Raw genomic sequence first — 144,179 nt, 5'->3', positions numbered from 1 at the left:
TATAGCTATTTAAAATAAATTAAAAAATAATTTTAAAAATATATATATATATATATATATATATACACACACACACAGATGTGATGTGCATGAGTGAGTGACAAGATGTGAATAGAACGGGTGAGAGTTTAGTGCATTAAAAAATGACTAAGGGGATCCAAGCAAGGAATAAGTTTAATGGTAGGATCCCAATGTCAAGAATTAAAAAATGTGATTTGAGCATAAAATACATATAATAGTCTATTTAGCTGCAATAGGTGTAGGAATAAAGGTCAACATGTTTCATGCCGATAACAGTCCCTAGCAGATCTTGGCATGTTGTCAGGACCAGGAGGACCTTATTCTACTCCCACAGGGACAGGCGAGTGAAGAGTGTATGCACCATGCCCTGTATACGTTACATAGACTTTCTGCATGTCTCCTGGGGTTAGACCTAGATTAGGGAGAGACAACAACATACAAAAAGGGATTTAGAAATTAAAAGCAGAAATACATAATCAAGTAGAAATAGAGGTATTCTGGAGAAGCACCAGTGATAGGCTGACAATATTCGTGGTGAGTGTCAGGCTTATCTCAGGCATGCAGATTAGCAGGTTGCAAGGTGCACTCTTTTACACGTGTCACTGGTTGCTTTTTACACTAGGGAATGTTGTTTCAGGTAAGCTGGTGAAGCATGTAGATGTCTACTTGTCGGAAGATGGATATTCACTCACATGTGTCCGCAATTACGTACTGAGGCTAGGAGATACGGTGTTCAGAATAAGGACCCATGCTGAAGTTAACCCCTTCAAACCAAGTATCCCCGTCAGGACAGCGGCACGGCATTGCACAAACTAGTAATCATGACATTACACAATAGTGCCTGTGGCCCCTAAGGGGAGGGTGGTATGACCAGGCGGGGTTCACAATGGAAACTTACCCAAGTTTTGAGGAGAAAGCAGCCCCAATCGGATGAGTGCAATTATCATTCGGCTCAGCCTTTCTGTGGGGCGTACATGATGGGTGTGTAGTATGCCTGGTGCGTACATGTACATTGTCTCATATATGCCGACAATCTGTTCATAATGGACTATACTCCGAAAGGCCTTCAACATAAAAGTCATGCTCACCTTTCCTATTGCGCACTGAACAGACTTAGGGCCTGATTTGGATGTTGGTCGGAAAGCCTCCGACCGACATCCAAGGTTTAAACTCCGACCGCCTCATTACAAAGATGGCGGTCAGAGTTTAAACTGGCTGGTTAATCCAACTGACTTCCGACATGCTTAAGGAGCACATTGGCCAGTCAGAAGCCGCACATAATCTCTAACGGACGGCATTTCCGCCATCGGGATTATGATGTTGGTTTCCGACAGGCTTTTCATGTCGGGCTTTCTGACATGGAAAGCCTGTTGGAAAGCGACTTGCGGGCCCCTAGCAGGCCCCCCATATTCTTCCCTGGGCCTACAGTTGTTGGCCTGGGGGCACCTATGATGCACCCCTGTAAATCCCAGCACCGTGTGGCAGCACCGTGAGGTGCCTGCCACACGGTGTAGGGATTTACAGAAACTCCCATTTCTCTATAGGAGCTTGTGCTGTGGCTGGTTTCCATGTGCAGTCGCATCGTAATAGTGGTTTCGGGACCACCGACCAGATGTCGGTCAGTTTCACAACCGCAGAGATGTTGGTCGGAGGCAACTCCAGCCAACATAAAAAGGCCCTTACTGTTTACAGTGAAAAGACCAAAACCCTGATCTTTTGCAATAGTCAAAGAAATTCTGTTAGTATCTGAGTAATGTGTAGGTGTCTCCATTCTTTTCTGTAAGAAGAGCTACAGAGGTTCAATGAAAATCTTCATGAGCTACTATTATTATTAGTGTTGTAATAATGACAATAATAGACAAGATTACATTTGTGGCCATCATATATAAGATGACTGGCTGTGATCACCTCAGTTCATGAGGCACTGAAGTCAGTGGTAATGTAAAAAAGCATTGGCATAGCCAATAGGTCTCGCTTTTGGGACCTTATAAGTATTTAGTTATGCAACTGTTGCATGGCTAAACACTTATAAGGTCCCAAAGGCGAGACCTATTGGCTATGCCAATGCTTGTTAATTGAAACTTAGCTAAATGTAGCAGTTTACTATGTATACCTCTAGCCCTTCTAGAACAGTAAAAATTGCTTAAGCTAGACAGAGATTCCAGATCAGGAGGATGTGTGGCAATCGCGTATAAGGACACCGTGAAAATAGCTGTAACTGAGACCCTTCTAGCTGAAGGGGCTGAAAAGTGTACTTTTAGAACTGAACTTTCTGGTTCGGACTTCTGCAAAGGTGCACTAATCTATCCTCCTCCTGGAGCTAAGAAAACTTTAGTGATCCTTTAGCGGAGCCTATCGCTCCTCACATTTAAAAAAATTAAAAAAAATTCAAAACCTTTATTAAACAAAAGGGCACATGACACATTACAGTGACATCACAGCATTGATGCAGTAGAGTCTACATTTCCAGTGATATTACATGTTGCATGGAAATGAAGGCAGGAAAAGATACACACACAGCCCTTCAATAATTGCATAATAACCAAGGCACAGCAGAAGAGGTGCAATCAATCCAGCCTGGGAGGGAGATGGGATCAACATTCTCAATCCTGGCATTTTGATCGCTCCTCACATCTTAGCATCTTACAACTTTCTACTTCTGGGGGATTTCTACTATCACGGTGAAAATGTCCAAAAGCGCGAAGTGGCCCTTCCTTGGCCGACATGGAGATGTTAGGCCTTAAACAAGTTGTGTTAGGGCTCACTCATTCGGCTGGCCACACTCAAGACCACATTTTTACAAATTCCTTATGATCTTAGGTGTGAACGTCCCTTACCGCTTCGACAGACCACTATTTAATTAATTTCCAAATTCCAAAAGCAAGTGAGTTGGTAAAATTGAATAGAGTGTCTATACCAGCTATTAGACAACAGAAATCTGTCACTCCAATCTCCTTTGCTAAAACTTACCTTTCACCTGAATCTCTCAGTAATCTAAATATGGAAGTCTCTCTGCTTTTCCCAGGCACTTGACCATAGTGCACCTCTTATACAAACTCCTTTTACCCAAAGAAGAAACGATGCACCGTGGTTTTCAGCAGATTTCAAACTGGAAAAAACCTTGTCTAAAAAGCTGGTAAGGCGCTGGCGAAGAACTAAAGCCTTCAATGATAGATAAGAATTGAAATTGTTGCTGAAAAACTATCACAATTCACTTAAAACGGCCCGTAAAAACTATATAATAAATCACATCGAACAGACAGACAACTCAACTAAATCTCTCTTTAAAACACTTAATGATTTCATCAAACCGCGCACATGCATGCGTATGATCTGAGTAGAGGGGCACGGTTGGTGTCCTCGCTGAGAAGCGAGGGCCGTGCGAACAAACGGATATTTGGCACACGAGGGCTCATCCAGAAGGGGCACAACTCTGAATATCACCTTCACAGCACATAGGACTCTTCAGCCAGCTCACAGAAACAACAACAATAATATATAGCTCTGACTAATCTGTCCACCGTTTGCCAGCACCAGTGGGTCGCACATACTTGAAGGCCCAGGGTCGCTGAGTGTAACGCAACTGATTGGCCGGAGTTGCATGGATCAACCACTGAGAACTGTCACTGCCTGGTACATGAAGGACAAGACAAGGCTGGCGGAGCGTGGCGCGCGCGCTTGGCGGGGGAGCGCATTCCAGGTGGGGGAGCGGACCCTTTGAAGTGCGATGCCAAACGGATTGCATGGCGGCACGATGCGCGTGATTGTGCGCGTGCTCGCCATGCAATCCGCTTTTCGGAGCACTTTTGGGAGCCCCTTACAATAGTCTCGCTTTGCGATCGCTTACGCGATAGCAAGGCGAGACATAAAAAGGTGTTGTCAATGTGGAATGTCTCTCCGTGAGTAATACATAACAGACATAGCTGCAATGAATCACTCAATTAATAGCTTAAAATATATTTTGGAAATGCAACCACTTTTCTCCAAAATCAGCTTATGAGTTCTGAAAATACACACATTAAATACACAAATATACACTATCAAATATTGGTATACGTATATTAATGCAACCAAGCAAAAACTTCTAATTGGCTTCAGTAGGGCTGCACACAGGAGAACTACTCATGGGTAGCTGGAGCCTGTGTCTAATAACCCTCATGGGGCTCCCTTAAAACTTGACCGTCCAGGAAGAAAAACTGGAGCTTGGCTTCGATTTATAGACACTTTTTACTCAATCTCGAGTATTAAGATTCCTTTTTAGTATCAGACATAGTAGTAATGATGACAAACTTTAGGGTCTAACACTAAATTAAATAATGCTACTGTCTGATGATGTTTCACGAGATATAGCAAAATCTCTAGCGAATTTTGAAACAATTTGCAGATTATTCTATTAGTACTGTGGTTCCAGTGCTTAATTTGTGCCAGTGGTTTCCGGTGCTCAGCACCAGCACTTCATCATTAACACCAGCGCTTCTAATGAGCACCAGTTAAGGACACATTAATTTCCGGGGATATTAGGTGATTTGCCCAGAATCACAAGATGTGGAGCCCACGCAGAGACACCAACCTGGTTCCCCAACTCTGGCCACTACGCTGCATCCTCTTACACATTTTATAGTTAGCTGTTGGTTCTGTTTTAGGCGGTGCTCTCCATGCCACTGGAATCAAGCCATCCTGGCTGAAGAGGGATGAAACCCCGAAACCGGTCCTAGGATGTTTGTTTCCAGTCCAGGGAGGACCTGGCTTGCAAGTTCGGGATGGACTGTTCCCATGAGGCACAGGGTCAAGACTGATTTGCATATGGCTGGGTTCAAACTGGAATGGCATGGTGAGCAAAAAAGCGATGGATTTAGGCCCAGATTTCTGTACTGGGGTGAATGTATGACATTGTTCTGCATTCTGTCCATCAACTGTTGTTTTTGCATTTGTCACCCCCAGTGGGACGGGTATGCCCAGACGTGGGCCCCAGTGCTCTACATGCCACTGGAATCAAGCTATCCTGGCTGAAGAGGGGTGAAACCCCGAAACCGGTCTTAGGATGCTTGTTTCCAGTCCAGGGAGGACCTGGCTTGGCAGTTCGGGCTGGACTGTTCCATTGAGGCACAGGGTCAAGACTGATTTGCATATGGCTGGGTTCAAACTGGAGTGGCATGGTGAGCAAAAAACGATGGGGTGAATGACATTGTTCTGTATTCTGTCCATCAACCGTTGTTTTTGCAACAGGAGAAATGGGCAGGTGCAAGCTGCCTCCTGACGACAGCCCAGCACTTATTTTTTACGCAAATTGACCAGTGTGTGGGTGATGCAGAGATCTTTCCTTATCTGTTTCAGGTTCCAGAATAAATGAATACGTAGTACTATTTTACAACTTTGGATAGGAATCAACTCAGGCTGGAGAATCTCTGGCCTTAGAGATAGAGTGTCTCAAAATATAGCTAACTATTTTTGTGATTAAAAACAAAATACTCCTTAAACATCTTCTCTTAGATTTTTCCTTTTTTGTGAGCGAGCAGAAAAAGATTGTATGTTCTCTCCAAATGAAGTGACGTATTAGAACTAAGAATGAAGATTGAGTAATTTTTTGCTCAATGAAAAGTTTAGCTATCGTATTTACAATTACAAAGTATATTATGTTGATCAAGAAGAGATCTATCTGATGGAACCTGAGACTCATATCTAAAAAGGCCTTCGGAAGCCCTAGAACGTTGTTAAAGATGCTACGTCGGAATATCCTGCAATATTGCTATGTGTATCATTTCTGGTGAATGTTGATTGGTTTTCTTTAATTTGGTCTGTTTTAATTTATATGATGTAATTTGTGCTATCAGTTTTATGCATTTTTGTTAATTAATTTAATCTGTATGTTTTATAGGATCTTATAAATATTGGTCTCGTTTAAGTTGGTTTATATAACAGTCTGTCTTTTTAGTTTTGCAATTCTATTAAATACATTTTTTGGAAAACAAAGTATTTTATACACTAAAAGACTTGCAAGGGTGAGAAAAATATCCAAAGTTATCTGGTGGTGGAAAAAAGCACCATGAGGTCGAATCAACACTAGGCAGACTTGGTATACGGTAACCCTGCATCCAGCAGTATGCTGCGAAGGAAAAACGTTGTGCCCCAGCCTTTATTTTTATTTTAACAAATTAAGCATTGATTCAACATAAGCTGTGAAGCAGAGGGCTTCCATGTATCCCCTGAGCACCAGACAACAACAGACTGGCATCCTCAACACAAGGGAGAGTAAAGTACAGCTGTCACTGGAGCCTTTAGTCAGAAAAAAGACTGACAAACATCTTCCGGTTCAGTAAGGGCACATGTGAGAGCAGCTGTACTTCAGCTTGGCAGGCAGGCAGTTACTAACTGCTCCAACAAAGCACTCAATAAGCTTCCCACAGTGTCCATTGTGCTTGGACCACCAGCATCAGGCATGGTCAAAGGTTTGATAAAATGATACAGCAACTATGTTGTGTTTTGGAAACCCAGGTTGTTGTTGTGCATAGCTGGTTACTGAAGCCGCACAAAAACAACAACAACTAATCCACAGTCCTTGAAAAAAGATTGTTACATTTGAAGGTGCATCGAAAGAGTAACACAACGCGAAAACAGAGATGGAAAAAACTTGCAAGACTGAGATGAAGAGACATGAAGTGCTGGGTGATCGAAGAAAGAGGAGTGCAATGGTAGCATTGATATTCCACAATCCTAGTATTCAGTGAGGCTAATAAATCATTTGAGCCCCTACACTTACTTTTTTTGTTACGTCCTTCATCCTTGTGGAATCAATAAAATGTATTGTATTGTAATTGCATTTACAAAGTGCTTACTAACTCTGTTGAGGCGATGTAGCACTCTGTGCTGAGGAGCACACTCTCCAGTTACCTATGGTTAGTGGTTAATTCAATGGTTATGAATTATTTTTGAATGTTGGGATTAGTTTTGTACTCTCGCAGAAACCATTTCATTCACTTACTCCAGTTTCCTTGTGGTAGAGTAAGTGTGTGGGAGGTTTTGTGAGTCCACACAGATGGTTGTTGGGTGAACAAACAGTTGTTTGCTATTCCTCTGAATTCCAGATGGTTTTCAGTTGTTATTTTTTTGCTTTTAGGGAGTTTCCTCATTTGGCAGGCTGTGAGATGAAGGTAGCGCCACCTACTGAATTTATCTTGTAATAGGAAAGGATTAGTTGCGGAGCTGGAAATATTCGTTGATTTGTATCCGGGGGCATTCAAGGCCTTTACCGTTTAGCACCTTGTGAGTGATAAATAGCAGAGTACGGGAAGTTTAAAGCGCTTAGAGGTAGCAAAATCTTGTGTGCCCGCATCCCGGAAGTCATTTATCTAATTGTAACAGTTTATGGAGATTTAATGCGCCGCTGAACAATGAAACACGAAGCACTTAATCCCCGGACTTCTTCGCCCCCCCCCCCCCCCCCACACCCCCTTAAAAACCCACAAAATATAAACAGAGCCAGGTCCATACTCTTTAGCATTGGGTTTTACACTTGCAGGCCCCACGTGGTTCAATAGTTAAAACTGACATGGTACGCGCGCGATTGAGTAACGTGACAGAATGTTGCTGTGGTGGACTGTGAAACAAAAGAGACTCGTGATCAGCAATTGCTTTGACGTTGCTTGTTGTGAAATGGCAGCCATTTTAATCTCCTGTGTTCCATTCTTTTGGTTCTGGCAGATTTGCATCAAGCAGTTTGTAAACAATCAGGGTACGGGACATCCTGCGCCAAAGAGGTATCTGCATTCGATGTGACCGTGCCTCTTGGCAGAGTTGCATCAATAGGAAACCAGGATCAGAGCATATGGACACTGAGCGAGAGGAGGAGATGAGGTAAAAGATGTGGCGTAAGGGCCAGAGCTGTTGACTTTGGCGTTGCGGAACCAGGTTTGAGTCTCGGCCTCAGCTCAACATTGTGTGATTCTGGGCAAATCACGTAATCTCCCCCTGCCTACAAAACAATAATGTGCTCTTGTGCAATGTAGCTGGTGCTCACGTAAAGTGCTCCAATACCATTGGGTCGAGTTGCACTATATAAACCTGCAAAAAAAAATACACATATATGGGAGAACCAGCATATTGGGCTTCCTTCCTCCCTAAAGGACCATGCATCAAAGGGTAACAGGCATCAGGATGTAACATGCATCAGGGGAGACCCTCTGTCACAGGCGACCCGGCATCAGTGGTTAGCTGTGTTACTGTAGCTAGAGTGAAATAGAACCTGTATTACATGGCAATTTGCATGAGAGGAGACTCTATATATGAGGGGTACAGTGCATCAGATGACACCCTGCATCAGACGGTACCTTGCACGACAGGAGAACTTGTTTCACAGGAGACCCTATGTCAAACGTATACTACATAAAAAAAGACCTTGCATAACGGGGTACCTTGCATGAGCAAAGGTGTCCTTATATCAGAAGTACACTGCACCCTGTAACAGAGGGTACCTAGCATAAAATGAGAACCTATATCAAAAGATAGTAGATGTTCGAGCCAGATTCAAGCCAGATGCCCGGTTCTGGCTCAGGTGGAGGCCCTCTTTGCTCCTCAAGCCTAAAATGAGCTGTGCTTTCATGCGGCATTAGCCTGCCATCCACGCTCTAAACTCATGCACCAAAAACTGAAGAAAAAGCACTTAATATTTGTTGTCAAAATGAGGAAATACTCATCTAGTGGCTGAATTGCACCCAGTGCTCTATCCCTATTTTCAAGGTTGGCCAAATTATGTGATCACATTGTTTTACGGCGCTTCCTTTTTATGCTCTGGCTTGATAGCACAGCTGTTGCTAGACAATTATGTCAATTCTACTAGAGAGGGGCTTTGGCTCCACCTACATGTTGGGAGCCAGGAGTAGATGTTTTCATTGGGCAGAAGTTGTGTTCTTCCACAAAAATGTGCTTGCCCTCTAGGCAGCGGAGATCATTTTGTTTATTTATTCAACTGGTTGAACTTGAACATTCAGGGGCACACACATGACATTGTGATGCTGTGAAGTGTATTAGATGGCTAAGTAATTTATGGTGTTTGTTTTTTCTCTGACAGCAGCACAGATGGGAGGAGGGCAATCATTTATATACATTGATTTGTAAGTGTGGCTTGGCAATGCAACTATCACTTGACCTTTTAACTTCGACAAATGTTATTCTACAGGTCTTTGCTTCCACACAAAAACATATTTATTCCCATGTTATTTACTTGTAATGGTCCACATTACTATACAAAATTCCTTTAAAGCCAGAGCTATTGGCATTGCTAATGCCTGTTCTTCATTATGACAAAGGAGAACAACTTGAAATACATGAGTTCAGGATGTGCACTGTACAAAGATATATTGTGTGTAATAGACTATAATGTTGTTCCATGTATAATACGAATATAGGCCACATATAGTATGTACATGGCGGCTCATTTCACTAATGGCATCGTCATGATGTAAGGGCATGAATGAGACTAAGTTTATGGTTAAAAGCAATAACTTTTAGCAAATACCTTCAATGCAGAGATATAATCTGATGTACTAAAGTTAAAGGCTTCCACTTGTTAAATGAATACAGTTTTAGAATTTTGAAGATCTTTTATCATAGTTTTACGTGCTTGTTGTATGATTTATATGACAACTATTTTCCTGGCCCGTTGTGCGTGGGCTCTTAGAGCAAAGCTAGACCCACCTCTAAAGTTTACCAGACATTAGAGGAGGCTGGGACCCATCTCCCTACTCCCGTTCCCAGCGAAAGTCATCGAGAAAGTCATCAACAGCCAACTCGCCACATTCATCGAAGAGCACTACATCCTCGACTCCTCCCAATCCGGCTTCAGAAAAAAACACAGTATGGAAACAGCCCTCCTCGCCGCAACAGATGACATCCGCACCCTACTGGACAAAGGAGAAAAAGCAGCCCTCATCCTCCTCGACCTCTCAGCGGTGTTCGACACAGTCCCTCACCACACCCTAATACGCAGACTCCACGACACAGGGATCCAAGACAAGGCCCTCGACTGGATCCGCTCCTTCCTCTCCAGCAGAACGCAGCGGGTCAGACTCCCCCCTTTCCTCTCGGACCCCACACCAACCACCTGCGGAGTCCCCCAGGGATCCTCCCTCAGCCCTACGCTCTTCAACGTCTACATGGCTCCGCTCACCCCCATCGTCAGAACCGACAGACTCAACATTGTGTCATACGCAGACTACACCCAACTCATCCTCTCCCTATCCAACGAACCCAACTCTACCAGACACAACTTTTGAGAAGGCATGGAAGCTGTCGCCAAATGGATGAAACCAACACTCAAAACGGCCACCTGCCTATATGTAAGAATTGCAAACGGCCTAAAGAAGAGGGTCCCAATATTATATACCAACAGCGGGGGCTGACAGATGCATATATTCACAAAGTTCAAAGATAGAGAATTGATTAACAAAATAATTTTTCTTTTATTATCATTATGTCAAACATGGTTATCAAACTTCAAAAATGCATAAATAAATATATAGATATTTACACTGTCCCACACATAACATTCATAACCATCAGTCATTCAGGCCCAGGACAGGGCAACACCTTCATCAGGGCGGAGATCGATAAGCAGTGTGAGACACACAAACACACCTGGAAAATAGTAACATTCACTTAGATTCTCTTTATAAGGTCAAAGATATAACCTGACGGTTCAATAAATAGATATCAGTGGTCCGCAGTACTACATGAGAATCAATATCAAGGCTGGTCCAGGGGCCGTTCAAGGCCCCTGGACCAGCCTTGATATTGATTCTCATGTAGTACTGCTGAAGTTGTTGCCCTGTCCTGGGCCTAACACCGAAACACACGTTGGCGTTTAACTCTCCTTGTGTCCTTGGACTCTGCTTCCATTTACCATCGGGATAATACACGAGAATACACGCGAACCTCCCACTCTAACATCTTTTGGCAGTTTTACCACCTTGATTGATTTGTGATATTTCTAGAAATGTGTTTGTTTTGTGGGATGAATGCGTATGCCACTATGAGTGAATGCAAGAATGACTGATGGTTATGAATGTTATGTGTGGGACAATGTAAATATCTATATATTTATTTATGTATTTTTGAAATATGATAACCATGTTTGATAAAATGATAATAAAAGAAAAATTATTTTGTTAATCAATTCTCTATCTTTGAACTTTGTGAATATATGCATCTGTCAGCCCCTGCTGTTGGTATATAATATTGGGATCCTCTTCTTTGGGCCGTTTGCAATTTTTACTTACAGGCAGGTGGCCGTTTTGAGTGTTGGTTTCTACTAATTTTCCCCTGCCTCACCTGCCTATTATCTGTCTGCTGGGGTCCCCCTATGTATTTGCCAAATGGATGAAAAACAGCTGCCTACAACTAAACACCAACAAAACGGAAGTACTCATCATGGGCCCAAACCCCGACACTTGGAATGACACCTGGTGGCCCCCCACGCTCGGAAGCCTGCACACCCCCTCAGACCACGCACGCAACCTGGGAATCATCCTGGACTCAGAGCTCAAAATGGCCCGCCAGATCAACTCTGTCTCGGCCTCCTGCTTCCAAACCCTCCGCCTCCTACGTAAGACCTTCAAATGGATCCCCCTCGAACACAGAAAGACCGTCACTCATGCCCTGGTCACCAGTAGACTCGACTACGGCAACGCACTCTATTCCGGAAAAAACAAGAACCTAACCCACAAGCTACAGAACATCCAAAACACTGCCGCAACACTGGTCCTCAACCTGCCAAGACACTGCCACATCTCCCAGCACCTGCGCACACTCCACTGGCTCCCCATTGAAGCTAGAGTCACCTTCAAGATGCTCATTCACGCTCAAAAGGCCCTCCACGACATCGGACCAGCATACCTGAACAGCTGACTCAAATTCCACGCACCCCAAAGGACCCTAGGATCAGCCCAGCTCTCCTATGCCGCAGTCCCCCACACCAGAAACACCCGATCGGGAGGCCACTCCTTCTCCTTCCTCGCGGCCAGAGCCTGGAACGACCTTCCGCTCCACCTCAGACAGACAACATCGCTCCCCATCTTTGCAAGAAACTTCAAAACCTGCCTCTTCGACATACCCTCTCCTTGATGGACTGGAACCTGTGACAACCCCCCCCTCCAGCGCCTTGAGACCCTGACGGGGGAGTAGTCGCGCTTAACAAACACCTCGACCGTAACCTTGTATTAGAAGGTACACCGTATCAGAGATCCAGTTTCTATGTTGACTAAGGCCTCATCTATAGGGGATTTGCACATGTTTACTGCAACCTCAATAATTAAAAGAAACCAACCACTTCAGTCAGCAATGGCTAAGAGCGTCCAGTGGATGGTTAAATCTGTCCTGTTGATGCAGTCTATCCTGTTGACCACTTTTTGTCAGTGATCACTTAGACTACCCCTTCACGACAGCTCTTAACGTAGCTGTACCTCAAAGCCTTATGTCAGCAACTGTTCTATTGTTGTCAATTGTTTCATCAATTAAAATCACTCCGATGTCCCCACCACAAATCTTAGATGCCTCTTCATCAATATAGTGTAGGTGAATTAAGTGGTCTGCCTAGTAAGATGGTGATGGCAACGTTCCTGTATATTTCAACAGCACGCAATCTGACTAGTTCCTAAGCATGACCTCATGACTTGACCTGATGGTCAATATACATTCCAAAACCCTTTCCCTTATGGCAGTCCACGCTCCACAATAAGCCACTAAGCCACCCACATAGGGTGCAAGTAACCATGGAATTATTGGACTTCATTAAGCAGCTTTTCTGATTTTCATAGCAGTCTATCTATTTCACCGCAATCGACTTTACTGCTTCTGATGTCTCCTTAAGCTATTCCTTCTCAGCCAATTCAGCCTAGATCAATACTTCTTGTGGACCAGTCTACATTGCCTTTTGTAATTGCACTCACTGAAAACCAGCTAAAGCAGCTAGTACCAATACCTGATGCACAAGAAATTAGGTAGGACACAGCCTCTAATGACTAATTAGAGCCGACATCAGGAGGATGATCCTGGAGGGAAATACGATGTGCATCAGTACCCTGAGTAGATGACGTCCTAGCTGAAGATCCCGGTCTAGAACCTGCACCTTTTGACACTCTGCCAGATGACCCAAATCACTCTCATAGCTTGGTTAACAAAGCTTCTCTTCCAGGGGATCCTCATCAATAGTCATAAGCACATGAATATTCCCGCCGATGCGCAGGACCCCGGAAACCTATATAAACATATATGTGGAAACCATATATGTAGCTCTATATATATATTATTTTTTTTTCACCAAAGGCCCAAGCATTTGAGGACGCACTCGACAGGTAATGTAAAACCATCCGGTTTATTTAGAAAGGAAAATCCAGCATCTTTGTTCCAGTCTTTCAAGTCTTCGTGCCTGACGCGTTTCAAGGCTTCCAGCCTCTTATTCATAGGCGGCTTGTAACGTGAGTGTTTGCAGAAAGCTCTAATTAGCAAGCTAATTGCATGCAGCTATTTTGTACTGGCCCCCAGTGGGCCTGGCTGAGTGCATTTTTTTCACATTCTTTCTTCGTGCATGCTAGGATTTGTAGTCCATTTAGAGCATGTATTATCTTTAGTAAGTTCTGTTAACATTCACTCTTTGCAGCTATATATTTTTCCTTTAGTAGGGAGCCGGATAAAGCGCTGGTTATTATTTACCACATTAGCTGTGCTGCATTTCGGGCGTGGAATAGTTCCCACCACGCAGCCTCTCACTTGTAATCTTGAGATGTTGCAGTCCTCCACGGCAGGGCTGCCGTGTCTGTTTATTTTTCACCACTGGGGGCTAGTACAAAATAGCTGCATGCAATTAGCTTGCTAATTAGAGCTTTCTGCCAACACTCACGTTACAAGCCGCCTATGAATAAGAGGCTGGAAGCCTTGAAACGCGTCAGGCACGAAGACTTGAAAGACTGGAACAAAGATGCTGGATTTTCCTTTCTAAATAAACCGGATGATTTTACATTACCTGTCGAGTGCGTCCTCAAATGCTTGGGCCTTTGGTGAAAAATATATATATATAAACACACAATGCAGCCCTCCATATACCACAACACTGAGCAATGTTGTAAGAATTTCCCTTGCTTATAACCATAATCCTGCAAAGAGGAATGAAAAAAAAACATTGCCAGCACATAGGCTGCATTGCAGAAACATCAGTGTAGCAAGCGGAAAAACTAACCAACAGAAACACACAGAATAAACTGGCACTGTGCCTTTAAGGCAGCCATGACCCCTAGCTTCCCATCATGCCTCAGGGGTGACAGTTAGGTCAGTTGTTCTTTACGGCTCCTTCTGTCAGGACCCTGGTAACTTCAGCTCTCACTTTTTTCTGATTTCTGTCAGAAATAACTTCTAATTTTTTGTCAAAATCATTTTACTTCAACGTCTTTTTGTTGTTGAAGTACTTCTTTTCTATTTTTAAGAGAGTTCGGCATTATTTTCCAATCAAAAATGCCTTCTCTTTTTGACTCTTGCCCTTCCTGTGGCAAGAAGAAGGCTAAGACAGACTCCCACCCTGTCTGTATTCTCTACCTTCCTTCTGTTCATGCTCCCAAGACCTGTCAGCATTGCCAGTTGCTGTCCAAAAGACCTCTGAAGGACAGGGAGAGGATTCGCCTCTATGGGCTGGCTGAGAAGGGCAAAGCACCTTCAAGAGGCAGGTCTCCGATGAAGAAGAGGAAAGAGAGAGCCACCACTCCATCTAGAAGTAAGGTTCCAGTCTGCTCTCCATCGGCGTCAGGCTCGGCACCACAAATACCTTCATCGGCAACGAAAACGTCGACGAGAAAACCATCGACGGCGGGCTCGCCATCGAGAGAACACCGATCGTTGTTGAAGACCAAAGGTATGTCGGTTCCTCTGCCGCCACCTGGCGACGATTGGCGTCGAGGAGTCGCTCTCCGTTGGTGCGGGCTCGCCCAACGTCGAGAAATAGATCGTCGTCGCTGTCAAGTCTGCGTTCGACGTCGAGACATGCTCCACCGTCGCAAGGTCACCGGCTACTGGCGTCGAAGTGGGAGTCTCCGTTAACCAGGCGGCGGTCAACGTTGAGACGTGCCTCGTCATCAGAGGCAAGGCACTCAATGCCTCCGTTGTCGTCCAAGCAACGCTCAACGTTGAGAGCTTGATCTTCGCCGACGACGAAGAAAAATTAGTCATCGAGACCCAGAGTGAAATACACCAGGTGTCGTTCGACGTCGAGACGGCGGTCTCCATCGACGACGAGAAGTGCCCCGATCTCAACTCCACTGACTTCCAGTAGATGTTCAGCATCGAGAGAGAGATCTGACAGGCATCAAGAAACGATGCCGAGAAGGATTTCTCCGTCGATCCGTACTTGGGGTATCCTGCACGCTCAACGTCGAGGGCGAAGTCTGTTGGCTCCAGGTGTTCGACGTCACATCATGCAACGTCAAAGCACACGGAGAGATCGACGTCGAGGAGAAGATCATGCTCTAGGGATTCACCAGTGATGGTGATGCAGAGCCGATTGAAGTCGAAGCACTCTCCATCGACGTCACATCGTTCATCAAGACTCTGATCACGCTCCAGAAGTCGCAGAGAGTCCTCTCATTCTTTTAGGAGCTCACCCCAGACGATTGCGATGTCACGCAGCTCTTCTGCTCACTCGACCGAGCCTCCAAGATCACCTCCAAGAGGCTCTCCAAGGAGACAGCGATCTCCTTCAATCCACCTTTCACCCAGATGGCTCCAACCTCTCCATCATTGGCAGAAAGAACCCTCTGATCATGCCCAGCGGCCTACGGACTATTCCAGTCCACTGCACAGATCCCTGTTACAACGTCTCGTGCAGGAAGTGGACAGGTCCCCCACTACTCGGACCAGAGAACACAGATCTCCTGAGCGCAGGTCGATTCAGGGTCATCACAAGAGACGGCCAACACCATCTTGGTCCTCGTCTTCGACACACTCCTCCAAAAGTGACTACTCGCCTACCCTTACTGATAGTCCACCTTCTAGGGTGTCACCCATCGATGATGTGAATACCTTTCACGATGTTCTCTCCAGAGGAGCGCAAAAGCTGGGCATAGCCATGTCAGCTCCTCACACCACCACCTCCATCATTTTCGAGACTCAATCAGAGATCTGCGACGAGGCCATTGCTTCCTTTGGTTTCTGGTATCATTGAGCCGGTAATGGACATCTTCCTCACTCCATCATCGGCTAAAGCAGCTCCGGCTCGGATCCTGAAAAAATATAAACCTGCTACACCAGATCCTCTTTTTCTGAAATCTGATCCACCACCGGATTCTGTCATTATTGCAGCAACAAAGAAGACACCCGCAGTGACTTCTTCCTCCTCAGCTCCTCCAGATAAAGAAAGTAGAGCGCAGGATTCTTGGGATAGGAAGGCCTGCGGCTCTGCAGCGTCTTCTCTTCAGGTGTCTAACGCTGCGGCTCTGCTGGGCCGTTATGACAGTTCCTTATGGGATTCGCTGGAGTGTTTTAAAGACAAACTTCCAAAGGAGGATCAACAGGACTTCTCCAAGATTCTCCAGGAAGGGGCGCTGGTGGCCAACCAGGTAATCAGCACTGCAGCGGATGGGGTGTCTTTGGCGGCTTACTCGTATGCACATGGCATATGTGCACGGAGATCTTCCTGGTTGCGCCTGACCGCGTTTAAACCGGTAGAGCAGGAACGCATTTTGAATCTTCCGTTTTCTGGAAAATCCCTATTTGGATCACACACCGATGAGGAAATGGCCAGAATGAAAGCCGAGTTAGACACGTTAACGGCTGTGGGCCTGGAGAAGAAAAAGAAGTTTAAACGACGCTACAGGCCCTACAATCGTAAAAATTACTGATAGAGGGTTCAAACCCCTCAATGCTCTCAAAACCAGCAGAACAAGTCCGAGTTTCAAGGCCGTCGTTCCTCGAGAGGAAGAGGAGGACACCAACAACAGTCCTCTTCCACAGCAAAAGCTCAAGGGGAGCAATGATTTTCTGCTTCCTCTAGCACCGTTGCACACTCCAGTGGGAGGAAGTATCTTAAACTACATACAAGAGTGGTGCAACATCACAAAGACCAGCGGGTGCTGAATATACTGAACAATGGGTACGCACTACATTTTTGCGTGTCCCCAAGAGACATTCCTCCGGTAAAGTCACGTCATCTACACCTAGATCTGCTGCGTCAGGAAGTGTCGACCTTTTCTCAAGAAACTAGCCATAGAAGAGGTCCCTCCTGCACAGAGAGGAAAGGGAGTTTACTCCAGATACTTCCTTGTTCCGAAAAAAGGCCAACGGAACAAATTCAGACCTATTCTAGATCTACGTTCTCTGAACAAGTTCATCAGAAAAGAAAAGTTTTGAATGTTGGCGCTCCATCAAATATTTTCACATCTGAGGAAAGGAGATTGGATGCGTTCAGTGGATCTCCAAGATGCGTACTTTCACATTCCAATTACACCATGGCATCGCAAGGTCCTGCGGTTCATTGTGGGCAAGAAGCCTTACCAGTTCAAGGTATTACCCTTCGGCCTGAAATATGACTGAGGGTATTCACAAAATGCATGGCAGTAGTAGCGGCAGCATTACATTGCCACGGCCTGTTCGTGTATCCATACCTGGATGACTGGCTGTTGCAGGGATCATCCCCCCACATGGTGCAGGAGCACCTCCACATTTGCCTGGATCTCCTTCAACGCTTAGGTCTTCATGTGAACGTGGAAAAATCAGTTCTTCAACTTACTCAATCACTTCACTATCTGGGCGCCACCCTGGTCTCCAACCTCGGAAAAGTGTTTCCTTCGGAGGAGAGATTGTTATCAATGAGAAACAAATGCAACATCATCCTTCAAGTACATCAACCATCAGTAAGGCAAGTAGCTACTCTGCTGGGGTCGATGGCCTCTTGCATTTTTCTCATACCCAACTCCAGATTGAGAATGAGACTGTTGCAGCAGGATCTGTAGGACAAATGGAAGCAATCCTCGGATCATTGGAACGACCGAATTCTTCTCTCTCAAACAGCAAAGAAGTCCATTCTCTGGTGGCTGCAGCCAAAGAATCTTCTGGTGGGAGTCCCATTCCATCAACCTCTGTCAAAACAATCTCTGATCACGGATGCATCTGTTCAGGGATGGGGAGCGCATCTGGGTCAACTACAAACTCAGGGCAGATGGACCAGCAAAGACCAGACCTAACATATCAGCATGCTAGAACTACGGGCGGTTCATTTACCCCTCAGGGCATTCCAGCCGTCGATTCAGTCCGAATCGATCCTGATACAAACGGACAATACAACCGCCATATATTACTTGAACAAACCAGGTGGAACACGCTCTCGCCCTCTGTCTCTAGAATCCCAGGCGATTTGGCACTGGCTGTTATTCAGGAACCTCTCGATCACGGCAGTGCAACTGCCAGGAGAACAGAACGTGCGAGCAGACGCCCTCAGTCGACACTTCGAAGAACAAGAAGACTGAGTGCTCAACAACGAAGTGGTGGCAGACATTTTTCATCAATGGGGTCATCCATCCATCGACCTCTTTGCAGACGATCGAAACAGAAAATGCCACGCCTTCGCGTCCAGATTTTACCGACCAGGAACGAGGGGGAATGCTCTTTTGATAGACTGGTCCAGGACGTTTGCATACGCTTTTCCGCCCCTCCCTCTCATTCCGAAGGTGGTAACCAAGCTAATCCGATCCAGGATGACGATAATCCTCATAGCACAGGATTGGCCTCGCCAATGGTGGTATCCAGACCTGTTGCAACTCTCGTTCAGTCCGCATCGGAGACTCCCGTGCAGGCAGGACCTTCTGACCAAAATGGGAGGGAAGATTCTGCACCCCAGCCTTCCCTCGCTGTGCTTGGCAGCATGGCTTCTGAAATCCTGCAGTACGGACATTTGAACCTCCCTCAGGACTGCATGGACATTTTGAGGGAGTCAAAGAAGACCATCCACAAGAGCCTCTTACTCTTTTAAATGGAAAAGGTTTTACTTGTGGTGTATTCGTAATAGTTGGAGTCTAATTAGCGTGCAAGAAGAGGTAATCTTGCCGTATCTGATCTACTTGGCCAAATCTGGTTTGAAATGCACGTCCATAAAAGTGCATTTGGCTGCCATCACGGCATATAGAAAATCACCTAACCAGCCTTCTTTCTTTCAACTTCAGATGGTCAAGGACTTCCTACAGGGGTTGAAGGTTTATCCTCCTGTCTGACCTCCTTCTCCACCTTGGGAGTTGAATCTAGTTTTGTCAAAATTGATGGGTCCTCCCTTCAAACCCATTCATAAGGCCACATTACAACACATTACATGGAAGGTACCTTGTCTGGTGGCTATTACATCAGTACGTAGAGTGAGTGAAATCCAAGCACTCTCTTCTAAGGAACCGTATACGGTTTTCCATCATAATAGGGTGGTTATGAGAACTCACCCTTCCTTCCCACCCAAAGCAGTGTCTGACTTCCAAATAAATTAGACAATTTCTCTCCCCTCATTCTTTCCAAATCATGCTACACCTGTAGAAACGTCTCTTCATTCATTAGACCTCAAGAGGGTTCTCAAGTTCTATTTGGAGGGAACAAAATCCATTAGAAAGGCTGATCAATTGTTTGTAAATTACGGCTCTGTTAGGACAGGCTTTCCAGCCTCCAAAAGATCCATTTCAAGATGGATAGTGTCTTGTATTAAGTTGGCCTACCAAATAGCGAGCAAGCCTCTGTTAGCCTCCCCTAAAGCTCACTCTACTAGGGGCAAGGCTGCTACAGTAGCATTCTTACACAATGTACCGATGGCCGAGATTTGCAAGGCTGCAACTTGGAAATCGGTCCATATGTTTACCAGGCATTACTTTCTGGATTCTGACTCCAGAGCGGATACCCAAGTAGGCCAGGCCTCCTTGAGGAATCTGTTCCAATGCTAGCTTGATTAGAGTCTTTATAATGGTCTATTCTTACTATGTATCTTTATTGTACTCTGGTTACTTGCCCGCAGTTTGAGGGGATGGGCTTGCTATTCTATTCATGTGCTTATGACTATTGATGAGGATCCCCTGGAAGAGAAGGATAAGTTACTTACCTGTAATCCTAGTTCTCTTCCAGGGGTATCCTCATCAAAGTCATAAGCAACCCACCCGCCTCCCCGGGCAAGTGATGAAGATACAGTTAATCTCTTTGTGCCATGGCCTTCGGGTCTCCACAAAGAACAACTGACTTTACTGTCACCCCAAGGCATGATGGGAAGCTAGGGGTCATGGCTGCCTTAAAGGCACGGTGCCAGTTTGTTCTGTGTGTTTCTGTGGGTTAGCTTTTTAGCTTTCTACACTGATGTTTCTGCAATGCAGTCTATGTGCTGGCAATGGTTTTTTTCATTCCTCATTGCAGGAATATGATTTCTGCTGTGCATTAAAGCAGTTTTCAAATGCGTTTCTTTCTCCCTGCTTTATTGAAATGGTATTTATGTGCAAGGGAAATTCTTACAACATTGCTCAGCATTGTGGTATATGGAAGACTGCATTGTGTGTTTATTGTAATATAGGTATAGATATAGAGCTACATATATGGTTTCCACATATGTTTTTATATGTTTCCGGGGTCCCGCACATGGGCGGGACTATTCATGTGCTTATGACTTTGATGAGGATATCCCTGGAAGAGAACTAGGATTACAGGTAAGTAACTTATCCATCTCAAATTTACTTTTCTTATAGCATCCATAAAGAAGACCTCCATTCTTTTAAATTTCAACTTTTTTTTTTTTTGTGTTGAAATTTTTTATTGGATTTATAATAAGAATACATCGAAGCATGAACATCAATAAATAAGAAGATGATAAATCCATAGTGAAATATACAGTGCAAAGAAGTATTGGTGAATAAATATGAAATAAATATGCATTTACATAAATAAATAATAGCTGGAACAACAATTAGATTAAAACATATATCGATAATACATCAGAGTATGAACATTAATAAATAAGAAGATGATAAATCCATAGTGAAATATACAGTGCAAAGAAGTACTGATGAATAAATATGATATAAATATGCATTTACATAAATAAATAAAGGCTGGAACAATAATTAAATTAGAACCTAGGTTAATATATAATAAAGAGTAGCCTATAGAGAAGAGAAAAAGGAAAAAACCTAGAAGATGAGTACACAAAATATGAATGAATGATGCAAGGAAAGAGTAATTGAATAGAAACAAAAGGACGCTCTAAAGGATGGAAGAGGCAAAGAAATAGAGAGAGATAAAAAGCAAAAGAGGGTAAAAGCTGATTAATGTGCTTGGGCAAGAGTGGAAGCAGGAGGGTCTTCAGCGTTTGATTTAAGAAATGGAGACCAAGTTTGAAGAAAAAGATCAGCTTGGTCCTGAAGATTATAAATTGTGCGTTCATGTGAGGCTGTCTGCATCATCGCTACCAACCAATCTTCCTGAGAGGGAGGTAAAGATGATTTCCAATGACGCAGTATACATATTTTAGCTGTAGCAAGTGAGGTATGAAAAAGGCGGAGTTGTGGTTTCGAGAGTTTTGGGGATTGACTTAAATCATGCAAGAGAATGTTAACTGGTGTAAGTGGTAATTTTAGAGGCATAGTGGACCTCAAGGAAACACCAATGTAAGTCCAATAGGCTTGTATACTAGGACATTCACAAATGATATGGGTGATATCACAACCAGGATTGGAACATCTCCAGCAATTAGTATGAGAGAGAAGGCCGGCTTTGTGTAATTTGACTGGAGACCAGTGCCAATTATGCAGTATTTTAAAGAGACAGAATTTGAGCCTTGATTCTCGGGTTCCTTTATGTAAATTTTCTAGGATAAGATCCCATTTGGTGTCTGAAAAGGAGACTGAGAGACGAGATTGCCATTTACATTGAAGATCATGCGAAAGAGATTTGGAGAAAAGATGAGACAATTTTTTTTTGTATAAACCAGAAGTAACACCTTTAAATTTCCCCCAAGTATTTAAATATGATAATATAGGGGAATCTTGCAATAACCAAGGTGATGACCCCAGATGGGTCTTCAAACATTGCTGAAGCTGAAGGTATTTAGAAGAATAATGTTGGGGAAGGTCAAATTCCGCACTAAGCTGAGAGAACGATTTAAAGTCACCATCCTGAAGAAGTTGATCCGGACAAAGGATGCCTGCAGCCTGCCATTCAGGCCAGGATAACATACGACCATTGATACGGATACCCGAATTATTCCATAGGGGAGCCTTGATATTTATTCTTGGATTTGAACCTAATAACCTATGACTTTTCTGCCAGGATTTATGCATGGCAGACAGCATTGGATTTTTCGGATCAGAGCGACTAGTACCACTACCATACAAAAGAGTAAGATTCGTTTCTGAGGATAGAAGATGGCGTTCTATTTGAACCCATTGTGGTAAATCTTTGATACCGGGTAGAAAATATGAAAGTTGGGAAAGGTGCAAAGCTAGGGAATAGTGTTCAATAGATGGAAGACCAAGTCCCCCGCATAACTGATGAGCTTTTAGCTTTGTTATAGCAAGACGAGGTTTAGCGGTGCCCCAAATAAAAGATTTAATCTGGGCATCTATTGATCGAAGCAAAGATAAGGGAATCTGTAGGGGAAGCATACCTAAAATGTAAATAAATCTCGGAAGGGTGACCATTTTAATAGCCTGGGTTCTACCCCAGAGAGAAAGACCCAAAGCCTTCCACTTATCAAAATCCCGTTGCATTTGGGAGATTAGAGGAGTTAAATTATCTGCAACCATGTCTTGTAACCCTTAATTAACTAGAACACCCAAGTATTTAAGGCGTGAAGACTGCCAGTGAAAAGGAAATCCATAAATAGCTGCTTTTGTAGTTCCATTAGAAATGGGTAATGCCTCGCTCTTGTCCCAATTAATCTTATAACCTGAAAAAGAGGAGAAATCATTTATAATTTGGAGAAGAGAAGGAAGCGACCGAGGAAGACGAGTAAGAGTGAGTAAAATGTCATCAGCATATAGGTATATTTTGGAATCTCCGATTGGGAGAGGGACACCTGAGACCTCCTCAGATTGGCGAATAGTAGCAGCCAAAGGCTCCATAGCCAGAAGAAAGAGAAGGGGGGATAATGGACAACCTTGGCGTGTCCCTCTCTTAATCGTAAAAGTGTCAGATAAAAACCCACCACAATTCACCTGGGCAGAGGGGTTATTGTACAATAAGCGTACCTTATCTATAAAGTTCTTACCTAAACCAAATCTGTCCATGACCGTAAAAAGATAATCCCATTCAATGCGATCGAACGCCTTTTCTGCGTCAAGTGAAAGGGCTAACGCATCTTCTGTAAGATGTTGAGCTGACCATAGTGCATGGGACAGAGAGCGCAGATGGTTCCGGGAAGAACGTCCCGGTACAAAGCCTACTTGAGTATGGTGTATCAAAGAAGGTAAAACTTTACGTAAACGGGATGCAAGGATGCTAGCTAGAATTTTAATATCAGAGTTCAGCAGAGAAATAGGACGATAGCTGCTGCAAAGTTGGGGATCTTTACCTGGCTTCGGAAGCACAACAATAATAGCTTTGTTAGAAAGGGAACCTAATGAAGATACACTATCCGCCTCCTGAAGTGCGGCATGTAGAGTGTCAATAACAGTGTGACCTGCCCATCGATAAAATTCAGCAGGAAATCCATCCTCACCAGGGGCCTTGTGGTAGGGCAGGGCAGCGACCGCACGAGAAACCTCATCTTTGGTTATGTCACCCTCAAGAATGGCTCTGCCATCCGCTGAGAGAGAAGGGAGGTGCACCTTTGCAAGAAATGCTGACATCTTATCCGAATCCATGCGATTATCTGAGGTATAGAGGGATTTATAGAAGGAGGCAAACTCATTAACAATGTCTTGAGGCTTTGTGCACAAGTCTCCGTGCTCTGATCTGATGGCCGGAATGGCCATAGCCGCCTCCCTCTGGCGTAACTGCGCAGCTAATAATCTTCCCGCTTTTTCCCCTTGCTCGTAGTGTCGACCTTTCATTTTTTGTAAGGCATATTCTGCTTTAGACGTAAAAAGACTGTTTAAAGCCATTCGGGCTTGCTCAAGTAATTTACGATTTTGTAAGGTCGGGGAAGCTATATACAAGCGAGAGTAAGTTTGTATGTCATGTTCTAGTTCAACTTGTTTCCTTGCATTTTGTTTATTAGCAATTGCTGCATCGCGCATTAGTTGGCCCCTTATAGTAGCCTTAGCTGCAGCCCAAAGAGTCCTGCTGGAGGCCACAGACCCCTGGTTAGTGGAAAGATAGGTTTGGAGGTGTGATTGTAATTGGGATTTACCAGTAGGAGTCCTGTGGCATTGTATACTCATACGCCAGGGTTTTCGTCCAGGCCTAGAAAGTCCCAAATCAAGAGAAAGGAAAACAGGAGAATGGTCAGACAAGGCTGCCTCCAGAATACAGGAGTCTGTGACCAATTGAACAACATTATGCGAAATGAGGAAATAGTCAAGACGAGAAAACGTACCATGGACCGGTGAAAAAAAAGTATATTCCTTATCCGTTGGATGACTGACACGCCAATGATCAACCAATCCAATATCTGATATGATATCACCTAGTAAAGCTCTATCTGATGCATTGCCCCTATCTAATGGGCCAGTTTTGTCTAGAATGGAGTCCTGTGTCACATTCCAATCCCCGCCAATCAAATATTGTGACGCATTAATCTCTAATAGCAGGCGGGATAATTGAAGAAAGAAGTTTTTTTTAGTACCTGTAGGGGCATAAACAGATCCTACACAAATGTGAGAGTCTCCAATTTTGAGTTTAGCAAATACATAACGGCCATTTACATCTGACCATGTTTTAGAAACAGTGACCGGAAGCGACTTACGAAGGAGAATTGCAACTCCACATTTGCGAGAGGGACCTGCGTCATTGGATTCATCCTGTTGGATGCTACTATGAATAACCTTGCCCACCCAATCTCTGCAAAGTTTATCTGATTCTAGAGCATCCAAGTGAGTCTCTTGTAGCAAAGCTACATCTACATGTTTAGTCTGAAGGTAAGAGAGTACTTTCTTCCGTTTTATGTAATGGGTGAGACCATGTACATTCCAAGTAATTGTATTTAGTGAATGTGCTTTTGCCATATTAGAATATTGTCAATATCAGTACCAGAAGAAGAATAAAACACAAAACAATGTTCAAAGCTAATCAAAAGGAACAAAGGATAAAGACTGGTTCAAGTGAAAAGCATAAAGAAAGAATTAAAAGAGCAAGAAAGAAAAGAAAATAAGATTTGGACAGATGGTACAATAGTAAACAAAACTATAAAATATCAAGTAGTAGTAAGTAAAGATTAAGAAACCGAAAACTGTTACCCGCGGGTCTGGGCGCACTGGAGCGCCGCCGCGGGAAAAAACCCCACAGAAAAAGAGAAAGGATTAGGAAAAATAATAATAGTATAGAAAGAGAGCCCATAAAAACATTTTGATATAGAACACAGGTACGATGGAGGAGAATAGAAGAGTGAGAGAAAGCAAAATAGGGGTTGAAAAACTGTGAAGCATTGCTCAGGAAAAAGAGATCGAGTAGTAATTAGATAACATAGAATAACCTAAAAGCATAAAACATACATTGCGCATATAAATAGACTTAAACCAATATGCAGGCAGGCACAAAATGAATTAGTAAAACATGAATCAAACAATTAGGCGCCGAGGCGCCCAAACAAATGCAGGACTAATAATGATATACTGTAAATTATAATATGGAGAGCAGATAATATATTAAAAAGTAGTGCTATAATGCAAGGAAATGGTATAACACAGGATTAAAAGGGAGAAAATAGGGCAAATAGCAAGTGAGGAGGGAAAGGAGGAGGGGAGTCAGACATTGTGAGAACAGCAAAATATACCAAAATACGTTAATTAACCTTGATGTAACTAACAATAAGAACGAGACTCACAAACAAGTATGGAGTCTACAGGTAACTACCAAAAGGCCTGAAGATAACAACTTTCAAGGGAGAAAAGAATCATTCAGTCCGCATCTGAAGGAGTTTTAAGAGGAGACCTAGACTTGTCTCTTTGCAGATCTTGTGGGAATTGAGGCGACGAAACCGATTGTGATGCAGATTTCCTATCTTCTTGTGAGCGATGAAGTCGTTCAAGGTCCCTACCACGAGGCCGAGGACTACTAGGAGGGCGTCTGCTGCGGTCTGGCAATGGAGTAGAAGACTTATAGGGAGAATGGGACTGATCCTGCTGCGAAGATGGAGTGAGAACCTCCATATCTTGAGGTTGAAGACAGTCCAAGAATTGCTGAAGATGCTCTGGGTCATAAAAGTCCTTAGAATCTCCATCTTTGGTGATGCGAAAACGTGCTGGTTCAAATAGGCCATACTTAATGCCTAATTGACGTAATTGAGGTCGCATGGAGAGAAAGGCTTTCCGCCGCTCATTTGTTTCCTTAGAGAAATCAGCTGCCATATGAATCCGATGGCCATCAAAGGAAAAAGAACCTTGTAACCGAGCAGCAGCCAGTAATTGTCTTGTTTGTTCGTGACGAAGGAAACAGGCAATGATCGGTCTTGGCCGCGCAGCAGGATCATTACGTGGAGGGCCAAGTCTATGAGCCCGCTGTATCTCCAGAGGTGGAGTGAAAGAAATGCCAGTCAGCTTTGGAAGTATACGACACAAAAATGCACTGGAGTTTTGTCCTTCAATGCGCTCTGGAAAACCAAAAAAACGGATGTTGTCCCTCCTACTACGGTCTTCCAAATCAATGAGCTTGCTATGTAAGAATAAAAGGTCTTGTTCTTTGTTTGGAAGGGAATCAAATCGCTTCTCCATTGCCAGAACTCTGGAGTCCAGGGATTCAACCTTCACATGGAAGCTAGTGATTTCTGCTCTAATTGATTTAGTCTCCTCAGCCAAGGACGTGATTGTAAGGTTCATGTCATCTAGTCGGCGACTAACCTCAGATATTTCATGCAGAATACGCTGCATAGTTGCCGCCGGCGCTTGCCCACCATTAGAGGACGAAGCGTGAGGTGAAGGGGCCGAGGAGGATGCATTGCCTTTCGTTGGCATAGTAGTAGACTGTTTAAGAGCTTCTGCGAAAAGAAGTGGTTTAGGAGTCTTATTTCCTTGCTTGGCAGCAGACATTTGGAGAAGAGGCTTGATGGAAACTTTGAAAATACGTGAAGGCGTCTTTCCGTGTGATGAAATACTTATATGTGAGCACAAAAAATATGGCAAAGTGTCGGAATATGCAGAGCAGCACAATTAATAACTGTACATATATATGATAATAGGACACTGGCCCCCCCAAAAGAAGCCTATGTCTCACTTTCAAACACTGGAATGCGAAAGCATATTTTCAAAAAGTGGTATCTGTGCAATAACAAGGTATCAATTATCGCTATAGTCAAAAGGGCACAGAAATATAGCAGTAATAGAATGAGAAACAGCGTATGTGCGCTTATGGCGGTGGCAGACAAATTTGCGATTATGACGAGACTGAATTAATCAATATTCCAGAATGCAGATTAGTCATGGACCATGCAGGAGCAGAGAACACAATTCCTGACTGAAAAAGTTGACAAGAGCGCTATGACGACATTATGAGGAGACACACTCTAATGTATGTCAGTCAGTCTGCGCTAAAGAGAGCCATTTCCATGAAGCACCAGCTTAAACAATAGTCAAAAGCGCAAAATTGTAGCTGCAGTGAAGATGAGGGGAAACAACTCTCAAAGGAACGAAAGGTTCAGGTTTTTTTTTTTTTTTTTCAGCTGAGCTTGAGGAACCAGAAATTCCAATTACAAGAGAGCCGTTGACCGTGTAAAGAATGGAATGCACAATTCCTGTGCGAAATGCGCGTCAAAGGTGCTACAACAGTAGTATGGGAGAAATTAGCCCTACCAGTAGCTGACGAACAGCGCGGCAAAAATCATGGTTCCTGTCAGAAACTCCTGAACTCTGAAGGAGGCGTTGCTGCAGGCATATTGAAGGAGGCGCGGCCAAAGTGAAACCAGGCAGGCGCCCATTGTCAACATCGGGGGCGCGGCTTCATGAGGAGAGTGAGGCGGCCTGAAGGGACACGTCAGGCAGAGTGCGCCGGGTAACATCACCACAGAACATCGTCGAGGCGGTCAGCAACAGAGAGCCGTTGTCATGCCTCCGAAACCCGCCCAAATCCTGCCCCCCACCTTCCGGCTGCAGCAGGGCACGGAGAGGAGACTCCAAAGCCGGTGGAAGGTGAGAATATTCCGTTAAGGGCTCATCCCGCGGCGGAGCTCACCCGTCAGGCCGCCATCTTCCTGCGTGGCCAGACCACGCCCTAAATTTCAACTTTTTAAGTTAAAACGATCCATAAAGTCTATTTCTTTTCCATACTATCTTTGGGGAGGAAGGATTGTGTATGCAAAACCCAGAAGTAGGATCCTCCTCTATCGCTCTACTAGTGAAGCATAAGGCTGCTTATTCAGCACCTGCATGCTTTCTGAATCAAATTAAGATGGATTTGGTAATGTCTGTTATGGCTCAAGGACCTTCCTGCAATTTAGCAACACTGTAGTTCCAGCAGACAGTAAAGGCAGATGCCTTTAGGGAAGAGAAACTATGTTTTCGCAGCAATATCTGTTAGGATAGCTAACAAGAGTACTCAATTGCCATGAAACAATAGGCCGTTGTGGCTCAACATTATTCCCCCTTTGGAAATACTGCCAGATGATTGTCAGGAGCAGGCCAAATATATTCTCAAAGTGGAAGAGTATACATTTTGATATCTCATACTGATATTTACCACATAGTCACAGGGCCTGCTCAACATAAGTATGGCTGGCTCCGAAGTGCATTCTTCTTTCTGGAGTCCAGTTGAGCGCTAGAAATGCCTTTTGAGGTCTAACATGTATTTGGAAAGCATGTGGATGATGCAGGCAATCAAAACATACAGATGCTGACATCATCTGATCGTTGGAGAGGTGATACTTAATGATAGATGCAAATTTGCTGATTAAAATCATCATTTTTTGGTATGCAGGACCAAAGAGAGCTGTTGATCAGAAAACCCAAGAGGTTTTAGAGTCCTCAAGAATCATGGTAAGAAACGGTGCTCTTTTAGTATAGCAATTAAGATTGGGTTGATTATTTAGTTTTTCTGTTTTGTTTTTCTGCAAACGTGGTTTCAAACAGCTGTAATCTGGTTAAGTAGGTTCTCTATGCCTCTCTGAGTGATATCTGGTATGGAAGAAAGGTTTAAGTTGCCAATTATCTGCATATTTGTGTTAAATGCCCACATTTTCTAGAAACCAGCCTAGTAGTTACATGTATAGTTAGAAAAGCACTGGAGATAGTACGGAGCCTTGTGGGACGTTCTGTTGGGTTATTATAGTTGCCTAATTTAACTAAATGGCAACATCTAGTAAGTAACAATCTGAACTAATTCTGTCGCAGGAGTATGGCTTGACTAAGATATGCATGAATCCTTGCATGGTGTTGACGAGTAGACATTTGGAACTAGTTATAGGGAAGCTTGGTGGAATCCACTTATCTAGAAGCCATCTTAGTGTCCGGGGCTAACCTATTCCTAGAGTTTATTAGAAGAAAGTAATACATCTTTAGTAACAGTGTTAACTCTGCTTAGTACTGTGTTCCCACTTAAAGTTCTTTTATTGCTTGCCCGCCTCCTCTCATATCATCATGGATCGTTTAAAGCGTTCTTGACTGGAAAAGTCTGGGAACTGAAGGGTGGCACCATTTATTTTCCTGTGTGATATGTGAATGTCTATGCACATTGTGTCTAGTTTTAAGCATACCAAATTCAAACCTGTTTCGTTTGCAAGTGTCTGGCTGGCTGGAAATGGCCTTTTAGAGAACGACTGCAGGAAATTTAAAAGGGAATTGTTGCATTAATTGACCTTAAACTTAGTAGATTGACCTTCTTTCCTAGATTGCTTAAACTCCGAGCTTCCTCCCTCCTCACCTGTCCATGAGTTCTATTTTTACAGTGTTGTAATGTCATCTGGACAAAGAAAGGGCTTTCTCACCAACTTTCGTGGAATGTGATTTAATGTTATGTATATTTGTAAAGCATACTATCACCCTGGAAGGTACACTAGCACTGAGTAGGTATGTGTGCCTAGCCCCGCATCTGGTTGGTTTATTGAAGAGCCAGGTCTTCAGCTTCTTGCGGAATTCAAGGAGAGAGTAGGAGGCTCTGATGGGGAGAGGAAGGTCTTCAGGTAGGTTGCGTCTGAGTTGTGGAGGGCCTTGAATGTGACTTTGTGTCCATATACAGCAAATAAATCTTGGCAACAAGTGACGAGCAACATGATTGATTGATTGATAGGGAATTTATAATGCGCTACTTTGCCCGAAGGCGTCAAGGCGCAACTGATGGAAAGCAATCAGCCAGATCCAAGATAAGGAGAGGAAGAAGCATTAAGGGTAAGCTTCAGAGAAAAGCAAAGTTTTAAGGCCTCTGCGGAACAGAGTAAGAGATTCCTGATTCCTGAGATCAAGGGGAAGCTCGTTCCAAAGTCTGGGGGCAAGAGCGAAGAAGGCCCTGCCTCCCCACCTTGCTTTCGCAACGCGTGGGACGATTATCAACTTCTGACTGGCGGATCGCACGGCCCTACCTGGGGTGTAGTACGACAGCAGAGACCTAATGCCCTCGGCCCCTGCGTCATGAAGAGCCCGGTGGATGATAATCAGGGTTTTAAATTTTATTCTGGCATGCACCGGGAGCCAATGAAGATGTTTCCTGATCGCGGTTCCTGAGGAGCGTCTAGGGGCATTAACGACAAACCTTGCTGCCGCATTCTGGACCACTTGCAGCCGATGAACCAGTTTGTTGCTCATCCCAAGATAAAGGGCGTTGCAGTAGTCCAAGCGCGAAGATAGGAGGGCAACCGAGACTAGTTTCCGGGCGTCAGGGGTGAGGTAATGGGTGAGCTTTCTCAGCACCCTTAGGACCCCACAGCAGGTGGAAACGGTCCTATTCACTTGCTTATCAAAGGCAAGTGAGGTGTCAAAGAGGACTCCCAGATTTCGGGCAACGGGGGATGGCTGGGGGCATACTCCCAGAGTCGATGGCCACCAATCGGCTGACCAAACCTCCTTGTTTCCCCCGAACAAAAGGATCTCAGTCTTCTCCCCATTCAACTTTAGGAAGTTTGACGTCATCCAACCTGCCACGGCTCCCATGCAGTTCCTAAAGTTTGGACCCAACAGATTGTGACAGGGAGACCATGATTTGGGTGTCATCGGCGTACGAGAGTACTTCCAGTCCAAAGGACCTGACAAGCCTAGCGAGTGGGGCCACATAAACGTTGAAAAGTGTAGGGCTCAAAGAAGAGCCCTGAGGGACCCTGCACTGCAAAGGCTTGGCAGTGGAGAGGAAGTCACCCAATTTAACCCTTTGCTCCCTGTCGTTAAGAAAGGAGGTAAGGAGACTAAGAGCCAGACCCTCCACCCCCATCTCACTGAGACGAGAAGCCAAGATAGTGGGGGACAGGGTGTCAAACGCGGCTGTAAGGTCGAGCAGGATCAGAAGGGTGGTCTGACCCTGTCGACCTTAGCGTGGATATTATTGACCACCACTGTAAGAGCTGACTCAGTACTAACATCAGTAGCCGTGGTTCCATAATTCATCTGAAATGAAGATGACCTGTTTTGAGCTTATAGGAATACTAAATAAATAGACCACCAGGGCTATAAAGAGTATAAAATGTATCAGGAGAGGCAGGAGGACTTAAGAATGCTAAGGAAGTCAGACGCGATGGCTTCATATGGAGGCAGTGGCGGCTGGTGACATTTGAAAGTGATGAGGCGTAAAATTATTGTCGTACTGCACCGTGAACGAGCGCGCGAGTGAGCTGGAACAACCTACAGGGGGTTTGGGGGGATTCTCCCTCCGAGAACATTTTGAAAAAAGAGTTGACAAATGGTGCATTTTCAAGCACATTTGAGAAAGCAGGAAGGTTAATAAAGCAATTGTGAAAGTGCAGTTATTACATTAATAAAGAGATGTCATATAACATAGGTAGTTGCTTATTCAGTATAACCACAGAGCTTCATAACAAACTTCAAGATACAATGCATTGCTGCTGACGATTTTAGCTTTCCCAGACCAAGTGACTAGTTATGCGACGGTTGTATTTATGTACCAGATGTTGTGAACACTGAAACCAATGTAATTACCAGACTCTTCCACTGACATGCACCCCTTCAACTTAATCCTCAATCCCCTCTAAGTATTCACAATACTTGAAGGGTTAATCCACATGCAGTAGAAATCTAGGCACAACTTGTATCGTCTATTGCTGACTAAAGCACTACAATTAGTCACCAAGCGAAGCACTATAGCGAGTGTCACGGAGTGAAGCACAACAGCATTTGAGTGAATTATGGCAGTGTCATTGAGTGAAGTGCTGGAGTGTCTGTCACTGAGAAAAGTGCAAGAATACATATCGGAGGAGTATATCCTGAATTTTCTTTAGTGTGTCCCTGATTGCCAAAATGTCTGTCTCGGTTTGGAGGGCTGTAGTATTTGTTTCTGGGCGGGCACCCCCCTCAATGAGACGGGATGGAAAAGCCTAATATGTGACAAGTCTGAAGGTGAGAAGAGCCCACTCTGTAACACAGGGGTGCATTTATCATCTTGTAATACAGGCCTGTTAGCAGGGGAAAGCACATATAAAACAATTGAAAGTAATAGGCCCCCTTGCCGGACTCAAGTCGTAATCTTGCCCCAGAGGTACAATTAAAGTGAGATGAAATGTGGGCCGTTAATATCTGTGAGTTGAGCAACTAGGCTGCATTTCTAGACACCCACGAGTTTGGGAATGTTCTATATTCACCAGGCACCCAGCTTCTATCCAAATATCTCCTTCCTCCACCGAGGCGCGTTTATGTGACCCTGAAGCTTTAAAACAAATTACTATTATTTATTCTTTTATTAGTATGATTAGTATGTTTGCATGTTGATGATTCTTTAGAGCAGTCTATTAATAGAATATAGTGGCCTTTCAGAGGCGTACTTTGCGTTAGTAAGCTGAAATGCAAAAGCACTTGCTTGAACCGCTTTGCTTTCAATAATGAGATAACATAATTGTGTTTGCTGCACATTAGCTCCACCTCGCTTTGGCTAACTGATGAAGCTGCGTCAGTAATTGATTTTCTGATGCAGCACGCGCAGGCACACCGTGAGCGGAGTTCACGAAAGGCAATACTGGATTTCACCGCATGCACACACTGTCATTAAAAAGGCGCATGTTTTAATTATGTTTATTTAGGGCTGCGAGTGAAGCCAGTCCTGCCGGTGCTGGCCCTTTGATTTATGGCTGGTGGCATTCCCAGTACTGGCAGAATTTTCATGTGGAAAGAGTGTTATTTAGGACTTGACTGAATCAGAATCAGAAAACTTTATTCGATTGTAAGAAAAACAATCATGAAAGTATACATGAATAAAATACAGCAAATACATGTAAGCCATAAGATCGTGAGTTAAAAAGATGCATGATGCCCAAAGGTTTACAAGAAAATACATTATAAAATCATCCTTTTCCTAGTAAAAAACACTTTTTTCAAATAAGAAGTGACAGTTGCGACACAAAGGTGGTTATCCAAACGTTGGAGCTCGTACAATGCACGTCGACATTGACGATGTCCGGTCATCTTTAAAAAGGGCAGTAATATAGTTCGCCTATCATGAATGTAAAAGCGACAAAATAATACAACGTGCATGGTACTTTGAGGGGAGATTTCATCACAAGGACATGGGGACAAATCATGAGACCAATCGTTGATTGTGGGAAAACTAACCAATCTGTGAAAAATATTAAATCTAAAACGACAGAGTAAAAATCGATCAAAATTACTCGGTACATAAATCAAGTAGGGTTGAATATTAAAAGTAATTAAAACTAATTCATGTTGGACAACAGTTGGTTTTAAAACCTCCACAGCACATCTTATGGATTCTAGGTGTGTCAGGCATTCTTTTTTAAGGTCCTTTCTGGAAATAGCTGAGATAGTAAGCGGATTTAAAAAATACTCTAGTTTGCCTATATCAGATACATTTTTTTTTACATATCTCAGCCATGGTATCCTCATGTGTCCATCTAATTTTATTACATCTGACAGTATATCTCTATTAAGCTTAGGTTCTTCTTTTGACCATACCCTGTGCCATAATAGTACGGGTTCTAGCTTAATAAGGTCAGATATAAAAGAGAGTCCCAGTTCTGTATGACAATTATAACTAGAGGAACTATTAGGGACCGCGAGGATAAACTTCAAGAAGGTATTCTCAACAACCTGGAGCGGGGTCAGATCCACTAACCCCCATTTTCCGCTACCATACATAGCGCCAGATAAACATTTAGCTTTGTAAATTTTAATTAACTCTGCGGGAGGTCGAATACCTAATTTCCCGGAAAAGGACCTAAGAGCAGCTGTCGAATGTATCATCGCCTGTTTTTTTGCAACCAATGCCTCACGCCAAGAATCCTTCTGCGTAAATAAAATACCAAGGTAGGAAAATTGTTGAGTAAAAACCAGCCGTTGTCCTTCAATAAAGATAGACTTCTTTGATTTTACATTTCTACCACAGTGCATGATGAATGTTTTTGCTATGTTTACTTTTAGGCCCAATTCTGTCATGAAGAGGGCAAAACTAGCAACCACGCGCTGTAGTCCCAGTTGAGTGCGGGACATCAATACAGCGTCATCCGCATACATTAGTAGCGGAATTGGACGGCCAGCAACATAAGGGGGATCAAATTTGTTATTGCACAAGGCTTTCTCCAAACCATTTATATACAAATTAAAAAGGAAAAGGGCCAGGACACAACCTTGCCTGACCCCACTCCTGATTGGAATTTTACCAGTGCATTCCCCATTTTGGCCATAGCGTACAGATGCAGAAGCTTCACTATAAAAACATTTAAGAAAATAAATAATGTTGTCTTCAACCCCAAGTTGTTCCAATAATATCCACAGTTTGGAATGAATCACACAGTCAAAGGCGGCTGAGAGATTAACAAAGGCTACAAACAGGTTCTCCCTCCTAGCTCTGGTGTATTTCCCTGTTAACATCAGAAAATGTAAGCCTTGTTCCACGGTTCCTAATCCAGTACGGAAACCAAATTGTAGGTCGGAGAGGATAGAATTGTCATCAGCCCATCGAAGTAAACGGTCCAGAATTATTCGTCCTGCTATTTTTGTAAATGAATCTAAAAGAGAAATAGGTCTATAACAGGACGGTTTGTGACGATCCCCTTTTTTGTAGATAGGGACAATTATGGACTCCACCCAAGAGGGCAAGAAACTAGATGTACAACAAGCATTTAGCACCTGGACCAATAGGGGTGCCCACAGTGACATAACTGCCTTAAATACGTCTATGGGTACACCATCTGGGCCAGGAGCCTTCCCCCCCTTACTTGCTTGAATAGCTTTTTCAACCTCGGGGAGAGAAAACTGCATATCTCTCAAAGATGGGTGATCAGAGGGTTTGCAGGAGGTGGAATACATACCATCCCCCTCATACACTTTTGAAAAGTGATCAATCCACTCAGCCTCAGAGATTGCGACTTCAAGGGTGGGACATGACTCTTCTCTGAATAGGGGGTTTCTAATGATCTTCCAAAAGCTTGTACTGTCATTACATATCGACGCCTGGTGTAGTGCTTCCCAAGTATCCTTTCTTATCTCCTTTTTCCTGTCTTTAATGGCGAGTTTATATTGCAACCTCAATTTGCGTACCTCTTCTAAACACCTGGGTTGTTTATGGAGTGCCTTCTTTAAGAAAGAGTACGCTTTAGTGCATCTAGAATTAAACCAGCTGTTCCTCTGTACTTTGTTATGTCTATGTTGTCGTGTTAAGGAGGATCTAATCACATTAGATATTGACAAAAAAGATGTCAATATGTTATCTGGGGGAGCATCCTCCGTTAGGCATGTAATGAAGTCAGAGGCGCAGATGGTAAACACCTTTTTGAGCGTATGGATTTGATCCACCTTATCCCATTTAAGCGTATAGCCTTGACTGAATATGAAACCCTTTGGTTATTAAGAGTGTGAGTTGCTTTGTGTCATAACTTGCAGAATAGAGAAAAAAGGAGATGGACCCCTTAAAGCTCTCAAGGGAAATGAGGTACTTATAACCAAAATAAAAGGAATTCCCTTGACCCAACAATTCCAATTTCCATATATAATAGCTAACAATACAATAAAATATTGAATACTATATCCAATACATATATTACAAAAACATTTTATTGAAAGAAATGTGTCCGTATTATTCCAAAACAATTAAAATCACATATAATATCACAATAATCCACAATAAAAAAGTATTATTTAAAAAAAAAAAATTAAAAAGACATACAGTACATGTTAATCAGGAGGGAATTGATTAACAACAAATTACAATTATGACCAGCATAATAGATACAAACACATATATATGTAAGACACAGCTTTTGTCCTTTACAGATGCACATCACATTGGACTCAAAAACACAGCTCGTAATACATTGATTCAAACAGTATTTGACTCGTCTGTGTTAGTCCTTGGATTGTGCCTTCCAACAGCGTCGACGCGTTTCGATGGTTTCAAATTAATCATACCATCTTTGTCAAGACACAATAATTCTGTCTCTCTCTTATGACAATCCTATTTCCTTTTTCCTCAATTTATAATAAAAATCCATGCGTGCTCATGGCTCTGATTTATCACTTTAAAGCAGAATCTCTGTAACAATTCGTGGGTTCGATGTCCTTGTTTTTATAAGGTACTCTGCTCTGCCCCTCATGGATCTTTTTCCGTTTTTGAAGGTACTTCCCGTATTAGATTTCTGGGAGTTCTTTATAAATGTCGCTGCACCGCGAGGCTTTTATTCCTCTTCTTTAGCGTGCAGCTATAGTTCAACGGTGTTTCCTCGAAAATACGAGTGTCGGGTTCAATGTTGTATAATTCCTTTTATTTTGGTCATAACTTGCAGACACAGGGCAGGACAAAGCACCGCTTTCGAATACGTGAGTATCAATAATAAACAATGCTGAGTTATCATTTGGTGGCTTTTGGAAACGCACTGTTGTTTCCCTTGTGTTTGTGCGAGCGCGTGTTTGGGGAGGGGGTGATAACGGTTCTGTTTGGCAGATGTTGACCTGCTTCTACAAATGCGACCACCAACATACCAACGAAACAGAAGGTGTGTACAACTTGATTACATGTAATGCTAAACAAGCCACAGAACTGGGCCTGTTACTCGCGAAATACGGTCATATTTCCGGGGTGTCCCTGATGATTATGTATGAGGTAAATTACATGTAATAATAGCTGCCAGTTGAAGTTATGCACGTGTGTCACAGACCAGAACAGCAACTAATGGCTGCGGTTTGAACGGTTGCTGTTGGCATTTGGCTGCAAACTACATGTCGCAGGTTCGAATCCCGAGAAAGGTCACGCATTTTATCAGTGCAGATAAAATGAGTATCACCAAGCTGGACATCTTTCACCAGGTCCAATAGACTGGAGCGCTAACTGATAGTCCTAGTATGTTAGTGTCCACTGCTACTTCGGGCAGCAGTTCCCAGGAAGGACCTTAGGTGCCAAATTAATTTTCAATACAGTTATCTAGTATTTGTTGATTTTTTTTTCTCCTTTCCTCCACTGCATATTACAGGACAGATTTTACAACATAAATATCGCTTCCTTTACTATTTTGGGGAAAGTTGCACTTCCCCCAAATATCCAAGGACTGAACTAGGAATATTGTATTAGTTTTCTCTGCATCGCAGCCACTTTGCTGTACTGACGGCGCTAAGGCCGCGCAGGGTCTCTGTATTTACATGTTCTCTCCGCTTCCGGGGGGAGACTGGAAAGGACCGAAGCAACCGGGACAACGGCTTCAGGTGGCGAAAGGAAGAGCTGGCATCTGTACATTGGATTTGCAACTAAGACAGCCAAAGAGGATAACCTGTAATGTTCATAATTCGCATTACACAACAATCTTAATTTGAAAAAACATGCTTTTACACTATTTTATTTAAAGACGCAAACGGAAGGTTTTTGTCGCGACGGCCCACTTGGCCATAGCTCAAATAAAATATTTTAAAGTAAAAATAAAGCTAGCTTTGTAGTTAGATGAGCTGTCGAACTCTTTAGCATGTTTTTTTTTTAATGAAAAACGTTTGTAGGAAATTGGCGTTCAAGAGTTTGGTTAAACTTCAGCGACTCACACCAGCGTCCTACTTTTGACAATGGGTACTGCAGCGGCGGCCGGCATGCTCGCGGGAGGAGGGGGGGGGGTTGTGGGTGGGGAATAAAAAAATAAAAATAAAACGTACCTGAGTGCCGGGTACCGTGCCGCCTCCGCTCCTGGCCGGTTACGCTGTAATGGTGCAGCGGCAGCCAGGTCTGCACGTTCCTGCTGCAGAATCGGGAAGCAGGCAGCAGGCAGCTTCCCTCCCCTACCCAAGCCAATCACAACACTGCAATGGCAGCGTTGTGATTGGTTTGGCGCAGCGGAGAGCGCCTCAGCCAGGCCATTTTCTCTATGTAGGCTGCATGCAGTAGCCTACATAGAGAAAAAGGGTGAGTGTGCATAACTGCTTTGTTCGGCCCTGGGGCCGACCAAACAGTACCCACAACAGTGGGTAAGCCACTAACCCCCCCGCCCCCCTGCCCTCGAGCAGGACCGCCCACCCACCAGCCCCCAACCAGGTGCAGTGGGCGACGCCCCCACACCCCAATGGGGGAGCCGCCACTGTATGGAGTTACTTTTTTAGGTCGAGCCTAGCTCAGCGCGCATGCGCTGCTCTAGGAGAGGGCCTCTTGGAATCACTCCAAAATTTCTGAAAAGCTTGTGCATGTGGTTGTCACATTCTATTGGCCTTTGCGTGTGGCTTTCAAAAATGAAAGCATGCAATTGGCCAAAGGCGGGTGCATGTCCCACCTTTTCTGAAAAAGTTTACTCCCACGGCATCCACCTTGTGAGCAGCGGCACGCAATGTGCCATCTGTTGTGGATCATGTTTCTATTTAGTGCGGTCGCTTTCACTTTCATGGCCGTGCTTGCTGCATTTGTCACCCGCTACTTATCTGTATAGCCTGTCTTTCTGTGTGTCTGCCAGCGGCATGAAAACATGTCGCACTGCATATACTGACAGTGAATTTATTGTATGTACTTTTGAACGGGTCATCATGTATACCCTTATTCGTGTTGGCTTGTTTCTTATTCCCTCCCGTACCCTCACCACTGCCCTGCCTCCACCGTGTTCTTCCCACGTGTCTCCCACCCTTCTAGCCTAGTGCTTTGCTCTGCCCCGGGACAGCATGGCATATGCCCCTGGAGCCTGTGGCGCTGCAGCCTGAGAGTAGGGATACCGGAGGCTGCCGGAAGACACAAACCCTGTTCCGGTACCCGAGCCCCCCAAGGACTTAGTCGTCTGGTCCCTCTTCAACGCCATCTTTATCAACTGCTTCTGCTGTTTGGGCTCCATGGCCCTAGTCTTCTCGATCAAGGTAAAAGCATTAAATGGCCCCTCCGAACAAAATACAACCGCAGCACATCCCTGAGTACATATAAAGTTACTTGTAGAGTCCAGGTCAACTGGAGCACCATGTTCCATCCCGGGATTTAATTTAACAAAACACTGCACTCTGGAAGTTGTAGACCTGATTCATCATAGAGGACAAAAATTAAATGAAGAATTGATTGAACAACAACTGATCTGGGTGTTTGTGATAGTTGAGTTGCAAGCGCCTCGGGTTTGTTGACAGATTGGCTGTGGGGTGTGCTGCAAAGGTCAGTGGTGTGTACTCGTGGTACCCACGCCATGATATGCTCACTCCCAGGGGGTCGTACGGTTGCCTTCTAGATGGAATGTGTTTTACTCGTTGCAAAGTCGCGCTGTAAAACTCCTCGGTGGAAATGCTGGCAGCGACCGACAGAAGACATATTTTGGTTGTGACAAAGCAGGGTAGCACCCACAGCTGGGTGGCGTTCTTGTGTGTACTCTTTGTATTTTACCACCTGCATGTCCGCTTACAGGGTGCTCACTTGTGACGTTGTGGAATGTGTGTGCGCTCACTGCACAGACATGTAGCCCCAGTACTGCTGCACAAATGTTTGCAGTGCACCCTGCCATAGTTCGGGGGACGGGTGGAGCAGCAACACAGGTGTGTTTCACTCACTATCGCAATACCGTGCTTCCTGTCCTAGTTCAGGGGATGGGTGGAGCAGCAACACAGGTGTGTTTCACTCATTATTACACCGCAGGTGCTCACACTATTGCAATCATTGTGTTCTCGGTGCTACAATTGTAACACATGCATTAGTACAGTCGTGGTGCATGTTAGAATAATGATGGTATAGCTTACAAGCCAAATTCACAAATTATCACAGCTCTAGTCAGTGGTGGAAGCGGGAGAGATCTGAGGGGCACACTTTAGGAAAACAGTCCCCCTGCTTTTTGTCAAAAGTCAACCGTTCCGGACTATTCATTTCTACAGCTGAAGTACTTCGACTGAAGTATAAGGCAGGGTGTGTCTTATGCTGCGAAACCAAGGGAGGGGCAGACAGCTAAAGTAGCCTTCTTGCCTGGGTATTGCTGACTGAAAAAAATGTAAATGTGCACAACTGGTCAATCTGCATATGTGAAATTGATGGAATAACTTGAAGCTGCCTGATGACACACATGTATTCTTTTTGAGAGGTATTGTAAGGGACCTAGCTACCTGCTAAGCTGTGATATGTGCTTTTAAAAGAGGGTTAAATAAATAAACCACTGCACTACATACAGCCTGCAAAATACCTATATTGTGGAAGCATTTTTGTAATTGTAAATTTTATCTTAAACATTTTTGCACATTTTGTATCTATACTGTGTGTAATACAAATGTAAAATAATCGTCTACATGTTTACAGTGCTTTCTGTCACAGAATGGGGCCTTGTAGCACTAAATATACACAAGTCACTATTCTCCACTGCACCAACCGATATTTGGTGCGGTGCCTTAACTAATAGAGGTTTCATAACGTACAAATAGTGCATTTCCCACTGATTCACTATGAATTTTCATTTAAGCTGTGTGTTATTTGATATGTAGTTACTGGAAAGTGAAAGACACAGATGGGTGGAGGGAAGTTAGGCTGTATGTATTGCTGTTTTATAGTCTAAATGCTTATAGTCCCAAAGGCGAGATCTATTGCTATGCCAATGCTAGGTTTACTTTAATGCTTGTACACCTTGGAAAAATGTAGGTAACAGTGGGCAAGCAGACTCAATATTGCATTTGAGTAGAATGTCCATCAGAAGAACTGGATTGTCCTCCTAAAATTATTTTAGAATTTTTATTCAGGGCCTTTACAAACGTTTGCTGCCTAACTAATATGTAAGAATCTTTGTGTATTACACACATTAAATCATCTTGGAGGTTTTGCTTTTCGGCAGTCTTTGTAGATTTCAGGTGTTCCTTTTAAGTAACCTTCGAAGAAACGTAGAAAGGTTATTGAGAATGGAAATCTGGAAAACAAATAGTGTAGAACAATTCTAACATGGATAGCAGATTTAACTTGAACGTTAAGGTTTATTCTTATGTGGCCAATTATTGTATTTTTATTCTATTTGCCTATAGGGTCATGTTTCCTGGGTCTCTGTGAAAATGGTAAAAATACTTGATTGTGGACTGTAATCCTCCCATTTGTTAATTTACACGTCATTTACACTATCTTTTACAGAATGAGTGTGGAACTAAAGATGTTCTCACTAGTGTGGAAAGAAAACTAAAACGACAACATGAACGACGGCACTTCTTTGGCAGGAAACACAGAGTGGAGAGGATGCTTGCTCCCAAAAAAATGAAATTAAATCAGTCAAAAGATTTGAACATGAGCAGACAGGATACTCCTCGGGAACAGCTCTATGAGGTGCCAATGCTCAGCGAATCACGGTCCAGTTCAGGGGAATTGTCCTGTTCAGATGGTGAAGATTCTGATGACGAGGATGCTGTTTGTCCTGCTCCAGACTGCCAGCAGCCTGAAGGAGAAGAGGTCAGTGAGGCATAGACTCTCAAGTTGTTTTCTGCCTCTAAGGCTTGAACAGTCAGGAGAACATTATCGTGCTGGCAAATTGGGAATGGACACATTTGTATTATGTTAAAGAAAATTGATGGTGATAAACCTAGGTAATACATTTTATCTGCTAAAGCTAGACCAGTGGATTCACACGCCAGATATTCGTTCAACTCCTCTAGTTTTGTATTTGTGCCAGTTTTCAATTTACGATGGGTAGAATTCGAAAGGGGCTTTTATTTTAAAATTCTTAAAATCTGTGTGAAGTAATATAGGGAAATTGTTAAAACATAAGGTTCTCATGATGTGCATGGTCATTCGTGTAAATAAAATAGTCTGAGGTATCTTCTGTACCATTGATAAACAAAATAAATGTTATCACGTTAACTTCTAAAGACAAGACCCATCATAAACCATGTGTTTTTAGATATTATGTAGTTATTCATTATTGAATCTTTCATGATTCATATGCGTGAATCATCCCCGTAATTGAGGTTAGACCCCACGGCAATTAAACAAGAAGTGCAAAGAAAGCATAGTTAAAACAAGTGACATGGTAACCAATTCACATTGTTTTAATAAGGACCACACTTAAGCAAATCAGGAAGCAGCTTCTGAAGCGCTTGCCCTCAAGGGCAACCGTACCTCAGATTTCTTACTTCATGTCCTGTGAAAGGGAGTCTCCCTGAGCTCTGCTCAGTTCTTCACTATTCCAGTTGATATCTTTCAACTTTTGACCTCAAATTGAATTTTATCTTGGATGCTTAGTTCTGATAAGAAAACAAATTGTCCGAGATCTAAGAAAGGCCTTTTTAGCCCATCTAGAGCTTGTATAAGCCTAAAGACTGCATATATTGTCCCATGTCTTAGGCTACAACATTGAAGGATAGAGAAGCCAGATGTCTTCTATACTTGCAGAAAAAGAAGGCTACGGAAAACCCATCTGGGTATGAAAGAGAGGGAACATCATCCCCTCCAAAGAAACGGGCAGACATGCGGGGGAAAAACTCCTATAAGGAGCCCTCTAAGAACAAGCTAAAGACTAAGCACCGAGAGAAGACCTTGGAAATTGAAATATCTAGGTAGGAAGCTGGCTCTGTATATACTATACCAAAGTGAGGTGTACTGTGAACAAAGTCCAGTGGAACCCCAAAGTTAAGCAGAGGTAAAAATAGATAGCACCTTACTCTTTATTTGTGGTAGTGTGGGCGAGCAGTAAGGCTTTATCAGAGGGTAGTGCTGAGGCCCAATGTTATCCAATGGGGGAAAGGGGGCCTCCAGTTGGTGGCAGCTCACGAGCAGGCCACAAGGTTGTGGGAGCAAAGCTCCTGGTGTCAAGCTCAGTACAAAGGGGGAACCGAGTTTTGCACACAAAGTGCAGCCGCTGGGGCGGCTGGGTGCAGGTTGCTGTTTTTGGCAACGGGTGCCCTATTGATTTCAATGGGGATTCTACGGTTGCAACAAACACTGCAGGCTCGGGGACGAAGATCTTCTGGAGATGACCATCGTTTGGAGAGGTAAGTTGGAATGCCTGGGGATGCTGGGACACAGACGGTTGGGCCACCCAAGGCCGTGGGACATCTGGTGCAGCAGTGTCTTAAGGCGTCGGGTTTTTCTCCGGTCGCAGTCGGGGGGATCCTCCAGAAAGGGGCTGAAGGCGTTGATTGGAGATTCAAGGCAGGTCAGAGATCACCAGATCTCAGGACAGTATCGCCGGGGAGACCTCTTTGTGGTGTTGGGCCAGTCGAACTAGGGCCATGGGCGTCGGTGCAGAGTGGTGCAGACTCGCAGATTGGCCAATTGTGAGAAAGTGTCTCTGTATATACTGTTCCTTAATAGGTACAGGGTGTACAGAGTCCACAGACCCCAAGGGTTTAACAGAGGTTAAAGTTAGATATAACCTTACTCTCCAAAGTGGTAACCTGGTCGAGCAATAAGGCAGTATCAGAGGACGTGTAAAGCATTTGTTGTACACAGTCAGTCAGCAAATAGTTCCACACACTCAATGACTGAACTCTAGGCCAATGGTTTGTATATAAAAAAATATATGCTTGTTTTATTTTAGAACCAACACTTGGAATTAAAATATACTTTCTCAACAGGAGATGTTTCATAAAAATACTTTTGTATGTGCAATTGACTTTTTAGTAAACAGTTACAAATAGTTGCAGTAGGCAACTCTATTTCTAAACACAATATATTGAGCTCAATGATAAATTCAGATTATATGCAACAGATTACTTTGTAGATTACTTTTGTAATTCCAGGCTTGGATCCTAGATCCAGTCCTGGGTCAGTTCTCAGAATCAGCTGTTAAAAGTCGACTTTGGTACTGTAATGATTTTTAACTAATATGTAGCTATTTCAAAAGTGAGCACTTAGAAAATATTTCAGAGCAAACAATCAATGATTCCCTATGGAAGGAAATGTAGGTTACAGGTACAGTAGGTTATCGTTACGTTTGTAATCCAGTACTGAGTGTCTGGACTCAGTACTGGGACATTTATCCAAAACAGGTAAGTAATTACGTTTTCAGATGTTATACGATTTTGAGGAATATTTAGAAATTACAGAAATCAACACTTAAAAGAAATTTCACAGAAAAGCATTCAATGGTTTCCTATGGAAGAAAAATGAGTTAAAGGTAAGTATAGTTGTGGGTACTTTTCAGAGTCAGTGCTGGGCACCAAGATCCAGCACTGGGAGCTCACCTAAGAGCAGGTGAGTAAATTCGTTTTTGGTACTCGGCTGATTTTTGGTGAATATTTTGAGTTTTGAAAAGTTCACACTTAGAAGAATTTCCAAGAAGAAGCCAGTCAATGTTACCCTATGAGGAAAATGAAGTTAGCGGTTTAAGGGTAAGTACTCGACTGGCAGAGTTTAAGTTCTGGGCATAGACTCAGGGGTCCCCCAGTGTCGGGTAGGTACAGTCAGTTCACCCTCAGCGCTTTCAGGACGGCCGGGTGCAGAGAGAGTTAGGCCCAATGTTATCCTACGAGGGATAGGGGGGCCTGGCTTGGTGGCTGCTGTCGGGCAAGCCATGCGGCTGTGGGAGGTGGGCTCCTGGTCACTTACTCAGGGCAAGTGGGGAAGTGGGTTAGAGTAGAGTTTTCACTGCCAGGGCCACTCGGGCGGCTGGCTGCAGGGTGCTTTTGAGCCGTCGGGCACTCAATTGATTTCTATGGGAAATCTCCGGTTTGGAAAAAGACTGCAGGCTCGGGGACGAGGACTCTTCGGGTGCCACCACCACTTCGAGGGGTAAGTTGGATAGTTGGAGGATAGGTAGGTACCCCGGGATTGGGCACAGAGGGCCGCGGGGCGCCGGGTGCAGGGGTGCCTTTTGATGTCGGAAATCTTACCCTCTTGTTGATCGCGGTTGGGGTGGCACTCTGTTCTGAGGCTGCAAGCTTCTTCAGGATAGTCGAGGGGGGTCCTTGGGTGCCGGACTCGGGGTCACAGTCGCCGTGGGGTCGTCCTCGTGGGTTTAGTTCACTCCGGCACCGGCCAGGCTTGGCGGGTGCAGAGTGGGCTGGGATCGCGGTTCCGGGCTGCTGCCAGGGGTGAAAGGAAGGTTCTGAGTAGAGCCTCTACTCATGGGAGTCCCAGGGGATTAGAGTTCAAAGGTAGCCAGGTCCTCCGGGGTTTCTGAGGTTGCTGGCCACAAGAGAGGCCGGGTTTGGAGCAGGAGCAAGTCCGAGGTCGACAGGCCGGTAGGGCTGGGGCCAAAGCAGTTGGTGTCTCCCTCTCCTTTGCAGCTGCAGGGCAGGTCTTCCTTTCTTCTCGCTCTTCTTGTAGTTTCGGAATCTGGAATCTGGGGAAGGAAGGTTCAGGGTGCCCCTAAATACTAGATTTAGGGGCGTTACAGCTAGGTGAAGGCCAGGGACCAATGGGTCCTTGTCCTGGGGTGGGTACACCCCCTATCCTGCCCCTCTCCTGTGGGAGGGGGGCAGTAGCCTAATCCTGATAGGGTAGGGCCTCCCATCTTCAAGATGGCGAGAGCCCGGAGATGTGCTTCACCTCGCCTCCCCCACCTGAGGGGTGGGGTTGGCAGGCTGGCACATCCCCTGTCCTTGTATGGGGTTTCCGGCCAAGCTTCCCGCCAGAGTGGGGGGTTGCAGTGGCCTGGGGAAACTCCTAGAGGCGGCAGGCCTTTGAAGCTTCCCTTTGCTCATCCTGGGGGAGGAGATCTATCACCTCACCCAGGATGTGCATTGTTGCAGGCCCGGGAGAGCAGGGGCTCTCCCACCCAGGGGTCCAGCAACATGTCTGCTGTGTGGCAGCCTGGGCAGCCTCAGAGCAGACGTGGATTGTAGGTTAGTGAAAAGAGGACGAGGACGCAGGTATGGTGAAACCTCTTTATTCACGTCCAGCTCAGCAGTCCCCCCGACAGCAACTGCCGTCCAATTCCGTTCCACGTTCTCTGCACGGAACCTTCATTCCAGGTTCCCCGCAAGGAACATGGTTAGCACACCCAGCACACCCCCCTCCCTACACAAAAAAAACAACAACCCTCATTAAATACAACAATCACAACCCCTCCTAATCAAAATCTAACATAGTCCTATAATTTGACGGGGAATGATCTAGTTCTGGCAGGGAGAAATTTAGTCCTCACAAGACCTTGTTGAGGAGCAAGATTGCTCCTAGATGTGCAACCCCTAGAAACATCAATGCCAGGAACTGGAGTTGCACCACGAGTGTTGATACCAAATTTGTTTTTCACAAACTCAACTTTTGGCTTAGGCACAACTGAAACAGCAGACTTATTCCAAACCTTCCCATTTTCCAGAACAACCACATGTTCTCTCACTTTACTGACCTTAACAGGGGCAGAAAACCGGGAAAAACCTTTACGAACGAGCACTGGTTTCTTGATCCTTACCCAGTCTCCTTGACACACTGAAGACTGCTTGGGACAATTAGATCCATACCTGGCTTGAGTAGCAGCTCTGACATCAGCTACCATCCCTAGTCTTTGTGAATCTATCACCTTCCTTAACATCCAATCTTTGTTAAGTTTGGAACCCGCAACTCTACCTCTCAACAAGGAAAACGGAGACATTCCAGTACTGTAGTGTGGAGTAGTTCTTATCGCCCATAGCATGTCCGAAATCACTAACCTCCAATCAAGACCATTTATGGAGGCCAACTGTAACTGCTCTTTGATAACACGATTGAAACGCTCAACTAACCCATTACTACGTGGATGGTAAAGAGAGGTGAGTATATGTTTGATGCCATGCTTCTTCAGAAAATCTTGCATTTTAGCAGACACCAACTGGGTACCGTTGTCAGTTACTAATTCCTCCGGAAATCCCTCACAAAGAAAAACCTCCATAAAAAATTTGATAATGATACCAGAGTTGATTCCGTCCACAAACTTGACTTCTGGCCACTTGGACATGTAATCAATTAAAACTAGCACATACTTGGGAGAACTCCCTAAACCACTGAATGGACCAGCCACATCAAAAGCCAATTTGCACCAAGGTGATTCTTTGACAGGAATAGGACTGACAAAAGATGGGCAGGTTACCTGAGTTTTGTCACTCAATACACACGCACCACAATCTCTAACACAATGTTCGATGGACCTGTCAACACCCGGCCACCAAAAATCTTCCCTCACTCTCCGCTTCATCGCCCGAATACCCAAATGACCTTCATGGGCTAACTCTAAAACCTTATTTCGTAATGACAAGGTAACAACCAGTAACCCACCCCTGCGCAAAATTCCATCAACCAGAGACAACTCGTCACTAACTCTCAAATAAGGAATTAATTCCGAAGGAATAGTAGTACTATTAGGCCAACCCAGGGTTACATAGTCTATCACCCTACTGAGCTCAACGTCCTCAGAAATGGCCAGTTTCCAATCAACTTCAGACAAAGCAGCTCCCGTATCAGCTATAGCGCTGACCGCACACACCATTTCCAAATGATCATTTTCAGATTCTACAACATTTCCAGAAAGAGGCAACCTTGACAAACAATCAGCCACGCAATTCTTTACCCCAGCATTATATTCCAAACGATAATTGAACTCGTTGAGTCTGTACTGCCATTTAGCAATACGAGGTGTTGCTCTGCCCCCGCCTTTGGTGGTAAAAAGATCCACCAAAGGTTTGTGGTCGGTCCTGAGAACAAAATCATTGCCCCACAGGAAATTTCGAAAATACTGTGCACCCCACCATAGCGCCAAAGCTTCCTTTTCAATGGTAGAATAGGTTCCTTCGGCACCACGGAGTGTTCTGGAAGCAAAAGCAATAATTTCTTCCCTATTTGCATTAAAACGGCACCAAGTCCAACATTACTGGCGTCAGTGGCGACAATGCATTGATCATTGATGTTAAATAGTTTAAGTGGCTGTGCTTGTACAATTGCTTCTTTCAGCAACTTGAAATCAGACGCACATTGATCAGACCACACATATTTCACATTTTTCTTAAGGAGACCACGCAGACATACAGTCCTATCAGAAAAATTAGCTACAAATTTTGCGTAGTACTCCACTAGCCCCAGAAAAGAACGTAGTTGATCCCTGTTCTTAGGTTCAGGAGCATTTTGAATAGCATCTAGTAATTTTATTTTAGGTTCAATTCCTCTAGCAGAGATATGGTGACCAAGGTAATCTACCCCTTCTTGTAGAAATCTGCATTTATCTTTTCTTAATGTCAACCCACTAGACTTAACAATTTCTAGTACGTGCTTAACTCTGGCATTGTGCTCCTGAATGGTCTTCCTGTGAATAAGAATGTCGTCTTGAAAGAACACCACCCCCGCAGTGCTCTTGAATAGGTTTCCCATGAGACGTTGGAACACTGCGGAAGCTGATGCCAAAGCAAACGGCATACGCAAATAGCGGAAAGCTCCATCAGGAGTCACAAATGATGTGAGATGTCTCGAGTCTTTGCACAGTTCAATTTGGTGGTAAGCAGAAGATATGTTAAGGGAAGAAAAATACCTAGCACCCTCTAAAGTTGACAACATCTCATTAATGTTCGGTAGGGGTTGATGATCCACCCATATACAAGCATTCAGATCACGCAAGTCCACACACATCCTAAGAGACTTATCAGCTTTGCGCGCTAAAACAATAGGTGACAACCATTCAGACCCCTCTATGGGTTCAATCACTCCCAACGCACATAACCAATCCAATCCAAACAGCTTTATTCGACAAAAGTCATAAAAGCGAGACAAAACAAGTACAGGTACAGAATACACAAATAAATTTAGCAGAAAGACAGTATAAAAACGATACTGTTTAAAATATTTACAAGTTTTAAAAATGCATAAGATAAAAAATCATTGGGTGTAACATACCGGACATCTGACTTTACTAACTGTTACACTTGGTTCTTATAATCCATGCCCACCCCAGGAATTTAGCAACAGCCACAACAATTACCGGGTCAGTGCAGGTGCGAAGAAGTCTTCCTGCTTCAGCACTCTGTCTAGTACCCAATAGTTGGCAAACGGGTTTCAACCATACACGCCTCGGGGCCAAATAGGCAGGGCAGATAAAAAACATATGCGCTAATGTTTCCACCTGGGATTTGCAGAAGGAGCGTAAATTACTTTTCTTAGGTTCCCACCGGGCTACAAATGAATTTAAGGGCAACGCTCCCACCCGCATCTGGAAAAATAATTTCCTATCTAAAACTTTGGTTACAAGATCCCAAAAATGTTCTAGCCTAGGGACAGATTTGATATTCATGAATTCGTCAGAAAGCGAAAGGGGTTTGGTAGCAAGAAATACCTTTGTGTTGATCAACTCCCAATATTTCTCCTTCAAGAGAGCTTTAGATGGGAAAGTAGCTGCCGTAGGGTTCCCCTTAAATTTGCCTACTACTTCCACTCTTTTGCCACCATAAGCAAAAATCCTTATACTTGAGTGAGCTACAGGAATGTCGCCCAAACTTTTGAAATCCTTGACATTGATGAGAGTAAAAGGGGAACCAGAATTGGCAAGAAATTTAACGCCCTTTCCGTTCACACTTATGGTGCACACAGGGTTTTTCCTTCTTTGACACTCTGCAATGGAAGCTATTTCTACAACACCCTCTTCATGTATAGATGACGAAGATAGCATTAATAATTCATAACTTTCACCATCTTCACACTGGTGTACACAGTCCTCTTCTATGGCCCTTACAGTACGTGGGGGTACCTTGTGGGCTAGAGTTCCTTTGCACATGCGTGCCAAATGTCCCTTCTTCCCACATTTGAAGCAAGTCTGGTTTACAGCAAAACAAAACTTGAAATTTCCCAGATGAGAGGTGCTGCCGCAACGATAACATGAAGGATGTTGTCCTTCGGCTCTCATTTTCGGGCAATTAGGCACAGATGGTACACGGGAAACATTAGTATTGGTGCCCCTGATTGATTTGATGGGAGCTTTTGTAGTAACCAGCTTGACTTCAGATAAAGATGCGGTATCAGATGTTGATACAGGTGTATTTAACTCCTTCATACAGAGTTGAGAACACTCTTCGCTAAGATAAGAGCAGTCTCTAAATCAGGATCATCTGAGGATAAAAGTTTCTGTTGAACCTTCTTGTCACATGTGCGTTCAATCAGCTGATCGCGAATTATTTCATCACGAAATTCCCTGTAGTTACACTTGACAGCCAAAATTCTGAGAGCAGCAACAAAGTCATCTATAGATTCACCAGGCATCTGTGCGCGCTGCAAAAATTTATGTCGCTCCAGAACTACGTTGCGCTTAGGATTAAATCTTTTGTCAAGAGTTTTTATTAGCGAAGCATAATCATCAACAACTAGTGAATTGCCATCCTCCTCTCCACTGGTGCACATCCAAACTGACTCCAGAGGTAGAGTTTGCAAAATCGACCTGGCCTCAGCACCTACATTGTACATGAGTAACGCTTTCTTTTTTTTAGAAGTGAAAGTATCGCCATCGATTGCCTCAAGATAAGCTTCGAATGTGTCCTTCCATTGTTGCCATAGCATAGGAGGAGGACCAGGTGACTGTAAAAATGGAGGTGGAGCGACAATGTTATCCATTGGTAATCTTGCGTGGGTGAGTTGCTGCCACTTAAGATAACCACTGTTCAACAAATGTCAGTTTTCAATAATTATTGTTCAACACACATTGCTTTCTTTCTCCAATTCAAGCTGAAATAAATAATAATCAGTAGCGCTTGAAATGACTATGCAGTGAAATCCATGTACAATCTTCGATTGAAACGCATGCTTAGAACGTGCAACAGTTGCCAGGGTAACAGTAAACAATGAAGCGGACTAGAGACGAACACGCGGTGGCGCTCGCGATGAGGCCGCGCGTCGGTATACGCGCCGAAGCAACAACCGGAACTCAAGTGTCACAGCAGGAAATACACAAACAGACGTCTCACCAAGTGAAGATCGGTATGAGAAGCAACGACAGGAAAGGATCCGGGTCCACCGACTTCTGGGCTTATCGAAGCTCACTCAATTCTCATGCGCCATGAATACCGCTCCAAGCAGGAAGGACGGCAGAGTCGGAGGACCCGCAGGAAGGGAGACTGGACGCTGGACCAGCCCGTCGCCAGTGAAAAGAGGACGAGGACGCAGGTATGGTGAAACCTCTTTATTCACGTCCAGCTCAGCAGTCCCCCCGGCAGCAACTGCCGTCCAAGTCCGTTCCACGTTCTCTGCACGGAACCTTCATTCCAGGTTCTGCGCAAGGAACGTGGTTAGCACACCCAACAGTTAGTTGTAGGAGGGCATCTCTAAGATGCCCTCTGGGGTGCTTGGTACATTAAATCTCACACTGGCATCAGTGTGGGTTTAATGTGCTGAGAAGTTTGATACCAAACTTCCCAGTCTTTAGTGTTGCCATTATGGTGCTGTGAAGCTCGTGTTTGACGAGCTCTCCGCACCATGTACTCTGAAATGGCAGCACTGCACTTACAGTGCCCGGGAATGGACCTGGGTACTGTAGGGGCACAGGGCTCCTGCTCCTGTGCCCACACCATGGGCATAAAGCACCCAGCCAGAGGGGTGACTGACATATGTCTTGGCAGTGTGGGTGTTGGGCGTGGCACACAGGGATGTGTGCCATGTCGACTCTTCATTTTGTCCTGCACCCAGACACTCAGCCTGCAAAGGCTGTGTGTTTGTAAGGGTACAGGGCCCCTAAGGGTGGCACAATGAGTGCTGCAGCCCATAGAACCTTCCCTGGTCACAAGGCCCTGGGTACCTAGGGTACCATTTACTAGGGACTGACATGTGGCCAGGGTTTGCCAATTTGGAGTTTGTGTGATTAAGGAAGGAACATAGGCCCTGGGCACCTGATTGGCAGGAGTCCAGGGTACACTCAGTCCAAAGTACAGTCAGCAATTTAGCAATAAGTGGGAGCATACCATGCAAGAAAGAGGGCACATTCTCACACAACCCCCCCCCCCAAAATGAAAGGTGATGAGAATAACCTTGTCCTATGGAGTCTTCATTGTCTAAGTGGAAGAACCTGGAAAGTCCATCTGCATTGGCATGGGCAGTCCCTGGTCTATGTTCCACTTCAAAGTCCATTCCCTGTAGGGAGATGGACCACCTTAATAGCTTTGGATTTTCCCCTTTCATCTGCATTAGTCATCTGAGAGGTCTGTGGTCAGTTTGAACCAGGAAGTGAGTACCAAACAGGTATGGCCTCAACTTCTTCAAGGACCAAACCACAGCAAAGGCCTCCCTCTCAGTGGCACTCCAACGCTGCCCTCTGGAGAGTAGCCTCCTGCTTATAAAAGCAACAGGTTGGTCTTGGCCTTCATCATTGGTCTGGGATAGGACCGCTCCTATCCCTAGCTCAGAGGCATCAGTCTGCACTATGAACTGCTTGGCATAATCTGGAGCTTTTAGAATTGGTGCTGACCACATTGCTTCTTTCAGGGTGTCAAAAGACTTTTGGCAACTAACTGTCCAGTTCACTTTCTTGGGCATTTTCTTGGAGGTGAGTTCTGTGAGGGGGGTCACAATGGACCCATACCCCTTCACAAACCTCCTGTAGTATCCAGTCAAGCCAAGGAATGCCCTGACTTGGGTCTGGGTTGTTGGAGCTATCCAGTCCATGATGGCCTGGATCTTAGGTTGTAAGGGCTGTACCTGGCCTCCACCTACAAGGTGGCCCAAGTACACCACAGTGCCCTGCCCTATGTGGCATTTGGATGCCTTGATAGTGAGGCCTGCATTGTGCAGGGCCTCTAAAACTTTTCCAAGGTGGATCAGGTGATCCTGCCAGGTGGAGCTAAAGACAGCAATATCATCAAGATAAGCTGCACTAAAGGACTCCAGCCCAGCCAGGACATGGTTCACCAGCCTCTGGAAAGTGGCAGGGGCATTCTTTAACCCAAAGGGCATCACAGTAAACTGATAATGTCCATCAGGGGTGGAGAATGCTCTTTTCTCTTTTGCACCTGGGGCCATGCCAATCTGCCAATACCCTGCAGTTAAGTCAAAGGTACTGAGGAATTGGGCAGCCCCTAATTTATCTATCAGTTCATCTGCTCTTGGGATAGGGTGAGCATCTGTCTTGGTGACAGAGTTGAGCCCTCTATAGTCCACACAGAACCTCATCTCTCTCTTTTCACCCTGTTGATGAGGTTTGGGGACTAGAACCACTGGGCTGGCCCAGGGGCTCTCAGAGGGTTCAATGACCCCTAACTCCAGCATCTTGCTGACCTCAGCTTTGATGCTCTCCTTGACCTGGTCTGACTGTCGATAGATTTTGTTTTTGACAGGTGCATTGTCACCAGTGTCCACATCATGGGTACACCAGTTGGTCAGACCAGGGGTCAGGGAGAAGAGGCTAGCATACTGCTGCAAGACTTGCTTGCAGTCAGTTTGCTGTTGGGCAGAGAGGGTGTCTGATAAGATCACACCATCCACTGACCCATCCTTTGGGCTGTAAGAGAGGAGGTCAGGGAGAGGTTCACTCTCTGCTTCCTGTTCCTCATCAGTCACCATCAGCATGGTGATGTCAGCCCTGTCATTGTAGAGCTTGAGGCGGTTCACATGGATGACCCTCTTGGGTGTCCTGCTAGTGCCCAGGTCAACTAGATAGGTGACCTCACTCTTTCTTTCTAGGATAGGGTAAGGGCCACTCCATTTATCTTGGAGAGCCCTTGGTGCCACTGGCTCCAAAACCCACACCTGTTGCCCAGGTTGAAATTCAACCAGTGCAGCTTTTTGGTCATACCAGTGCTTCTGGAGCTCCTGGCTGGCCTCAAGGTTCTTGGATGCTTTTTCCATGTACTCAGCCATTCTAGACCTTAGGCCAAGCACATAGTCCACTATGTCTAGTTTGGGTTCTTGAAGAGGCCTCTCCCAGCCCTATTTTACAAGACAAAGTGGTCCCCTTACAGGATGACCAAACAGAAGTTCAAAGGGTGAGAAACGTACGCCCTTCTGTGGCACTTCTCTGTAAGCAAAAAGCAGGCATGGTAACAGGACATCCCTTCTCCTTTTCAGTTTTTCAGGGAGCCCCATGATCATACCTTTCAATGTCTTGTTGAATCTCTCAACAAGGCCATTGGTTTGTGGGTGGTAGGGGGTAGTAAACTTATACTGCACCCCACACTCCTTCCACATGTGTGTTAGGTAAGCAGACATGAAGTTGGAACCTCTGTCTGAAACCACCTCCTTAGGAAATCCCACCCTGGTGAAGACACCCAGGAGGGCCTTGGCTACTGCAGGAGCTGTAGTAGTCCTAAGGGGAATTGCTTCAGGGTACCTAGTGGCATGATCCACTACCACTAGAATAAATGTGTTCCCTGAGGCTGTGGGTGGCTCAAGTGGACCCACAATGTCCACTCCTACCCTTTCAAGGGGGACCCCCACCACTGGTAGTGGAATGAGGGGGGCCTTTGGGTGGCCACCTGTCTTGCCACTGGCCTGACAGGTGACACTGGAGCTGACAAACTCCTTCACCTTTTGGTGCATCTGGGGCGAGTAGAAGTGACTCACTAGCCTTTCCCAAGTTTTGGATTGCCCCAGATGTCCAGCTAGGGGGATGTCATGAGCCAAAGTTAGGAAGAACTCCCTGTACTTCTGTGGCACTACCTGTTTCAGGCCAGTAACCCCCCCCCCCCAGCCTAATGTTACCATGGCCATGGGATGACTAGTGGTGACACTGTCAGCGTTGGTGACTGGGTAAGACTTCCCAATCAAGTATTGCTCAGGGGAAACCAGTGTGTCTTTCACCATAGTGACACTGGCACCTGTATCCCTCAGAGCTTCTACCCTAGTTCCATTCACCCAGGGATACTGCAAGTATTTCTTTAAGTTGGGTGGCCACACAGCTACAGTGGCAAACTCCACTTCTCCCAAGAAGACTAGACTGGCTTCAGTGTGTTCCCAGATTTGCTCAGGGTACACCTCTGATCCCATTTGTATGCTTGCTGGCCCAGGAGTAGCTGTACTGGGTGCCTTAGGGGCTTTGTTGTGGGGGCAAGCTACAGTTAAGTGTCCTTGCTTCTTGCAGGTATTACACCAGGCCGTTAAGGGATCAAAGTTCTTCCCCCTATATGGTTGGGGCACATAGGGAGTAGTTTGGGTCCCACCCACCTGAACAGGTTTTTGGGGCCCTTTGGAAGATTCAAACTTTTTATCTTGGGGATTCTCACCACCTTTCCCCTGGGGAGATTTTGGGACCACTTTCTTTTGGTCACCCCCAGTGGTTGTCTTAGTCACCCTAGTCTTGACCCAGTGGTCTGCCTTCTTTCCCAATTCTTGGGGAGAAATTAGACCTATGTCTACCAAATGCTGATGCAACTTTTCATTTGTGCAGTTACTCAAAATATGTTCCTTCATGAATAAATTGTACAATCCATTAAAATCCTGCACACCATGTCCAGCTAACCAACCATCCAGTGTCTTCACTGAGAAATCTACAAAATCAATCCAGGACTGGGTCTGGGTTTTGTGAGCCCCCCTGAATCTAATTCTATACTCCTCAGTGGTGAATACAAATCCCTCAATCAGAGCTTTCTTCATGAGGTCATAGGATCCTGCCTCTGACCCAGAAAGGGTCAGAAGCCTGTCTCTGCAGTTACCAGAGAACAGTTCCCACAGGAGTGCCCCCCAGAGAGGTTTCTTCACTTTTCTGATATCACAAGCCCTCTCAAAGGCTGTGAACCATTTTGTGATATCATCACCTTCCTCAAATTTAGGGACAATCCCTTTGGGGATTTTAAGGTCAGAAGTTTCCTCCCTATCCTTATTTTTATTATTGCTGCCACCATTGATGGGTGCTAAACCCATCTCTCTCCTTTCTTTTTCTAGATACAGGAGCCTGGACTCTAGCTCTAATCTTTTGGCTAGCCTCACAAGGCTGTCCTCTTCACTGGGGGGGCCCCCAGTGTTCTCTCTGGGACCAGAGCCACCTGTGTAGTCTCTAGGTTCCCAGATGCTAATCCTTGGATTGGAGGGTATGGGTGCCCTCTCCTCCCTAGGGAATAGCATGGGGGGGGGGTTGTTGTCAACCTCCTCTGCTTCCCTTTCCTCATCTGCCTGGCCATCACCATGTTCAGATGGGTGGTCCTTAGCATACTCAGCCAAGAGCTCCTGGAGCCCTAGTTTGGTTGGATGCAGGCCCATTTGTAAATTTTTAATTTTGCATAAGGACCTCAATTCCTTGAAAGACAAGTGTAAGTAAGATGTGAGGTCGAGCTCCTCCACCAGGTCCATGTTATTATTATCACTAATAGCTGGGTTTGTTTGAGACATTCTAACCTGACAGTTCTAACCCTCTACCCTGACCATAGTGACTTTTGTTTTTCCAAAATTCTAATGGGACTTAAGCAAGGCCCTAGCAAGACTTTTAGTAATTTTGGAAAGACCAATCAGAATTCTAAAGGCAATTTTTAGGAGCTCTGTCGTGTGGTCAGATGGTAACCAGGTAGTCCAACAAATGCAAGTTTGTATCCCACCGCTGATCCACCAATGTGAGAAAGTGGCTCTGTATATACTGTTCCTTAATAGGTACAGGGTGTACAGAGTCCACAGACCCCAAGGGTTTAACAGAGGTTAAAGTTAGATATAACCTTACTCTCCAAAGTGGTAGCCTGGTCGAGCAGTAAGGCAGTATCAGAGGACGTGTAAAGCATTTGTTGTACACACTCAGTCAGCAAATAGTTCCACACACTCAATGACTGAACTCTAGGCCAATGGTTTGTATATAAAAAATATATGCTTGTTTTATTTTAGAACCAACACTTGGAATTAAAATATACTTTCTCGACAGGAGATGTTTCATAAAAATACTTTTGTATGTGCAATTGACTTTTTAGTAAACAGTTACAAATAGTTGCAGTAGGCAACTCTATTTCTAAACACAATACATTGAGCTCAATGATAAATTCAGATTATATGCAACAGATTACTTTGTAGATTACTTTTGTAATTCCAGGCTTGGATCCTAGATCCAGTCCTGGGTCAGTTCTCAGAATCAGCTGTTAAAAGTCGACTTTGGTACTGTAATGATTTTTAACTAATATGTAGCTATTTCAAAAGTGAGCACTTAGAAAATATTTCAGAGCAAACAATCAATGATTCCCTATGGAAGGAAATGTAGGTTACAGGTACAGTAGGTTATCGTTACGTTTGTAATCCAGTACTGGGTGTCTGGACTCAGTACTGGGACATTTATCCAAAACAGGTAAGTAATTACGTTTTCCGATGTTATACGATTTTTGAGGAATATTTAGAAATTACAGAAATCAACACTTAGAAGAAATTTCACAGAAAAGCATTCAATGGTTTCCTATGGAAGAAAAATGAGTTAAAGGTAAGTATAGTTGTGGGTACTTTTCAGAGTCAGTGCTGGGCACCAAGATCCAGCACTGGGAGCTCACCTAAGAGCAGGTGAGTAAATTCGTTTTTGGTACTCGGCTGATTTTTGGTGAATATTTTGAGTTTTGAAAAGTTCACACTTAGAAGAATTTCCAAGAAGAAGCCAGTCAATGTTACCCTATGAGGAAAATGAAGTTAGCGGTTTAAGGGTAAGTACTCGACTGGCAGAGTTGAAGTTCTGGGCATACACTCAGGGGTCCCCCAGTGTCGGGTAGGTACAGTCAGTTCACCCTCAGCGGTTTCAGGATGGCCGGGTGCAGAGAGAGTTAGGCCCAATGTTATCCTACGAGGGATAGAGGGGCCTGGGTTGGTGGCTGCTGTCGGGCAAGCCACGCGGCTGTGGGAGCTGGGCTCCTGGTCACTTACTCAGGGCAAGTGGGGAAGTGGGTTAGAGTAGAGTTTTCACTGCCAGGGCCACTCGGGCGGCTGGCTGCAGGGTGCTTTTGAGCCGTCGGGCGCTCAATTGATTTCTAAGGGAAATCTCCGGTTTGGAAAAAGACTGCAGGCTCGGGGACGAGGACTCTTCGGGTGCCACCACCACTTCGAGGGGTAAGTTGGATAGTTGGAGGATAGGTAGGTACCCCGGGATTGGGCACAGAGGGCCGTGGGGCGCCGGGTGCAGGGGTGCCTTTTGATGTCGGAAATCTTACCCTCTTGTTGATCGCTGTTGGGGTGGCACTCTGTTCTGAGGCTGCAAGCTTCTTCAGGATAGTCGAGGGGGGTCCTTGGGTGCCGGACTCGGGGTCACAGTCGCCGTGGGGTCGTCCTCGTGGGTTTAGTTCACTCCGGCACCGGCCAGGCTTGGCGGGTGCAGAGTGGGCTGGGATCGCGGTTCCGGGCTGCTGCCAGGGGTGAAAGGTAGGTTCTGAGTAGAGCCTCTACTCATGGGAGTCCCAGGGGATTAGAGTTCAAAGGTAGCCAGGTTCTCCGGGGTTTCTGAGGTTGCTGGCCACAAGAGAGGCCGGGTTTGGAGCAGGAGCAAGTCCGAGGTCGACAGGCCGGTAGGGCTGGGGCCAAAGCAGTTGGTGTCTCCCTCTCCTTTGCAGCTGCAGGGCAGGTCTTCCTTTCTTCTCGCTCTTCTTGTAGTTTCGGAATCTGGAATCTGGGGAAGGAAGGTTCAGGGTGCCCCTAAATACTAGATTTAGGGGCGTTACAGGTAGGTGAAGGCCAGGGACCAATGGGTCCTTGTCCTGGGGTGGGTTCACCCCCTATCCTGCCCCTCTCCTGTGGCAGGGGGGCAGTAGCCTAATCCTGATAGGGTAGGGCCTCCCATCTTCAAGATGGCGAGAGCCCGGAGATGTGCTTCACCTCGCCTCCCCCACCTGAGTGGTGGGGTTGGCAGGCTGGCACATCCCCTGTCCTTGTATGGGGTTTCCGGCCAAGCTTCCCGCCAGAGTGGGGGGTTGCAGTGGCCTGGGGAAACTCCTAGAGGCGGCAGGCCTTTGAAGCTTCCCTTTGCTCATCCTGGGGGAGGAGATCTATCACCTCACCCAGGATGTGCATTGTTGCAGGCCCGGGAGAGCAGGGGCTCTCCCACCCAGGGGTCCAGCAACGTGTCTGCTGTGTGGCAGCCTGGGCAGCCTCAGAGCAGACGTGGATTGTAGGTTAGTTGTAGGAGGGCATCTCTAAGATGCCCTCTGGGGTGCTTGGTACATTAAATCTCACACTGGCATCAGTGTGGGTTTAATGTGCTGAGAAGTTTGATACCAAACTTCCCAGTCTTTAGTGTTGCCATTATGGTGCTGTGGAGCTCGTGTTTGACGAGCTCTCAGCACCATGTACTCTTAAATGGCAGCACTCCACTTACAGTGCCCGGGAATGGACCTAGGTACTTTAGGGGCACAGGGCTCCTGCTCCTGTGCCCACACCATGGGCATTATGCACCCAGCCAGAGGGGTGACTGACATATGTCTTGGCAGTGTGGGTGTTGGGCATGGCACACAGGGATGTGTGCCATGTTGACTCTTCATTTTGTCCTGCACCCAGACACTCAGCCTGCAAAGGCAGTGTGTGTGTGTAAGGGTACAGGGCCCCTAAGGGTGGCAAAATGAGTGCTGCAGCCCTTAGGGGCCTTCCCTGGTCACAAGGCCCTGGGTACCTAGGGTACCATTTACTAGGGACTGACATGTGGCCAGGGTTTGCCAATTTGGAGTTTGTGTGTTTAAGGAAGGAACATAGGCCCTGGGCACCTGATTGGCAGGAGTCCAGGGTACACTCAGTCAAAGTACAGTCAGCAATTTAGAAAAAAGTGGGGGCATACCATGCAAGAAAGAGGGCACTTTCTCACACAACCCCCCCCCCCCCCAACGAAAGGTGATGAGACTAACCTTGTCCTACGGAGTCTTCATTGTCTAAGTGGAAGAACCTGGAAAGTCTATCTGCATTGGCATGGGCAGTCCCTGGTCTATGTTCCACTTCAAAGTCCATTCCCTGTAGGGAGATGGACCACCTTAATAGCTTTGGATTTTCCCCTTTCATCTGCATTAGCCATCTGAGAGGTCTGTGATCAGTTTGAACCAGGAAGTGAGTACCAAACAGGTATGGCCTCAACTTCTTCAGGGACCAAACCACAGCAAAGGCCTCCCTCTCAATGGCACTCCAACGCTGCTCTCTGGGGAGTAGCCTCCTGCTTATAAAAGCAACAGGTTGGTCCTGGCCTTCATCATTGGTCTGGGATCGGACCGCTCCTATCCCTAGCTCAGAGGCATCAGTCTGCACTATGAACTGCTTGGCATAATCTGGAGCTTTTAGAATTGGTGCTGAGCACATTGCTTCTTTCAGGGTGTCAAAAGCCTTTTGGCAACTAACTGTCCGGTTCACTTTCTTGAGCATTTTCTTGGAGGTGAGTTCTGTAAGGGGGGTCACAATGGACCCATACCCCTTCTCAAACCTCCTGTAGTATCCAGTCAAGCCAAGGAATGCCCTGAATTGGGTCTGGGTTGTTGGAGCTATCCAGTCCATGATGGCCTGGATCTTAGGTTGTAAGGGCTGTACCTGGCCTCCACCTACAAGGTGGCCCAGGTACACCACAGTGCCCTGCCCTATCTGGCATTTGAATGCCTTGATAGTGAGGCCTGCATTGTGCAGGGCCTCTAAAACTTTTCCAAGGTGGATCAGGTGATCCTGCCAGGTGGAGCTAAAGACAGCAATATCATCAAGATAAGCTGCACTAAAGGACTCCAGCCCAGCCAGGACATGGTTCACCAGCCTCTGGAAAGTGGCAGGGGCATTCTTTAACCCAAAGGGCATCACAGTAAACTGATAATGTCCATCAGGGGTGGAGAATGCTGTTTTCTCTTTTGCTCCTGGGGCCATGCCAATCTGCCAATACCCTGCAGTTAAGTCAAAGGTACTGAGGAATTGGGCAGCCCCTAATTTATCTATCAGTTCATCTGCTCTTGGGATAGGGTGAGCATCTGTCTTGGTGACAGAGTTGAGCCCTCTATAGTCCACACAGAACCTCATCTCTCTCTTTTCACCCTGTTGATGAGGTTTGGGGACTAGAACCACTGGGCTGGCCCAGGGGCTCTCAGAGGGTTCAATGACCCCTAACTCCAGCATCTTGCTGACCTCAGCTTTGATGCTCTCCTTGACCTGGTCTGACTGTCGATAGATTTTGTTTTTGACAGGTGCATTGTCACCAGTGTCCACATCATGGGTACACCAGTTGGTCAGACCAGGGGTCAGGGAGAAGAGGCTAGCATACTGCTGCAAGACTTGCTTGCAGTCAGTTTGCTGTTGGGCAGAGAGGGTGTCTGATAAGATCACACCATCCATTGACCCATCCTTTGGGCTGTAAGAGAGGAGGTCAGGGAGAGGTTCACTCTCTGCTTCCTGTTCCTCATCAGTCACCATCAGCATGGTGATGTCAGCCCTGTCATTGTAGAGCTTGAGGCGGTTCACATGGATGACCCTCTTGGGTGTCCTGCTAGTGCCCAGGTCAACTAGATAGGTGACCTCACTCTTTCTTTCTAGGATAGGGTAAGGGCCACTCCATTCATCTTGGAGAGCCCTTGGTGCCACTGGCTCCAAAACCCACACCTGTTGCCCAGGTTGAAATTCAACCAGTGCAGCTTTTTGGTCATACCAGTGCTTCTGGAGCTCCTGGCTGGCCTCAAGGTTCTTGGATGCTTTTTCCATGTACTCAGCCATTCTGGACCTTAGGCCAAGCACATAGTCCACTATGTCTTGTTTGGGTTCTTGAAGAGGCCTCTCCCAGCCCTCTTTTACAAGACAAAGTGGTCCCCTTACAGGATGACCAAACAGAAGTTCAAAGGGTGAGAAACCTACTCCCTTCTGTGGCACTTCTCTGTAAGCGAAAAGCAGGCATGGTAACAGGACATCCCATCTCCTTTTGAGTTTTTCAGGGAGCCCCATGATCATACCTTTCAATGTCTTGTTGAATCTCTCAACAAGGCCATTGGTTTGTGGGTGGTAGGGGGTAGTAAACTTATACTGCACCCCACACTCCTTCCACATGTGTGTTAGGTAAGCAGACATGAAGTTGGAACCTCTGTCTGAAACCACCTCCTTAGAAAAACCCACCCTGGTGAAGACACCCAGGAGGGCCTTGGCTACTGCAGGAGCTGTAGTAGTCCTAAGGGGAATTGCTTCAGGGTACCTAGTGGCATGATCCACTACCACTAGAATAAATTTGTTCCCTGAGGCTGTGGGTGGCTCAAGTGGACCCACAATGTCCACTCCTACCCTTTCAAGGGGGACCCCCACCACTGGTAGTGGAATGAGGGGGGCCTTTGGGTGGCCACCTGTCTTACCACTGGCCTGACAGGTGACACAGGAGCTGACAAACTCCTTCACCTTTTGGTGCATCTGGGGCCAGTAGAAGTGACTCACTAGCCTTTCCCAAGTTTTGGATTGCCCCAGATGTCCAGTTAGGGGGATGTCATGAGCCAAAGTTAGGAGGAACTCCCTGTACTTCTGTGGCACTACCACCCTCCTGGTGGCTCCAGGAGTGGGGTTTCTTGCCTCAGCATACAGTAATCCCTCTTCCCAATAAGCTCTGTGGGTACCACTGACATCTCCCCTGGCTTCTGAAACAGCTTGCTGCCTCAGGCTTTCAAGAGTGGGACAGTCTCGCTGACCCTGGCACAGCTCTTCCCTAGAGGGTCCCCCTGGGCCCAAGAGTTCAACCTGGTAAGGGTCAAGCTCCATGGACTCATTTCCCTCAGGGATATCCAAATCCTCTCCCTGGGGAGGGGGGTCCTGGATGGTTTGCTGTGTAGAAGCTGGTTCCCCAGTCTTCTTTCCTTTTCTCTTGGTTGGCTGGGCCATTATTCCAGGCTTCAGACCTACGTTTTCACCCTTCCTCTTGCTCTGTGCTCTGGTTTGCACACACACCAATTCAGGGATGCCCAGCATGGCTGCATGGGCCTTCAGTTCAACCTCAGCCCAGGCTGAGGTTTCCAGATCATTTCCAAGCAGACAGGCAGCTGGCAACTTTGGAGAGACCACTACCTGTTTCAGGCCAGTAACCCCCCCACCCCAGCCTAATGTCACCATGGCCATGGGATGACTGGTGGTGACACTGTCAGCGTTTGTGACTGGGTAAGACTTCCCAATCAAGTATTGCTCAGGGGAAACCAGTGTGTCTTTCACCATAGTGACACTGGCACCTGTATCCCTCAGAGCTTCTACCCTAGTTCCATTCACCCAGGGGTACTGCAAGTATTTCTTTAAGTTGGGTGGCCACACAGCTACGGTGGCAACCTCTACTTCTCCCAAGGAGACTAGACTGGCTTCAGTGTGTTCCCAGATTTGCTCAGGGTACACCTCTGATCCCATTTGTATGATTGCTGGCCCAGGAGTAGCTGTACTGGGTGCCTTAGGGGCTTTGTTGTGGGGGCAAGCTACAGTTAAGTGTCCTTGCTTCTTGCAGGTATTACACCAGGCCTTTAAGGGATCAAAGTTCTTCCCCCTATATGGTTGGGGCACATAGGGAGTAGTTTGGGTCCCACCCACCTGAACAGGTTTTTGGGGCCCTTTGGAAGACTCAAACTTTTTATCTTGGGGATTCTCACCACCTTTCCCCTGGGGAGGTTTTGGGACCACTTTCTTTTGGTCACCCCCAGTGGTTGTCTTAGTCACCCTAGTCTTGACCCAGTGGTCTGCCTTCTTTCCCAATTCTTGGGGAGAAATTAGACCTAGGTCTACCAAACGCTGATGCAACTTTTCATTTGTGCAGTTACTCAAAATATGTTCCTTCATGAATAAATTGTACAATCCATTAAAATCCTGCACACCATGTCCAGCTAACCAACCATCCAGTGTCTTCACTGAGAAATCTACAAAATCAATCCAGGACTGGGTCTGGGTTTTGTGAGCCCCCCTGAATCTAATTCTATACTCCTCAGTGGTGAATCCAAATCCCTCAATCAGAGCTTTCTTCATGAGGTCATAGGATCCTGCCTCTGGCCCAGAAAGGGTCAGAAGCCTGTCTCTGCAGTTACCAGAGAACAGTTCCCACAGGAGTGCCCCCCAGAGAGGTTTCTTCACTTTTCTGATATCACAAGCCCTCTCAAAGGCTGTGAACCATTTTGTGATATCATCACCTTCCTCAAATTTAGGGACAATCCCTTTGGGGATTTTAAGGTCAGAAGTTTCCTCCCTATCCTTATTTTTATTATTGCTGCCACCATTGATGGGTGCTAAACCCATCTCTCTCCTTTCTTTTTCTAGAGCCAGGAGCCTGGACTCTAGCTCTAATCTTTTGGCCAGCCTCACAAGGCTGTCCTCTTCACTGGGGGGTCCCCCAGTGTTCTCTCTGGGACCAGAGCCACCTGTGTAGTCTCTAGGTTCCCAGATGCTAATCCTTGGATTGGAGGGTATGGGTGCCCTCCCCTCCCTAGGGAATAGCATGGGGGGGGGGGTTGTTGTCAACCTCCGCTGCTTCCCTTTCCTCATCTGACTGGCCATCACCATGTTCAGATGGGTGGTCCTTAGCATACTCAGCCAAGAGCTCCTGGAGTCCTAGTTTGGTTGGATGCAGGCCCATTTGTAAATTTTTAAGTTTGCATAAGGACCTCAATTCCTTGAAAGACAAGTGTAAGTAAGGTGTGAGGTCGAGCTCCTCCACTAGGTCCATGTTATTATTATCACTAATAGCTGGGTTTGTTTGAGACATTCTAACCTGACAGTTCTAACGCTCTACCCTGACTATAGTGATTTTTATTTTTCTAAAATTCTAATGGGACTTAAGCAAGGCCCTAGCAAGACTTTTAGCAATTTTGGAAAGACCAATCAGAATTCTAAAGGCAATTTTTAGGAGTTCTGTCGTGTGGTCAGATGGTAACCAGGTAGTCCAACAAATGCAAGTTTGTATCCCACCGCTGATCCACCAATGTGAGAAAGTGGCTCTGTATATACTGTTCCTTAATAGGTACAGGGTGTACAGAGTCCACAGACCCCAAGGGTTTAACAGAGGTTAAAGTTAGATATAACCTTACTCTCCAAAGTGGTAGCCTGGTCGAGCAGTAAGGCAGTATCAGAGGACGTGTAAAGCATTTATTGTACACACTCAGTCAGCAAAAAGTTCCACACACTCAATGACTGAACTCTAGGCCAATGGTTTGTATATAAAAAATATATGCTTGTTTTATTTTAGAACCAACACTTGGAATTAAAATATACTTTCTCGACAGGAGATGTTTCATAAAAATACTTTTGTATGTGCAATTGACTTTTTAGTAAACAGTTACAAATAGTTGCAGTAGGCAACTCTATTTCTAAACACAATACATTGAGCTCAATGATAAATTCAAGTTATATGCAACAGATTACTTTTTAGATTACTTTTGTAATTCCAGGCCTGGATCCTAGATCCAGTCCTGGGTCAGTTCTCAGAATCAGCTGTTAAAAGTCGACTTTGGTACGGTAATGATTTTTAACTAATATGTAGCTATTTCAAAAGTGAGCACTTAGAAAATATTTCAGAGCAAACAATCAATGATTCCCTATGGAAGGAAATGTAGGTTACAGGTACAGTAGGTTATCGTTACGTTTGTAATCCAGTACTGGGTGTCTGGACTCAGTACTGGGACATTTATCCAAAACAGGTAAGTAATTACGTTTTCAGATGTTATACGATTTTTGAGGAATATTTAGAAATTACAGAAATCAACACTTAGAAGAAATTTCACAGAAAAGCATTCAATGGCTTCCTATGGAAGAAAAATGAGTTAAAGGTAAGTATAGTTGTGGGTACTTTTCAGAGTCAGTGCTGGGCACCAAGATCCAGCACTGGGACCTCACCTAAGAGCAGGTGAGTAAGTTCTTTTTTGGTACTCGGCTGATTTTTGGTGAATATTTTGAGTTTTGAAAAGTTCACACTTAGAAGAATTTCCAAGAAGAAGCCAGTCAATGTTACCCTATGAGGAAAATGAAGTTAGCGGTTTAAGGGTAAGTACTCGACTGGCAGAGTTGAAGTTCTGGGCATAGACTCCGGGGTCCCCCAGTGTCGGGTAGGTACAGTCAGTTCACCCTCAGCGGTTTCAGGACGGCCGGGTGCAGAGAGAGTTAGGCCCAATGTTATCCTACGAGGGATAGGGGGGCCTGGGTTGGTGGCTGCTGTCGGGCAAGCCACGCGGCTGTGGGAGCTGGGCTCCTGGTCACTTACTCAGGGCAAGTGGGGAAGTGGGTTAGAGTAGAGTTTTCACTGCCAGGGCCACTCGGGCGGCTGGCTGCAGGGTGCTTTTGAGCCGTCGGGCGCTCGATTGATTTCTATGGGAAATCTCCGGTTTGGAAAAAGACTGCAGGCTCGGGGACGAGGACTCTTCGGGTGCCACCACCACTTCGAGGGGTAAGTTAGATAGTTGGAGGATAGGTAGGTACCCCGGGATTGGGCACAGTGGGCCGTGGGGCGCCGGGTGCAGGGGTGCCTTTTCATGTCGGAAATCTTACCCTCTTGTTGATCGCGGTTGGGGTGGCACTCTGTTCTGAGGCTGCAAGCTTCTTCAGGATAGTCGAGGGGAGTCCTTGAGTGCCGGACTCGGGGTCACAGTCGCCGTGGGGTCGTCCTCGTGGGTTTAGTTCACTCCGGCACCGGGCAGGCTTGGCGGGTGCAGAGTGGGCTGGGATCACGGTTCCGGGCTGCTGCCAGGGGTGAAAGGTAGGTTCTGAGTAGAGCCTCTACTCATGGGAGTCCCAGGGGATTAGAGTTCAAAGATAGCCAGGTCCTCCGGGGTTTCTGAGGTTGCTGGCCACAAGAGAGGCCGGGTTTGGAGCAGGAGCAAGTCCGAGGTCGACAGGCCGGTAGGGCTGGGGCCAAAGCAGTTGGTGTCTCCCTCTCCTTTGCAGCTGCAGGGCAGGTCTTCCTTTCTTCTCGCTCTTCTTGTAGTTTCGGAATCTGGAATCTGGGGAAGGAAGGTTCAGGGTGCCCCTAAATACTAGATTTAGGGGCGTTACAGGTAGGTGAAGGCCAGGGACCAATGGGTCTGGGGTGGGTACACCCCCTATCCTGCCCCTCTCCTGTGGGAGGGGGGCAGTAGCCTAATCCTGATAGGGTAGGGCCTCCCATCTTCAAGATGGCGAGAGCCCCGAGATGTGCTTCACCTCGCCTCCCCCACCTGAGGGGTGGGGTTGGCAGGCTGGCACATCCCCTGTCCTTGTATGGGTTTCCGGCCAAGCTTCCCGCCAGAGTGGGGGATTGCAGTGGCCTGGGGAAACTTCTAGAGGTGGCAGGCCTTTGAAGCTTCCCTTTGCTCATCCTGGGGGAGGAGATCTATCACCTCACCCAGGATGTGCTTTGTTGCAGGCCCGGGAGAGCAGGGGCTCTCCCACCCAGGGGTCCAGCAACGTGTCTGCTGTGTGGCAGCCTGGGCAGCCTCAGAGCAGACGTGAATTGTAGGTTAGTTGTAGGAGGGCATCTCTAAGATGCCCTCTGGGGTGCTTGGTACATTAAATCTCACACTGGCATCAGTGTGGGTTTAATGTGCTGAGAAGTTTGATACCAACCTTCCCAGTCTTAAGTGTTGCCGTTTTGGTGCTGTGGAGCTTTTTTAGAACCAACACTTGGAATTAAAATATACTTTCTCGACAGGAGATGTTTCATAAAAATACTTTTGTATGTGCAATTGACTTTTTAGTAAACAGTTACAAATAGTTGCAGTAGGCAACTCTATTTCTAAACACAATACATTGAGCTCAATGATAAATTCAAGTTATATGCAACAGATTACTTTTTAGATTACTTTTGTAATTCCAGGCCTGGATGCTAGATCCAGTCCTGGGTCAGTTCTCAGAATCAGCTGTTAAAAGTCGACTTTGGTACGGTAATGATTTTTAACTAATATGTAGCTATTTCAAAAGTGAGCACTTAGAAAATATTTCAGAGCAAACAATCAATGATTCCCTATGGAAGGAAATGTAGGTTACAGGTACAGTAGGTTATCGTTACGTTTGTAATCCAGTACTGGGTGTCTGGACTCAGTACTGGGACATTTATCCAAAACAGGTAAGTAATTACGTTTTCAGATGTTATACGATTTTTGAGGAATATTTAGAAATTACAGAAATCAACACTTAGAAGAAATTTCACAGAAAAGCATTCAATGGCTTCCTATGGAAGAAAAATGAGTTAAAGGTAAGTATAGTTGTGGGTACTTTTCAGAGTCAGTGCTGGGCACCAAGATCCAGCACTGGGACCTCACCTAAGAGCAGGTGAGTAAGTTCTTTTTTGGTACTCGGCTGATTTTTGGTGAATATTTTGAGTTTTGAAAAGTTCACACTTAGAAGAATTTCCAAGAAGAAGCCAGTCAATGTTACCCTATGAGGAAAATGAAGTTAGCGGTTTAAGGGTAAGTACTCGACTGGCAGAGTTGAAGTTCTGGGCATAGACTCCGGGGTCCCCCAGTGTCGGGTAGGTACAGTCAGTTCACCCTCAGCGGTTTCAGGACGGCCGGGTGCAGAGAGAGTTAGGCCCAATGTTATCCTACGAGGGATAGGGGGGCCTGGGTTGGTGGCTGCTGTCGGGCAAGCCACGCGGCTGTGGGAGCTGGGCTCCTGGTCACTTACTCAGGGCAAGTGGGGAAGTGGGTTAGAGTAGAGTTTTCACTGCCAGGGCCACTCGGGCGGCTGGCTGCAGGGTGCTTTTGAGCCGTCGGGCGCTCGATTGATTTCTATGGGAAATCTCCGGTTTGGAAAAAGACTGCAGGCTCGGGGACGAGGACTCTTCGGGTGCCACCACCACTTCGAGGGGTAAGTTAGATAGTTGGAGGATAGGTAGGTACCCCGGGATTGGGCACAGTGGGCCGTGGGGCGCCGGGTGCAGGGGTGCCTTTTCATGTCGGAAATCTTACCCTCTTGTTGATCGCGGTTGGGGTGGCACTCTGTTCTGAGGCTGCAAGCTTCTTCAGGATAGTCGAGGGGAGTCCTTGAGTGCCGGACTCGGGGTCACAGTCGCCGTGGGGTCGTCCTCGTGGGTTTAGTTCACTCCGGCACCGGGCAGGCTTGGCGGGTGCAGAGTGGGCTGGGATCACGGTTCCGGGCTGCTGCCAGGGGTGAAAGGTAGGTTCTGAGTAGAGCCTCTACTCATGGGAGTCCCAGGGGATTAGAGTTCAAAGATACCCAGGTCCTCCGGGGTTTCTAAGGTTGCTGGCCACAAGAGAGGCCGGGTTTGGAGCAGGAGCAAGTCCGAGGTCGACAGGCCGGTAGGGCTGGGGCCAAAGCAGTTGGTGTCTCCCTCTCCTTTGCAGCTGCAGGGCAGGTCTTCCTTTCTTCTCGCTCTTCTTGTAGTTTCGGAATCTGGAATCTGGGGAAGGAAGGTTCAGGGTGCCCCTAAATACTAGATTTAGGGGCGTTACAGGTAGGTGAAGGCCAGGGACCAATGGGTCTGGGGTGGGTACACCCCCTATCCTGCCCCTCTCCTGTGGGAGGGGGGCAGTAGCCTAATCCTGATAGGGTAGGGCCTCCCATCTTCAAGATGGCGAGAGCCCCGAGATGTGCTTCACCTCGCCTCCCCCACCTGAGGGGTGGGGTTGGCAGGCTGGCACATCCCCTGTCCTTGTATGGGTTTCCGGCCAAGCTTCCCGCCAGAGTGGGGGATTGCAGTGGCCTGGGGAAACTTCTAGAGGTGGCAGGCCTTTGAAGCTTCCCTTTGCTCATCCTGGGGGAGGAGATCTATCACCTCACCCAGGATGTGCTTTGTTGCAGGCCCGGGAGAGCAGGGGCTCTCCCACCCAGGGGTCCAGCAACGTGTCTGCTGTGTGGCAGCCTGGGCAGCCTCAGAGCAGACGTGAATTGTAGGTTAGTTGTAGGAGGGCATCTCTAAGATGCCCTCTGGGGTGCTTGGTACATTAAATCTCACACTGGCATCAGTGTGGGTTTAATGTGCTGAGAAGTTTGATACCAAACTTCCCAGTCTTAAGTGTTGCCATTATGGTGCTGTGGAGCTCGTGTTTGACGAGCTCTCAGCACCATGTACTCTTAAATGGCAGCACTGCACTTACAGTGCCCGGGAATGGACCTGGGTACTGTAGGGGCACAGGGCTCCTGCTCCTGTGCCCACACCATGGGCATAAGGCACCCAGCCAGAGGGGTGACTGACATATGTCTTGGCATGTTGGTGTTGGGCATGGCACACAGGGATGTGTGCCATGTCGACTCTTCATTTTGTCCAGCACCCAGACACTCAGCCTGCAAAGGCAGTGTGTGTGTGTGTAAGGGTACAGGGCCCCTAAGGGTGGCACAATGAGTGCTGCAGCCCTTAGGGGCCTTCCCTGGTCACAAGGCCCTGGGTACCTAGGGTACCATTTACTAGGGACTGACATGTGGCCAGGGTTTGCCAATTTGGAGTTTGTGTGTTTAAGGAAGGCCCTGGGCACCTGATTGGCAGGAGTCCAGGGTACACTCAGTCAAAGTACAGTCAGCAATTTAGCAAAAAGTGGGGGCATACCATGCAAGAAAGAGGGCACTTTCTCACACAACCCCCCCCCCCCTCAAACGAAAGGTGATGAGACTAACCTTGTCCTATGGAGTCTTCATTGTCTAAGTGGAAGAACCTGGAAAGTCCATCTGCATTGGCATGGGCAGTCCCTGGTCTATGTTCCACTTCAAAGTCCATTCCCTGTAGGGAGATGGACCACCTTAATAGCTTTGGATTTTCCCCTTTCATCTGCATTAGCCATCTGAGAGGTCTGTGATCAGTTTGAACCAGGAAGTGAGTACAAAACAGGTATGGCCTCAACTTCTTCAGGGACCAAACCACAGCAAAGGCCTCCCTCTCAATGGCACTCCAACGCTGCTCTCTGGGGAGTAGCCTCCTGCTTATAAAAGCAACAGGTTGGTCCTGGCCTTCATCATTGGTCTGGGATAGGACCTCTCCTATCCCTAGCTCAGAGGCATCAGTCTGCACTATGAACTGCTTGGCATTATCTGGAGCTTTTAGAATTGGTGCTGACCACATTGCTTCTTTCAGGGTGTCAAAAGACTTTTGGCAACTAACTGTCCAGTTCACTTTCTTGGGCATTTTCTTGGAGGTGAGTTCTGTGAGGGGGGTCACAATGGACCCATACCCCTTCACAAACCTCCTGTAGTATCCAGTCAAGCCAAGGAATGCCCTGACTTGGGTCTGGGTTGTTGGAGCTATCCAGTCCATGATGGCCTGGATCTTAGGTTGTAAGGGCTGTACCTGGCCTCCACCTACAAGGTGGCCCAAGTACACCACAGTGCCCTGCCCTATGTGGCATTTGGATGCCTTGATAGTGAGGCCTGCATTGTGCAGGGCCTCTAAAACTTTTCCAAGGTGGATCAGGTGATCCTGCCAGGTGGAGCTAAAGACAGCAATATCATCAAGATAAGCTGCACTAAAGGACTCCAGCCCAGCCAGGACATGGTTCACCAGCCTCTGGAAAGTGACAGGGGCATTCTTTAACCCAAAGGGCATCACAGTAAACTGATAATGTCCATCAGGGGTGGAGAATGCTGTTTTCTCTTTTGCTCCTGGGGCCATGCCAATCTGCCAATACCCTGCAGTTAAGTCAAAGGTACTGAGGAATTGGGCAGCCCCTAATTTATCTATCAGTTCATCTGCTCTTGGGATAGGGTGATTGCAGAAACAACAACTGATGGACAGAATGCAGAACAATGTCATACATTCACCCCAGTACAGAGATCTGGGCCTAAATCCATCGTTTTTTTGCTCACCATGCCGTTCCAGTTTGAACCCAGCCATATGCAAATCAGTCTTGACCCTGTGCCTCATGGGAACAGTCCAGCCCGAACTGCCAAGCCAGGTCCTCCCTGGACTGGAAACAAGCATCCTAGGACCGGTTTCGGGGTTTCACCCCTCTTCAGCCAGGATAGCTTGATTCCAGTGGCATGGAGAGCAAGGGACCCACGTCTGGGCATACCCTTCCCACTCGGGGTGACAAATGCAAAAACAACAACTGATGGACAGAATGCAGAACAATGTCATACATTCACCCCAGTACAGAGATCTGGGCCTAAATCCATCGTTTTTTTGCTCACCATGCCGTTCCAGTTTGAACCCAGCCATATGCAAATCAGTCTTGACCCTGTGCCTCATGGGAACAGTCCAGCCCGAACTGCCAAGCCAGGTCCTCCCTGGACTGGAAACAAGCATCCTAGGACCGGTTTCGGGGTTTCACCCCTCTTCAGCCAGGATAGCTTGATTCCAGTGGCATGGAGAGCAAGGGACCCACGTCTGGGCATACCCTTCCCACTCGGGGTGACAAATGCAAAAACAACAACTGATGGACAGAATGCAGAACAATGTCATACATTCACCCCAGTACAGAGATCTGGGTCTAAATCCATCGTTTTTTTGCTCACCATGCCGTTCCAGTTTGAACCCAGCCATATGCAAATCAGTCTTGACCCTGTGCCTCATGGGAACAGTCCAGCCCGAACTGCCAAGCCAGGTCCTCCCTGGACTGGAAACAAGCATCCTAGGACCGGTTTCGGGGTTTCACCCCTCTTCAGCCAGGATAGCTTGATTCCAGTGGCATGGAGAGCAAGGGACCCACGTCTGGGCATACCCTTCCCACTCGGGGTGACAAATGCAAAAACAACAACTGATGGACAGAATGCAGAACAATGTCATACATTCACCCCAGTACAGAGATCTGGGCCTAAATCCATCGTTTTTTTGCTCACCATGCCGTTCCAGTTTGAACCCAGCCATATGCAAATCAGTCTTGACCCTGTGCCTCATGGGAACAGTCCAGCCCGAACTGCCAAGCCAGGTCCTCCCTGGACTGGAAACAAGCATCCTAGGACCGGTTTCGGGGTTTCACCCCTCTTCAGCCAGGATAGCTTGATTCCAGTGACATGGAGAGCAAGGGACCCACGTCTGGGCATACCCTTCCCACTCGGGGTGACAAATGCAAAAACAACAACTGATGAACAGAATGCAGAACAATGTCATACATTCACCCCAGTACAGAGATCTGGGCCTAAATCCATTGTTTTTTTGCTCACCATGCCGTTCCAGTTTGAACCCAGCCATATGCAAATCAGTCTTGACCCTGTGCCTCATGGGAACAGTCCAGCCCGAACTGCCAAGCCAGGTCCTCCCTGGACTGGAAACAAGCATCCTAGGACCGGTTTCGGGGTTTCACCCCTCTTCAGCCAGGATAGCTTGATTCCAGTGGCATGGAGAGCAAGGGACCCACGTCTGGGCATACCCTTCCCACTCGGGGTGACAAATGCAAAAACAACAACTGATGGACAGAATGCAGAACAATGTCATACATTCACCCCAGTACAGAGATCTGGGCCTAAATCCATCGTTTTTTTGCTCACCATGCCGTTCCAGTTTGAACCCAGCCATATGCAAATCAGTCTTGACCCTGTGCCTCATGGGAACAGTCCAGCCCGAACTGCCAAGCCAGGTCCTCCCTGGACTGGAAACAAGCATCCTAGGACCGGTTTCGGGGTTTCACCCCTCTTCAGCCAGGATAGCTTGATTCCAGTGGCATGGAGAGCAAGGGACCCACGTCTAGGCATACCCTTCCCACTCGGGGTGACAAATGCAAAAACAACAACTGATGGACAGAATGCAGAACAATGTCATACATTCACCCCAGTACAGAGATCTGGGCCTAAATCCATCGTTTTTTTGCTCACCATGCCGTTCCAGTTTGAACCCAGCCATATGCAAATCAGTCTTGACCCTGTGCCTCATGGGAACAGTCCAGCCCGAACTGCTAAGCCAGGTCCTCCCTGGACTGGAAACAAGCATCCTAGGACCGGTTTCGGGGTTTCACCCCTCTTCAGCCAGGATAGCTTGATTCCAGTGGCATGGAGAGCAAGGGACCCACGTCTGGGCATACCCTTCCCACTCGGGGTGACAAATGCAAAAACAACAACTGATGGACAGAATGCAGAACAATGTCATACATTCACCCCAGTACAGAGATCTGGGCCTAAATCCATTGTTTTTTTGCTCACCATGCCGTTCCAGTTTGAACCCAGCCATATGCAAATCAGTCTTGACCCTGTGCCTCATGGGAACAGTCCAGCCCGAACTGCCAAGCCAGGTCCTCCCTGGACTGGAAACAAGTATCCTAGGACCGGTTTCGGGGTTTCACCCCTCTTCAGCCAGGATAGCTTGATTCCAGTGGCATGGAGAGCAAGGGACCCACGTCTGGGCATACCCTTCCCACTCGGGGTGACAAATACAAAAACAACAACTGATGGACAGAATGCAGAACAATGTCATACATTCACCCCAGTACAGAGATCTGGGCCTAAATCCATCGTTTTTTTGCTCACCATTCCGTTCCAGTTTGAACCCAGCCATATGCAAATCAGTCTTGACCCTGTGCCTCATGGGAACAGTCCAGCCCGAACTGCCAAGCCAGGTCCTCCCTGGACTGGAAACAAGCATCCTAGGACCGGTTTCGGGGTTTCACCCCTGTTCAGCCAGGATAGCTTGATTCCAGTGGCATGGAGAGCAAGGGACCCACGTCTGGGCATACCTTTCCCACTCGGGGTGACAAATGCAAAAACAACAACTGATGGACAGAATGCAGAACAATGTCATACATTCACCCCAGTACAGAGATCTGGGCCTAAATCCATCGTTTTTTTGCTCACCATTCCGTTACAGTTTGAACCCAGCCATATGCAAATCAGTCTTGACCCTGTGCCTCATGGGAACAGTCCAGCCCGAACTGCCAAGCCAGGTCCTCCCTGGACTGGAAACAAGCATCCTAGGACCGGTTTCGGGGTTTCACCCCTGTTCAGCCAGGATAGCTTGATTCCAGTGGCATGGAGAGCAAGGGACCCACGTCTGGGCATACCCTTCCCACTCGGGGTGACAAATGCAAAAACAACAACTGATGGACAGAATGCAGAACAATGTCATACATTCACCCCAGTACAGAGATCTGGGCCTAAATCCATCGTTTTTTTGCTCACCATGCCGTTCCAGTTTGAACCCAGCCATATGCAAATCAGTCTTGACCCTGTGCCTCATGGGAACAGTCCAGCCCGAACTGCGAAGCCAGGTCCTCCCTGGACTGGAAACAAGCATCCTAGGACCGGTTTCGGGGTTTCACCCCTCTTCAGCCAGGATAGCTTGATTCCAGTGGCATGGAGAGCAAGGGACCCACGTCTGGGCATACCCTTCCCACTCGGGATGACAAATGCAAAAACAACAACTGATGGACAGAATGCAGAACAATGTCATACATTCACCCCAGTACAGAGATCTGGGCCTAAATCCATCGTTTTTTTGCTCACCATGCCGTTCCAGTTTGAACCCAGCCATATGCAAATCAGTCTTGACCCTGTGCCTCATGGGAACAGTCCAGCCCGGCGCCAAGCCAGGTCCTCCCTGGACTGGAAACAAGCATCCTAGGACCGGTTTCGGGGTTTCACCCCTCTTCAGCCAGGATAGCTTGATTCCAGTGGCATGGAGAGCAAGGGACCCACGTCTGGACATACCCTTCCCACTCGGGGTGACAAATGCAAAAACAACAACTGATAGACAGAATGCAGAACAATGTCATACATTCACCCCAGTACAGAGATCTGGGCCTAAATCCATCGTTTTTTTGCTCACCATGCCGTTCCAGTTTGAACCCAGCCATATGCAAATCAGTCTTGACCCTGTGCCTCATGGGAACAGTCCAGCCCGAACTGCCAAGCCAGGTCCTCCCTGGACTGGAAACAAGTATCCTAGGACCGGTTTCGGGGTTTCACCCCTCTTCAGCCAGGATAGCTTGATTCCAGTGGCATGGAGAGCAAGGGACCCACGTCTGGGCATACCCTTCCCACTCGGGGTGACAAATGCAAAAACAGCAACTGATGGACAGAATGCAGAACAATGTCATACATTCACCCCAGTACAGAGATCTGGGCCTAAATCCATTGTTTTTTTGCTCACCATGCCGTTCCAGTTTGAACCCAGCCATATGCAAATCAGTCTTGACCCTGTGCCTCATGGGAACAGTCCAGCCCGAACTGCCAAGCCAGGTCCTCCCTGGACTGGAAACAAGTATCCCAGGACCGGTTTCGGGGTTTCACCCCTCTTCAGCCAGGATAGCTTGATTCCAGTGGCATGGAGAGCAAGGGACCCACGTCTGGGCATACCCTTCCCACTCGGGGTGACAAATCCAAAAACAACAACTGATGGACAGAATGCAGAACAATGTCATACATTCACCCCAGTACAGAGATCTGGGCCTAAATCCATCGTTTTTTCGCTCACCATTCCGTTCCAGTTTGAACCCAGCCATATGCAAATCAGTCTTGACCCTGTGCCTCATGGGAACAGTCCAGCCCGAACTGCCAAGCCAGGTCCTCCCTGGACTGGAAACAAGCATCCTAGGACCGGTTTCGGGGTTTCACCCCTGTTCAGCCAGGATAGCTTGATTCCAGTGGCATGGAGAGCAAGGGACCCACGTCTGGGCATACCCTTCCCACACGGGGTGACAAATGCAAAAACAACAACTGATGGACAGAATGCAGAACAATGTCATACATTCACCCCAGTACAGAGATCTGGGCCTAAATCCATCGTTTTTTTGCTCACCATGCCGTTCCAGTTTGAACCCAGCCATATGCAAATCAGTCTTGACCCTGTGCCTCATGGGAACAGTCCAGCCCGAACTGCCAAGCCAGGTCCTCCCTGGACTGGAAACAAGCATCCTAGGACCGGTTTCGGGGTTTCACCCCTGTTCAGCCAGGATAGCTTGATTCCAGTGGCATGGAGAGCAAGGGACCCACGTCTGGGCATACCCTTCCCACTCGGGGTGACAAATGCAAAAACAACAACTGATGGACAGAATGCAGAACAATGTCATACATTCACCCCAGTACAGAGATCTGGGCCTAAATCCATCGTTTTTTTGCTCACCATGCCGTTCCAGTTTGAACCCAGCCATATGCAAATCAGTCTTGACCCTGTGCCTCATGGGAACAGTCCAGCCCGAACTGCGAAGCCAGGTCCTCCCTGGACTGGAAACAAGCATCCTAGGACCGGTTTCGGGGTTTCACCCCTCTTCAGCCAGGATAGCTTGATTCCAGTGGCATGGAGAGCAAGGGACCCACGTCTGGGCATACCCTTCCCACTCGGGATGACAAATGCAAAAACAACAACTGATGGACAGAATGCAGAACAATGTCATACATTCACCCCAGTACAGAGATCTGGGCCTAAATCCATCGTTTTTTTGCTCACCATGCCGTTCCAGTTTGAACCCAGCCATATGCAAATCAGTCTTGACCCTGTGCCTCATGGGAACAGTCCAGCCCGGCGCCAAGCCAGGTCCTCCCTGGACTGGAAACAAGCATCCTAGGACCGGTTTCGGGGTTTCACCCCTCTTCAGCCAGGATAGCTTGATTCCAGTGGCATGGAGAGCAAGGGACCCACGTCTGGACATACCCTTCCCACTCGGGGTGACAAATGCAAAAACAACAACTGATAGACAGAATGCAGAACAATGTCATACATTCACCCCAGTACAGAGATCTGGGCCTAAATCCATCGTTTTTTTGCTCACCATGCCGTTCCAGTTTGAACCCAGCCATATGCAAATCAGTCTTGACCCTGTGCCTCATGGGAACAGTCCAGCCCGAACTGCCAAGCCAGGTCCTCCCTGGACTGGAAACAAGTATCCTAGGACCGGTTTCGGGGTTTCACCCCTCTTCAGCCAGGATAGCTTGATTCCAGTGGCATGGAGAGCAAGGGACCCACGTCTGGGCATACCCTTCCCACTCGGGGTGACAAATGCAAAAACAGCAACTGATGGACAGAATGCAGAACAATGTCATACATTCACCCCAGTACAGAGATCTGGGCCTAAATCCATTGTTTTTTTGCTCACCATGCCGTTCCAGTTTGAACCCAGCCATATGCAAATCAGTCTTGACCCTGTGCCTCATGGGAACAGTCCAGCCCGAACTGCCAAGCCAGGTCCTCCCTGGACTGGAAACAAGTATCCCAGGACCGGTTTCGGGGTTTCACCCCTCTTCAGCCAGGATAGCTTGATTCCAGTGGCATGGAGAGCAAGGGACCCACGTCTGGGCATACCCTTCCCACTCGGGGTGACAAATCCAAAAACAACAACTGATGGACAGAATGCAGAACAATGTCATACATTCACCCCAGTACAGAGATCTGGGCCTAAATCCATCGTTTTTTCGCTCACCATTCCGTTCCAGTTTGAACCCAGCCATATGCAAATCAGTCTTGACCCTGTGCCTCATGGGAACAGTCCAGCCCGAACTGCCAAGCCAGGTCCTCCCTGGACTGGAAACAAGCATCCTAGGACCGGTTTCGGGGTTTCACCCCTGTTCAGCCAGGATAGCTTGATTCCAGTGGCATGGAGAGCAAGGGACCCACGTCTGGGCATACCCTTCCCACACGGGGTGACAAATGCAAAAACAACAACTGATGGACAGAATGCAGAACAATGTCATACATTCACCCCAGTACAGAGATCTGGGCCTAAATCCATCGTTTTTTTGCTCACCATGCCGTTCCAGTTTGAACCCAGCCATATGCAAATCAGTCTTGACCCTGTGCCTCATGGGAACAGTCCAGCCCGAACTGCCAAGCCAGGTCCTCCCTGGACTGGAAACAAGCATCCTAGTACCGGTTTCGGGGTTTCACCCCTCTTCAGCCAGGATAGCTTGATTCCAGTGGTACAAAAGGGGGTGGTGATGGACGGAGCATCAGAACCAATCAAACACTCACACCCAGTCCACAGATCTGGGTTTGATCCATCACCGTTCTTTAGCCCACTCTGCCACCCCAGTTCAGACATGGCCATATGCAAATCAGTCTGACCCTGTGCCTCAGGGGAACAGTCCAGCCCGAACTGCCAAGCCATGACTTCCCTGGACCGGAAACAAGCTTCCTAGGACCGGTTTCTGGCATTTCAGCCGTCTTCAGCCAGGCTTGCTTGAATCCAGTGGCAAAGTGAGCAAGGGACTCACGTCTGAGCATACCCTGCCAACTTATGGCGAACAAAGCGGTACAAAAGGGGGTGGTGATGGACGGAGCATCAGAACCAATCAAACACTCACACCCAGTCCACAGATCTGGGTTTGATCCATCACCGTTCTTTAGCCCACTCTGCCACCCCAGTTCAGACATGGCCATATGCAAATCAGTCTGACCCTGTGCCTCAGGGGAACAGTCCAGCCCGAACTGCCAAGCCATGACTTCCCTGGACCGGAAACAAGCTTCATAGGACCGGTTTCTTATTCTGATTTGCATATGGCCATGTCTGAACTGGGGTGGCAGAGTGGGCTAAAGAACGGTGATGGATCAAACCCAGATCTGTTGACTGGGTGTGAGTGTTTGATTGGTTCTGATGCTCCGTCCATCACCACCCCCTTTTGTACTGCTTTGTTCGCCATAAGTTGGCAGGGTATGCTCAGACGTGAGTCCCTTGCTCACTTTGCCACTGGATTCAAGCAAGCCTGGCTGAAGACGGCTGAAATGCCAGAAACCGGTCCTAGGAAGCTTGTTTCCGGTCCAGGAAGGCATGGCTTGGCAGTTCGGGCTGGACTGTTCCCATGAGGCACAGGGTCAGACTGATTTGCATATGGCCATGTCTGAACTGGGGTGGCAGAGTGGGCTAAAGAACGGTGATGGATCAAACCCAGATCTGTTGACTGGGTGTGAGTGTTTGATTGGTTCTGATGCTCCGTCCATCACCACCCCCTTTTGTACTGCTTTGTTCGCCATAAGTTGGCAGGGTATGCTCAGACGTGAGTCCCTTGCTCACTTTGCCACTGGATTCAAGCAAGCCTGGCTGAAGACGGCTGAAATGCCAGAAACCGGTCCTAGGAAGCTTGTTTCCGGTCCAGGGAAGGCATGGCTTGGCAGTTCGGGCTGGACTGTTCCCATGAGGCACAGGGTCAGACTGATTTGCATATGGCCATGTCTGAACTGGGGTGGCAGAGTGGGCTAAAGAACGGTGATGGATCAAACCCAGATCTGTTGACTGGGTGTGAGTGTTTGATTGGTTCTGATGCTCCGTCCATCACCACCCCCTTTTGTACTGCTTTGTTCGCCATAAGTTGGCAGGGTATGCTCAGACGTGAGTCCCTTGCTCACTTTGCCACTGGATTCAAGCAAGCCTGGCTGAAGACGGCTGAAATGCCAGAAACCGGTCCTAGGAAGCTTGTTTCCGGTCCAGGGAAGGCATGGCTTGGCAGTTCGGGCTGGACTGTTCCCATGAGGCACAGGGTCAGACTGATTTGCATATGGCCATGTCTGAACTGGGGTGGCAGAGTGGGCTAAAGAACGGTGATGGATCAAACCCAGATCTGTTGACTGGGTGTGAGTGTTTGATTGGTTCTGATGCTCCGTCCATCACCACCCCCTTTTGTACTGCTTTGTTCGCCATAAGTTGGCAGGGTATGCTCAGACGTGAGTCCCTTGCTCACTTTGCCACTGGATTCAAGCAAGCCTGGCTGAAGACGGCTGAAATGCCAGAAACCGGTCCTAGGAAGCTTGTTTCCGGTCCAGGGAAGGCATGGCTTGGCAGTTCGGGCTGGACTGTTCCCATGAGGCACAGGGTCAGACTGATTTGCATATGGCCATGTCTGAACTGGGGTGGCAGAGTGGGCTAAAGAACGGTGATGGATCAAACCCAGATCTGTTGACTGGGTGTGAGTGTTTGATTGGTTCTGATGCTCCGTCCATCACCACCCCCTTTTGTACTGCTTTGTTCGCCATAAGTTGGCAGGGTATGCTCAGACGTGAGTCCCTTGCTCACTTTGCCACTGGATTCAAGCAAGCCTGGCTGAAGACGGCTGAAATGCCAGAAACCGGTCCTAGGAAGCTTGTTTCCGGTCCAGGGAAGGCATGGCTTGGCAGTTCGGGCTGGACTGTTCCCATGAGGCACAGGGTCAGACTGATTTGCATATGGCCATGTCTGAACTGGGGTGGCAGAGTGGGCTAAAGAACGGTGATGGATCAAACCCAGATCTGTTGACTGGGTGTGAGTGTTTGATTGGTTCTGATGCTCCGTCCATCACCACCCCCTTTTGTACTGCTTTGTTCGCCATAAGTTGGCAGGGTATGCTCAGACGTGAGTCCCTTGCTCACTTTGCCACTGGATTCAAGCAAGCCTGGCTGAAGACGGCTGAAATGCCAGAAACCGGTCCTAGGAAGCTTGTTTCCGGTCCAGGGAAGGCATGGCTTGGCAGTTCGGGCTGGACTGTTCCCATGAGGCACAGGGTCAGACTGATTTGCATATGGCCATGTCTGAACTGGGGTGGCAGAGTGGGCTAAAGAACGGTGATGGATCAAACCCAGATCTGTTGACTGGGTGTGAGTGTTTGATTGGTTCTGATGCTCCGTCCATCACCACCCCCTTTTGTACTGCTTTGTTCGCCATAAGTTGGCAGGGTATGCTCAGACGTGAGTCCCTTGCTCACTTTGCCACTGGATTCAAGCAAGCCTGGCTGAAGACGGCTGAAATGCCAGAAACCGGTCCTAGGAAGCTTGTTTCCGGTCCAGGGAAGGCATGGCTTGGCAGTTCGGGCTGGACTGTTCCCATGAGGCACAGGGTCAGACTGATTTGCATATGGCCATGTCTGAACTGGGGTGGCAGAGTGGGCTAAAGAACGGTGATGGATCAAACCCAGATCTGTTGACTGGGTGTGAGTGTTTGATTGGTTCTGATGCTCCGTCCATCACCACCCCCTTTTGTACTGCTTTGTTCGCCATAAGTTGGCAGGGTATGCTCAGACGTGAGTCCCTTGCTCACTTTGCCACTGGATTCAAGCAAGCCTGGCTAAAGACGGCTGAAATGCCAGAAACCGGTCCTAGGAAGCTTGTTTCCGGTCCAGGGAAGGCATGGCTTGGCAGTTCGGGCTGGACTGTTCCCATGAGGCACAGGGTCAGACTGATTTGCATATGGCCATGTCTGAACTGGGGTGGCAGAGTGGGCTAAAGAACGGTGATGGATCAAACCCAGATCTGTTGACTGGGTGTGAGTGTTTGATTGGTTCTGATGCTCCGTCCATCACCACCCCCTTTTGTACTGCTTTGTTCGCCATAAGTTGGCAGGGTATGCTCAGACGTGAGTCCCTTGCTCACTTTGCCACTGGATTCAAGCAAGCCTGGCTGAAGACGGCTGAAATGCCAGAAACCGGTCCTAGGAAGCTTGTTTCCGGTCCAGGGAAGGCATGGCTTGGCAGTTCGGGCTGGACTGTTCCCATGAGGCACAGGGTCAGACTGATTTGCATATGGCCATGTCTGAACTGGGGTGGCAGAGTGGGCTAAAGAACGGTGATGGATCAAACCCAGATCTGTTGACTGGGTGTGAGTGTTTGATTGGTTCTGATGCTCCGTCCATCACCACCCCCTTTTGTACTGCTTTGTTCGCCATAAGTTGGCAGGGTATGCTCAGACGTGAGTCCCTTGCTCACTTTGCCACTGGATTCAAGCAAGCCTGGCTGAAGACGGCTGAAATGCCAGAAACCGGTCCTAGGAAGCTTGTTTCCGGTCCAGGGAAGGCATGGCTTGGCAGTTCGGGCTGGACTGTTCCCATGAGGCACAGGGTCAGACTGATTTGCATATGGCCATGTCTGAACTGGGGTGGCAGAGTGGGCTAAAGAACGGTGATGGATCAAACCCAGATCTGTTGACTGGGTGTGAGTGTTTGATTGGTTCTGATGCTCCGTCCATCACCACCCCCTTTTGTACTGCTTTGTTCACCATAAGTTGGCAGGGTATGCTCAGACGTGAGTCCCTTGCTCACTTTGCCACTGGATTCAAGCAAGCCTGGCTGAAGACGGCTGAAATGCCAGAAACCGGTCCTAGGAAGCTTGTTTCCGGTCCAGGGAAGGCATGGCTTGGCAGTTCGGGCTGGACTGTTCCCATGAGGCACAGGGTCAGACTGATTTGCATATGGCCATGTCTGAACTGGGGTGGCAGAGTGGGCTAAAGAACGGTGATGGATCAAACCCAGATCTGTTGACTGGGTGTGAGTGTTTGATTGGTTCTGATGCTCCGTCCATCACCACCCCCTTTTGTACTGCTTTGTTCGCCATAAGTTGGCAGGGTATGCTCAGACGTGAGTCCCTTGCTCACTTTGCCACTGGATTCAAGCAAGCCTGGCTGAAGACGGCTGAAATGCCAGAAACCGGTCCTAGGAAGCTTGTTTCCGGTCCAGGGAAGGCATGGCTTGGCAGTTCGGGCTGGACTGTTCCCATGAGGCACAGGGTCAGACTGATTTGCATATGGCCATGTCTGAACTGGGGTGGCAGAGTGGGCTAAAGAACGGTGATGGATCAAACCCAGATCTGTTGACTGGGTGTGAGTGTTTGATTGGTTCTGATGCTCCGTCCATCACCACCCCCTTTTGTACTGCTTTGTTCGCCATAAGTTGGCAGGGTATGCTCAGACGTGAGTCCCTTGCTCACTTTGCCACTGGATTCAAGCAAGCCTGGCTGAAGACGGCTGAAATGCCAGAAACCGGTCCTAGGAAGCTTGTTTCCGGTCCAGGGAAGGCATGGCTTGGCAGTTCGGGCTGGACTGTTCCCATGAGGCACAGGGTCAGACTGATTTGCATATGGCCATGTCTGAACTGGGGTGGCAGAGTGGGCTAAAGAACGGTGATGGATCAAACCCAGATCTGTTGACTGGGTGTGAGTGTTTGATTGGTTCTGATGCTCCGTCCATCACCACCCCCTTTTGTACAGCTTGATTCCAGTGGCAGGGAGAGCAAGGGACCCACGTCTGGGCATACCCTTCCCACTCGGGGTGACAAATGCAAAAACAACAACTGATGGACAGAATGCAGAACAATGTCATACATTCACCCCAGTACAGAGATCTGGGCCTAAATCCATCGTTTTTTTTGCTCACCATGCCGTTCCACTTTGAACCCAGCCATATGCAAATCAGTCTTGACCCTGTGCCTCATGGGAACAGTCCAGCCCGAACTGCCAAGCCAGGTCCTCCCTGGACTGGAAACAAGCATCCTAGGACCGGTTTCGGGGTTTCACCCCTCTTCAGCCAGGATAGCTTGATTCCAGTGGCATGGAGAGCCAGGGACCCACGTCTGGGCATACCCTTCCCACTCGGGGTGACAAATGCAAAAACAACAACTGATGGACAAGCTATCCTGGCTGATGACGGCTGATAGCCAGAAACCGGTCCTAGGATGCTTGATTCCGGTCCAGGGAAGACATGGCTTGGCAGTTCGGGCTGGACTGTTCCCATGAGGCACAGGGTCAAGACTGATATGCATATGGCCATGTCTAAACTGGGGTGGTGTAGTGGGCAAAAGAACGATGGATTTAACCCAGATCTCTTGACTGGGGGAGAATGTCTGCATTGTCAGCATTCCGTCCATCAATTGTTTGTTGTAACGCTTTTCGCCCTAAGTGGGATGGGTATTCCCAGACGTGGGACCCCTGCTCACTACGCCACTGGAGTCAAGCTATCCTGGCTGATGACGGCTGATAGCCAGAAACCGGTCCTAGGATGCTTGATTCCGGTCCAGGGAAGACATGGCTTGGCAGTTCGGGCTGGACTGTTCCCATGAGGCACAGGGTCAAGACTGATTTGCATATGGCCATGTCTAAACTGGGGTGGTGTAGTGGGCAAAAGAACGATGGATTTAACCCAGATCTCTTGACTGGGGGAGAATGTCTGCATTGTCAGCATTCTGTCCATCAATTGTTTGTTGTAACGCTTTTCGCCCTAAGTGGGATGGGTATTCCCAGACGTGGGACCCCTGCTCACTACGCCACTGGAGTCAAGCTATCCTGGCTGATGACGGCTGATAGCCAGAAACCGGTCCTAGGATGCTTGATTCCGGTCCAGGGAAGACACGGCTTGGCAGTTCGGGCTGGACTGTTCCCATGAGGCACAGGGTCAAGACTGATTTGCATATGGCCATGTCTAAACTGGGATGGTGTAGTGGGCAAAAGAACGATGGATTTAACCCAGATCTCTTGACTGGGGGAGAATGTCTGCATTGTCAGCATTCCGTCCATCAATTGTTTGTTGTAACGCTTTTCGCCCTAAGTGGGATGGGTATTCCCAGGCGTGGGACCCCTGCTCACTACGCCACTGGAGTCAAGCTATCCTGGCTGATGACGGCTGATAGCCAGAAACCGGTCCTAGGATGTTTGATTCCGGTCCAGGGAAGACATGGCTTGGCAGTTCGGGCTGGACTGTTCCCATGAGGCACAGGGTCAAGACTGATTTGCATATGGCCATGTCTAAACTGGGGTGGTGTAGTGGGCAAAAGAACGATGGATTTAACCCAGATCTCTTGACTGGGGGAGAATGTCTGCATTGTCAGCATTCCGTCCATCAATTGTTTGTTGTAACGCTTTTCGCCCTAAGTGGGATGGGTATTCCCAGGCGTGGGACCCCTGCTCACTACGCCACTGGAGTCAAGCTATCCTGGCTGATGACGGCTGATAGCCAGAAACCGGTCCTAGGATGCTTGATTCCGGTCCAGGGAAGACATGGCTTGGCAGTTCGGGCTGGACTGTTCCCATGAGGCACAGGGTCAAGACTGATTTGCATATGGCCATGTCTAAACTGGGGTGGTGTAGTGGGCAAAAGAACGATGGATTTAACCCAGATCTCTTGACTGGGGGAGAATGTCTGCATTGTCAGCATTCCGTCCATCAATTGTTTGTTGTAACGCTTTTCGCCCTAAGTGGGATGGGTATTCCCAGACGTGGGCCCCTGCTCACTACGCCACTGGAGTCAAGCTATCCTGGCTGATGACGGCTGATAGCCAGAAACCGGTCCTAGGATGCTTGATTCCGGTCCAGGGAAGACATGGCTTGGCAGTTCGGGCTGGACTGTTCCCATGTGGCACAGGGTCAAGACTGATTTGCATATGGCCATGTCTAAACTGGGGTGGTGTAGTGGGCAAAAGAACGATGGATTTAACCCAGATCTCTTGACTGGGGGAGAATGTCTGCATTGTCAGCATTCCGTCCATCAATTGTTTGTTGTAACGCTTTTCGCCCTAAGTGGGATGGGTATTCCCAGACGTGGGACCCCTGCTCACTACGCCACTGGAGTCAAGCTATCCTGGCTGATGACGGCTGATAGCCAGAAACCGGTCCTAGGATGCTTGATTCCGGTCCAGGGAAGACATGGCTTGGCAGTTCGGGCTGGACTGTTCCCATGAGGCACAGGGTCAAGACTGATTTGCATATGGCCATGTCTAAACTGGGGTGGTGTAGTGGGCAAAAGAACGATGGATTTAACCCAGATCTCTTGACTGGGGGAGAATGTCTGCATTGTCAGCATTCCGTCCATCAATTGTTTGTTGTAACGCTTTTCGCCCTAAGTGGGATGGGTATTCCCAGACGTGGGACCCCTGCTCACTACGCCACTGGAGTCAAGCTATCCTGGCTGATGACGGCTGATAGCCAGAAACTGGTCCTAGGATGCTTGATTCCGGTCCAGGGAAGACATGGCTTGGCAGTTCGGGCTGGACTGTTCCCATGAGGCACAGGGTCAAGACTGATTTGCATATGGCCATGTCTAAACTGGGGTGGTGTAGTGGGCAAAAGAACGATGGATTTAACCCAGATCTCTTGACTGGGGGAGAATGTCTGCATTGTCAGCATTCCGTCCATCAATTGTTTGTTGTAACGCTTTTCGCCCTAAGTGGGATGGGTATTCCCAGACGTGGGACCCCTGCTCACTACGCCACTGGAGTCAAGCTATCCTGGCTGATGACGGCTGATAGCCAGAAACCGGTCCTAGGATGCTTGATTCCGGTCCAGGGAAGACATGGCTTGGCAGTTCGGGCTGGACTGTTCCCATGAGGCACAGGGTCAAGACTGATTTGCATATGGCCATGTCTAAACTGGGGTGGTGTAGTGGGCAAAAGAACGATGGATTTAACCCAGATCTCTTGACTGGGGGAGAATGTCTGCATTGTCAGCATTCCGTCCATCAATTGTTTGTTGTAACGCTTTTCGCCCTAAGTGGGATGGGTATTCCCAGACGTGGGACCCCTGCTCACTACGCCACTGGAGTCAAGCTATCCTGGCTGATGACGGCTGATAGCCAGAAACCGGTCCTAGGATGCTTGATTCCGGTCCAGGGAAGACATGGCTTGGCAGTTCGGGCTGGACTGTTCCCATGAGGCACAGGGTCAAGACTGATTTGCATATGGCCATGTCTAAACTGGGGTGGTGTAGTGGGCAAAAGAATGATGGATTTAACCCAGATCTCTTGACTGGGGGAGAATGTCTGCATTGTCAGCATTCCGTCCATCAATTGTTTGTTGTAACGCTTTTCGCCCTAAGTGGGATGGGTATTCCCAGACGTGGGACCCCTGCTCACTACGCCACTGGAGTCAAGCTATCCTGGCTGATGACGGCTGATAGCCAGAAACCGGTCCTAGGATGCTTGATTCCGGTCCAGGGAAGACATGGCTTGGCAGTTCGGGCTGGACTGTTCCCATGAGGCACAGGGTCAAGACTGATTTGCATATGGCCATGTCTAAACTGGGGTGGTGTAGTGGGCAAAAGAACGATGGATTTAACCCAGATCTCTTGACTGGGGGAGAATGTCTGCATTGTCAGCATTCCGTCCATCAATTGTTTGTTGTAACGCTTGGGATAGGGTGAGCATCTGTCTTGGTGACAGAGTTGAGCCCTCTATAGTCCACACAGAACCTCATCTCTCTCTTTTCACCCTGTTGATGAGGTTTGGGGACTAGAACCACTGGGCTGGCCCAGGGGCTCTCAGAGGGTTCAATGACCCCTAACTCCAGCATCTTGCTGACCTCAGCTTTGATGCTCTCCTTGACCTGGTCTGACTGTCGATAGATTTTGTTTTTGACAGGTGCATTGTCACCAGTGTCCACATCATGGGTACACCAGTTGGTCAGACCAGGGGTCAGGGAGAAGAGGCTAGCATACTGCTGCAAGACTTGCTTGCAGTCAGTTTGCTGTTGGGCAGAGAGGGTGTCTGATAAGATCACACCATTCACTGACCCATCCTTTGGGCTGTAAGAGAGGAGGTCAGGGAGAGGTTCACTCTCTGCTTCCTGTTCCACATCAGTCACCATCAGCATGGTGATGTCAGCCCTGTCATTGTAGAGCTTGAGGCGGTTCACATGGATGACCCTCTTGGGTGTCCTGCTAGTGCCCAGGTCAACTAGATAGGTGACCTCACTCTTTCTTTCTAGGATAGGGTAAGGGCCACTCCATTCATCTTGGAGAGCCCTTGGTGCCACTGGCTCCAAAACCCACACCTGCTGCCCAGGTTGAAATTCAACCAGTGCAGCTTTTTGGTCATACCAGTGCTTCTGGAGCTCCTGGCAGGCCTCAAGGTTCTTGGATGCTTTTTCCATGTACTCAGCCATTCTGGACCTTAGGCCAAGCACATAGTCCACTATGTCTTGTTTGGGTTCTTGAAGAGGCCTCTCCCAGCCCTCCTTTACAAGACAAAGTGGTCCCCTTACAGGATGACCAAACAGAAGTTCAAAGGGTGAGAACCCTACTCTCTTCTGTGGCACTTCTCTGTAAGCGAAAAGCAGGCATGGTAACAGGACACCCCATCTCCTTTTGAGTTTTCAGGGAGCCCCATGATCATACCTTTAAATGTCTTGTTGAATCTCTCAACAAGGCCATTGGTTTGTGGGTGGTAGGGGGTAGTAAACTTATACTGCACCCCACACTCCTTCCACATGTGTGTTAGGTAAGCAGACATGAAGTTGGAACCTCTGTCTGAAACCACCTCCTTAGGAAAACCCACCCTGGTGAAGACACCCAGGAGGGCCTTGGCTACTGCAGGAGCTGTAGTAGTCCTAAGGGGAATTGCTTCAGGGTACCTAGTGGCATGATCCACTACCACTAGAATAAATTTGTTCCCTGAGGCTGTGGGTGGCTCAAGTGGACCCACAATGTCCACTCCTACCCTTTCAAGGGGGACCCCCACCACTGGTAGTGGAATGATGGGGGCCTTTGGGTGGCCACCTGTCTTGCCACTGGCCTGACAGGTGACACAGGAGCTGACAAACTCCTTCACCTTTTGGTGCATCTGGGGCCAGTAGAAGTGACTCACTAGCCTTTCCCAAGTTTTGGATTGCCCCAGATGTCCAGCTAGGGGGATGTCATGAGCCAAAGTTAGGAGGAACTCCCTGTACTTCTGTGGCACTACCACCCTCCTGGTGGCTCCAGGAGTGGGGTTTCTTGCCTCAGCATACAGTAATCCCTCTTCCCAATAAGCTCTGTGGGTACCACTGACATCTCCCCTGGCTTCTGAAACAGCTTGCTGCCTCAGGCTTTCAAGAGTGGGACAGTCTCGCTGACCCTGGCACAGCTCTTCCCTAGAGGGTCCCCCTGGGCCCAAGAGTTCAACCTGGTAAGGGTCAAGCTCCATGGACTCAGTTCCCTCAGTGTTATCCAAATCCTCTCCCTGGGGAGAGGGGTCCTGGATGGTTTGCTATGTAGAAGCTGGTTCCCTAGTCTTCTCTCCTTTTCTCTTGGTTGGCTGGGCCATTATTCCAGGCTCCAGACCTACTTTTTCACCCTTCCTCTTGCTCTGTGCTCTGGTTTGCACACACACCAATTCAGGGATGCCCAGCATGGCTGCATGGGCCTTCAGTTCAACCTCAGCCCAGGCTGAGGTTTCCAGATCATTTCCAAGCAGACAGGCAGCTGGTAACCCCCCCCCCCCCCCAGCCTAATGTTACCATGGCCATGGGATGACTAGTGGTGACACTGTCAGCGTTGGTGACTGGGTAAGACTTCCCAATCAAGTATTGCTCAGGGGAAACCAGTGTGTCTTTCACCATAGTGACACTGACACCTGTATCCCTCAGAGCTTCTACCCTAGTTCCATTCACCCAGGGGTACTGCAAGTATTTCTTTAAGTTGGGTGGCCACACAGCTACAGTGGCAAACTCTACTTCTCCCAAGGAGACTAGACTGGCTTCAGTGTGTTCCCAGATTTGCTCAGGGTACACCTCAGATCCCATTTGTATGCTTGCTGCCCCAGGAGTAGCTGTACTGGGTGCCTTAGGGGCTTTGTTGTGGGGGCAAGCTACAGTTAAGTGTCCTTGCTTCTTGCAGGTATTACACCAGGCCTTTAAGGGATCAAAGTTCTTCCCCCTATGGTTGGGGCACATAGGGAGTAGTTTGGGTCCCACCCACCTGAACAGGTTTTTGGGGCCCTTTGGAAGACTCAAACTTTTTATCTTGGGGATTCTCACCACCTTTCCCCTGGGGAGGTTTTGGGACCACTTTCTTTTGGTCACCCCCAGTGGTTGTCTTAGTCACCCTAGTCTTGACCCAGTGGTCTGCCTTCTTTCCCAATTCTTGGGGAGAAATTAGACCTAGGTCTACCAAATGCTGATGCAACTTTTCATTTGTGCAGTTACTCAAAATATGTTCCTTCATGAATAAATTGTACAATCCATTAAAATCCTGCACACCATGTCCAGCTAACCAACCATCCAGTGTCTTCACTGAGAAATCTACAAAATCAATCCAGGACTGGGTCTGGGTTTTGTGAGCCCCCCTGAATCTAATTCTATACTCCTCAGTGGTGAATCCAAATCCCTCAATCAGAGCTTTCTTCATGAGGTCATAGGATCCTGCCTCTGGCCCAGAAAGGGTCAGAAGCCTGTCTCTGCAGTTACCAGAGAACAGTTCCCACAGGAGTGCCCCCCAGAGAGGTTTCTTCACTTTTCTGATATCACAAGCCCTCTCAAAGGCTGTGAACCATTTTGTGATATCATCACCTTCCTCAAATTTAGGGACAATCCCTTTGGGGATTTTAAGGTCAGAAGTTTCCTCCCTATCCTTATTTTTATTATTGCTGCCACCATTGATGGGTGCTAAACCCATCTCTCTCCTTTCTTTTTCTAGAGCCAGGAGCCTGGACTCTAGCTCTAATCTTTTGGCCAGCCTCACAAGGCTGTCCTCTTCACTGGGGGGTCCCCCAGTGTTCTCTCTGGGACCAAAGCCACCTGTGTAGTCTCTAGGTTCCCAGATGCTAATCCTTGGATTGGAGGGTATGGGTGCCCTCTCCTCCCTAGGGAATAGCATGGGGGGTTGTTGTCAACCTCCTCTGCTTCCCTTTCCTCATCTGACTGGCCATCACCATGTTCAGATGGGTGGTCCTTAGCATGCTCAGCCAAGAGCTCCTGGAGCCCTAGTTTGGTTGGATGCAGGCCCATTTGTAAATTTTTAAGTTTGCATAAGGACCTCAATTCCTTGAAAGACAAGTGTAAGTAAGGTGTGAGGTCGAGCTCCTCCACCAGGTCCATGTTATTATTATCACTAATAGCTGGGTTTGTTTGAGACATTCTAACCTGACAGTTCTAACCCTCTACCCTGACTATAGTGACTTATATTTTTCTAAAATTCTAATGGGACTTAAGCAAGGCCCTAGCAAGACTTTTAGTAATTTTGGAAAGACCAATCAGAATTCTAAAGGCAATTTTTAGGAGTTCTGTTGTGTGGTCAGATGGTAACCAGGTAGTCCAACAAATGCAAGTTTGTATCCCACCGCTGATCCACCAATGTGAGAAAGTGGCTCTGTATATACTGTTCCTTAATAGGTACAGGGTGTACAGAGTCCACAGGCCCCAAGGGTTTAACAGAGGTTAAAGTTAGATATAACCTTACTCTCCAAAGTGGTAGCCTGGTCGAGCAGTAAGGCAGTATCAGAGGACGTGTAAAGCATTTGTTGTACACACTCAGTCAGCAAATAGTTCCACACACTCAATGACTGAACTCTAGGCCAATGGTTTGTATATAAAAAATATATGCTTGTTTTATTTTAGAACCAACACTTGGAATTAAAATATACTTTCTCGACAGGAGATGTTTCATAAAAATACTTTTGTATGTGCAATTGACTTTTTAGTAAACAGTTACAAATAGTTGCAGTAGGCAACTCTATTTCTAAACACAATACATTGAGCTCAATGATAAATTCAGATTATATGCAACAGATTACTTTGTAGATTACTTTTGTAATTCCAGGCTTGGATCCTAGATCCAGTCCTGGGTCAGTTCTCAGAATCAGCTGTTAAAAGTCGACTTTGGTACTGTAATGATTTTTAACTAATATGTAGCTATTTCAAAAGTGAGCACTTCGAAAATATTTCAGAGCAAACAATCAATGATTCCCTATGGAAGGAAATGTAGGTTACAGGTACAGTAGGTTATCGTTACGTTTGTAATCCAGTACTGGGTGTCTGGACTCAGTACTGGGACATTTATCCAAAACAGGTAAGTAATTACGTTTTCAGATGTTATACGATTTTTGAGGAATATTCAGAAATTACAGAAATCAACACATAGAAGAAATTTCACAGAAAAGCATTCAATGGTTTCCTATGGAAGAAAAATGAGTTAAAGGTAAGTATAGTTGTGGGTACTTTTCAGAGTCAATGCTGGGCACCAAGATCCAGCACTGGGAGCTCACCTAAGAGCAGGTGAGTAAATTCGTTTTTGGTACTCGGCTGATTTTTGGTGAATATTTTGAGTTTTGAAAAGTTCACACTTAGAAGAATTTCCAAGAAGAAGCCAGTCAATGTTACCCTATGAGGAAAATGAAGTTAGCGGTTTAAGGGTAAGTACTCGAATGGCAGAGTTGAAGCTCTGGGCATAGACTCGGGGGTCCCCCAGTGTCGGGTAGGTACAGTCAGTTCACCCTCAGCGGTTTCAGGACGGCCGGGTGCAGAGAGAGTTAGGCCCAATATTATCCTACGAGGGATAGGGGGGCCTGGGTTGGTGGCTGCTGTCGGGCAAGCCACGCGGCTGTGGGAGCTGGGCTCCTGGTCACTTACTCAGGGCAAGTGGGGAAGTGGGTAAGAGTAGAGTTTTCACTGCCAGGGCCACTCGGGCGGCTGGCTGCAGGGTGCTTTTGAGCCGTCGGGCGCTCTATTGATTTCTATGGGAAATCTCCGGTTTGGAAAAAGACTGCAGGCTCGGGGACGAGGACACTTCGGGTGCCACCACCACTTCGAGGGGTAAGTTGGATAGTTGGAGGATAGGTAGGTACCCCGGGATTGGGCACAGAGGGCCGTGGGGCGCCGGGTGCAGGGGTGCCTTTTGATGTCGGAGATCTTACCCTCTTGTTGATCGCGGTTGGGGTGGCACTCTGTTCTGAGGCTGCAAGCTTCTTCAGGATAGTCGAGGGGGGTCCTTGGGTGCCGGACTCGGGGTCACAGTCGCCGTGGGGTCGTCCTCGTGGGTTTAGTTCACTCCGGCCAGGCTTGGCGGGTGCAGAGTGGGCTGGGATCGCGGTTCCGGGCTGCTGCCAGGGGTGAAAGGTAGGTTCTGAGTAGAGCCTCTACTCATGGGAGTCCCAGGGGATTAGAGTTCAAAGGTAGCCAGGTCCTCCGGGGTTTCTGAGGTTGCTGGCCACAAGAGAGGCCGGGTTTGGAGCAGAGCAAGTCCGAGGTCGACAGGCCGGTAGGGCTGGGGCCAAAGCAGTTGGTGTCTCCCTCTTCTTTGCAGCTGCAGGGCAGGTCTTCCTTTCTTCTCGCTCTTCTTGTAGTTTCGGAATCTGGAATCTGGGGAAGGAAGGTTCACGGTGCTCCTAAATACTAGATTTAGGGGCGTTACAGGTAGGTGAAGGCCAGGGACCAATGGGTCCTTGTCCTGGGGTGGGTACACCCCCTATCCTGCCCCTCTCCTGTGGGAGGGGGGCAGTAGCCTAATCCTGATAGGGTAGGGCCTCCCATCTTCAAGATGGCGAGAGCCCGGAGATGTGCTTCACCTCGCCTCCCCCACCTGAGGGGTGGGGTGGGCAGGCTGGCTTATCCCCTGTCCTTGTATGGGTTTCCGGCCAAGCTTCCCGCCAGAGTGGGGGGTTGCAGTGGCCTGGGGAAACTCCTAGAGGTGGCAGGCCTTTGAAGCTTCCGTTTGCTCATCCTGGGGGAGGAGATCTATCACCTCACCCAGGATGTGCATTGTTGCAGGCCCGGGAGAGCAGGGGCTCTCCCACCCAGGGGTCCAGCAACGTGTCTGCTGTGTGGCAGCCTGGGCAGACTCAGAGCAGACGTGGACTGTAGGTTAGTTGTAGGAGGGCATCTCTAAGATGCCCTCTGGGGTGCTTGGTACAATAAATCTCACACTGGCATCAGTGTGGGTTTAAAGTGCTGAGAAGTTTGATACCAAACTTCCCAGTCTTTAGTGTTGCCATTATGGTGCTGTGGAGCTCGTGTTTGACGAGCTCTCAGCACCATGTACTCTTAAATGGCAGCACTGCACTTACAGTGCCCGGGAATGGACCTGGGTACTGTAGGGGCACAGGGCTCCTGCTCCTGTGCCCACACCATGGGCATAAGGCACCCAGCCAGAGGGGTGACTGACATATGTCCTGGCAGTGTGGGTGTTGGGCATGGCACACAGGGATGTGTGCCATGTCCACTCTTCATTTTGTCCTGCACCCAGACACTCAGCCTGCAAAGGCAGTGTGTGTGTGTGTAATGGTACAGGGCCCCTAAGGGTGGCAAAATGAGTGCTGCAGCCCTTAGCGGCCTTCCCTGGTCACAAGGCCCTGGGTACCTAGGGTACCATTTACTAGGGACTGACATGTGACCAGGGTTTGCCAATTTGGAGTTTGTGTGTTTAAGGAAGGAACATAGGCACTGGACACCTGATTGGCAGGAGTCCAGGGTACACTCAGTCAAAGTACAGTCAGCAATTTAGCAAAAAGTGGGGGCATACCATGCAAGAAAGTGGGCACTTTCTCACACAACCCCCCCCCCCCCCGGCCCCCCAAACGAAAGGTGATGAGACTAACCTTGTCCTATGGAGTCTTCATTGTCTAAGTGGAAGAACCTGGAAAGTCCATCTGCATTGGCATGGGCAGTCCCTGGTCTATGTTCCACTTCAAAGTCCATTCCCTGTAGGGAGATGGACCACCTTAATAGCTTTGGATTTTCCCCTTTCATCTGCATTAGCCATCTGAGAGGTCTGTGGTCAGTTTGAACCAGTAAGTGAGTACCAAACAGGTATGGCCTCAACTTCTTCAGGGACCAAACCACAGCAAAGGCCTCCCTCTCAATGGCACTCCAACGCTGCTCTCTGGGGAGTAGCCTCCTGCTTATAAAAGCAACAGGTTGGTCTTGGCCTTCATCATTTGTCTGGGATAGGACCGCTCCTATCCCTAGCTCAGAGGCATCAGTCTGCACTATGAACTGCTTGGCATAATCTGGAGCTTTTAGAATTGGTGCTGAGCACATTGCTTCTTTCAGGGTGTCAAAAGCCTTTTGGCAACTAACTGTCCAGTTCACTTTCTTGGGCATTTTCTTGGAGGTGAGGTCTGTGAGGGGGGTCACAATGGACCCATAACCCTTCACAAACCTCCTGTAGTATCCAGTCAAGCCAAGGAATGCCCTGACTTGAGTCTGGGTTGTTGGAGCTATCCAGTCCATGATGGCCTGGATCTTAGGTTGTAAGGGCTGTACCTGGCCTCCACCTACAAGGTGGCCCAAGTACACCACAGTGCCCTGCCCTATCTGGCATTTGGATGCCTTGATAGTGAGGCCTGCATTGTGCAGGGCCTCTAAAACTTTTCCACGGTGGATCAGGTGATCCTGCCAGGTGGAGCTAAAGACAGCAATATCATCAAGATAAGCTGCACTAAAGGACTCCAGCCCAGCCAGGACATGGTTCACCAGCCTCTGGAAAGTGGCAGGGGCATTCTTTAACCCAAAGGGCATCACAGTAAACTGATAATGTCCATCAGGGGTGGAGAATGCTGTTTTCTCTTTTGCTCCTGGGGCCATGCCAATCTGCCAATACCCTGCAGTTAAGTCAAAGGTACTGAGGAATTGGGCAGCCCCTAATTTATCTATCAGTTCATCTGCTCTTGGGAAAGGGTGAGCATCTGTCTTGGTGACAGAGTTGATCCCTCTATAGCCCACACAGAACCTCATCTCTCTCTTTTCACCCTGTTGATGAGGTTTGGGGACTAGAACCACTGGGGCTGGCCCAGGGGCTCTCAGAGGGTTCAATGACCCCTAACTCCAGCATCTTGCTGACCTCAGCTTTGATGCTCTCTTTGACCTGGTCTGACTGTCGATAGATTTTGTTTTTGACAGGTGCATTGTCACCAGTGTCCACATCATGGGTACACCAGTTGGTCAGACCAGGGGTCAGGGAGAAGAGGCTAGCATACTGCTGCAAGACTTGCTTGCAGTCAGTTTGCTGTTGGGCAGAGAAGGTGTCTGATAAGATCACACCATCCACTGACCCATCCTTTGGGCTGTAAGAGAGGAGGTCAGGGAGAGGTTCACTCTCTGCTTCCTGTTCCTCATCAGTCACCATCAGCATGGTGATGTCAGCCCTGTCATTGTAGAGCTTGAGGCGGTTCACATGGATGACCCTCTTGGGTGTCCTGCTAGTGCCCAGGTCAACTAGATAGGTGACCTCACTCTTTCTTTCTAGGATAGGGTAAGGGCCACTCCATTTATCTTGGCGAGCCCTTGGTGCCACTGGCTCCAAAACCCACACCTGTTGCCCAGGTTGAAATTCAACCAGTGCAGCTTTTTGGTCATACCAGTGCTTCCGGCGCTCCTGGCTGGCCTCAAGGTTCTTGGATGCTTTTTTCCATGTACTCAGCCATTCTGGACCTTAGGCCAAGCACATAGTCCACTATGTCTTGTTTGGGTTCTTGAAGAGGCCTCTCCCAGCCCTCTTTTACAAGACAAAGTGGTCCCCTTACAGGATGACCAAACAGAAGTTCAAAGGGTGAGAAACCTACTACCTTCTGTGGCACTTCTCTGTAAGCGAAAAGCAGGCATGGTAACAGGACATCCCATCTCCTTTTGAGTTTTCAGGAAGCCCCATGATCATACCTTTAAATGTCTTGTTGAATCTCTCAACAAGGCCATTGGTTTGTGGGTGGTAGGGGGTAGTAAACTTATACTGCACCCCACACTCCTTCCACATGTGTGTTAGGTAAGCAGACATGAAGTTGGAACCTCTGTCTGAAACCACCTCCTTAGGAAAACCCACCCTGGTGAAGACACCCAGGAGGGCCTTGGCTACTGCAGGAGCTGTAGTAGTCCTAAGGGGAATTGCTTCAGGGTACCTAGTGGCATGATCCACTACCACTAGAATAAATTTGTTCCCTGAGGCTGTGGGTGGCTCAAGTGGACCCACAATGTCCACTCCTACCCTTTCAAGGGGGACCCCCACCACTGGTAGTGGAATGAGGGGGGCCTTTGGGTGGCCACCTGTCTTGCCACTGGCCTGACAGGTGACACAGGAGCTGACAAACTCCTTCACCTTTTGGTGCATCTGGGGCCAGTAGAAGTGACTCACTAGCCTTTCCCAAGTTTGGATTGCCCCAGATGTCCAGCTAGGGGGATGTCATGAGCCAAAGTTAGGAGGAACTCCCTGTACTTCTGTGGCACTACCACCCTCCTGGTGGCTCCAGGAGTGGGGTTTCTTGCCTCAGCGTACAGTAATCCCTCTTCCCAATAAGCTCTGTGGGTACCACTGACATCTCCCCTGGCTTCTGAAACAGCTTGCTGCCTCAGGCTTTCAAGAGTGGGACAGTCTCGCTGACCCTGGCACAGCTCTTCCCTAGAGGGTCCCCCTGGGACCAAGAGTTCAACCTGGTAAGGGTCAAGCTCCATGGACTCAGTTCCCTCAGGGGTATCCAAATCCTCTCCCTGGGGAGAGGGGTCCTGGATGGTTTGCTGTGTAGAAGCTGGTTCCCCAGTCTTCTTTCCTTTTCTCTTGGTTGGCTGGGCCATTATTCCAGGCTCCAGACCTACTTTTTAACCCTTCCTCTTGCTCTGTGCTCTGGTTTGCACACACACCAATTCAGGGATGCCCAGCATGGCTGCATGGGCCTTCAGTTCAACCTCAGCCCAGGCTGAGGTTTCCAGATCATTTCCAAGCAGACAGGCAGCTGGCAACTTTGGAGAGACCACTACCTGTTTCAGGCCAGTAACCCCCCCCCCCCAGCCTAATGTTACCATGGCCATGGGATGACTAGTGGTGACACTGTCAGCGTTGGTGACTGGGTAAGACTTCCCAATCAAGTATTGCTCAGGGGAAACCAGTGTGTCTTTCACCATAGTGACACTGGCACCTGTATCCCTCAGAGCTTCTACCCTAGTTCCATTCACCCAGGGGTACTGCAAGTATTTCTTTAAGTTGGGTGGCCACACAGCTACAGTGGCAAATCTACTTCTCCCAAGGAGACTAGACTGGCTTCAGTGTGTTCCCAGATTTGCTCAGGGTACACCTCAGATCCCATTTGTATGCTTGCTGCCCCAGGAGTAGCTGTACTGGGTGCCTTAGGGGCTTTGTTGTGGGGGCAAGCTACAGTTAAGTGTCCTTGCTTCTTGCAGGTATTCCACCAGGCCTTTCAGGGATCAAAGTTCTTCCCCCTATATGGTTGGGGCACATAGGGAGTAGTTTGGGTCCCACCCACCTGAACAGGTTTTTGGGGCCCTTTGGAAGACTCAAACTTTTTATCTTGGGGATTCTCACCACCTTTTCCCCGGGGAGGTTTTGGGACCACTTTCTTTTGGTCACCCCCAGTGGTTGTCTTAGTCACCCTAGTCTTGACCCAGTGGTCTGCCTTCTTTCCCAATTCTTGGGGAGAAATTAGACCTAGGTCTACCAAATGCTGATGCAACTTTTCATTTGTGCAGTTACTCAAAATATGTTCCTTCATGAATAAATTGTACAATCCATTAAAATCCTGCACACCATGTCCAGCTAACCAACCATCCAGTGTCTTCACTGAGAAATCTACAAAATCAATCCAGGACTGGGTCTGGGTTTTGTGAGCCCCCCTGAATCTAGTTCTATACTCCTCAGTGGTGAATCCAAATCCCTCAATCAGAGCTTTCTTCATGAGGTCATAGGATCCTGCCTCTGGCCCAGAAAGGGTCAGAAGCCTGTCTCTGCAGTTACCAGAGAACAGTTCCCACAGGAGTGCCCCCCAGAGAGGTTTCTTCACTTTTCTGATATCACAAGCCCTCTCAAAGGCTGTGAACCATTTTGTGATATCATCACCTTCCTCAAATTTAGGGACAATCCCTTTGGGGATTTTAAGGTCAGAAGTTTCCTCCCTATCCTTATTTTTATTATTGCTGCCACCATTGATGGGTGCTAAACCCATCTCTCTCCTTTCTTTTTCTAGAGCCAGGAGCCTGGACTCTAGCTCTAATCTTTTGGCCAGCCTCACAAGGCTGTCCTCTTCACTGGGGGGTCCCCCAGTGTTCTCTCTGGGACCAAAGCCACCTGTGTAGTCTCTAGGTGCCCAGATGCTAATCCTTGGATTGGAGGGTATGGGTGCCCTCTCCTCCCTAGGGAATAGCATGGGGGGGGTTGTTGTCAACCTCCTCTGCTTCCCTTTCCTCATCTGACTGGCCATCACCATGTTCAGATGGGTGGTCCTTAGCATACTCAGCCAAGAGCTCCTGGAGCCCTAGTTTGGTTGGATGCAGACCCATTTGTAAATTTTTAAGTTTGCATAAGGACCTCAATTCCTTGAAAGACAAGTGTAATTAAGGTGTGAGGTCGAGCTCCTCCACCAGGTCCATGTTATTATTATCACTAATAGCTGGGTTTGTTTGAGACATTCTAACCTGACAGTTCTAACCCTCTACCCTGACTATAGTGACTTTTATTTTTCTAAAATTCTAATGGGACTTAAGCAAGGCCCTAGCAAGACTTTTAGTAATTTTGGAAAGACCAATCAGAATTCTAAAGGCAATTTTTAGGAGTTCTGTCGTGTGGTCAGATGGTAACCAGGTAGTCCAACAAATGCAAGTTTGTATCCCACCGCTGATCCACCAATGTGAGAAAGTGGCTCTGTATATACTGTTCCTTAATAGGTACAGGGTGTACAGAGTCCACAGGCCCCAAGGGTTTAACAGAGGTTAAAGTTAGATATAACCTTACTCTCCAAAGTGGTAGCCTGGTCGAGCAGTAAGGCAGTATCAGAGGACGTGTAAAGCATTTGTTGTACACACTCAGTCAGCAAATAGTTCCACACACTCAATGACTGAACTCTAGGCCAATGGTTTGTATATAAAAAATATATGCTTGTTTTATTTTAGAACCAACACTTGGAATTAAAATATACTTTCTTGACAGGAGATGTTTCATAAAAATACTTTTGTATGTGCAATTGACTTTTTAGTAAACAGTTACAAATAGTTGCAGTAGGCAACTCTATTTCTAAACACAATACATTGAGCTCAATGATAAATTCAGATTATATGCAACAGATTACTTTGTAGATTACTTTTGTAATTCCAGGCTTGGATCCTAGATCCAGTCCTGGGTCAGTTCTCAGAATCAGCTGTTAAAAGTCGACTTTGGTACTGTAATGATTTTTAACTAATATGTAGCTATTTCAAAAGTGAGCACTTAGAAAATATTTCAGAGCAAACAATCAATGATTCCCTATGGAAGATAATGTAGGTTACAGGTACAGTAGGTTATCGTTACGTTTGTAATCCAGTACTGGGTGTCTGGACTCAGTACTGGGACATTTATCCAAAACAGGTAAGTAATTACGTTTTCAGATGTTATACGATTTTTGAGGAATATTTAGAAATTACAGAAATCAACACTTAGAAGAAATTTCACAGAAAAGCATTCAATGGTTTCCTATGGAAGAAAAATGAGTTAAAGGTAAGTATAGTTTTGGGTACTTTTCAGAGTCAGTGCTGGGCACCAAGATCCAGCACTGGGAGCTCACCTAAGAGCAGGTGAGTAAATTCGTTTTTGGTACTCGGCTGATTTTTGGTGAATATTTTGAGTTTTGAAAAGTTCACACTTAGAAGAATTTCCAAGAAGAAGCCAGTCAATGTTACCCTATGAGGAAAATGAAGTTAGCGGTTTAAGGGTAAGTACTCGACTGGCAGAGTTGAAGTTCTGGGTATAGACTCAGGGGTCCCCCAGTGTCTGGTAGGTACAGTCAGTTCACCCTCAGCGGTTTCAGGATGGCCGGGTGCAGAGAGAGTTAGGCCCAATGTTATCCTACGAGGGATAGGGGGGCCTGGGTTGGTGGCTGCTGTCGGGAAAGCCACGCGGCTGTGGGAGCTGGGCTCCTGGTCACTTACTCAGGGCAAGTGGGGAAGTGGGTAAGAGTAGAGTTTTCACTGCCAGGGCCACTCGGGCGGCTGGCTGCAGGGTGCTTTTGAGCCGTCGGGCGCTCAATTGATTTCTATGGGAAATCTCCGGTTTGGAAAAAGACTGCAGGCTCGGGGACGAGGACTCTTCGGGTGCCACCACCACTTCGAGGGGTAAGTTGGATAGTTGGAGGATAGGTAGGTACCCCGGGATTGGGCACAGAGGGCCGTGGGGTGCCGGGTGCAGGGGTGCCTTTTGATGTCGGAAATCTTACCCTCTTGTTGATCGCGGTTGGGGTGGCACTCTGTTCTGAGGCTGCAAGCTTCTTCAGGATAGTCGAGGGGGGTCCTTGGGTGCCGGACTCGGGGTCACAGTTGCCGTGGGGTCGTCCTCGTGGGTTTAGTTCACTCCGGCACCGGCCAGGCTTGGCGGGTGCAGAGTGGGCTGGGATCGCGGTTCCGGGCTGCTGCCAGGGGTGAAAGGTAGGTTCTGAGTAGAGCCTCTACTCATGGGAGTCCCAGGGGATTAGAGTTCAAAGGTAGGCAGGTCCTCCGGGGTTTCTGAGGTTGCTGGCCACAAGAGAGGCCGGGTTTGGAGCAGGAGCAAGTCCGAGGTCGACAGGCCGGTAGGGCTGGGGCCAAAGCAGTTGGTGTCTCCCTCTGCTTTGCAGCTGCAGGGCAGGTCTTCCTTTCTTCTCGCTCTTCTTGTAGTTTCGGAATCTGGAATCTGGGGAAGGAAGGTTCAGGGTGCCCCTAAATACTAGATTTAGGGGCGTTACAGGTAGGTGAAGGCCAAGGACCAATGGGTCCTTGTCCTGGGGTGGGTACACCCCCTATCCTGCCCCTCTCCTGTGGGAGGGGGGCAGTAGCCTAATCCTGATAGGGTAGGGCCTCCCATCTTCAAGATGGCGAGAGCCCGGAGATGTGCTTCACCTCGCCTCCCCCACCTGAGGGGTGGGGTTGGCAGGCTGGCTTATCCCCTGTCCTTGTATGGGTTACCGGCCAAGCTTCCCGCCAGAGTGGGGGGTTGCAGTGGCCTGGGGAAACTCCTAGAGGTGGCAGGCCTTTGAAGCTTCCCTTTGCTCATCCTGGGGGAGGAGATCTATCACCTCACCCAGGATGTGCATTGTTGCAGGCCTGGGAGAGCAGGGGCTCTCCCACCCAGGGGTCCAGCAACGTGTCTGCTGTGTGGCAGCCTGGGCAGCCTCAGAGCAGACGTGGATTGTAGGTTAGTTGTAGGAGGGCATCTCTAAGATGCCCTCTGGGGTGCTTGGTACATTAAATCTCACACTGGCATCAGTGTGGGTTTAAAGTGCTGAGAAGTTTGATACCAAACTTCCCAGTCTTTAGTGTTGCCATTATGGTGCTGTGGAGCTCGTGTTTGACGAGCTCTCAGCACCATGTACTCTTAAATGGCAGCACTGCACTTACAGTGCCCGGGAATGGACCTGGGTACTGTAGGGGCACAGGGCTCCTGCTCCTGTGCCCACACCATGGGCATAAGGCACCCAGCCAGAGGGGTGACTGACATATGTCCTGGCAGTGTGGGTGTTGGGCATGGCACACAGGGATGTGTGCCATGTCGACTCTTCATTTCGTCCTGCACCCAGACACTCAGCCTGCAAAGGCAGTGTGTGTGTAGGGGTACAGGGCCCCTAAGGGTGGCACAATGAGTGCTGCAGCCCTTAGGGGCCTTCCCTGGTCACAAGGCCCTGGGTACCTAGGGTACCATGTACTAGGGACTGACATGTGGCCAGGGTTTGCCAATTTGGAGTTTGTGTGTTTAAGGAAGGAACATAGGCCCTGGGCACCTGATTGGCAGGAGTCCAGGGTACACTCAGTCAAAGTACAGTCAGCAATTTAGCAAAAAGTGGGGGCATACCTTGCAAGAAAGAGGGCACTTTCTCACACCAATGTCCGAGCAAATCCAGTGCTCCAGAGACAAAGTCTTGGTTTGGGAAGGCAGGGCAGGTCCTCCGGGTTCTTGGGGGCTGCTGGCTGCAGGACTCCGGAATTTTGCTGGAGCAGGTTCGAGGTGGAGACAGGCCGGTAGAGCTGGGGCCAAGTCATTGGGCGATGTTCTCTTCTTAGTTCAGCGCGGCTTCTTAAGTCCTCCTTCTTCTGGTCAGTTCTTGTTTGAGGAGGCAAGGGTCAGGGTTGCCCCTAAATACTAAATTTATGGGTGTTACAGGTAGGTACAGGTCTTGTCCAATTGGTCCTTTCCTTGGGGTGGGTACACCCCCTAATATGCCACCCTCCAGTGAGAGGGGGGCATATGCCTCTCTGGTTGGCTGGGTCCCCCATCTGCAAGATGGCGAGGACTGAGAGTTGTGCTTCACTTCGCCTCCCCCACCTTAGGGGTGGAGTTGGCAAAGGTGGGCCCATCTACCTTCCTCACTTGGATTTCCCGCCGATTCTCCCACTCAAAGTGGGAGTCAGAACCGGTGGGGGCCAGTCTGCTGAAAGCAGCAAATGGCTGGGGTACCTCACACAGGCGGCATGCCTTTGAAGCTTCCCCTTCGTGGACCCTGCCCATCCTGGGGGAGGAGGCTTGGCACCTTGTCCCAAGATGTACATTGTTTCAGACCCCCGAGAGCAGCAGGCTCTCGATCCAGGGGTCCAGAAACATGTTTGGTGGTGGCAGCTGGCAAGCAGCCACTCAGCCAGGACACTAGAGTTAGGTCGTTTTTCACGGGGCATCTCTAAGATGCCCTCTGAGTGTCATTTTTCATTAAATCTCACACTGGCATCAGTGTGGGTTAAATGTGCTGAGAAGTTTGATACCAAACTTCCCAGTTTTTAGTAAAGCCATTATGGTACTGTGGAGTTCGTACTCACAAACTCCCAGAACCATATACTCTTAATGGCATTTACTGCACATACAATGTCTAAAAATTGACTTGCGTATAAGCAACAGCAGTAAACCCATAGACCTAGTTGAGATCTGGGTGAACTAGTGTATACGAACAACAATATCTCAACCGGTATTATTTACAAGACTGGTAAATCGGCATATACAAGACATTGCAAGAAAAGAAAGTTGTTCTGTTAAATGTGCCAATGGCATCCTGTATTGAGAAAATACAAGGCAAAACTTACATTCGTGAAAACTGACAAATTGGGAACAGTTGTAACAGCACTCTAGGCAATAAATACGTAAATAACCGGAAGAACTTTGTGTACACAAGTGGTCGTGACATTCAAGGTGGACGACGCAGGTGACAAGTGGAACAGCGATAGGCGGCGCAAGGTGAGAATGTCACAATGATACAGAAGTACTTATGGTTCACAGGTGAGTATTTACATAAACTTGTATGAAATTAGGCATTTTGGTGAACCAGAGTATAGGGCGCCACAAGTTGTGCTGGGATGATGTTTCGATCCATTAGGATTAGGATCATCATCAGGACTGGGTTACAGATAGATGAGTGCTGAGCACAATGGTACGTGGTGTTGTGGATGGAGGGAGGGTAATAGTGTCCGGTGTGTAAGCGGAGCTAGATCGCACCGACAGGCCGCCCTAGGTCAAAGGCAATGGATGGGGCGTAGAGAGGGATCCTATGCCAGTGCAGTGGGTTGTAGGGATGTGTGCCATGTCGACTCTTCACTTTGTTCTGCACCAAAATACACAGCCTGCAATGGCAGTGTGTGTGTTAAGGTACAAGGCCTCTAAGGGTGGCACAATAAGTTCTGCATCCCTTAGAGGCCCTTCCTGGCCACAGCGCCCTTGGTACCTGTGGTACCATTTACAAGGGACTGACCTGTGGCCAAAGAGTGTCAGTTGGGTTTTGTTTTTAATGCAGTTTAGGAAAAGAACATAGGCCCTGGGTACCTGTTTGTCAGGAACCCAAGCAAAAGACACACAATTGATGGACGGAATGCAGAACAAATCAAAACATTCACCCTCAGTCAAGAGATCTGGGTTAAATCCAGTATTCTTTTGCTCACCATGCCACCCCAGTTTAGACCTGGCCATATTCAAATCAGTCTTGACCCTGTGCCTTATGAGAACAGTCCAGCCCGAACTGCCAAACCAGGTCCTCCCTGGACCGGAAACAAGCATCCTAGGACCGGTTTCGGGGTTTCACCCCTCTTCAACCAGGAAGAAACCCCGAAACCGGTCCTAGGATGCTTGTTTCCGGTCCAGGGAGGACCTGGCTTAGCAGTTCGGGCTGGACTGTTCCCATGAGGCACAGTGTCAATACTGATTTGCATATGGCCAGGTTTAAACTGGGGTGGCATGGTGAACAAAAGAATGATGGATTTAGCCCAGATCTCTTGACTGGGGGTGAATGTTTTGATTTGTTCTGCATTCCATCCATCAATTGTGTCTCTTTTGCTTTCTCGCCCTAAGTGCGCCAGGTATTCCCAGACGTGGGTCCTGGGCTCACTGTGCCACTGGAATCAAGCTATCATGGCTGAAGAGGGGTGAAACCCTGAAAACGGTCCTAGGATGCTTGTTTCCGGTCCAGGGAGGACCTGGCTTGGCAGTTCGGGCTGGACTGTTCCCATGATGCACAGGGTCAAGACTGATTTGCATATGGCCAGGTCTAAACTGGGGTGGCATGGTGAGCAAAAAATGATGGATTTAACGCAGATCTCTTGACTGGGGTTGAATGTTTTGATTTGTACTGCATTCCGTCCATCAATTGTGTGTCTTTTGCTGTCAGGAACAGAAGGCACACTCAAAGTACATAAGCAGTTTGGCAAAAAGTGGGGGCAACCATGCAAAAAGAGGGCGCTTTCTTACACTGCGGGGTGCCATCACCACCTGAGGCTGGCTTGGTAATATGCAACAGAACAGCCTCTCACATACCCTTTCCCTTCCAGGTGTATCGAGCTGCGGGGATGCCATCACCACCAGAGGCTGTACTGCTCTGTACTCTCTGGGTTCCCAGGAAGGACACCTGTCTTTGTCCAATCCTAGACCTCATGATCTTGAATCTTTACCTGTGTAAGGAAACTTTAAGGGTGCTGTCCAAGAACCTCTGGTTGTCGAAGCACAAGACAAGGTCGTGTCCCTTGACTTACAGGATTTGTATTTCCGAATACTGATCATGCAGTTCCACACTCTACCTACCAGTTCACGGTCCAGCCATTTGGAATAACATTTGCACCTGGATTCTTCACCAAGGAGATGGTAGTGGATGTCCCATATCTAATAAGGTTGGGGATCTCCGTATTCCAGAACCTAGATGATTGGTTGCTCAAAGCCAACTCACCACAGATGGTATTTGACCACCTGCAGGCAAAAGTATCCCTGTTGTTCAACTTGGGCTATTTCATCACCATCACAAAGTCTCATGAAAAGCCCTCTTAGCACCTGCAGTTCATAGTGGCAGTACTGGACGCAACATTTTTGAGAGCCTTCCTTTCTCAGATGATCTATGACATTCTGGAAAGGATTCCAGTGGTTCGGGAGGGGGCTTGAGTTTCAGTTCTCATGGTTTTTCTCCTGCTAGGTCTGCTGGCTTGCTGCATTCTTCTCGCCACATATGTAAACTGGCATATGGGTGCTGTCTAGTGGCAGTTCCGTCAGTAGTTGTTAAGACACTGGAAGATTTGTCAGACTCAGACGCTACATCTTGGGACACTGCGATGGACTTAAGCTGGGGAGAGTATGTAGTCTAACGGCTAGGGCGATCGATCTCAAATCTGGGGAACTGGGTTCGAGTCTTGGCAATGACGCTCAACATCCTGTGATTCTGGGCAAATCACTTAACCCCTTCAGTGCCCATGACGAGATAGTCTCGTCATGGAGCGCGGTTGCGCTGTGCCCATGACGAGACTATCTCGTCATGAACCCCGCCCGCTAATGAAACGCCCGGCACAGGGCGTGGAAAGGGCGGGGCACTGAAGAGGTTAATCTTCCCATGCTTAACAAAAATGAATGTGTCCTTGTGTAACACAACTGGTGCTCATGTAAAGTGCTCTGATACCTTCGGGTCAAGTTCACGCTATATACAACCTGAAAAGAAAGGGAAAAAATCTAGTGGTTGGTTGAGGAGCTCCTGTCACAAGGGGGATATAATTTTATTCTCCTTCAGCAGTGACTACAGTAGTGATAGATGCAGCCACCCCCCTAGTGGGGTTTGCATCTGGAGCAACTGGAGATCAGGGGCCTGTTATCTCCAGAAGAGTAGGTTCATCATAATCATTAATTGTCTCAAGAAGAAGGCTATTTTCCTGGCCCTTAAAGCTTTTCTCCCTTCGAGGCCAGTCTGTCCAGATGATGACCGATAATATGATATGGTATGCTAATAGGCAGGGAGGAGTTGGGTCTCACCTTCTGTCAGTAAGCACCACAGCTCTTGGCTTGGGAGTGCAAACACACTCTGGTTGGTCACCAGCCATCTGCCTCCAGGACAGACAGTCCTCATCTTGACTGAGTAGCCTCTCCATGAGGAGGTGGTCCAGATCATCTTTGCTCTGTGAGGCACCCACCTACTTGAAAGAACTTGCACTGGCTACATTTCTCTTCCAGGGGATCCTCATCAATAGTCATAAGCACTGAATTTTCCATGCGTAGGGACCCCGGAAATAATAAAAAAATATATATGAAACATATATACACAGCTCTATATATATACATAGATCATCTTTTCACACATCAATGCAGCCCCTATAAAAGGCTAATCAATGTAATAAAAACTGCGTTTGCAACCACATACTATAGAAGATAGACAACAGGAAGGCAAGCATTACTTGAACACTTTTTAATGAGTAGAATAAAAACCAATCTGCAAAAGAGCAAGCATTGTTAGCCTATAGATGCATTGAAAACCAATAGCATAGAAAATTAAAGCAATTGCAAACACATAAACTGGCACTGTGCCTTTAAGGCAGCCATGACACCCAGCTTCCCATCATGCCCCAGGGGTGAGAGTTAGGTCAGTTGTTCTTTCCGGCTCCTTCAGTCAGGACCCTGGAATTCTCAGCTCTGACTTTTTTGTCAAATAATCCAACCTTTAATTGTGTTTTTTTACTTTAAACTTAACGTCTTAAGTCCTATAGTGAGGTACTACCATTTTTTGTGACTTAAATTGGTTCTTTTTCTGTCACAATCCCATCTCTTTTTGATCCTTGCCCCTCCTGTGGCAAGAAGAAGGCCAAATCTGACATACATTCTCTGTGTATTCTCTGCCTTCCTGACTCTCATTCCTCAGAGACTTGCCAGCATTGCAAAAAGCTGTCTGGGCGTACTCTCAAAGAGAGAGAAAGGATACGTCTCTATGGACTTTCTGAAAGGAAGAAATCTACATCCAGAGGAAGGTTTCCAGTGAGACAGAAGAAAAAGAGGTCCAGATCGACGTTGAGAAGTAAGATCCCGATTTGTTCTCCATCGGCGTTGAATATACCTCCAGCGACGAAGAAAGAGATGTCGTTGTCTAGACTTCCACAGTCGACGTTGCCGGTGCACCACACGACGCAGAGATTGAAGACGGCAGTTTCGACGTCGAGTCATCAGGTAACAGATCAACACCCTCCGTTGGCGTCAACCCGGCTACGCTCAATGTCGAGGAGTAGGTCTCGGTCGGTGTTGGCTCAACTTTCGACGTCGAGACATAAGACTTCGTGTAAGAAACTGGCTCTATATATACTGCACCAAAGTGAGGTACAGTGTGTATAGAGTCAAAGGGTCTCTAGAGGTTTGGCAGAGGTTAAAGTTAGATAGAACCTTGCTCACCAAAGTGGTAGCTTGGTCGAGCAGTAAGGCAGTATCACAGGACAGTGTTAAGCATTTGATGTACACACTCAGTCAGCAAATGAATTCACACACTCAAGAACTGAACTCTAGGCCAATTGTTTTGTATAAAAAATATACTGTTGTTTTATTTCTAGAACCAAGCAAGCCTTGTACAGGTAAGCATATAAATACTTTGCAGTAGTAAATTACTTGATTGAACAAAGTTCAAGATTGCAGTATAACTGGTACTGATTTTGGTTACAGTTTAAGTAAGCAGTTTGCAACACATTACAGGTATAGTACATTCGAATAAATGGGCTTTTTAAGTAAAATGCAGTTAATTACTTTTCAGATTACTTTTAGTAACACAGGGCTGGATCCTAGATTCAGCCTTGAGACACTTCCTGAAAACAGGTGAGTAAATGCGTTTTAGTTAGAAGTACGATTTTTAAAGAATATTATTGCATTTCAAAAGTTGACACTTAGAAACTTTTTCACATAGAATCACCAATGTTATCCTACGGGAGGAAATTCACTTAGCAGATAAGTTATGTTAAAGATACTTTTTCTTACTCAGTGCTGGATACCTAGATTCAGCACTGGGACATTTCCTGAAAACAGTTGAGAAAATGCGTTTTGGTTATTCGGCTGATTTTTAAGGAATATTTGTAATTTTCAAAAGTCGACACTTAGAAACTTTTTGGGAGAAAAAGTGTCCATGTTATTCTATGAGGAAAAAGAGGTTATCGGTTTCCAGGTAGGTAATCGGTCTTTTGAGTTAGGGTTCTGGGGTAAGACTCGGGGGTCTCCCAGGGTCAGTGATGCACTGTTGTTGCACCCTCAGTGGCACTCGGGCAGCCAGGTGCAGTGTGTTGAGGCCCAATGTTATTCTATGGAGGATAGGAGGACTCCGGTTGGTGGCCGCTGGCAAGCAGGCCATGGGGTTGTGGGAGCAAAGCTCCTAGGGTTAAGCTGAGGGCAAGTTGGGGACCAAGTTAGCACCAAAGGGGCACCCTCAGCGGCACTAGGGGGGCCGGGTGCAGGGTGCTGTTTTGAGGTCGGGTGCCCTGTTGATTTCAATGGAGATACTCCGGGACAAAGAAACACTGCAGGCTCGGGGACGAGAATCTTCGAGGAGTGACCACCACTTCGAGAGATAAGTTGGGATGTAGAGGGTTGGTTAGGCACCTCTGAGTTGGGCAATCAAGGCCGTGGGGCGTCGGGTGCAGGGGTGCCTTGGGACGTTGGATTTTCTTACCACCTCTGGTCGTGGTAGGGGGGGTCCTCTGGATTGAGGCTGCAGGCATTGTCAGGAGGCTTGAGGCAGGTCAGGGGTCACCGGATCTCGGGTCCGGATCGCTGGGGGGACCTCCTCGTGGTATTTGTCAACTCGAGCACGGGCCGGATTCGGCGGGTGCAGAGTGTGCAGGATTCGCGGTTCCTGGCTGGCACCAGAATCTGCAGTTCACACGTCCAGTGTTCACGGGAGAAACAGCTTGGAAAGTGAAGGCAGGCAGATCCTCTGGGGTTTTTGAGGTTGCTGTCCGTTGAACACGCCGGGGTTTTGCATGAGTAGGTTCGAGGGTAGACAGGCCAGTAGGGCTGGGGCCAAGTCAATGGGCGTCGTCCTCTTGTTAGCTCTGCACGGCTTCTCATCCTTCTTCTCTTCTTTTTCTTGTGGTTGCTGGATCTGAGTAAGGAAGGTTTAGGGTGCCCCTAAATACTAAATGTAGGTGTGTTACAGGTAGGTAAAGCGAAATCAGCGAAAATCAGCCATCGAGGAAGTTCCTATATCGCGTCGAGGTGTATACTCAAGGTACTTCATAGTGAGGAGGAAAGGTCGGAAGTCAGAATTCAGACCTATCCTGGATCTTCACGCCCTCAACAAATCCATCCGGAAGGAGAAGTTTTGCATGTTGGCTCTCAATCAAATATATCCCCATCTCCAACAAGGGGACTGGATGTGTTTGTTAGATCTGCATATTTCCACATCCCAGTCAGCCCACATCACCGAAAGTTACTGCGTTTTCTGGTGGGATCGACCCATTATCAGTTCAAAGTCCTGCCCTTCGGGTTGAAGTCAGCTCGCAGAGTATTTACAAAATGCATGGCAGTAGTAGCAGCTGTTATATGGCGCAAGGGAATGTTTGTTTACCCTTACCTCGACGACTGGCTTCTGAAGGACCCTTCTCCCCAGAATTTGAGGGTCCACTATCAACGATGTCTAGCTCTTTACCAACAACTGGGCCGTCAGGTCAACTTCGAGAAATCGACTCAGCATCCCACGCAAAGAATCCACTATCTGATAGATGATAGACTCCGCAGTAGGAAAAGTGTTTCTTTCGGAGGAGAGACTGTCATCCATCACTCTGAAATGCAAGCAGATTCTGCGCAGCAATTTCCCTTCAGGCCGTCAGGTTGCCTCTCTTTTAGGGTCGATGGATTCCTGCATTTTTCTTGTCCCCAACGCCAGGCTGAGGATGCGTCCTTTACAGCAGGATCTGGAGGGCAAGTAGGACCAATGAACGGCTCGATGGGACGACAGGATACATCTGTCAAAAGCAGCCAGAGCATCGATTGCATGGTGGATGCAACAGGAAAATCTTCTGGTAGGGGTTCCGTTCCATCAGTCCCCTCCCTCTCAATCATCAATCATTAATCACAGATGGTTCCCTCCAGGGTTGGGGTGCGCACATGGGGTCCCTCCAGACTCAAGGTCGATGGTTGTCAAAAGAGCGATTATATCACATCCACATGCTGGAGCTATGAGCTATGAGCTTTGCATCTAGCCCTCAAGGCCTTCTTCCCATCTATTCAGACCAGTTCCATCTTAGTCCAGACGGCCAATACGACCACCATGTACTATCTGAACAAGCAGGGAGGGACTCAATTGCATCCCTGTCCCTGGAGGCCCAAGCTCTCTGGCATTGGCTCCTTGCAAGCAATCTGACTATTACAGCAATACACCTACCAGGGGAGCAGAATTCACAAGCCGGCGCTCTCAGTTGTCACCTCGAGGACCAGCAGGACTGGGTTCTAAACGACGAAGTCGTTCAAGAAACTTTCCGGTAATGGGGTCATCCAAGCATCTATCTCTTCGCGGACGATACAAACAAAAAATGCCGCGACTTTGCCTCAAGATTCTACTGACCAGGATCGAGAGGGAATGCCCTTTTGATTAATGGTCAGGAGGCTTTGTATACGCTTTTCCTCCCCTTCCTCTCATCCCTAAGGTCATAACCAAACTCTCCCACTCCGAGACAAGGATGATTCTGATCTCTCCGGACTGGCCATGGCAGTGGTGGTACCCGGACCTTCTGCACCTATCAGAATGCCCACACAAGAGATTGCCATGCAGACCGGACCTGCTGTCCAAGATGAACGTGAGCATTCATCTCCCCACCTAATCACACCCCAAAGATAGAGCAGTGGATGAAACACCTATCCGTCTTTGAATGTGCTCCCCTCATCATCGATTCCGTAAAATCCCTAGGAGTCACCATAGACAAACACCTGGATATGAAGTCGCACATCAGCAAGGGAGCCACTCACCAGATGAGTTTACTAAGGAAACTTAAACCCTTCCTCCCGCAGAGCAACTTAAAAATGGCAGTTCAAGCCTTAGTGTTATCAAGACTAGACTATGAAAGCACCACTCTCTGTGGCCACCCCAGATACAAGCTTGCCCCGTTGAGGGCTTCACTTAACGCTGCTGCAAGATTGGTATCAGGAGCTAAAAGAAATAGCCACATTTCCCCGACCCTGAAAACGCTGAACTGGCTGCCAGACGAGGCAAGAATTCATCTAAAAATTGCCTGCATGACCCATAAAGCACTACACAACAACACACCCAGCTACCTAGCTCAAAAACTAGAACGATCCGGAGGATGCAGACAATTACGAAGCGCGAGTTCTCTACTTCTGAAACCACAAACCTTTCATAAAAAGAGAATTGGTTGCAGAGCCTTCTCAGGGATCACCCCAAAGATATGGAATTCCCTACCTCCATTGGTTCGGGGAATCTCTTCCCTTACAGCCTTCAAAAAAGAGGTAAAAAGTCTCCTAATGAACAAACTTACGTCCTAAGTCCTCACCCTATACTGGCTTCGAGCCACCGATACGATCCGCATATTACTGGATACCCTGTGTGGATGGAAAGAGAACACTATTGGTCTGTTTTTATCCCAATACAGACCTAAGGCCCAATAACCTTATTGTCTGCAATATGACGTTGCCCTCTGGGATCATGTTCTCGTCCACTGGTCTACTATGTCATCTTATACCTATGTTATCTTATACCTTTTGCCTCTACTGTAAGTAATGACGAATATCTAATGCGTGTATATTACTTTATCTTTTATGTCTCTTTAACTATATACATTCTGTAAAGCGCTCTGATACCCTCGTGGGTCACGTTCGCGCTATATAAAACCTTATAAATAAATTCATCACTCCAACCTTTCCTCACTGAACTTGGCAGCATGGCTCCTGAGGTCCATCAATATGGTCATTTAGGACTCCCTCAGTACTGCATGAGTATCTTGAAAGAAGCAATAAGACCTTCCACAAGACACTCTTATGCTCGTAAATGGAAGCGTTTCTATTTATGGTGTGTGCAAAATGGTTGCCATCCTACCAAGGGGCAAGAGTAAGTGCTTTTACCTTATCTCCTCCACTTAGCTAAGGCAGGTCTCAAATTCTCTTCCATAAAAGTACAACTGGCTACCATTACGGCATGCAGGCGGTCTCCTTCTCAACCTTCTTTCTTTCAGTTGCAGGTATTGAAGGACTTTTTACAAGGGTTAAAGAAGGTTTACCCTCCTATCCGACCTCCTTCGCCTCCCTGGGAGCTGAATCTGGTTCTGTCTAAACTGATGGGTCCTCCGTTTGAACCTGTCCACAAGCAACCCTCCAACACCTAACGTGGAAGGTAGCCTTTTTGGTAGCAATCACCTCAGCTCGCACGGTGAGCGAGATTCAAGCTCTCTGTTCTAAGGAACCATACACGGTTTTTCATCTCAATAGGTTCGTTCTGAGGACTCGCCCCTCTTTCCTTCCGAAGGTGGTGTCGGACTTCCATGTCAATCAATCCATCTCACTGCCTACCTTTTTTCCTAATCCCTTTACACCAGCTGAGAGGGCCCTTCATTCTTTAGGCCTGAAAAGGGTTTTGAAATTCTACTTGGACAGGTCTAAAGCGATAAGGAAATCTGATCAACTGTTTATTAATTACGGCTCAATCAAAACAGGTTTTCCAGCCTCCAAGTGTTCCATCTCCAGGTGGATAGTGTCATGTATCAAACTGGCTTATCAGTTAGCACAGAAGCCTCTTTGATCTATGCCCAAGGCTCATTCCACTAGAGGAAAGGCAGCTACAACGGCTTTTCCTAACAATGTACCGATTGCTGAGATCTGCAAGACAGCCACTTGAAAATTGATACATACGTTTGCGAGACACTATTGTCTCGACTCAGATACCATAGCAGACATTCAAGTAGGCCAGGCCTCCTTGAGAAATTTGTTCCAATGCTGAAAAAGCTTTGATTGTTTGTTTGGTCATTTCTCATTTGCCCGCAGGCGGAGGATGGGCTTGCTATTCGATTCAGTGCTTATGACTATTGATGAGGATCCCCTGGAAGAGGAGGATAATTTACTTACCTGTAATACTAGTTCGCTTCCAGGGGTATCCTCATCAAAGTCATAAGTAACCCCCCCGCCTCCCCAGACAAATGAGACTTCTATAAGCTATATCTTTGTGCCCTGACTCTCGGGTGTCCGCAAAGAACAACTGACCTGTCGCCCCTAGGGCATGATCGGAAGCTGGGGGTCATGGCTGCCTTAAAGGCACAGTGCCAATTTTTGTGTTTGCAATTGCTTTCATTACCGATGATATTGGTTTTCAATGCAGCCTATAGGCTAACGATGCTTGCTGTTTTGCAGATTGGTTTTTATTCTACTCATTAAAAAGAGTTCAAGTAATGCTTGTCCTCCTGTTGTCTATATTCTATAGAACGTGGTTACAAAAGCAGTTTTTTTATCATTACATTGATTAGCGTTTTTATAGGGGCTGCAATGATGTGTGAAAAAATTATATATGTATACATATAGAGCTGTATATATGTTTTCAAATATATTTTATTATTATTTTGGGGGTCCCCGCTCATGGGCGGGAATATTTAGTGCTTATGACTTTGATGAGGATGCCCCTGAAGACAACTAGGATTACAGGTAAGTAACTTATCCTTCTGTTCTCTTCAGTATCCATTGCAGAGAGCCTTGGGGCTTGTATTGGTTGAAGTGGAGTTTTCCACATAACTACACAATTCCTATGAATCCCATATTTCTTTTGGTCTTTGATTTGTGAGGGCCGGACACAAGATATTCTGATTGTCCCGAACAGGCCAAGGAGGTTATGGTATACAGAGCTCATGGAATAACTTCATCTACCCCCAGGACAGACTACCTCGCTCAATTGGATGGTCAGATTCCAAACCCAACTTCCAGAGGCTCACCTTCATGCATGGAGAGTGAGCAGTGACACTACCAACTGCCATGAGAGGCAGCCCCTTGACGAAATCATTTTATTCTGGGAGGTAAACACGTTTTGTCACTGTGTGCAGAGCAGAAGGTTGATCCACTGAAGACATGTCTTTTGTAGGTCCTATGTTTTGCTCTAGCACCGGCCAGATTGTACAGTGGGCACTGTCCAGGACTATTTTCCAGGCCTGTGAGCATTTGTCTGCCAGCCCACCCTTCCCTGTTCAAATCCCTAGTTGTGATTATATTTTTTGGAAGGGATTCCTGTTCCTTTCTACATCCAGTGGGAGCTGAATGTTGTTTTTGACAGGGGACCGTTTTGCTCCCTTCACAGCTGTCTGTTCCATTTACTGTTGTTTAAGACTGAGTCCATTTTTCTTGTAGCGATTACTTTGGCAAGACTTGTTAACGAGCTGCAGGTGCCATCTTTCATATGCTTCTGCCCAGACAAATTGGTCCAGAATACAAAAGTGGATTTCTCGCCCAAGGCGGTGACCCCTTTCCATCCGGGTCAACTAGTTATTAACCTACCCGCCCACCCCTTTTCCTGCCACCCCTCCCTACTGAGGAAGAGGAGCGATTACAATGTCTGGACACCTGTTACGCAGTCACTTAATATGCAGACCAGACAAGGGAGGTATGATCTGACTACCAACATGACTTAAGCACGCACCAGAAAGGACAAGGTGGTCCAGAAAAGACCTTACATTGGATCATTTTGTGTATCAAAATGTGTTGCCAAAATAAACCACAGTAGGAAAGTGGGTATCTGAAAGAAACACGTTAGTTAGATTCCTCACCTTAGAATATCCCCAGGCGTCAGGCTGGATCCGGAAAGATTTTTGTAGCAATACCCCTTGCGCGTCGCTTTTTGACTAACTTTTTGACCTCTTTTGGTTACTCGACTCGACATCTGGTGCCGGTAGGATGCCTGGATTTAAGCATTGTGACGCCTGTCACCGACTGATGTCGGTAACGGATCACCATCGCCGGTGCGCGTACTGCCTGGGGGCCGACCATGACGCGGAGTCGTGCCCCGACTGTCAGGCCTTGACGTCGAAGGCTAGGCGGGAGCTGTCCCGTAAGCTACTCGAGCTTCGACACTCTGCTCCACGTCGCTCTCGGTCCCGGTCCAGGAGGAGGTCCAAGGACCGTTCGCAGAGCCGCAGCCATCGACATCGCTCGTCGGGATCTTCGGGTAAGTCCCGTCACTCCAAACATTCTAAGAAGTCCAAGCGGCGTCCTCGCTCTTTGGACTCCCCTCGCCGGTCGCGCGACCCGGCCGAGTGTCCGGGTGGTTCCACCCCCGCGGCTCCGTCGGAGCCGCAGGAGCCGCGCTCGTCCCCATACCCTCCAGTCCCTGGGTTTGACGCGACTCCGGCGGAGGTCGGTGCCTTCCTCTCGCCCATGAGGAATCTGGCTCCGCCGTCGACGCCTGCCGGCGCGCCTTCGGGCCCCGCAGGGTTGACTGGGCGACCTCGCGTGCCGGCAGCTCCGGCCCCGGCGCCGTCGAGGGCACCGGTCCCGACGCTGCAGGTCCCCGAGGGATCCAGGCCTGGATCTCTGCCGGCGCCGGTCGACCTCACGACACCTCCTCCGCCGACACCGGTTTCGCCCCCGACGCCGTCCCCGCATGGCGTCGGGCCTCAGTTTAGCCCTATTCCGGACCCGGTGCCGTCCGACGCCGGCGCCGATGGGTGACCGCTTCATCCACCGTCCGGCTCCGATCATTCCTCCTGTCTACCAGGAATCGGATGATGAGGGCGACAGGGAGGGGTCTCAGGACCCTCTGGCTGAACAGGCCCAATTGTCTCAGGACTGGGCAGAGGAATTGGGGGACGCCTGCGGTTTGGATACCTCTCCAGACGCTGGATTCATCTCTCCTCCGACTGTGGCCTCGGAGGAAGGTGCAGCCTTTTCGGTGGTGCTGCGCAAGGCGGCCGAAGCCCTGGGGCTCGAGTTGTCTGCTGTGGCTGTGAGGACTAACGTCCTCACCGAGGTCCTTCAACCGACAGCAAGCTCCACTGAGCCTCTGCTGCAGTTTAATGAGGCCCTCATTGACGTTCTCCAGGGCACTTGGTCCAAGCCCTCCACAGTCCCTCCTGTGGACAGGAACGTTGCCCGGCGCCACCGCCCTGCTCCGGGTGACCCCACATTCCTCTCCCACCACCCCACCCCAAAGAGCCTGGTTATCCAGGCCTCTACCTCCCAATCCTCCTTCCCATTCGCTCCTCCGGATAGGGAATCCAAGAGGTTGGAGCAGTTTGGCAAGAAACTGTTCTCGTCCCTGAGTTTGGGACTGCGGTCTTTAAATACCGCTTGCCTTTTGGACCGTTACTCCCACTCACTGTGGGATGCGGTGGAGGACGTGCTGCCCTTGTGCCCGGAGGAGGCCCGGGAGCGACTCACCCAAGCACTTGCTAACGGGCGAGATGCAGCGCGGCACGCCATTAGATGTGGACTAGACACCACGGACTCGCTGGGTCGGGCAATTTCCACCACGGTGGCGCTTCGGTGTCACGCCTGGCTGAGGTCCACGTCGTTTTCAGGGGATGTCCAAAGCTCCCTTATGGACATGCCCTTCGATGGCACTCGCCTGTTTGGCGAGAAGACGGACAGTGCGCTGGCCCGGTTCAAGGACTCCCGGGCCACGGCCAAGTCCTTGGGTCTTGCGGCCGCGGGGCCGCAAACTTCCGCCTTTCGCCCCTTTCGTGGCCAAGGAAGGGGTGCCTCCTCACGTCCGCCCAGCCACCGGCCGCAGAACCAGCCTGCACTCGGACGTGGTTTCCGCCGAGGCGGTTCTGGAGGACAACGTGCCGGTCAGTCCACATCCACCCCGGCAGCATCCGCCTCAAAGCCCTCCTAGTCCGAGCTTTCAGGCCCATTCAACGCCAGTGGGGGGCAGAGTTCGCCATCACCTGCACCACTGGCGCTCCATCACTTCGGACAGGTGGGTGCTGCAAATCGTCCGAAGGGGCTACACCCTCCACTTCGAGACGACCCCTCCAGCCATGCCACCGCAGAACCACCGTATGTCGGGGGATCAGTTGCATCTTCTCCGGGAGGAGGTTTCGGCCCTCTTGGCCAAGGAGGCCGTCGAGCGCGTTCCTGTTCCAGAAGTAGGTCGTGGTTGCTATTCCCACTACTTTCTGGTTCCCAAGAAGGGCAAAGGAGGCCTACGCCCGATCTTGGATCTCAGAAGCGTGAACGCCTTCCTCCGGAAGGAACTGTTCAAGATGCTCACTTTGGCTCAGGTTCTTGCTGCCCTAGACCCTGGAGACTGGATGGTGGCGTTGGACTTGCAGGACGCTTATTTCCACATCCCCGTCCTGCCGGCCCACCAGCGTTACCTGCGGTTCACGGTGGGTCAGGAGCACTTTCAGTTCACCGTGCTCCCCTTCGGCCTCACCAGTGCCCCTCGGGTGTTCACGAAAGTGATGTCGGTGGTCACAGCTCATCTGCGCAGATCAGGGGTCCCAGTCATCCCCTATCTCGACGACTGGCTGTTGAAGGCGGGCTCGCCCCAGCAAGTTGTCTCCCACCTCCAGACTACGGCAGACCTCCTGCATTCGCTGGGGTTCTCCATCAATGTGTCGAAGTCGCACCTGAGTCCCTCGCAAAAGCTCCTTTTCATGGGGGCGGTTCTCGATTCGGCGCAGTTCCGGGTCTATCTGCCGGAACAGCGGGTCCTGGACATTCGAGCCCTGATTCCCATCTTCCGGCCTCTGTCCTGGATTTCGGTCAGGTTGGTGCTGCGGCTTCTGGGGCTGATGGCCTCCTGCATCCTGTTAGTACCTCACGCCAGATGGCGGATGCGGGCTCTGCAGTGGGACCTGAAGTTTCAGTGGGCCCAGCATTGAGGCAACCTGTCCGACCACGTCTTGATCTCGGAGGGCACTGCGAAACAGCTGCAGTGGTGGCTCACGAATTGCAATTGGGTCAGCGGCAGATCCCTCTCCCTTCCCCAACCGGAGCACGTGGTAGTGACGGATGCGTCCCTCCTGGGATGGGGGGGCCATATGGGAGAGGCGGAGATCAGAGAACTCTGGTCTCCGGCGGAGACTCGGCTCCATATCAATCTTTTGGAGCTGCGGGCGATCCGACTTGCACTGAAAGCCTTCCTTCCCTCTGTCCGGGGAAGTGTCGTGCAGGTGTTCACAGACAACACCACCGCCATGTGGTATTGCAACAAACAGGGTGGGGTGGGGCCGTGGACCCTTTGTCAGGAGGCCCTGTGCCTATGGACATGGCTGGAACACCAGGGCATCACCCTAGTGGTTCAACATCTGGCGGGCTCTCTGAACGCCAGAGCGGACGAACTCAACCGCCGGTGCATGATGGATCACGAATGGCGTCTGAACTCGGACGTGGCGCAAGGTCTCTTTCTGCAGTGGGGAGAGCCTTAGTTAGATCTATTCACCACCGAAGAGAACGCGCAATGTCAGCAGTTCTGCGCGTTGGAGTTTCCAAGGCGGCACTCGCTCAGACGCCTTTCGTCGCGAGTGGAGTTGCGGTCTGTTGTACGCCTTTCCGCCTTTACCACTTCTGCCCAGAGTGCTGAAGAAGATCAGGCACGACCGGGCCCAAGTCATCTTGGTGGCTCCGGATTGGGCATGAAGGTACTGGTATCCCGAGCTACTCAGTATGTCCATCGATCCCCCGATACGACTGCCTCTTCAGGAGGATCTTCTGTCGCAGCAGCAGGGGACGGTCCTCCACCCGAACCTGTCCAGCCTCCATCTACATGCGTGGAGATTGAGCGGCGGCAGTTGATGCCATTTGACTTGCCTCCTGCAGTCTGTGATGTCATTCTGGCAGCCAGGCGTCCCTCCACAAAGACGGTATACGCCTGCCGGTGGAACAAATTTGTGGCATGGTGCACAGCAAAGGCTGTGGATCCCCTTTCTGCCCCTCTTTCTGAGGTTCTCCTCTTTCTTCTTTCTTTGGCCCAGCAGGGCTCTGCTCTGGGCACTTTGAAAGGTTATCTTGCTGCTATCTCTGCCTTCCATCGTCTTCCTGATCAGCCTTCTCTTTTCAAGTCCCCTGTTGTTTCACGCTTTCTCAAGGGCATTACTCATATGTACCCTCCTGTTCTTTTCGTAATGCCTCAGTGGGACTTGAACCTTGTTCTCACTTTTCTGATGTGCTCTCCCTTTGAGCCCCTTTATAACTGTCCCATCCGTCTTTTGACTTTGAAAACTGCTTTCTTGGTTGCAATCACCTCCGCTAGGCGGGTGGGTGAGCTCCAGGCTTTTTCATCCAAGCCTCCCTTCCTTTCCGTTCATGTCCTTCTTTCCTGCCTAAAGTCGTGACTCCCTTTCACATCGGGCAATCTGTTACGCTGCCCACCTTCGTTCCGCCTCCGCATCCTTCAAAAGATGAAGAGAGGCTCCACCGTCTGGACCCAAAACGTGCGCTATCCTTTTATTTGGACCGCACAAGACAGTTCCGGGTGGACGACCAACTTTTTGTTGGATACGTAAGGGCTAAGAAGGGTAAAGCTGTACACAAGCGGACCATCTCTCGGTTGGTCGTGTTGTGTATTAAGACCTGCTATTCTTTGGCGAAAAAGGTTCCTCCTGTTGGGCTACGGGCCCATTCTACTCGGGCCACAGCGGCCACGACTGCACTGGGACGGGGAGTCCCCTTGCAAGACATCTGTCAGGCGGCGACGTGGGCTTCGCTGCACATGTTTGTGAGACATTACTGCCTGGACAGCCAAGTCCGAAGGGATGGCCACTTTGGCCGTTCTGTTCTCCAGGACTTTCTGGTGTGAACTCGGTTCGCAGACCCACCACCGGGGTTGGTATTGGTGGGGTATCTATTCTAAGGTGAGGAATCTAACTAACGTGTTTCTTTCAGATGAACAAGTTACTTACCTTCGGTAATGATGTATCTGTAAGAAACATTAGTTAGTTAGATTCCTCACCGACCCACCCAGCCTCCCCGTTCTGCGAACCGACATCTAGGGTTAAGGTTCTCCCTTTCAGGGCCCTAGATTTTTTGGCACCAGTGTCGGTCTCTTGCATGGCTCAGCGTCCCTGGCACGGAAAGCTATGTACAAGAACTGACATCAGCGCGCGAGGGCGGCGTCTAAGTACTCCGACGTCATTCCGGCGCACGACGCCAATGACGGACGCGGAGCCGCAGACGACGCCTAGCGACGCGCAAGGGGTATTGCTACAAAAATCTTTCCGGATCCAGCCTGACGCCTGGGGATATTCTAAGGTGAGGAATCTAACTAACTAATGTTTCTTACAGATACATCGTTACCGAAGGTAAGTAACTTGTTCTTCTGTTGCCGTAACCCCCCCACTTTTTGCCAGACTACTGATGCACTTTCACTTGATGTGCCCTGGGTCCCTGACAATCAGGTTCCCAGGGCCTGTGTTCTTTCCTCAAAACTAACCCAATTGGCATCTCTGGCCACAGGTCAGCCCCTGGTAAATGGTACCACAGGTACCCAGGGCACTGTTACCAGGGAAGACCTCTAAGGGCTGCAGCACTTATTGTGCCACCCTTAGAGGCCCTGTACCTTCACACACACACTGCCTTTGCAGACTGCATGTTTTGGTGCAGAACAAAGTGAAGAGTCGACATGGCACACATTCCTGTGTGCCATGCCTACAACCCACTGCCCTGGCATAGATCAGTCACCCCTCTAGCTGGGTGCCCTATGCCAGTGGTGAGGGTACAGGTGCATGAGCCCTGTACCCCTACAGTGTCTAAGTCCATTCTTAGACATTTTAAGTGCAGTGCTGCCATTAAGAGTATATGGTGCTGGGAGCTTGTCATTACGAACTCCACAGCACCATAATGGCTACATTGAAAACTGGGAAGTTTGGTATCAAACTTCTCAGCACATTAAAGGCACACTGATGCGAGTGTGAGATTTAATGAAAAATGCACACCGAGGGCATCTTAGAGATGCCCTCTGAAAAACGACCAGCCTCTGGTGGGTTCCCTGACTGGTACACACCAGCCTGCCACCACGAGACATGTTTCTGGACCCCTAGGGTGGGAGCCTTCACTCCCTGAGCCCAGAAACGAAGCCTTTCCTGGGCGGAGTTGTTCACACCTCCCCTAGGAAGAGCCATCTGCGGCAGGGGAGTTTCAAAGGCCTGGCAGCCTTTGTAATGCGACCCCCAGCCTCTCCTGCTATCAGGAGCAGGCCCCCTTCCTGTCTCCCCTCCTTTTCGGCGGGAAGACAGGCGGGAAAAACTAGCCAGCCCAGAAGGTGTGCCCACCTCTGCCAACTCCACCCCTCAGGTGGGGGGTGGCGAGGTGAAGTCCCCTGCCCTCTTGCAGACGGCAGTCACTCCCCAATCTGGATTAGGGATTGTGCTCACTCCCCACTTGGGGTAAGCACACCAAGGGTGTAGTCGCCCTAAGGTCAGTAGCCCATTGGCTACTGACCCAGAGACCCCTTAAAACGCCCCGTAAATACTATATTTAGGGGGCAGCCCTGAACCAAGAAAGCAGATTTCTGCAACCTAAGAAGAAAAAGGACGAAAGAAGACGCCCAGCAGAGGAGACTGCAGAGAACAACTGACTTGGCCCCAGCCCTAACAGCCAGGTTCCGGAGATCCTGCGCCCAAAAATTGTCTTGACCTGCAGCCAGCAACCTCCAGAATCCCTGGGAGGACTGACTGCCTTCAACAAAGACTGGATCTCCTGTGAACAGCAGCCCTGTTCAAAAGAAACTCTGAAAGCAGGCTCAGAGACTGCTGAGGACAAAGAAACCCGATGCCTGGAACTACCACTGCACCCGTTGCCTATGGCCCGATTTCGAGTGGCCCACTAGTTCCAGCGAGGTCCTCCAGCACTCCAGATTCCGAGTCCACCGTGGGTTGACCAATCCAGGACTTCCTGACGTCACCTGCAGCCTCTGCACGGAGACCCCCCACAACCGCGAGTGGCCTGTAAGGTGAAATCCGACCTCAAAAGACACCCCTGCATCCAGCCGCCCTGCGCCCTGGAGAAAAGAACCTGAGGTACACCTATGTCCCCGATCCCTCCAACTTACCTGCCCAGCTGTTAGTTCCTCTCAGAAGTCTTCCTGGACCGACCATGCAGCTAAAAAACAAAAATCCCCATTGAAAACAACAGGCCACCCGAACGCCCCAGCGCAGAGGAGGGTGCACCTTTTGTGCTGGCTTGTTTTCCCCATTTGCCCTGAGCTAAAGTCCAGGAGCTTTGCTCCCACAGCCAAGTGGCCTGGTCGTCGGCAACCACCAACCGGAGGCCCCCTATCCCCCATTGGATAAAATTGGGCCTCAACACTCTGCCGCCTTAGTGCTGCTGTGGGTGTAACGAGAGTGCATCACTGACCCGGGGGGACCCGTGAGTCTACCTCCAGAACCTCAACTCCCACTACCAAATACTTGCCTCAAAACCATAACACTATTTTCATCCATAGGCTAACATTGACTGTTTTTCTTGGAAAAGTTTCCAAGTGTGGAGTTTGAAAACCTAAAGAAATTCCTTAAAATTAAACTGTTTTAACAAAAACGATTTTACTTACTTGTTTGCAGGAAATGTCCCAGAGTAGTACCCAGGCATACTACTCTGAGTAAAAAATGTAATCCAAAAAGTAACTTACCTGGAATTTTACTGAAAATCCCATTCATGTCTATGTACTGTGTTTACAAATCATTGCAATTCTCTGAAACAATACTGTAAGTCAAATCAAAGTACATTTACTATTGCAATCCAAACTGTTTACAAACTGCATTACTATTGTAAAGTATTTATTGCGTACCTGTGCCATGCTTGTTTGGTTCTAGAAAATAAAATAACTAAAAGAATATTCTTATACAAAGACAATTGGTCTGAAGTTCAGTATTTGAGTGTGTGAATTCATTTGCTGACTGTGTACAACAAATTCTTAACACTGTCCTCTGATACTGCCTTACTGCTCGACCACACTACCACAAATCGAGAGTAAGGTTCTATCTAACTTTACCTCTGTCTGCTTTTGGGGGTCCACTGGACTGAGCGCACACTATACCTCACTTTGGTAGAGTATATACAGAGCCAGCTTCATACAGCCACCCATTGGAATCTGGGCTCATTCTACCAGAGGGAAGTCTTTCCCCTCTGCACATGCCAGAGGAATCCCAGTCGCTGATTTTGCCGTGTTATGACATTGGCGTCCCTCCAGAATATATGACGTTACAATGCATGCTTTTACAACTCAGTCTTTACATCGCAACTTTCGCCAACTGTTATCATATGGACTCTGAAACAAGGAGGCATGGCCATTTGGCATTAGCTATGCTTCAGGATTCTCTTCCCTGACCACTCTGTCCTACCCACCTCATGTAAGGGGGTACTGCTTGTGAGAAAGTGGCTCTGTATATACTGTTCCCAAATAGGTACAGGGTGTACAGAGTCCACAGTCCCCAGAGGCTTGGCAGAGGCTAAAGTTAGATATAACCTTACTTTCTAAAGTGATAGCTTGGTCGAGCAGTAAGGCAGTATCAGAGGATAGTGTAAAGCATTTGTTGTACACACTCAGTCAGCAAATGGTCTCTCACACTCAAGAACTGAACTCTAGGCCAATGGTTTATATATAAAAAATATATGCTTGTTTTATTTTAGAACCAACAATTGGATTTAAAATATACTTTCTCAGAATGAGATGCTTTATATAAATACTTTTGCAATATGCAATTGACTTGTGTAAACAGTTACAAGTGGTTGCAATAGGCAACACTATTTTAAACACAATAATACATTGAGTTCAATGGAAGTTTCATGTTATTTGCTACAGATTCGTTTTAGGATTACTTTTGGAATTCCAGGACTGGATCCTAGATTCAGTCCTGGGTCAGTACTTGGAATCAAGTGAGAAAAGTCGACTTAATTCCTGTGATGATTTTTAGACAATATTTAGCTATTTTAAAAGTTGACAGAAAATATTTCATAGAAAACAGTCAATGATTCCCTATGGCAGAAAATTCAAGTTACAGGTATAGTATGTTCTCGTTACTTTTGTAATCCAGTACTGGGTGCCTAGACTCAGTACTGGGACCTTTATCCAAAAGTAATTACGTTTTCAGATATTATACGATTTTTTAAGAATATTTAAAGATTGCAGAAATTGACTCTTAGAAGAAATTTCACAGAAAAATAGTCAATGATTTCCTATGGAAGAAAATTGGGTTACTGGTAAGTACAGTTGTAAGTAGTTTTCAGAGTCAGTGCTGGGCACCAAGATCCAGCACTGGGAGCTCACCTAAGAGCAGGTAAGTATTTTCGTTTTCGTTACTCGGCTGATTTTTGGTGAATATTTTTAGTTTTGAAAAGTCCACACTTAGAAGAAATTTCAGGAAAAAGCCAGTCAATGTTACCCTATGAAGAAAATTGAGTTATTGGTTTAAAGGTAAGTACTCGGCTGGCAGAGTTGAGGTTTTGGGCATAGACTCCGGGGTCCCCCAGGGTCAGGTAGGTACAGTTCGTTCACTCCCAGCGGCACTAGGGCGGCCGGGTGCAGAGAGAGTTAGGCCAATGTTATCCTATGAGGGATGGGGGGCCTTGGTTGGTGGCTGCTGACTAGCAGGCCACGCGGCTGTGGGAGCTGGGCTCCTGGTCACTTACTCAGGGCAAGTGGGGAAGTAGATAGGTGTAGAGGTTGCACTGCCAGGGCCACTCGGGCGGCTGGGTGCAGAGTGCTTTTGAGCCTTCGGGCGCTCAATTGATTTCAATGGGAAATCTCCGGTTTAGAAAAAGACTGCAAGCTCGTGGACGAGGATTCTTCAGGTGCCACCACCACTTCGAGAGGTAAGTTGGGTAGTTGGAGGATAGGTAGGTACCCCGGGATTGGGCACAGGGGGCCGCGGGACGCAGATTTGATAAAGTGAAGCTGTTATAACTACCAATGTCAGTTTACATCAACAAGACTTTGGCAGTGTGTAGGGTTGTCTGCCTAGAACACTACCTATTTCAAGCTATGTCGCATGTTGGAACTATGATAGTGGCACACATACAAGACGTTCGCTTATGATGCGTTGGCACCAAACATGACTCATGCAGCAAATGTCCTTTGCTCACTCGAAGCCCCTCGGAGACAGTGAGGCACAGCTCTGTTTTGCAAGACACAACAAGAAGCAGGGTCTGACTCTGTCAAAATAGCTGCTATTGGGTACGTCTAGGGCAAAGTCGAAAGATGAGGACAAGTAGGGGGCAAAAAACAGGAAGCACAACCATAGCTCCTCGACATCCAGAGGCTTCCACTCCAGCAGTAGATTGCGCATTTGGTGGTCGTGACACATGACTCTAACCTCTGTCCACCTCTCATCCTATAACATCTTAGTAGAAGATGCTTCCTGCGCCATAATCTACTCTGCAGCAGCACGTTGTTTCAAGCACACCAAGCTGCAGTTAATGTTCGTTCCGCCTCCCTCTGGTGTGCCATTAACCCAATGAGGCCTCCAGGTCACTCTCTCTCCTATGGTGCTGACTGACTACAGTCGAAGTCATCCTACTCCGCTAACAGCTGTGCCAAGTGCTTGTGCGCCTATGTGAGCCTGTCGGATGTAGAGGTATTCAATTACCAAAACTATTGCTAAAGGTGATGAACTATATATTGTAGTTTAATAGCCTCAATAATGGTAGTTGAAGTGGATGGAGGACATTTTGGGATCAAAATCAACCATCATTCAAGGCCTCCAACATGTTCTGCATGATGAAAAGGGAGATCATTTGCTTCCCTCTTGTTAAATTTATGCCTATATCTTGATTTGCAGAATGTCAGTAGCTTAGACACCGCTCTGAACTCTGCCCTGGATTAGTCTTTATGGTGTCTACTTTGCAGTTGTGTTTCAGAGTGCTGCACAAGTCCTTAAATTGCCGCTCCCCACTGACATGAAGGCTGACCTCTTAAACAAATATATATATGTATGCATGCACTCTTTGTAGCACAAACCTAGCCAAAAGTCAGCTGAACATTGTACAGTGTCCAATATGAACATAAAGTCAACAAGTGATAGAGGTTGCTGGTTTGTCGATTGTCTATTCATTGTGATGTAGTGTTGTTTAAAGAGGTGCATCTTCTGCTCGTTCCTAAATTAATGCAGTGTTCAGGTAGTCAGGATGGATACAGGGATGCTGGTCCCGATCTTCGATATATAGATGTAAAAAGCCTGCTGTCTTTTTTTAGTTTTTTGCACTTCTTGGTTTTCAGTCTGATGGTGTTCTGGCCACAGGTACACCATGTGCCACCAGGGGAGTCAGTAAAGCTCTAGCAGGACAGGGCGCGTAAAATGCAATTACGGAGTGCTCCTGTAGGTGTTAACCACCATCCAGATTCAAAGGTATGAGGTTTGAACAGCAGTTCTGAAGTCTGGAAGAAATAGTTTCATTTTCATACACAAGTGAGCTGCTACCAGGCCATATGTGTTTTTGCAGTCTGTTTCTTGAGGGTGATGTCAATGTCGAGGGTGAATCCAAGTGACTTGGCATGCGATTAAAATTGGGGTTCGAAACTGTCAAGGTTCAGATTAGTGAGCCAAATTTATACTATTCATTACTCGTCGTTTTTGGCAAATAACTGAAATTCTCCCTTAGTTGAGCTTTAGGTAGGTGCTGGATATCCTGATCTGGATAAAGTGGAGGCAGTGTTGTAGGTGTTTGATGTCTGAAGCAGCGGCGACTTTCAAGTAGAGTGGGGCGTGACACAGCCCCCTGCAGCCTAAGCACTGCAGTGGGGACCTTCAATCATTCAGGGGCCCGCAACCATTTCAACGGTGCCCCATTCTGCCCAAGGCCAATGGATATTTGTGAGGTTTGGGATACTCTGGGGCCCATCCTTTTGCATTCACATTTTATGGGGGGCATCATTTTTACATTGCACCATTTATGTGGAGTTATGTATCATCAGCATATTGGTGAGCCTTGATGCTGTCATCTGCAAGTGGAACCCCAGGGTGCTGTAGATATAGGTTGAGGATCACTGGAGACCATATGGAACCCAGAGGGACTCTGGAAGTGATGGGCATATATTGGGACCTGGAGGTGGCCTGGTGAACATACTGATGCTGGGCAGAAAGAGCGGAGGAAAAACATTGAAGGAGATTGCCAGTGAATCCCTTGGAAGGTGGTGGACTGGTCGACTGTGTCAAAGGTAGCTGAGGGGTCTAACAACATCAGGAAGCTTCAACTGCCTAAGCTTGGGACCTCTAGTCTTAAATATTTGCCAGGCAGCCACATGGGTATCTTTCCTTACTTTTACCAGGCACAACTATATTAATGCACAACTAAGCAGAGGATCATTTTGCCAGCTTGCTCCTCCTTCCTTGTGTAATGTCTGCTCCCCGAACAATTCTCATTGCAGGGAGCTTTGCTTTTGTATTGGCTCCGAATGTGAGGCATCTGTAGTTAGACGTATCCATCAGAAGGGTACTACCCTTCAATTACACTCTTTTCAGTGAATACTGAACACAGGTTCCTCACCAACCGCCCAGTTTTTTCTGTTATGTAGTGGACTTTTATGTTCTAATCAGGTCCCAAGTTAGCTGGCTTGCACTGCCAATGAAAAATAATGTTCGAGGCATGTGAGCTGTAGATCACATGCTTTACATAGCCTGCCATCTAGAGTTGGGTCTGGATGTTTGCACTTTGTTTTTGTTCGAAGAAGTCTTTTCTAGTCACAAGGTAGGTGGTGACTCCTTTGGGTGATAGTGCTCATGGGCATCGACTCCATTGTTAGATTTTTTTTTTCCGCCTTTGGGTTCAGATGCGAATTGCTGCCCTCCGGTTCGGCACCGTTTATTGGGTTCACCAGGCATCAGTGTGCTTCGGTGGCTCCTTTATACAGCTGCATGTCGTCCCGTTTGGAGACAGGGCGAAGTCGCAGCAGAGGTCTGTGACCCAACCTGTGAACGTGCAGGAACTATTGCAAAAGTTTTTAGATTGTCTAGCATCTGCGAAGATGTACAAGGTAAGGAATATGTGGTTAGAGTATCAATAAGATAGACCGTTAACAAAGGTAAGTAACTTATTCTTTTGTGTACTTCAAATTAAACAACGTGTTGACAGATATGGCTGCTAATTTCCAATAGAGCAGTCAAAATAATATTTCTGCAATAATTCCCAGGTTATTTGTTTTTCTCTTTAACTTTAGGTAAATTGGGTCCAGTGTGACGGTAGTTGCAACCAATGGTTTCATCAGGTCTGTGTTGGAGTTACCTCGGAAATGGCAGAAAAGGAAGATTATGTCTGCATTCGGTGCACAGCCAACAATGTTATGAATCGAAAATAGAACTTATTTTGCAAAACATTCAGGACTTTAGTAATTGTTTCCTTCGCTCTTACCTGCTCACTCCTGACCTCCCACCCCTCCTTCTATCCCTTTGCAACAGCCACAGGACTAGGTTCTACTGCAAGACTGCAATTGGTGCTATTTCTACCCTCTCAGGAACATTTTTCAGAACTCTTTACAAAATACAGACTTTTTTGGACAATTTTGTATATTTTTCTTACAAGCAGTTTGTGGTGGTGTTGGCAGTAAAGGTGGGGTCTGTTATGCTGTTTCTCCAGCCAGGGTTTTCAGTGATTTGGAGTCTTTGATACATGCACCTTTTAATGTACAGAGTTACCACTCATACCTCAGCATGGGATTCACCAAGCCACTCCTCTCAAGTCTCTGGTGCTGGAAAGGGAAGAACAAAGCAGGTCCACAAATTCTATTAATTCCTCCCTGGAATTGCTGCTCTCCTTACAGCATCCTCAAAAACAAACCTGTTACCCTTTTTGTTTCTTCCCACACCACCCAATATCCCTCCCACACCTTTACCCTTTTTTTTTTTTTTTTGTAGACTAGTTTTATTTATCTGAGCAATAACCGGTATGTCTGGTTTCAGTGGATGGAATTGAATTCTAAACGGCGTGTTGGTGCTTTTAGCATTGATTGGTATACAGAACGGAGATGTTTAGGGTTTAGTGTAACTGACAAATTTGTGGTGTAGCAGACAGGAGATCTGTGAAGTTAAAACCACACCTGTACTTTGGCTTTCCCTTTTTAGGGGGTAGCTTGTATCAAATGTTGCAGTTTATATTGTGAAATAAACCCTTGGTTACCTTGTCAAATCAGCTTTGTTGTGTTCTTTACCAAGTATTGCCTTGCATTCCTTTGTGTCCTTGTGTGAAATGCGGGGTGCTGACATGGGGTGTCTATAGTGTCTTGTTAATATGAATAGCAGGACCCTTCTGGTCCCTGATGGACTCCTTAGAAGAATGATGTTATTGTTTGGGTGTGTCTGGGTGTGGTTAATAAAGTTCATGATGCAGTGCGTACAGGTAGTTAAAGGTTGCACTGTGAAGAATAAGCACGTGCACTTTAGAGCTTCGTGTGTGGCGTGGTAATTTGCAAGCTATCAGGCTGGGGAGGACGCTACAACAACCGACGAATTAGCGGATCTGCAAACCAAAGCAACAAGAGTGCTTTCCCTGAGAGTTTGCCGAGGTGCATCAAACTGATCATGTGCTCCTCAGTCGTAGTGAAGCAGTCGAAGGTTGGCGTATGTGGAGCAAAGTGCCACTCCAGCCAGTGCAAGACTTTCGAAGAAGGCAAAGGCCCTACGGAAAGTTGTCACAGCCCGTAACATGCTGGTATGACTGAAACAGGTGCTGTGCCGCAACACAACAGAGGCAGCATACATACAGTACTACAGCTCTAAAGGCAGCAACAACCAGATACAGAGAAGCACAAACGTCTGCGAAAGCCAGATGTAGAGAAGCGCACCAAAAGCAGAATCATCCAGGTGCCACGAAATGCTAATAGTGGTGAAAACCAGGTACGATGTAGAAGGTTGAGAGCGGTGACAACCATGTACAGGAGACCAAACAGTTACTCACAGCCAAAGATGAAAAAGAGGCCACACAACATCAGATCTGCTGCAACAACACTGATGCAAGCATGCGGCTGGGGCTCAGATGGTATGAATGGAGCAGGTCCAAGCGGGCAACCGACGGCACCAGAGCAAGCCCTGCCCTCAACAGCAGGAAATTCCACAGGTGGTTATGATGCCACCATGTTCTTGAAGCCACCACTTCCATCCAATACCGGCAAAAACAGAATATTGGCACGTCATGGTGTCATGGCCTAGGAAAGCATAAGACCGTGAAAGTGCAACTCCATATCAATGAGGACATTTGCCCTGTTGCTCAACGGCATCATCAAATTTCTTTTCACTTGCAGGAAGCTGTTGATAAAGAACTGGAAATGCTGTTAAAACCAGGTATAATTGAACACTCTACTGGTCTGACACAATGGTTTTCACCCATAGTGGTAGTGCCCAAAAAGGACAGTGGAGGTGACGTGCACATCTGTGTTGACATGTGTTAAACTAAGAAGGCAATTGAGAGAGAACAACATCATGGTCTGCACATTGCAGATATGATCCCACAGCTGAATGATGCCAAAGTCTTTTCTCATCTCTGTCTGAACAAGAGGTATCATCAACTCGAACTAGAGGAAAACTGTAGGTACATTACGACCTTTTTGACCCGTAATGTTTTATTAAGCTATTAAAGACTATGTTTTGGGGGTGTCATCAGCTGCAGAACATTTTCAGGATGTCATTAGCGGTATAATACAGCCTATTGCACAAGCGCTTAATTATAGTGATGATATGCTTCTATTTGGGGCACACTCGAAAGGAACATGACAAAGGCCTTACCCAAGTATGCAATTTGGTGATGCCGGTCGGACTTTGAAAGGAGTAATTTGTGAGTTTCAAAGAATAAAATTCAAATTACTTAGGCATATTTTCTTCGAAAAGGGGCTGATACCAGATCTGGCTAAATTACAAGCCTTATCCACTACTCCGCTACAAAACGTGACCATGCTGCTATCCTTCCTTGGCATGGCCAATTACTGTTCCAGGTATATTTATGATTTTGTCACAGTTAGTGCCCGTTGATAAAATTGACAAAAAGGAACGCTGTGTTCCATGGGTCACCTGAATGTGTCCAAAGCTTCAAGAAAATCACACATGCAATTGAGAATGCTACTGAAATGGCCTATTTTGATCCAAAACGTTATACTGAGATTGTAATAGACACCAGTCCAGTGGAGTTGTGTGCGATCCTTGCCTAGCACAGTGGACACAATTCCCAAAGGCACATTGTGGCTTATGCAAGCCAGAGTCTGTCGCAGACCAAACTTGCTATTCCCAACATGAAAAAGAAAGTCTAGCCTGTAGTGTGGGCTTGTGAACACTTCCATGTTTTTCTGTATGAAAACACCACCCTTATCACTGACCACCAAGCTTTTCTTACTATTTTTGGGAATCCTAAAGCCAAGATGCCCTCTCGTATCGAGGGGGGGGTTGCAATTGCAAGAGTATGATTACACTATTGTGCATAGGTCAGAGAAAAATAAAAATTCCGCTGACTACTTTTCACAAGTGCCAGTACAGTGTCACAGTACAACTGCTAAAGTGGATGACGGGGCGTGGCCAATATGGCAGCTGGATGAGACATGACTTCAAGTCTTTCCGGCGCCGCCGACATCCAGCATCATGATTGCTCCCCGGTGCCAGGCGTTATGACAAGGGGGACGCAGTACAAATATCCTTGGAGTAGGAGTGGGTGCGAAAACGGCAAGTAACACCGGATGGGGATGGATTGAGAAAACTGGGCCAAACAGCGTGGTGCTTGAGCTCGTGGAATTGGATGGCGGCCGACCGGCAGATAGATGTAGGAAAGTGGGTGTCTGTTGCAGTAACCCCCCTCCCCCCCCACACACACACACACACTTTTGCCAGACTACTGATGCATTTTGATTTGATGTGCACTGGGTCCCTGCCAATCAGGTTGCCAGGGCCTGTGTTCTTTCCCCAAAACTAACCCAATTGGCATCTCTAGCCACAGGTCAGCCCCTGGTAAATGGTACCACGGGTACCCGGGGCACTGTGACCAGGGAAGACCTCTAAGGGCTGCAGCACTTATTGTGCCACCCTTAGAGGCCCTGTACCTTTACACACACACACACTGCCTTTGCAGGCTTCGTGTTTTGGTGCAGAACAAAGTGAAGAGTCGACATGGCACACATCTCTGTGTGCCATGCCTTCAACCCACTGCCCTGGCATAGGTCAGTCATCCCTCTAGCTGGGTGCACTATACCAGTGGTGAGGGTACAGGTGTATGAGCCCTTCGCCCCTACAGTGTCTAAGTCTATTCTTAGACATTGTAAGTGCAGTGCTGCCATTAAGAGTATATGGTGCTGTGAGTTTGTTAGTACGAACTCCACAGCACCATAATGGGTACACTGAAAACTGAGAAGTTTGGTATCAAGCTTCTCAGCACATTAAACCCACTCTGATGCCAGTTTGGGATTTAATGAAAAATGCACGCAGAGGGCATCTTAGAGATTACCCCTGAAAGACTAACCTGCCACTAGTGTCCAGGCTGAGTGGCTGCTTTCAGCTACCACCACCAGACATGTTTCTGGACCCCTGGGTCGAGAGCCTGCTGCTCTCTGGGGCCTGAAACATCCTGGGACGAGGTGCCAAGCCTCCTCCCCCAGGATAGGCAGGGTTCACGAAGGGGAAGCTTCAAAGGCTTGCCACCTTTGTGAGCTTCCCTAGGCCACTTGCTGCTCTCAGCAGCTGGTCCCACTGGTTCTGACCCCCACTTTGGGCGGGAGAACCGGCAGGAAAAACAAGTGAGGCCTGCTCCTGTGAAATCCCGATGTGTCCTGCAGCTAGCAACCTCAAACCCCGGGGGACCTGCCTGCCTTCAACTACCAAGACTGTCTCCCGTGAACACCGGATTTGTTCATCTGCACCACTCTGCACCGGCCGTCCACGGCCCGAGCTCGAGTGGGCAAACACCACGAGGAGGTCCCCCTCGTGATCCTGACCCAAGATCCGGCGACACCTGACCTGCCTCCAGCCGACGCCTGCAGTCTAAATCCAGAAGGCCCCCCTAACCGCAACCAGGAGCTGGTAGAAAGATCCGACCCCAAAAGGCACACCTGCACCCAACGCCCCACAGCCTTGTGTGCCCAAACCGACTGTGCCTAACCAACCCCTAACTTCCCAACTTACCTCTCGAAAGGGTGGTCACACCCAGAAGACCTTTATCCTCCAGCTTGCAGTGCTTTTGCAAATCGGAGGTTCTCCATTTGAAAACAGGGCACTCGATGTCAAAACAGCACCCTGCACCCGGCCGCCCTAGTGCTGCTGAGGGTGCACCTTTGGTGCTACTTCGTTTCCCCCTTTGCCCTGAGCTAAAGTCCCGGAGCTTTGCTCCCACAACCCAGTGGCCTGCTTGCCAGCAGCCACCAACCGGAGGCCCCCTATCCCCCATTGGATAAAATTGTGCCTCAGCACTCTGCACCCGGCCGCCCTAGTGCCGCTGATGGTGTAACAAGAGTGCATCCTTGACCCTGGGGGACCCCTGAGTCTACCCCCAGAACCTCAACTCCCACTACCAAATACTTACCTCAAAACCGATAACACTGAGGGGATGCCCCAAAAAATGGGATAAGAAATGGTCACGATGGAATAAATACAGAGGAGAGCCCTGTGTGTCGCCCACAGTTGAACTGGAAATGAATAGACGTGCTGCATAAGAATGTTCTACTGAATTGTACCATATATCTGGGGCTACCCAGCTGAATAGTGGTATATCCTGAACATGTCGTCCATGTTTGCCTTTGTGGCTGTAAAGAAAAACCAATAAACAAAGTTAAAAAAAAAAAAAAACGATAACACTGTTCGGGGCATATGAGCTGCAGATCACACACTAGCATAGTAGATCGCCATCTGGTGTTCGGTTCGGATGCCTGCACCTTGTTGTTATCTTGCAAGAAGTCTTTGTAGTCACTAGATAGGTGACTCCTCCCTTGGACGATAGTGTGCATGGGCATCCTTAGATTTTTTTTTCCGCCATTGGGTTCGGATGCAACTTTTCCGCTCCGGTTCGAAATCTCAATTTCAAACTTTTTAGAAGCGCAAAACTTCCAAAACATCATCGGATTCACTCTCATCTTCGACCCGACTTCATCGGCTCGATTCCGGTCGTCGACGCGGGCCGCTTGGCCTATCCACGCCGTAAGGCCTACGGGTCATGGAAAGGACGCCATTCAAAAAATGCCCCCAGTGTGGAGCCAAGTTTCCGCACAGTGACCATCACAAGGTCTGCAATCTGTGCCTATCACCTGAACACGACGAGTCCAGCTGTCCAGCCTGCGCTTCCTTTCGATCAAATAAGACTATTCGAGATCGAAGGGCTCGACGACACATCATGGCGCAGAGACCAGCTCCGGAACCAGAGGACATCTTTGATGAAGGCCCCGATGTCCCGGAAGAAGATTCCGAAGATCTCCAAATCGTGTCAGAGGCAGAAGACTCAGACGACCCCATCACTCCTGGGCAACGAGTGAGTACTACTGCCCCTACCCCAAACCCTCCAAATCCAAAGGCAGTGGTCAAGACTTCGCCTGTTGGGCCCAGTCGAGACCGAAAACATCCTTCAGAAGCCCCGCCTCCGGGCTCGGCTCCGAAGAAAAGGGACAAGCCTTCCAGTAGCTCGGGACCGAGGAAACCTCATGTAATTGTCCCACCGGCGCCTTCGGCACCGAAACCAAAGGAACACTCGGCTCCGAAATCAGCTCTGACGCCTTCCACCTCCACAATGGCCCCCGAAAACCCTGAGGCCCGTCGATAAGCCGGCTTCGAATGTTTCCAAGCCTAAAGATCCGGCTTTGGCACCGAAACAGAAGCCTAAGGACTCTAATACGCCTCCTAAGGCCAAAGACCATAAGGATCAACCGCAGCCTTGCCCGGAACCGAAAAAATCGGCACCGAAAGCAGTTCCCCGGGAACAAGAACTTTTTCACCCAGATCCTATCGATCCAAGGCAGAAAAAGATTTATATAAACCCAAAAACAGGACATGTCACGGCTGTGCCATGTAAAAAGAGGAAACTGGACACACCACCTGCTCCAGTTCCTGCACAGAAGAATGACTCTACCACATCACCTATGCCTCCTTCTTCTCCTATACTGCCTCCTTACCCACCTCCTCTGCCTAAACCACCCTTACCTCTAACTTCTCCACCACATACACCACCTCCAGATGAGGATGATGTCCGGGGGGGGGGGGGGAGATCCGAATGACCCGTTCACGGATCCAGATACCTCACCACTAGATGATTGGGCATATCCTATCCCAACAGATCTACCAGACCTCCCAGACCCACAGTCATATCCCTCAAAACCATCTACCCCAGATGATCACCTTGGGTTTGGACAGTTATTAAATAGGGCTGCACTTTATCATGGCGTCACAATGCACTCAGATGCACCAGAGGAAGACTTCCTCTTAGATACATTTGAACAATCCGAAAAGTCAGTGCAAATCTTACCAATGATCAAAGGAGTCATTAAGCATGCCCCAGAAGTATTTAGAGATCCTGTATGTGCCAGGATTCTTAACCCTAGAATAGATAAAAAATATAGGCCTGCCCCTGAAGATCCTACTTACATCAAAGGACAGTTGCCTTTGGATTCTCTAGTCATTTCTAATGCTAGAAAGCGCGCCAACTCCTAGACCTCGTGGGATGCGCCACCCCCTGATAAGGAATCCAAATTGCTAGAAGCTTCTGGCAAAAGGGTAGCAGCACAGGTAGCCAATCACTGGCGTATTGCCAACACACAAGCACTGCTGGCACGATATGACAGGGCACATTATGACCAGCTGGAAAACCTATTGCAGCATCTGCCTGACCAGTATAAAACCCAGGCAAATGACCTTATCCAAGAGGGCAAGCTAATTTCAAATGCGTCAATTAAATGTGCACTTGACGCAGCAGACACTGCCTCTAGATAAATCAACACCAGTGTGCTCCTTAGACAACATGCCTGGCTACGCATTTCAGGCTTTAAGCAGGAGGTCCAAACTACCATACTCAGTCAGCCGTTCAACCAAGAACAACTTTTTGGCCCGGCTGTGAACACTGCACTTGAAAAAATGAAAAAGGACACCGAGACTGCTAAGTCCATGAGAGCGTTACTGTCTCCACAAACACGTGGCTCCTTTCGTCACTCCTTCTATAGAGGAGCCTCCAAAAACATGGGCGCAGACACCTCATCTTCATTTGAAGCCACTGCACATACATTCCCCAGTAGAGGATACTTTAGAGGCGGATACAGAGGAAACAACAATAAAGGAAGAGGTCGAGGTAATAACAACATTGACACCTCCCCTACCACAAAACAGTGACTTTCCTCCGCTCCCCCCAGACCATTCCACTCCGGTCGGGTGCAGATTAACACAGTTCCTACCTGTCTGGAATTCCATCACAACAGACAGTTGGGTAAGACAAATTATCCAGTATGGTTACTGCCTGGAACTTACAACTACCCCACCACTCATACCACCCAAACAGCGTCCAATGTCCGCAGACCATCTTGCGCTCCTCAAATAAGAGGTTCTCTCACTGCTTCAAAAGCAGGCAATAGAACCAGTTCCTTTAGAGCATCAAGGAACAGGGATCTACTCACTGTACTTCTTAATACCCAAAAAGGACGGGACTCTGAGACCAATACTCGACCTCAGACCCCTAAATCTGTATATACACTCAGATCATTTCCATATGATCACTCTTCAACAAGTGCTCCCGCTGCTGCAACATGGCGATTTCCTTGCCACACTAGTTCTCAAGGACGCCTACTTCCACATTCCCATACATCCTGCTCACAGGAAGTACCTAAGGTTTGTAGTGGACGGACAACACTACCAGTTCAGAGTCCTTCCATTCGGAGTGACCACTGCACCCAGATTATTCACGAAATGTCTTGCGGTAGTAGCAGCACATCTCAGAAGACAACAAATTCATGTCTTCCCATATCTAGATGACTGGCTAATAAAAGCCTAGTCATTCCAACAATGTGTTCTATACACTTACCAAACCACCCAAATGTTACACAACTTGGGGTTCACGATCAACTACACCAAGTCGCATCTCCAGCCCTCTCATATACACCAATATCTAGGAGCCACAATAAACACCTCCACAGCGCTAGCATATCCCAATCCAGCTAGGATAGCCAGTATACGAACTCTTATCACAAAATTTCAAGACCAACACTCTCTTCCAGCCAGAGTGTTCATGCAACTCATAGGCATGATGGCATCTTGCCTCTTCATTGTGCCATATGCGAGACTCCAAATGCGTCCCTTACAGGAATGTCTAGCACGTCAGTGGAACCAGGCTCAAGGACAACTTACAGATCTGGTGTTGGAGGACAGCCGCACACATCGCTCTCTACAGTGGTGTAACATAACAAACTTCTCCAAAGGTCGGCCATTCCTCGAACCTCTTCCACAGATAGTGCTGACGACAGACGCATCACGCACAGGATGGGGAGCCCATCTCCTCGGACACACAACTTAGGGCAAATGGACCACTCAACAAAAAGTGCTCCATATCAATCACCTAGAACTGCTGGCAGTATTCCTAGCACTAAAATCCTTCCAACTACATGTACAGAATAAGGCTGTCCTCATCCGGGCGGACAACATAACAGCCATGTATTACATACAAAAACAAGGATGCACACATTCTCTGCAGCTGTCCCAGTTCGCACAGAACATTTGGAGATGGGCCATTCCTCAGAACATATACCTACTTGCAGAACACCTTCCAGGAGTTCACAATCAGATTGCGGATCTGTTAAGTCGACAGATGCAACAGATTCTCGAGTGGGAACTACATCCCCAAGTTCTATTACCCTTTTTCCAAATGTGGGGCCAACCAGACATAGATCTGTTTGCCACACACGAAAACGCAAAATGCCCAAACTTCGCCGCCAGGTTTTCACATCCGCAGTCGAAAGGCAATGCGATATGGATGAACTGGTCAGGCAGATTTGCGTACACTTTTCCGCCACTCCCACTGATTCCACTAGTGGTACGCAAGCTCAGGCAGCAATCTCTCAAACTGATCCTCGTAGCTCCCACATGGGCACGCCAACCGTGGTACACAACACTATTGGAACTCTCACTAGTTCCACACCAAAAACTACGTCTCTCCCCTTCCTTAATAACCCAGAACCATGGAGAGATCAGACATCCAGATCCAGGTCAACTGAAGCTGCGATCTGGCTCCTGAAGTCCTAGAGTTCGGTTACCTTAACCTTCCACCGGACTGCATGAACATTATCAAAGAAGCCAGAAGACCTACTACTAGAGCTTGCTATGCTGCAAAATGGAAAAGATTTGCCATTTACTGCACTAACAATCATATACATCCACTGGATGCCTCCATCCAGGATATCATTTGCTACTTATTGCATTTGCGAAGATGTAACTTAGCATACTCATCCATACGTCTGCATCTAGCAGCACTTGCAGCTTACTTATAAAACCGACAACACTTGTCACTTTTTAGAGTACCTGCAAGCCTTCATGGAAGGACTTAAAAGAATTATTCCTCCCAGATTACCACCCTCTTCAGTGTGGAATCTAAACATTGTTCTTACTAGGCTCATGGGAACCCCATTTGAACCTCTACATAAATGCGAACTGCAGTTCCTTACATGGAAAGTAGCTTTCCTTATTGCAATCACATCTCTCAGAAGAGTAAGTGAAATCCAGGCTTTAACCATACAGGAACCATTCTTACAATTACATCGTAACAAAGTGGTTCTCAGGACAAATCCAAAATTCTTTCCAAAAGTCATATCTCCTTTTCATCTTAACCAGTCAGTGGAGTTACCAGTGTTTTTTCCAAACCCTGACTCCGTAGCAGAGAGGGCTCTTCACACCTTAGATGTTAAAAGAGCCCTTCTTTATTACATTGACAGAACTAAATCTTTTCGCAAAACAAAACAATTGTTTGTAGCTTTCTCTCCACCACATAAGGGTAACCCCATCTCCAAATCTGGGATTGCAAGGTGGATAGTTAAATGTATCCAAATATGCTACCAAAAAGCTAAACGCCCATTAACAGTTCCCCCTAGAGTGCATTCCACATGCAAACTAGGGGCTTCCATGGCATTCTTAGGGAACATTCCCATAGAAGACATCTGTAAGGCAGCCACATGGTCTACAACACACACCTTCACTAAACACTATTGTGTTGACGTGCACGCGAAGCAACAAGCTTTTGTGGGCCAAGCTGTCCTTAAAACTTTATTTCAACTGCTTCAACCGATACAGGTGACCACCGCTAGGGGAGATACTGCTGTATAGTCTATGCTAGAGTGTGATCTGCAACTCATATGCCTCGAACGGGAAATGCTACTTACCAGTATGCATCTGTTCTTGGCATGTAGAGCTGCAGATCCACACACGCCCACCCACCTCCCCGGAACCTGTATCTGTTCCAGTTCTATCTTACTTAGAAATACACACATAGACATCTCTTTTCTTCTACTAACTCCATCATTTCCCATCCTGGCGAAAAACAATCTAAGGATGGAGTCGATGTCCATGCGCACTATCGTCCAAGGGAGGAGTCGCCTATCCCGTGACTACAAAGACTTCTTCCAAGACAACAACAAGGTGCAAGCATCCGCGCCCAACACCAGATGGCGATCTACTACGCTAGTGTGTAGATCTGAAGCTCTACATGCCAAGAACAGATGCATACTGGTAAGTAGCATTTCCCTTTCCTCCATAGAATAACATTGACTGTTTTTCTGTGTAAAGTTTCTAAGTGTGGAGTCTGAGAAACTAATGAAATTCTTTAAAATTGCATAATCTGACAAAAACTTTTTTTTGTTTTCAGGAAATGTTCCAGAGCAGTATCTAGTTATACTACTCTGTTAAGCCTAGTAATCTCAAAAGTTACTTACCTGCTATTTCACAAAAAACCCTATCCAAGTCTATGTACTGCATTCACTAAGTATTGCATTTCTCTGCATCCATACTGTAAATCAAACCAAAGTGCATATACAATTATCATCCAAACTGTATTTAAATTGTATTACTACTGTAAAGTACTTATTGCTTACCTGGGCCAGGCTTGCTTGGTTCTAGAAAATAAAATGACTAAAAGAATATTTTTATTACAAAAACAATTGGTGTGAAGTTCAGTCTTTGAGTGTGTGAATTCATTTGCTGACTGTGTGTACAACAAATGCTTAACACTGGCCTCTGAGACTGCCTTACTGATCGCCCACACTACCACAAATAGAGAGTAAGGTTCTATCTAACTTTAACTCTGCCTACCTTTGGGATTCCACTGGACTCTGTGCACACTATACTTCACTTTCGTATAGTATATACAGAGCCAGCTTCCTACAATAGAAATCTGAGAGAGCCCTCCCCACCTGGGTAGGCAGACCTCCGGAGGAGCGCCAGCAAACCCGCCTGTGACAGTGCAGTGGACTTGGCTGGAAACGATATGGGCGGAGCTGCTACAGCTGCGGAGAACAGTCCCCGGCTGGCACTCGAGGTCCTGCGGAGCCCAGCGGGTGCCTGGCCAAGGTGCGGAAAGGTAGGAGAGGTCCCTGGGGAGGAAGATCGTCCCCAGGGGGACATGGGGCTGTGCGCCGCAGACCAAAACCCCAGCTGGCCGGTGAGGTGGCCCGGCCCTCCGTACTGCTCCGTGACACCATCTACGTAGCGAGGTCCTTGAGAAGAAGACTGCACTGCGGTGCCCCTGGCCAAGCCCGGTGAGTGCAGATGATAGCACGGATCTGCTAGGGAGGAGGGCGTCTCCGGGGCTATTCCCGGCCAGAGAACTCAGCCCGCTGCTGCCCCCCTGGGATCTAGACGGCACAAGGTGATCTATGTGAGAGCCATTATAAAATAATGGGGTAACCCACTTAATGTCCGCGGACCTGGATATCCAGTAGTACAGAAAACAGTTGGTCCTGAACTTATTTATAAAAGTCTAGGAGTAATCGCGATTTGAGCTCAAATTTATGCATGCATGTAGTCAGCAAATAGTATCAAATACAGACAAAGTCCTTAACTGTGCGCCAGGTATAATAAACGACATTGGCACCTATTGACTTTCTAAGAACATTTCTGTTTTTATTCACAGATACATTTTCAAACTGGTAGATACACTACCATACTCAGTAATAGTTTGGAGGTTGCTCCAAAGGGAGGGGCGTGCAAAACAGTTGTGCCCATGCGTGCAATAGATAAAGAGAAAAAAGGAATCAGAGTGAGGGTAATTTAAAATACAAAATTATTACAATCATTCCAAAAGATAACTGGTTATACATAACAACAAAACCAGTTGGGCATGGCCTGTCCATCATTGGTCATTTTTTATAAGCATTTTTGGTGATTTCCAAAGACTGAGAGATCTGTAGGTTGGGCGAAATAATGGTGATACGTGGTACAGTCCCACTTTGGGACAAGTGTCGACCCTTCGACCCGACTTAGAAGTATAGAGGTTAACTACGTCCTCAGCTGGCGGGTCTTCCTCAGGACAGGGGAATAAGGAGACAACCTATTCAAAGGTGCCCGTTGATGAATAGTTGATAACATCCCCCGGGTATGGGATGTCCGCCCTTCCATTGTGGTCTATAACCAATATTCAAAGGTTCCAAAGTGCAGGCAACTTGAACTGACGAGCGAGGTGTCTTCTTCTGCCCGGGCGAGTTACTTTTTTCAGATGGCGATTAATTCACCATTCTGATAGAGACTACTAGCTGCAGATTCCTTAACGTAGAATTATCCCCAGGCGTGAGACTGGATCTGGAATTTTTTTTGCCACAGCATCTCTGCGTGCCGGGGGACGACACCACATGACTCCGCCCTGACGTTGTCCGCGGACCTGACGTCAGCGAGGTCACATAAGTCCCACCCCGGCGCGCTGACGTCAGTTTCCTTCTTTTCTGCGTGCAACGCTGATCCGGAGTGAGTCCCCTTGACCCGTTTTCACCTTTGCGTTGGAAACAGTGTGCAATGCTTTCGGGTTTCAAGACGTGTGGATCTTGTACACATCAGATGTTGGCGACGGACCCTCACCCTATTTGTATGTGGTGTTTGGGCGAGCACCATGATTCTACGGACTGCGACACTTGTCAGTATCTCGGCAGATGGTGGAGCGCCAGATGAAATTGCTTTCGGCCCGCTTGTCCAGATCGGTCTCGTCACAGCGTCCGTCCCCTACCTTGGAAGGGTCCAGAAGCCGCTGATTCTGGCTGCGGCATCGTCCTTCACCGAGGCCCCATGGGTGGCGCTCACCCACCGGTAAGTCCTGCAGCTTGCCACCGAGGCCCTATCCTCATTCTGCAGAGGGCGCGGGTTCCTCGTCATGCGCGGGGCCTTCTGCGGACTCGCCAGCGGCTTCACCCCTGGCGCCGACGGGTTCGGCTTCAGGTTTTGGAGGTGTGGTGTCGTCTAGGTGCAGCCCTACGGGGTTCCCCTCTTCGACCCACGGCGTCCCTGCTTCGCCGCAAAACCCGCGGGGTTCCCTGTGCTGTCGCAGGAGGTCGACGGGACTCGCGGCTCATCCCCGAGTCCCCCTCGGTCCTCTGGGCAGGCGGCTGTCTTACC

The sequence above is a fragment of the Triturus cristatus genome, chromosome 1_2, assembly GCF_964204655.1.
Source record: "Triturus cristatus chromosome 1_2, aTriCri1.1, whole genome shotgun sequence".
NCBI classification, from domain to species: domain Eukaryota; kingdom Metazoa; phylum Chordata; class Amphibia; order Caudata; family Salamandridae; genus Triturus; species Triturus cristatus.
Note: the sequence above shows the minus strand (reverse complement) of the source record.